Source organism: Panthera leo, chromosome B3 (genome assembly GCF_018350215.1).
Source record: "Panthera leo isolate Ple1 chromosome B3, P.leo_Ple1_pat1.1, whole genome shotgun sequence".
NCBI classification, from domain to species: Eukaryota; Metazoa; Chordata; class Mammalia; order Carnivora; family Felidae; genus Panthera; species Panthera leo.
This window is the reverse complement of record NC_056684.1, coordinates 35,398,935-35,539,641: the sequence shown is the minus strand read 5'-3', so window position 1 is coordinate 35,539,641 and position 140,707 is coordinate 35,398,935. Positions and strand designations below refer to the sequence as shown.

Below are 140,707 nucleotides of genomic sequence, written 5' to 3'. Positions count from 1 at the left end.
TGGCCATTGGTCTTTGCAGCCGGCCACCTGAGAAGATCTAGGGCCCCTAAAGGAGGTTTTCTCAGCCTCAGTGTTCCCGACGTGTCGGGGAAGGTAATTCGGAGGATTCTTTGCTATGGGGGCCGTCCTGTGCGTCGTGCAGAATTTAGCAGCATCTCTGGCCTTGCCCACTAGGTGCCAAGAGCACCCCCTCCACCCGGCACCCAGCAGTGAGAACCAAAAATGCCTTCAGGCATTGCCTGATGTCTCTTTGGGGGCGATGTCCCTGTTCGAGGACTGCCACTCTACGCCGAAGGTGCCAGAGAAGCAATTCCCTTAGCCCCTCTCAGTGGGTCCCCGTGGGTCCTGTGATGTGCGCTCCTCAGAGGTGACCAGTCAGGAGAGATGGGGCTTAACGGTGGGAAGCCACAAGGTGCAACGTGGAAACGCACCCCCTTTCTTTGTCAGTGCCGCTTGGCCGGGGCGCTCACACCCCGGTCAGGGCCGGCAGGGCACCGTCTCAGTCCCACCGGCCTGTGGCAGGGGAGGGAGGCCCGTGCAGGGGGTGTGCCTCTGGCTGTGTTCTTGGCCCCCCCCCCCCCCCCGCGTGCTCCTCAAGAGCTGTGGCCTTTCCCCGGACGCCCCCTGCCCCACCAGCTCGTTTGGCAAGGCCCAGGGCGTCCAGCTGCATGGACTGGCCGTCACCGTAACCGAGCTCCTGCTGGCCCTCTCCCCAGCTGGGCTGGGCCCATCCTAAGTAGGCTGAGCACTGGAACCAGAGACCTGCTGCCAGCCTAGCCGTGAGCGACACCGGTGCCTGAGGTCCCCGCAAGCTGATCACCCGGCAAATGCAGCCAACTCCGCCTTCAAAGTGTCCGCTCGCCCCCCTCCGCCTGGTACTGGCCAGCGCGTGCCTCGCCTACGCGGTCCTCCCTCTGGGCCCCCTGTTCCACCCTCGCTTCTGACGTCTGGGCTCCACTCAGCAGCTGCGTGGTCTTGCTAAATCACAAGCGTGATCGTGGCACGTTCCCGTTCAAACCTTTCGTGGTTCTTGTGTTCCCAAAGGCAAAACCCAGGTGTTCACAGCACACGGCCTATAAGGCCTTGGAGGATCTGACCCCTGTTGCTCCTTGACCTTAACTCTTACGTCCTCCCCCTTGCTCACTCTTCTCTGGCCATATTTTTCCTCGCCGTTCTTTAGACGCGCTCCTGCCCCAGGCCCTTTGCACCTGCTCCCTTGGCTGCAATTCTCTTCTTCTACATATCCACAGGCTCCCTCTTCATAGCGTCAGGTCTTTTCTCAAAGTCAGCCTTTCAAAGGAGCTTTCTCTGATCATTCTTTCAAAAGAGTCAGTGACGCCCCATCACTCACATTTCCTTCCTCTGCCCTATTTTCTCCATAGCGCTTACCACCGTCTCGCATGTGATCCGTCCTTTATCTGGTTGTTGTCTGTCTCCCACATTAGAACGGAGCTCCACAGGGGTGGGGATTTTGTTTCTTTACTCACTGCTGTAACCCCAGTGCCTAGAACAGTGCTGAGCGCACAGAAGGGACTCAATATGAATTTGCTGAGTAAGTGATTGATTGAATGATTAAATGTATAAATAAATCCCCGTAGGACAGGAAGCCTGCAGGATCTGGAACCAGCCTGAGTTTTTCAAGCCCCCTGTGCATGGTGTTTGGGTGACCTAGAGGACCCCCTTTCAGCCTCAGCTATCTTGCCCCAGCCCCAGCCAGGTAGGTTCTTCCAGAATCCAGCTTCCTTCTCCTTCCCTGCCTCCCCATGTCCCCCAGCCTCACCCCTGCCCTCTGCTAGGAGCCCAGCAGAGGAGGCTGTGTGGCCGTGAGGTCTGTTCAGTTCTACCTGCCCTGAGACAGCCGGCCCCACTGGGGTTCCGTCTTGGCCAAAGGGGACGCTGGTCCTGACCCCAACACCCCGAGCTACATGTTACACGTGCAAACACGCGCGTGCACACACATCCAGCATCCGTCCCTCCTTCCTCTCCGGGGTTTCCGGCTCCTTTCGTGGCATGAGCAGCTGCTCAGGGCACCAGCCACCGGATCCTGGGCGCAAGGATCCAGCACAGGACGCCTCCCTCTCTCAGCCCTTTCTGGAGCGTGACTCTCCCCCATTTTCTAGGCCAGGAGACACCCAGAAGGACTCTTTTGCTTTTTGACCTTAAGCTCCTCTGCCCTATTTGCAAATGTCCACACAAGCATTTATTTGCTTTTATAATTAAAAAGAAAACCAGTTAAATATTACAGATAAAACAAACGACGGTGGGATAAAAGAGGCAGCCTGGTTTTTTAAGTGGAAGAAGAAGAGACAGACAGACAGACAGACAGAGAAAGGAAAGAAGGGAGGGAAGGGGGGGCCAGTCTCTTGAGAGAGAAGGGTGCCCCACTTTGAACACTGACCCCACGTGAATACCAGAAAGGGGTTCCTTCTGCTGAAGCCTCTCTGGTGGCCCGAACTGATGTCACAGACCCCAGAATATGTATTAAGGTCACGTGTTCTCCAAGCTCCCTCCACGCCACCAGGCCCCCAAAGACAAACCCCCCAATCTCCACTCAGCTACCCCTTCTTCGTCCTCCTGGAGAGGGGGGCTTCTTGTAGGGGAGAAGGGGGGAGGGGTTCCCTTAATGCATCAGCAAAACCCCTGAAGGGGGAGGGCCAGGTAAGAGGCGAAAAGAAGGCTGGGGGGAGAGGGAGGCTCGGGGACTCCAGGGACAGCTAGGGCTGAAGCCAGGGCAGTGGGCGGGAGAGAAGACGGGGTTTAATAAGTGTTGCTGCGGACTCTGTGTCTGAATCTCTTTTAACGTCCTTCGAGATACTTGAGTAAAGAATGGCTTTCTTTTTTTTAATTACTGAGAATTGTTGAACTTCTCCTCCTAAAGGTCACACTCACCGAGGCTCCTAAGGACCACCCAGGTATTTAAATAGCACCTTCCGCTTGACAGAGGCTTGGCACGCATCCTCTCACAACCACAACAAACCTGGGAAGCAGGCAGTGTCCTCACGTCCAATTTTCAGGTCAGGAGACTCAGCCTCAGAGCAGGGCACCCAGAATCGGAAAGAGTGAGGGAAGGAGAGGTGACGCCGGGCTGTGACCCCCGGTCCTGTGTGCCTCCCGTGACCCGCACCGCCTCCCTCTCCCCGGCAGCGGTCCTTGGTGGTGGGCACAGCAGAGAGTCGGCCGAAAGGCACTTTCCCTGGTTTCTCTCCCCAGAGATTCAGATCCAGTAGGTCTGGGGCAGGGCCCCGGGCAACAGGATTTTTATCAGGCGCAAATCTGCTGTTGGGTTCAAGCAATCTCGAGCAAAAAGAACAAAGCTGGAGGCATCGTGCTTCCTGATTCACAATTATACTCTGAAGTTCTGGTAGTCAAAGCAATGTGGTACCTGCATATAAACATAGAGCTCAGGGGAACTGAATAGAGAGCCCAGAAGTAAAATGACACGTATAAGATCAAGTTTTCAGCAAAGGCACCAAGAATGCTCAATGGAGAAAGAATAGTCTCTCTGGTAAATGGCGTTGGGCACCCTGGATAGCCGTACGCAAAAGAATGAAGTTGGCCCTTTATTTTACATCCTGCACAAAAATCAAATCAGCGTAGATTAAAGGCTTAAACGTCAGATCTGAAAGCATAACATTTCTAGAAGGAAACACAGGGAAAAGCTCCCCGACGCTGGTCCTGCTGATGATTTTTTGGACTGGACACCAGAAGCACAGGCAAAAGCAAAAATAAACGAGCGGGGCTACATCCGACTGAGAAGGTTGCAAAGGGCAACGCGACCTATTTATTGGGAGAGAATATTTGTGAACTGTATATCTGGAAGGGGTGAATATCCACAAATATAAGGAACTCATACAATACCATAGCAAAAAAAAAAAAAAAAAAACAACCCAAAAAACAAAAAACAAAAACAAAAACAAAAAGTTCAATTTGCAAATGGGCAAAGGATCTGAATAGTCAGGTTTCCAGAGAAGACATCCAGATGCCCTACAAGTACATGGAAAGACGCTCAACGTCACTCATAGTCAGGAAAAGGCAAATCAAAACCCGCAATGAGGTGTCACCTCACGCCTGTCAGACTCGCCATTATTAAAGTCAAAAGAAAAGCGTTGGCCACAATGTGGAGACAAAGGAATCCTGCGCTCTGGTGGGGGGCATGCAAATTGATGCAACCATATGGAAAATAGTATGGGGGTCCCTCAAACTACCAAAAAGAGAATTGTCATATGATCCAGCAATGCCGTTCCGGGGTATACATCCAGGGGAAACAAAATCACTGTCGACAAGAGGTATCTGCACCCCCTGAGTTCACTACAGCATTATTCAGTAGCCAAGAGAAGGAAACGGTCTAAGTGTCCATCGACAGATGACTGGATAAAGACCAATGGACTATCATTCAGCCTGACCCAAGAAGGAAATCTGGCCATTTGCAACAACACGGATGGATCTGGGGGGACGTTCTGCTAAGTGAAATAAACCAGACACCAGAAAGACAAATATCAAGTGACCTCACTTCCATTTGGAATCTTTAAAAAAAAAAAAAAAAAAAAAAACAAGAGAGAAAGGAAAGGAAAGTTGAGCTCATCCGAAGGGAGAAGAGAAAGTCAATAATAGCGTATACTCGAAATTTGCTAGGAGAGTAGATCTCAAGAGTTTTCAACACACAGATGATAACCATGTGAGGTGGGGGCTATGTTAATTAGCTTGATTGTGGCAATAAGTTCACAACGGGCGCATATATCAAAACAGCACATCGTACACCCCAAATACATATCATTTTTATTTGTCAATCATATGGCAGTCAAGGTCGGGGGCGGGGGAGGGGCGGGGATTGAATGTTGGTTGGCCCCTAGACCAAACTTTAAGAAATACTGAGACAGGTGGTGAAGGTAATGCGACTCTATAGCAGGCTGGGTTGCTCCCCTGAGCAGGGGGGTGGCTTCACCCCGGGAAGGGGCAGTAAGGACCCCTCCAGAGGCAGGCAGTTGTGATCTGAGGATCTGTGCCCACCACACTGCCCATCCGTGGAGCTCAGGGTAATGGGTGGCTCCCAGGACACTTGGACCATCTGAACAAGGGGCCAGGGTCTGTGGTCCGAGGGGAGATACAGACCTCCGGGGTCTCAGTCATGTTGGGAACAAGCAGTGACTGCCTTATGGGCCTGGGGACCGGCCCCTCCTTCCCCTAAAGGAACAGCCAAGTTCTAGTGGACGTAGTGTCTGTGCTTGTGTCTCTAGAGGCCATTAGCAACCATCAGAGGGTCTGTGCACGGTCCCACTGTCCGCTTTTACAGTCATGGTTTCCTCTCGGCTCTTTCCAAGCTTGTAATAAAATTCCTCTTGCCAATCCCCTCTGCTGCATCTTCAAAGCACTTGCCACAAATGTGTGTAACTTGCGTGCTCAGTCGCTGTGTTGAAAGTACGGATTTGCTCACTCACAGTTTATTCCCACCTCCTCCCCCGAGGGGTGCTCCTGGAGAGCTAGAGCCCGCATGCACAGACTCCTTTGCCACCAGGGTCCCACGCCGATTGAGGTCCTGCCGGTCGATGGACTCATCTGAAACTCGAATTCAGAACTGAGCCAAGAGGGGAGAGAGACGAGCCTGAGGCTTCCATCTTGTCGTAGAGGCCCCCGTGTTCTAGAGCACGCAGCCGGGTGGCAGCTGCCATGGGAGCCAAATGGGACGTTCTCAGTGGCCTGGCTCTTGGGAGACACTCCTGAGAGCTCAGCCCAATGTGCGTTTCTGCAGACCTCCTGGAAGTCCTGAAGGCCACCCTTGAATGGAGTTTGAAACAGTGCTTGATTTCCTCTCCCTCCCAGGGCGTCCTTCAGGGCCCCAGTCACCTCCCAACAAAGCAAACCCAGCCAGGGTGCCGATTAGTTCTATTGATTTGCAATTGCAGGAATCAATTAAGAAAAAATATTACCACCCTTGCTAATCCCTGCCATCAAATCATCGCTCCGCTTGCAAGGTTCTGAGTGGTCCGGCTCTTCCCTGGGCTTCAGAACTGCGCTGTCTCCCTCTGCAGCCATTGGACTCTGAGACCTCCGAGGCTGGAGGGAGGAGACAGGGCCGGGGGAGGCGCGGGGGTCCTCTCCGGAGTACCCCACTGGGTCCCGGGGAGTGATGGTTCAAGCCCAACTCACTAGCTCATCCTCTCACCTGCCAAGACAAGGTCTCAGCCCTCGATGAAGTCCCCAAGTGTTTCTGGGCATCCTCAGGGGGCCCGTCACATGTGCCATGAGCAAGGCACTGAGCACCATAACAACCACCCGCCACGCACACATCAGATCCACTCGGGGCCCCTGACGTAAGGTGTTCTCCCAGTGGGCAGGGCCAGGGGGCAAATAGCACACACAGCCCGGAAGTGTGGCAAGAGATGGGAGCTAAGGACTCCGGGGTGACCCCCTTCGAATGGAGGTGGGACCCAGCAGATGAACGCTCCAGCCCTCTGCGTCCAGGGCAGAATATTCTGAGAGCCTCCTTGACGGTGCTCGGACCCCTCACTGAGTCCCTCCATAACCCCGCCCTGCACACGGCTCCCTCCTGTCTGTCTCCTCCCACTCTTGATTCTGGGGTCACCTCGCAAGTAAGCCACCTGCACTCAACTCTGGGTGCCGGGCTCTGCTCCCTAGGGCACCAGAACTAAGACCACCACCCTGGCCCTGGGCCCTGGAGCAGTGCCATCGGACTGCGTATTCAGAGGGAGGAGGTCTGCTCCGACAGAGGGCTCCCAACACAGAATAGCTGGGGCACCCGGGGCGCTCAGGCTTTAGCCCAAGGGGCCCCAGACTTGAGTCCACGGAAACTGGGCTAAGAGAAAACATTTGGAATACCTACTTCCTTCCAAAAGCGAAGACTTGGCCTTTGACTGGGTCAGGCTCCTACGTCCTCAGGGTGAGGCTCTTCCAGGAGGCCCGACCCACCTATAAACGCATTTCTCATTTGCCCATCACCGGCAGGGCTGGACTCTAATGGTTGACACAAGTGAGGTTTAAATTGGGCTCCTTGAAAGGATGCCACCAAAGCTTAGACCTGGTCAGACCTTTCCCGCGTTCAAAGAAGTCCTGCCCGCGGAGGGGCCACGGGGATACTTTTGGCTGCACGTAACAGAAGTCCCCGCGCAGACTGACTAGAGCAGCAATGACAATGTGAGCAGGTCGGGGCAGGGCGGGGCTGAGCAGCCCCGGGTTTGGTTAACTGGGCTACTCCGTGATGCCATCCGGGATGAGGTCCCCGCGGTTCTCCTCTCCGCCGTCCCCGGGGGGTGGTCTCTGGTCCCCAGGCATGTCCCTTCGCGCTTTCAAGAGGACCGCCACAGCTCCGGGCTCTAAGCGGCATCGTGTGCATGGCTCAGAGGCCCCAGAGCATTCTCGGGGCGTCCAGAGAGGCAGGAAGCAAGAAGTTCCGTCTTCGTGTGGCTTCCTATGATCTAGGGATGGCTTTTCCAGAAGCCAGAGCCGCCCCACGTGGCCTCCCCTTACCCACCACTGGCAGGTTGGCTTGGAGAAAGGACTCTTTACTCCCCGGCCTGGAGGGGGACCACGCTGCCCTGTACGATTCGATGCCCCAGTTTGGGCTCTGCCAGGAAGGAAGGAACAGAAAGGACAGGTGACAGATAGGCAAACAGTGGGATCAGCCTCTGTCCTCAAAGTGCCCAGGGAGGCAGGATGTGTGGCCTGCTGAGCCAAAAGTTGCTCGGAGAAGCCAGGGGCAGCCCAGGGGCAGCTCCTATCTCTGACTGGATCTCCTGCTGTCTCTCTCTCTCTCTCTCCCTCCTGATGGCATCTAGCCCTTCTGTTGATATAAAGGGCAGGGGCTGGGCAGGAAGCATGGACCCCAGGGGACAAGGACCCTCAAGGACTCCACCACCCAGGGACAGGACTCCCACAGCAGGGGTGGTTATACAAGATATGAGCATGCCCCAGACATCGCTGGCAGGCGGGAAACGATTTCTGAGGAATCCAGGAAATGACTCCTGTTTTAACCGAACTCCTCGTGCCCACCTTGCACCCCCCATCCCCAACCCGGGCATCCATGGCCCTCTCACCTTGGCTCCTTGCCTGCCTGCCTTCCCTGGGACTCCTTCTCTGCTCTGGCTGCAGTGAGCAGGGCAGGGCAAACTGTCCCCCGGTACATTAACATCCTACCAAGCAGTCATTAACAGAGTCACCATCAATTTCTCCAGAACGATTGCAGCTGCACAGGGAACTTAATGGAATCATACGGTCATTTTTCATTGGGGGGAAAAAAAAAAAGGATGGGAGGGGGATGGGTAGTAAAAGGAAAGGGAGAACGCTCTCTACCAGCACAGGGCTGCTCCGGGCACCCTCTCCCGTGGCCATGGCCACCAGCCGGGGATGGTGGCACATGGGATGCTAGCTGGTTAATCACTCGGCAGAACGGAGACCGAAGCTTATTAGACAAATGAAGCACGATGGGCATTTCATTTCAACAGCGGCATCGGGAGGAAGGGGGAGGCAGGGAGGGTCCTGCAGCAACCACCGGGTGAGACTCTGGACTCTGGGCGAGGGCAGGGGCCCGGGGCCTCCCGCGCTAAGAAGGGGGAGTCAGGGAGGCATACACACCAGGAACTGCGGGCTCAGCCCACGGCCCTTTGAATGATACCTGTGCTACCTCGGATGTGTCCCCGGGGGGATGATCTAAAGCAGACTGAGGACAGCACACGCCATCCCCCAGACGACCCCCCTCGAGGAGCTATTTTCCTCCCAGGAGGGAGCCCTGCCTTGCTGGGGTGCCCTTCCCTTCAGGAGACAGGCAGCTGGGGCCGCGGCCCTGCTCTGGGGCCAGCCGGGCTCCTCTACCTGCCGTCTGGCGGAAAGATCTGCAGAGAGGAGCCCTCAGTGGTGGCTGAGAAGGCCTGTCCTGGGCACCGGGGGCTCCTCGTAGACGGCTGGAGGAACCTGCTTCCCAAGGGCTCAGGAGAGGCTGGCAGGAAGTCTCCCCCGGGGAGCAAAGCTGGTCAGTTCCAGCTGTCCTTGAGACCCAGAAGGGGGCCCAACCCGCTGCCAAGTTCAGTGGCTGCCTGAGGTAGTTATTCCCCTCATCGCACAGATGATGAGACCAAGGCTAGACAAGTCACGGCACTTGCTCGGCGTCCCTCCGTAAGTGAGGTTGGGCAGAGCCCCAAATGCGCCCAGGTCGGCCCAACTCTACATTGAGGGCAAGATGGCAGGCCACCCTAGCAGGCTCCCAGGGGGACGGTTGTCACTGGGCTCACGTTGCCTTCCGGTCTCCTTTGGGAGCTGCTTGTCCCTCCGAGAGACGACTGCCAGGTTTTCCACTCCGCGCACTCGTTCAATCGCCAGGCGGTGACTAGCTGAGCCCTGAGAGCCTGGCTGTGAGCACTTAGAGCTGAGGCAGGCCCTCAGGGGGCTCCAGCTCCTGGCAGCCTAGGAGGGGACCAGCCGCGCCCCCGAGGGGACCGGCAATCAGAGGCCAGGACCGGAGTGTCAGCTCTGCCACTTACCAACCACGGCATCCAGGACGCCTCCCCAAGCCTCAGTTTCTCTATCCGTACAATGGGAATAAAACGCATCCACTTTTCAGGATTACTGCAAGAATGAAAAGAGAGCTGAGGTCCACGATCTCCTAGTCAAGTTCCTTGTGTTTTAGGATTCAGAAGAATTCGGGGGGATATTTGAAACCGAAGAAGCCGAAAAGCCCATTTATTTTGTATCTAGCTCTCCAGCACGATCTGGGACAGGGCCCTGTAATCAAACGCATTAACATTTCTGCGGGAAAACTAATGAATATTCACAGTCCATAGGGTAAATAAAGACTAAAAATAGTAGCCAAATGAATTTTTAAAAAGCTTTTGATGCTCAGAGTGTTTGGGGGGGTCTCAGGATTGTGGGTAAAAGATGTAGATAGTAATGATAGTTACTATTTACTGAGAGCTTCCTGATTTACATGCATTAGCTCCTTGAACCCTCACAGCCACTCTGCGAGCACAGGGACCATCGTCATATCTGTTTTGAAGTCAAGGCCGGGAGACCAGAGAGGCTGATTCATTTGCCCACAAGCACCCAGTTGCTAAACGGACCTAGGCATCCAGGCTTCAGCATCTGTGTCTCTGCGGAGGTTAGAAACGAGCACGGCGGTGGGGCCGCTGGCCCGGTCTCAACACCTAACCGATCTTCCTGATGTGACAGGCAGGCACAGAGAGGAGAAGGGACATCCAAGGCGTCCTGCCACGTTCCCGGACTCCTGATCCAGTGTGCATCCTACACCCACTCTCTCTCTGATCCCACCCCTCCGGCCTCCCTCACCGCCCCAGCCCCTGCCCCAAACGTGCTCCCCCACGTTGAGGAGTTAGGGAAACATTCACATCACTCGGCCGCCTTTCTGCCTCTTTTTCCCCCTGTGTGACCTGACCCCCGCCCCCATCTCCCAAGACCCCCATCACCCGCCTGCTCTTCCCTGAGGGAGCAAAGAGGCCTTCCGGGGGCAGTGGCCGCGAGGGAATGTCCCTGGGACCCAGCAGCGGAACTTCCACTTGACTCTAAGTATACAGACTGAGTCACGGGAGGCCCCAGAGTGCCGGACCTGGAGTAAGACAGGTCTGGATTTCAACTCCAGCTCCTTCTCTCCAAGCCCAGCAGTGATCTCAGCCCCCTGAGGCCTAGACAGCATAGCGGGAACTCAATTGGGGGTTGGGGTGCATTTGCAAGTTGAGGAGGTTAGCTGGAGCCCTTCTGACCAGCTTTTAGCCCCAGGAGACTTCCTGCCAGCCTCTCTCCCGAGCCCTTGGGAAGCAGGCTCCTCCCGCCACCCACGAGGACCCCCTGGTGCCCAGAACAGGCCTTCTCAGCCACTGAGGGCTCCTCTCTGCGGATCTTTCCACCAGAAGGCGGGTAGAGGACCCCGGCTGGCCCCAGAGTAGGGCCGTGGCCCCAGCTGCCTGTCTCCCAAAGGGAAGGGCACCCCAGCAAGGCAGGGCTCCCTCCTGGGAGGAAATGGCTCCCCGAGAAGGTTTCCCTGGGGGACGGTATGTGTCACTCAGCACGCGCTGTCCCGTCTGCTTTAGTTCTTATCACCCAGGACACGCACTCACCGCACAGCAGCCCTGAGAGCTGTTACCCCACGGCCTCTTGGGCAAATCTCCAACTTCTGCTGCTCAGAAAGCCGTGAGGCTGGGCCCGGGGACCTCCCGGCACCCTCTCCGATGGGACTGGGGGAGGGGGGCTCAGGCTGCCAGCCGGGACCCCTGGTCCCGGCGTTCCGTCTTGGGGGAGGGAACCAGTTCTCTCCGGCGGGACGACTTATGGCGCCCAGTACAGTTGTGTGAGTCGGGAACCCGAGTGTGAATCCGGTTCCACCTCCTACGAGCCCCGCCTCATAAGCTCGCTCACCTCGCTGAACCTCTGTTTCCCGCTCTGTGAAATGGGGATGAGAATTTCTCTTGGGGCCAAGGGCTGTCGTTAAACAAGATCATCGATTCTACAGCAGAGGTTTCCTGAGCCCCTGCTCTGTGTCAGTCGCGTCGCTGAGAGCTTTGGGGGGAGCCCTGAGCGGACAGACTGGGGCTGGCCGCACGGAGCTTGCCGTGAGTGGACAGTCAGGGAGACTGTAAAGGAAAATCCGATTAAGAGGTTTTGGCTTAGCAAGCAATAGCTCTCAATATCTACCTTTGGAGGTGGCTGTGCTTAGCTAACGTGAATTTGTGATAGCATTGCCATTCACCCGCGTTTCTTATTCTCCGATGGGTTAATAAGAGACTTAAGTGAGATTTTATAAATAAGTAATAGAGTCATATATATATAAATATATTTCAATTTTTTTCTTAATTTATTTTTGAGAGCGCGCACACGAGTCGGGGAGGAACAGAGAGAGAGGGGGAGAGGAAATCCCAAGCAGGCTCCAAGCTGTCAGCACAGAGCCTGATGCGGGGCTCGAACCCACGAACCGTGGGACCATGACCTGAGCCGAAGTTGGGCACTTCACCAACTGCGCCACCTCGGCGCTCCATAAATATATATATGTATATTTATAGTTATATTTATATATGTATATTTATAATATGCATATATATGTATATTTATAATATGTATATATAAATATATATTTATAATATGTATATATAAATATATGTATATTTATAATATGTATATATAAATATATATTTATAATATGTATATATAAATACATATGTATATTTATATATTTATAATATGTATATATATTTTTATATATATATAAAATATAAAAATATAATATATAATATATATAAAATATAAATAATATAAATAAAATATAATATAAATATAAATATAAAATAAAATAAATATAAAATAAAATAAATATAAAATAAAATATAAATAAAATATAAAATATATAATATATAAAAATATATATTTATAATATGTATATATAAATATACATGTATATTTATATATGTATATTATAAATATACATGTATATTTATAATATGTATATATAAATATAAGTATAAATATATATTTACACACATATTTATATATTTACACATATAAATATATATTTAGATAAATATATAAATATAAATATATTTATATAAATATTAAATATGAGTATTTCTATAACTGTATAATATATATAATATTATAATAATATGATATATAATATATAAATTTATATTTATATATACGCATCATTTCAATCAACCCTCAGAAAGATCATAGGTAGTAGGTATTTTCTCCATTTCTCAGGTAAGGTAACGTGACTTGCCCAAGATCACACAGCACCAAAAGGGTGAAATGGAGACTCCAGCCAAAGTCAGGGTGCCCGAGAGCCTGTGTTCTTATCTGAAAGGACACGGCCTCCTCTTACCTCGGAGGCCATGCGTGGTGTGTGTTAAAGGGCTCTCTACAAATTTCAACGCTCTGGACACATGTAAGGGGTCATTGCAGCTCTGTTTCCTGCTTTGCACCTGGTCCCTTGAACACCAGGCCGTTGAGTCGAGGGTGGGAGCCAGAGAGACAAGCCACATGGAGGTGTCAGAGGAGGAATTAGCCTCCCTTGACAAGTCGGGGACACACGACATGTCGAGGCGGCATCCTGGCTGATGCTTTCTTGGGGTTTCTGGGAGCCGCTCAGCCCCAGAAGGGAACCATCCCTGGAGAGCTCAGATGGTCCACCGCATTGCCTTTGGCTAGTCCTTGTCCCCGTCATTGGAGAGCTCGTCCCACCCCAGAGGATTCCCTAAACCCTGGATCATCCTATCTGGGAGGAGACGTAAGCTGTAGTGACAGACATACCTGGCTCTGAATCCCCACGCAGCATTTCCCCGATGTGTGACCCCCGGCACGTCATCTAACCTCTCGGAGCCTTGGTTTCCTTGTCCGTCGAGTGGGGGCAAGCTCCTATCTGCGAGGTTGTTGTCAGGATTAAAATAATGAAGACAATGAAGGGTGGTGCCTGATACAGAGCCCACACTCGGTAGATGGTAGGAGATTAAAAAAAAAAAAAAAAAAGTGGCTTGGGTGGGTGGGTGTCACCGGATTGAAATAGCGCCTGTCATTGCCTGTCTGCTGTGCATACCCGAAAGGGGCAGGGATGACACTGAATCCGGCCAATTAGGAGATCTCCTATAAAAATTTAATTCTCCAATAAAATAGTGCAAAATGAAACAGGTGAAGGATTTTTAAACTGTAAATTAATGATCTATGGTTATAGCTATAGCCATAATAATAATCATAATAGCTGCCAATTACGGACTATGGAAGGCCGAGTCTGGGCCAGGAGCTCCACGCACGTGGGGGCCAGCTTGCACCTTCTGATTAGGGACCCTATGCGTTTGCAGGCCAGGGGACCAGGGTTCGGCAGGACCCGCCCTGCCACAGACGCTGGGGAAAATGTCAAAGGGATGCGCGAAGCCACAGTTTCTCACGCCTGTGTCCTCTCTCCACGGTCTGGGCACATTCAAATGCTCCTTCGAATAAAGAATAGAGCAAAACGACCCAAGAGTGCTATCCCTCATTCCGTCTACCTATCTGGTCTTGCCCCTCTGGACCTCTGTTTCCTCACCCCGGCTCTGCTCCCGAGCCAGGAAAGCTTGGAGGGCCGAGTACTCCCTCAGGCCCCTCCCTGCAGTCCCCGGAGGTCCGTGCGAGCCCCCACCCCCATTTCTCCTGCGTCTCTGTGTAGACAGAAACAGTTCAGTCTTCACATCTCTTCTCCTTCAGAACTTTCCCATCCTCAGAGAAGAGACCTGCTCTCAGGGAGCCCTGTGGAATCTTCTCCAGTCCCCTATTGTCCTCACGACTCCTCTTCAGGGTCAGAAACAGACCTGATGCTACAGTTTCGGGGGCAGCTGGGGTCAGGCTAGCAGGTTCTGTCTCTGACGTGGTACAAATTGCTGTGTGGCCTTCGGAGAGTTACTCAACCTCTCTGTGCTTCTGCTTTCTCATCTGTAGAATGAGATTGATAATAGCGCCTGCCCTCTAGGACATTTGTGGGATTAACAAATGCCAAGTACCCAGAACAGTGCCTGGCACCTCGTAGGTGCTCAACCACAACTATCTTCCGGGCCCTAACTGTTCATGGTCACCAGTAGCCGTAACGATTTCCTCCCAGTAATAAAGATGAAGGGCAGAGGTCCCCGTTGCAAAGCCAGGCACGGCACTCAGCTCTTCACCCACATCAGCTCTTATATGTGCCAGGCACGGGGAACGGCCCGCTGCAAATGCTCAATAAACGTCAGGGCCTCTGTGCACCCAAGTCACTTTCTCACTCACGGCACTTTTATGACTTACGACACTTCCCCCCACCCCCCACCCCGCCCCAACCTTGTTTTAACCATAATTCGATTAGAAGCAAATGACACTTGGGGTGCCCGGGTGGCTCAGTCGGTTAAGCGCCTGACTCCTGATTTCCGCTCAGGTCGTGATCTCATGTTCATGAGATCGAGCCCCGAGTTGGGCTCCGCGCTGTCGGCACTGAGCCGGCTTGGGATTGTCTCACTCTCCGCCTCTCCTCTCTCTCTCTCTCTTTCTCAAAATAAATAAATAAACTTATACAAGGAAGCAAATGACATTTTGACTGCCCACAACAACGTGTTTCTTGAAGACAACAAAACTTGCTTTTCTCCTCCATATATTTCTAACCGGACAGGATCCTTCCACAAGTCACCCACTGATCTCCCGGGCTGGCCTCTCTCTGTGGATCCCCATTCTCCTAAACCCTGCCACTCACAGGTCCCGTGTCCAGCCAGCCCCCGAGTCCTGTTGATTTCCCTTCCAATGTCCCTCATTCCCAGGCCTGGTTCTCGGTTCCTGCCCAGGCTTCCGCTCCCTCCCGGACTGTGTGACAAGCCCCCTAAGCCTTCCCTCTCCCAACCAACCTCACTTAAGCAGTCCCCTCTCCGGGGATCAGGTCCCTGTGCAGAAACCATGGGAGGCTTCTCTCCCTGCCCCCGTCGCCCCCCCATTCTGGGCCCTCCAAAGCATTCCTTCTGACACAATCTCGCCCTGGGAGGGTTTCCTTGCTTTCCCAGCCCAGCTGAGAACTCTTGGCGGTGGGCCTGCGTTCCAGGTGCCGTGTGAACCTTCCAGCTCCCCTGACATCTACCTCCGCTCTGTTTTTAGTTTGCGAAATATTTTTGGACCTGATTTGCCAGTCTGAATAACTAGGTGGGGTACAAAATGTCAGCAGCTAATTACTTTTAACCATTATTAATAGGTTGGCGCTAATTATCCGTTGCGCTAGGCAAGATTTTGCGAAAGACCGGCAGAGAGGGAGGAGTGAAGGGCTGTGCCCAGGCCACAGGGTGAGCAGGCTGTCGGGATGGTGCTGGGACCCCAGGAGCTGGGTACCAGCAGGGGGAACGAGGGGCAGCCTCTGGGCTGAGGGCTGGGACGGGGCCGGGGCGGGCGGGGCGGGGGGTGGGGGGGGGTCCGCTTCGGTAGATGGAGCTGCTATCTGGTCTCTCTCCTCCCCCTCTCCCAGAATGCAATCTACCGAAACCTCTTATCGAAAGTATTCTGGAGGTGATAAAAGTGTCACCAAAGATTTGCTCATTTTCTAAACTGTCATTAAAAAAAATTTATGGGCAGGGGGAAACATAGGCGGGGGAGGAGGGCGGGTGGGCAAGGAGAGAGGGAGGATGATTTAAAATCAGTCCCTTCATAAATTAAAGACATTTGCTCACAAGAGGGGGCTCGGAGAGGGAAACGGCTAGAAGGTCGTCGCGTTCTCCACGCCGGGCCGCCGGTCCTCCCAGCCGGTCACACGCTCTGTGGTCTCTTCACCCCCACCTACGCTTGTTGTCAACCCCTCCTAGCTCACCTACACAGCCAAACCCTTCCTCCACCTTCTCCAACCCCTCCTCCCCCCACGCCCCTCCTCTCCCCCGCCCCCCGCCGCCCCCCCTCCCGGCTCCCGCAGCCCCACTGTCCGCACTTGAGCTGGAACTCAAACCTCCATGGAAGGCGAGGGGGCTGGGGCTCGACCCACTGGACCGTAAGGTGCCTGAAGACAGGAGGCCTGTCTCTAACCGTCGCTCGATTCTGAACCCTCATGGTGTCTCCTTGGGGTGGGGAGGGGTGATGACACAGCACCCAAGAAGGAGAACATAACGCCCGAGAAGGTCCAGCCCTCATTATACACACTGAGAGCCCGAGGCTCCGAGAGGGGAGACGACTCACCCAAGGCCACGCAGGGGAGCCACCAGAACTCACGTCTCCCGCTTCCAGCTCAGGGGTCCGGCAGACCGTTCAGGAGCTCAGACTCAGGTGATGGCCCCCCCTGCACTGGCTAGCCGCGTGATCACGAACAAGTCACTGAGCCCCACCCCGTGCGCCAGGCACCTGAGTCCTTGTAGGTACCAGCTGTGACAATGTCAGTGCTTTGCCCAGGGATGTCACTTATCACCGTCACTGTCGTTGTCAGCATCTTGATGGGAGGGGGCGGGGGTTGTGCAGGTCAAAGCTGCCTTTTGCGTGGGCCCCCATCACCTGCTCGGCAAGTACCCCAGCGTCCACTGCGTGCCCGACCCCGTGCGAGGAGGGGGAAGGGGGAGATACAGAGGAAAACGAGGGTAGCTCCAGTCCCTGAGATGCTTCACCCCGGGAAGGGAGGCCACTGCTTCGAATGCTGAGCCCCGTGGGGCTGTTCACAGATGTCCCACCCCTTCCCTCGCTCCTCTGGGCGGGCGGGAGCCCTGGAAGTTAAGTGGCCACGTGTCTTGCTTTGGCCGGACCAGCCCAGAAGGAGCCCTCCGGTGGGGGAGGGGAGGGGGAGGAAGGAAGAGGGTGTTCCTGGCAGGGGTGAGAGGGAGGGTGTGGTGTGCTCAGCAGGTGCTGACCCACTGAGAAAGGGAAGTGAGAGAGCAGGTTGGGGGCCAGGTTGCAGGCTGGGCCCTTGGGGAGGGGTTCTCAGGTCTGTGCCTAAGCCGGTTCTCACTGCGGGTCCCCGCTAACGCAGGTGCTCAGCGCTCGTCCCAAGTGAGGTTCAGGAAGAGGGGCTGGGACAGTGGCCGCCTGTGGCAAGGGCGGGGGGGGGGGGGGGGCGTCCAGGTCTCAGTGCGCTGCAGATCGGCTCAGGGAGCTTGGCGAGCTGCCTGCCTCGGCCTCTGCCCCCTCTGTCCGCTTCCACGGTGGGTCACGTGTCATCAGTTGCAGGCCCTCCAGACTGAGGACCACGTGCCAGCATTCACAGGAGCGAGTCTGGCAAAAGCAGCAAGCACAACGCGGATCGAAGTAGCACAATCCAGAACCTCCTGGAACGCCTCCCTGTTCGTGTATGGGAAGCCCCCGGGTGGGGGCAGGGAGAAGAGGACCTAAATCCAGATGGAGAGGTGGGGACAGAGAATTTACGTGCCTGGCATTTGGAAGACAACTGCTGTGTCACTGGACGTGGCCCGGCATGGCAGGCAAAAGAAGTCTGGAGAAATTCTTGTGGGACCGTGGGCTCCGTGAGCTCCTTGGAGGAGGACCAGCCTGGGATGGGCTATGAAGGCAAGGCATGCAGAGGTGGAGGGGAGAAAGGCAGGCCCAGGTGTCAGGAGGGGCGGGGAACAGCGGGCCATGGCCTCTGCAGGCCTGAGCTGGCCCTGCGGTGGGGAGGGTCTTCCAGCTTCTAAGGGGCCAAGGATGTGGGGGAGGTCGCTGCAGGCCTCCCAGCTCCACCAGTCCCCACCAGCCCCCTCCAGCCCTCTCCAGCCCCCTCCAGCCCCCTCCAGCCCCCACCAGCCCTCTCCAGCCCCCACCAGCCCTCTCCAACCCCCTCCAGCCCCCTCCAGCCCCCTCCAGCCCTCTCCAGCCCTCTCCAGGCCCTCTAGCCCCCTCCAGCCCCCTCCAGGCCCTTCCAGCCCCCTCCAGCCCCCTCCAGCCCCCTCCAGGCCCTTCCAGCCCCCTCCAGGCCCTTCCAGCCCCCACCAGCCCTCTCCAGCCCCCACCAGCCCTCTCCAACCCCCTCCAGCCCCCTCCAGCCCTCTCCAGCCCTCTCCAGGCCCTCTAGCCCCCTCCAGCCCCCTCCAGCCCCCTCCAGGCCCTTCCAGCCCCCTCCAGCCCCCTCCAGCCCCCTCCAGCCCCCTCCAGGCCCTTCCAGCCCCCTCTAGCCCCCTCAGCCCCCACCAGCCCTCTCCAGCCCCCACCAGCCCCCACCAGCCCCCTCCAGCCCCCTCCAGCCCCCTCCAGCCCTCTCCAGCCCTCTCCAGGCCCTCCAGCCCCCTCCAGCCCCCTCCAGCCCCCTCCAGGCCCTTCCAGCCCCCTCCAGCCCCCTCAGCCCCCTCCAGGCCCTTCCAGGCCTTCCAGCCCCCACCAGCCCCCACCAGCCCCCTCCAGGCCTTCCAGCCCCCTCCGGCCCCCTCAGCCTCCTCCAGCCCCCTCCAGCCCCCTCCAGGCCCTTCCAGCCCCCTCCAGCCCCCTCAGCCCCCTCCAGGCCCCTCCAGGCCTTCCAGCCCCCACCAGCCCCCACCAGCCCCTTCCAGGCCTTCCAGCCCCCTCCAGCCCCCTCAGCCCCCTCCAGCCCCCTCCAGCCCCCTCCAGTCCCCTCCAGGCCCTTCCAGCCCCCTCCAGCCCCCTCAGCCCCCTCCAGGCCCCTCCAGGCCTTCCAGCCCCCACCAGCCCCCACCAGCCCCCTCCAGGCCTTCCAGCCCCCTCCGGCCCCCTCAGCCTCCTCCAGCCCCCTCCAGCCCCCTCCAGGCCCTTCCAGCCCCCTCCAGCCCCCTCAGCCCCCTCCAGGCCCCTCCAGGCCTTCCAGCCCCCACCAGCCCCCACCAGCCCCTTCCAGGCCTTCCAGCCCCCTCCAGCCCCCTCAGCCCCCTCCAGCCCCCTCAGCCCCCTCCAGCCCCCTCCAGCCCCCTCAGCCCCCTCCAGGCCCCTCCAGGCCTTCCAGCCCCCACCAGCCCCCACCAGCCCCCTCCAGGCCCTTCCAGCCCCCTCCAGCCCCCTCAGCCCCCTCCAGCCCCCTCCAGGCCCCTCCAGCCCCCTCCAGGCCCCTCCAGCCCCCTCCAGCCCTCTTCAGCCCTCTCCAGGCCCTCCAGCCCCCTCCAGCCCCCTCCAGGCCCTTCCAGCCCCCTTCAACCCCCTCAGCCCCCTCCAGCCCTCTCCAGGCCCCTCTATCCCCCTCCAGTGCCCTTCAGCCCCCTCCAGCCCCCTCCAGCCCCCTCCAGCCCCCTCCAGGCCCTCCAGCCAGGGTTCACAGCCTCTGCAGGGGAAAGTCATTTCTGAAGACTGCATCTGCGGAAAACGGAGCAGACGGCCTGGCAGGCTCTGCCTTTCATCTAGAAAGCAGGCCAACCTCCATGTGTAGGGAAAGGAGGGCAGGCCAAGAGGCCGAGCTGCGAGGCCAAGGTGGGCCAGCTCCACAGGGGAAATTCTGCCGAGTTCCACACACCCCGCCTCAGGGTTCGCTCAGACTCTCCCCTGCCCTCACCTCTGACACCCTCTTCTTAAGCCTCACCGCCTCTCTAGGCCTGCGGCTTTTTGTTTTGCTTTCCGTTGTTTTTTTTCTCTGTTCCTCTCTGTCTCTGTCTCTCTGTCTCCCCCACCCCTTCTCTGCCTTACTCTCTGTGTTTTGCTTTCTCCCTCTCTCTCCATCTCCCTCCCTCTTCTCCGGCTCTCTCTCAGGTCCCCTTGTCCTGCTCTGTGTATCTCTGTCCGGGTCCAGCCTGCCCTCCGTCCCAGTGCTCTACCTGACAGAGGCCAGAATTCCAGGGCAGGGAGGCTGTTGAGGGGTTAGGCAGGCCTCCCACAGACTTCAGCCTGCGGGGAGCTGGCTCCTCCTGCTTTAATCTGGGGGTGATCTGACTTTGGCTTCTTTGACCTCCTCTGCCTTTGATCTTTATCCTTCTTTGAAACCCTGGGTTGTTGGAAACCTAATGACTTCAGATGTTCTCATCCTTCCCGGACAGCCAAGCGGCCCTGGGCCAGGGGTTCTGGCTGGGTGATCCCCGGAAGTCACAAGGGCAAAGAACCTCCAAGAGCTTGGATTGCAGCCCACACCGTCACCAGGCTAAGTGGGCATCTCCTCCTGAGTCCTGCAATCAGGCACACAGGAAGGCCAAGTGGGACAAGGGGACAGGGCGGGACAAGGGGACAGGGAGGGACAAGGGGACAGCGTGGGTCCAGGAGACAGGCTTTCCTGAGCTCTAACCCCAGCTCTGCCATTGCTGCCTGAGTGCCTACGGGCTGGTTATAACTCAGAGTTTCTGTTTTCTCGTCCGGAACTTTCATATTCTCTTCTCTTGGGGATAATAGTTTTTGAGAATTTTGTGCACTAATCTATTCTAAACGCCCAGGGGATTACTTGGTGCGCAGCAAATGCTCAGAAACGTTCAGCTTCCTCTACCTGCCTCTTCTCACACCTCCGTTTCATTAACCGCCAGGGTCACTGGGGCCACAGGACACCCCCAGAGGGCACAGCACAGTGACAGAAGCCTGCTCGTTACGCTGTTGAATAGATGAGCCAAAGGTGGCCCAGAGACCTTCACTGACACACAGCTGTCGTCCCCACCCCCTGCCCCCCTGCATGATGACCACAGGACGGTACTCACAGCGTGTTCACGGCTTTCAAGTCTCCGGGTTTTATTCGCGGGGCCATCGGGCTGGGGCAGGACAAGCAGAATATAAATAACAAATCCCACCCCCTCCCCCCCAGTAATGATAATGCAATCAACTCCTTCTGCCGCCTTAGAGTCAGCAAAGTCTTTTCCCAGACAAAGGTTTGCGTCTCACGAACCCTGTCCCGGAGGGCAGGAGGTCACAGGTGAGAGGCCGGGCCTGCTCAGGTGACCTAGCAGGTCAGGGCCAGAGCTGGGGCTAACCCTGGTCTTCCGATGCCCGGACAGCCGCTGTGTATACAGCAGGGCCTGCCGGGTACAGCTTTTGCAACCTGGGAATCTGCATATCAGTAAGCTCTGGGGAATTCTGGTACAGGCGGTGGCCCCCAGCCTGAGAAACATCCCTCCCCAGCATCTGCGCGGAAGGAGGTGAGTTTTGCTCACCTCTCCCCCGAAACGGCTGTGGGGGAGGGGGGGCTTGGTTCATGGTCACTCACTGTGCCCCTCACTCGGGGCAATTTAGGGGCAAGGGTTTTTCTCGCAAAGCTGGAGGGAGACAGCTAGGCCTGGAAATGTGGGTGCTGTATCTAATCCTGGGGTGCCCCCCCCCGAAATTCACTCTGTTGGGGTTCCTCGCTGGGTGAGGAAATGAATTGAGGGTCACGGGTTCTCAACCCTGGATGCACGTTGGAGTCACCTGGGAGGCTCTAGAAAAACACGATGCCCACGGCTGGGCCACGGAGCCGGGGAAGCGATGCTTCTGGGCCGTGGCCTGGCCATCTGATGTGTTCTAAAGCTCCCCAGGGGACTCTAGTCTGAGAATTGCTGAACCAGGCCAGTTGCGGTCAGTTCTGCGATGTCCGAGTCTGTGACTCAGTGGTGTAGACGCAAGATACACCCCCTGAATGCGCGTGTGAGTCTGTGTGTGTGTGTGTGTGTGTGTGTGTGTGTGCGCGCGCATGTGTGGAGAAAGACCAGGAGGGCTTATAAGAAGGGATATACTTGCCCTCCCTTCGCCAGTAGGACCCAGAGAGAGTAAATGTCTTGTTCAGCTCGCAAGGCCACAAAGGCCTCCACAGACCGCACTTTTAACCCAAGACCCGAGGGAACTAACTAGAGCCCGTTCGTCTCTCCGGGTTTTCTGGCTGAAGCAAAACTTTCGCTTTGTTTCTTGACCTGCCGCGAGATGCTGGGTCCAACCCGAATCGGCCTGTTTTGCCGGCGCGAGAAGGCCCTCCTCCAGTCCGGGTGTTCTCTTAGCGGGAGGGCTCCAGCACCAGGAGGGGCCACGCACAGCCCCTTCACCTTGCAAGTGACCCTGCGACGGGTTGGGGGTCAAGGATTCGATCTAGAGCTTGCCTCATGGTTACCTGGAGAGGGACCCCCGAGGAGCTGAAAAGGCTGGGCTGGGACCTGGGGGTCTGCCTCTTACCGGCTGCGTGATTCGGACCACAGCCAAGCCCTGGTTTCCTCGTCCGCAACTGTGCCCTACACAGGGGCTGGAGGCAAATTCCAGATGCTGGTGACAGTCCTCTGCAAACTGGGGATGGCGTCTCCACGCAGGCCCGAGGTCATTCCTGGCACGATCTCGGGAATGCCCAAACCTCCCTGTCCCCAGATGTCTTCCCCGCTTGCTTACCAAATGCCTGCTGCCCCCACCATTAGATCTAGCCTTCTGGGTTACTCGGGAGACTCTCGCTGACTTACAGCCACGGTTACCGCCAGGAGGGGACGCCGTGACGCTGATGCACCCGCAGGCCCCCTCCACACCGCTGTGACCTGCAGTCCGCTTAGTGGCGGGTGGTGGCACAAGCCAGGAGGGAGTTGGCTCCCACTGGGGCAGGGATCTAGAAACCTCCGGAACAAAGGCCAAGGGAGGAGGCAGGTGGTTGCCCTGAGGTTTTGTGGGCGACAGGAGTTTCCGGTTTGAGTGCCCCGGGGGGCCTGGGAGTGACCCATGGGGAAAGGGGTCTTGGGGGCCAGCAGGGACCCAGTGTGTTCCTGGCCCAGCTTGACCTACTACAGCCCTGCCCAACGGACAGGACCCAAGCCCTGGAGCCTGACAGATCAGGGCTCCGGTGAACATTTGTGTGGCACATTTCTTATCCTCTCTGAACATCACACTGCCATTTGTAAAATGGGGGTCAAGGGGGCGCCTGGGTGGCTCAGTCATTAAGCGTCCGACGTCGGCTCAGGTCATGATCTCACGGTTCGTGGATTCGAGCCCCGCGTCGGGCTCTGTGCTGACCGCTCGGAGCCTGGAGCCTGCTTTGGATTCTGTGTCTCCCTCTCTCTCTGCTCCCCCGCTCCCCCCCCAAAACTAAACATTTAAAATAAAATAAAATAAAATAAAATGGATATAAAGAACCATTCTCTTTTGGGTCATTTAACGATTAAAATAATATACGTAGAAGCAGATCAGCTGTTATTATTTATAGTTGGGTTGAGGCCTTCGCGTGGGCAGACTATCTGCATTTCTCCCCCCCACGTTTAGGTGTTCACTCTCCCCCTTGTCTTACTATCCCCCTCCCGACTGGAGTGAAACACAGAGGAAAGGACCCGGGATCAGAGTCTGGGACCTACATTCTAACTCTGCCTTTGCATTTACCGCCCAAAGGCCCTGGGACAAGCCCCCTCACCACTCACAGCCTCACCTATAATGGTAGGCAGTGGGGGGGGGGGGGGGCGGGTAATAATCACTAATCCATGGAGCTACCGTGAGAATATCATTACCATTATGCCAACGATGGCTCCCGTGTGTCCAGCACTTGCCGGTGCCAGCCATTGCCAAGGGCTTCACGGGCATTATTTCCAGGGATCCCCCTCTACAACCTTACAATTCTCCCTACTTCTGGCGCTGAGCACGCTGAGGCTCAGAGAGGTTAAGCAACACGCCCAAAGGTCACTCAGCTTGCAAGCAGCGAGGCTCTCGTTGGAACCCAGGCGGCCACCCCCTTCCCTACTTGACCGGGCGCTGGGAGAAGCCCTAAGGCACCCCTCGTCCAACCCCCAGTTTGCTGCAGAGCCATCGCCCCTTCACCTTTAGCTGAGTCAAAACTTCCCAGGTGAGTCCCTGCCCCCGGCAGGTCTCCGCCAGCCACAGGGCAGCCCCAGCCCCCTGCTGCAAGCTCTTGGCGGCAAAAGCTTTGTTCTCGGTGTTCTTTGCTGTTGTCGTTGTTTATTTATCTTGAGGGAGAGAGAAAGAGCAGGGGGAGGGGCAGAGAGAGGGAGAGATTGGATCCCAAGCAGGCTCCGGGCTGTCAGCGCAGAGCCCGTCGCGGGGCTGGAACCCACGAACCGTGAGGTCGTGACCTGAGTCGAAATCAAGAGTCGGATGCCTAACCGCCCAGGCGCCCCTGCACCTTGGGTGCCCGGTGGGGGTTAGGGCCTTTGATGCTGGAACGGGGCGGGGTGGCTGGGTTCCTGAGATTTTCTGCTTTTCTAAAAGCATCCAGAGATGACCCTCGACACTTTGTGGTCTAGAGACCTGGCTCTGTATCCTGCCACGACTACGTTCCTGCGGTGGTCACGCCGGGGGCAGGGACAGCCTGGGTGGCACACGCTGTGGGTTGCCCGCCCCACATTCGGGCAGATTTGTGTTCAGATACCGACAGGCCCAGCCCAAGGGATGACATGTGATTGGTCTAAATCAGTCATGGTAACCCCTTCCTCCTCGGCCAGTGATTGGCCAGACAGTGGCCAAATGACCCGCCTCTGACCCACACGAGGGGAAGGGGCAATTTCCCTCCTCGACTAAAGAGACATGCGACAAAAGAGCCCTTTGAGGGTCCCTCCCTCTCTCCTCCACCTTCCTTGCTGCTGCTGATGTTCGTGGGTGAAACTACGACGCCTGGAACCATGGCAACTGTTTTGTGTCCGTGAGACAACATCCGCTGAGGTTGGCAGAGCAGGAGGGTAGAGAGATTCTGGGCCGTCACTGATGCCATTGAGTTGCTTCACCACCCTTGGAACTAAATATCTCATCAAGCAACACACGTATGTGTTGGTAATGATATTAGCTGGCATTTTGTTATGTGCAGCTGGGATCATTAAAACTGATAAAAGGGATGGTAATAATAATAACAGGATGGACTTTATGAAGCAGACGTTCCGACCTCTGTTTTACACGTAAGGAAGCCGAGGTTTAAAAAGGATACGGAGGGGCGCCTGGGTGGCTCAGTCGGTTAAGCGTCCGACTTCGGCTCAGGTCACGATCTCGCGCGGTTCGTGGATTTGAGCCTCACGTCGGGGCTCTGTGCCGACAGCGGGGAGCCTGCCTGGATTTTTTCTCTCTCTCCCTCTCCCTATGCTCCTCCCTAACTCGTGCTTTCTCTCTCTCAAACTAAATACGTAAACTTTAAAAAAAAAAAATAGAAAGGGTACTGAATCTTCACGCCGTATATACCCGCCCCTAGGAAGCAGAAGGAACAAAATTTACACCCGGGTCCACCTGACTCCCACATCTGTGCACCAAATCATCACACAGCCCTGCCCCCGGGGAGAGCTGGGTTCTCCTGGAAGGACATCAGAGGAAAAAAAAAAAATTATTTCGACGCCTGTCTTAGCTGTGTCTCTAAATTACCCCACTTCCAAATGTTCAGGGAGCACCCGTGTTGAAATGTGTCCTGTCAGACGGATGATGTGTTTTGGAACTGAAAAGACAACAGGATCGGGCCTGTGCGGGATGGAACCAGTCCTGCCTTTCACAGTCGTGTGCTGCCATTAAGGAGCCAGGATGGTCCCCCCGGAGGCAGCGCAGAACGGCACTGGGAGAGAACCCACCTTCTGCTCCCTCTGCTCTCCGTCCTTCAAGGCCAGTTCAAGTGTCCCTTCTTCCAGGAAGCCGGCTCTGATCGTCCCGAGCAAACCTGGGCCCCCAAACTATAGGCTTTCCCACTTGCTATCAGGGACGCTTTTCGTAGCTACTTACGTGCATATGTGCCCCTGCATCCAACTGAGTGTGGGCGCCTGGAGGGCCAGACTGTGTCTTAGACGTACGTGCCCTCCCCCCACCTCCACCCCCCGGTGCCCAGCACTGCTCTGGGGACCAAGTAAGAGCAGAGGAAACGCTTGCTAGTTCGGCACGACATCATTCAGCTGACCACACGCTATGTAAGAGGGGCTCGCCCTCGTTGGGTTCTTCCCCGACCGCCATGCACGCACGCACACAGCGCTCAAGACAAAAGTCCTCGTCCACCAAAGGGAGTTTCTTCCACCAAAACACGGGGTAGTCGTCATGAGACGAGCGGAGACGCAGAGAAGTCAGGCGAACCACAGGAAGAACCCAGACCGTCGGTCACGCCAGGAGGAGTGGGGACTTGACCTAGCCTGGAGGTACAGGCATGGGTGAGTGGGGACCCCCCCCCACCTGAACAAAGGCACAGAGGGGGCCCCGAGAGTGAGGGCGTAAGGGACAGTAGGGGCTGGCTGCAGACAGCCACCGGGCACCATAGAAATGGCAGCTTTCTTCCCGAGCTCCAGCAGCCGGGCGACCCCGCCTCCACCCGGGCCTAAGGAATATTCTGGAAGCTAGCGATGCCCTTTCCCTCTGGCCTTGCTCTTCCCTGGAACATAACTGGCTCGCGCTCCAAGAGCTCCCAATGGGGCTCAGAATCCGGCCTCGGAAGCCAAGGAATCAACGGCTTCTGGGGGCTGCCCGTAAGCAGCTCCTCTCCGCGGGTATTTTCGTCACATCGAATTTGGCAGCTCGGAGCACTTTTGATTTCCCATGATTAGTTAGAGCTTGTGTGTGCGCGCTGTTTTTCTTCTTCCCGCCCGCCTGTCTCCCCCAGGGGGACTGGGTGTTGTTTTGACTTTTATGTGCTACAATAAAAACTTTCATTGTAGCAAAATGTTTGCTCGTCAAAATTAGCTTGGTTAATTCCAAAGAATTGTTTCATCTTGGCTCCACAGGCACCGGGGATCTTTTTTACAAGCCGGATTGGCCACCCGCCAGCTATCTCCGGGACAATTCCTCTGTAGCGCTCGTCCCCCTGGAATTTACCTTTAAAGCGGCAAAGACCTGCCTTCGCGTTCCAGCCGCTCCTCCTCTGAATGCGTGGCTGGGTGCGCGGAGCGGAGCCGGGACTGTGGGCTTGGTGGTGTGGGGTTTAGAACCACAGGCATGAAAGAAAGCCCCACGCGGAGGCCGACACTCAGGGGCACAATCCAGGCGGGCGAGGGCACACGCGGGCACACCCGCCCACAGAGGCACACGCCTGCCCGCGCGCATGCGCACCGACACGCACGAAAGGCAAAGAGCGCGCCCAGACACGCGAGACCCGGGCCTGCACCCGGAGATGCCGCCCTGCCGGGGACGCATCGGCACCTGCTCCCAGACGTACGGACACGCCAGGGGCGGACACAGCGGTCAGGCAAGCTGAGCCAGGGGCACGCAGGAAGGCGGGAGTGCAGAGGCGCACAAGAGACCCCACGCGGCCGGTCCCGATGGGGCAGCCCTGCCCGTGCACCTGCTGGTGTCAGTGGGCTGGCTCCGCCGCCGAGACCCCCCGCCCCGCATCAGCCAGGGAGGTGGTCAGTGCTACCTCCACGCCATGTCCGTTATCCTGGGGGCCAGGTTCAAATGCCCTCCTTGACCGGGGCAAGACCCACCCCTCCGCCCTGCTGCTCTTAAGCCCCGAATCCGGCCGTGCAACCTTCCCATGCTGGCATCTCTCCTCCCCGAGCTGAGATCTGTTAGCCAAGGGGGCGGGGGAAGCCCACAGATGCTGGTAAGGCCAGCGGACCATCATTAGGTGGGAGTTGCTCGAATGATCGGGGAGACCCAGGAGGCAGTGAGAGGGGCCAGCGTGCAGCCTGAGCCAGCGTGGGGGAGGGGAGCAGGGGAGGGGGGTTGCTGGGGAAGGAGGTTGTGCAGGGCGCCGTGCAGATGCACTGTTTTGCTTTCGCCCTGGGACGGATCCTCGGAGCCGGCTTCAGACCATCTGGGCTATTCAGTGACACACTGCCCCTCCCCACCCCTTTCCAAGCAGCCCCTTCCCCCTTTATCCTCTGTCTACACTGAGTGAGTTCACAGCCAGACTGTTCTGGGAAAGAGCCAACGTCAATGGTCTCTGAACATCCACCGTGTGCCTGGCATTTCAAACCCGTTAACCCAAGGACGCGAGGTCAATATCCTTATCCCCACTTTGCAGATAGTAAAGGCAACGATCATAGCACTCAGTGTGGGCCCAAATAGTTGTTCTGTCTCTCCTGCGTCTGATGGATGGACACGAGGACCGGAAAGGCTCAGAAACCTGCCCAAGGCCACCCAGCTGGTACCGAGGGAGCATGGCTTTAAGCTCAAGCTCGGCTCTAGTGTGTGGGCATTTAGGAACCACCGCCCTGGAAATGAGGTGGCACGATCAGGGCATCAGACGGGTGGCAGGGTGGCGCGGCAGACCCTTTGGGCTGTGAGCCTGACCTAGGGATCCTACAACAGTGAGCAGAGGAGGGACAGGTAGAGTGCCGTGTGGTTGGTAAGCTGGCTGATCTGTCTACACAGCTGAGTCACCAAGGGCACCCAGATGGGGCCAGCTCCCGCTGCAGAGAGAATCCCTGATAATGTTGCTCTTTGGTTCTCCGGGCCGGACTGTGTGCCCCCAGCCCCGTCCCCAAACTCTCCTCAGCAAATTCTCTCCTTGGAGAAAAGGCACAGCCAACATCTTAGGGGGGAATTGGCCTTCGAGCGGGGAATTCATCTGGTACGTTTTCATCAGCTGCCCACCCCGTCCCAGGCCCCAGGGACGCAGCACGGACCCGGGCAGAGTTCCTGTCCTCCGATGCCCTCGGGGGAGCCAGAAAACACTGACCTAACAGCGGCATCCGGCAACGACAAAGGGAAGGAGGAAGAAACACAAAGCCCCGTGGGGTGACGGGAGGCGGGCGGAGGGCTGCCCTCACGCAGGGAGGGCTGGAAGGGACCCCGGGCGCAGGGACAGGAGGGTCGTGCACGGTGAGCCCAGCAGTTGTCTGGGAAGGACAAGTCCAGGCCCAGCCACGGTGGCGAACGGAAGCGTGGTGCAGGGACAGGCTCGGCGGCTTTAGGAAGTGATTGTGGCAGAGTTGAGTGAGCAACGAGGCCGGGTCCCCTGCATTTCGGCCTTCGTCTGTAAGCACCCCGGGCCACTGGGCAGGAGGCTGACAGCGGCCCGCAGAGAAATAGGTCGCTCTTCAGCGGCTGGTGCTTTTCACCCTAGAGTTTCCATGGCCAGAACTTTCGGTCCCCTGGCTTAGAAACTAAGCTCCTCTTCTCCACTCCCATTAGGGTAGGGGCTTGCAGAAGCTGCCAGAAAACTCTTCCTACGGGGTCCGGCCCCAGAGCAAGACCCGGGATGGAGTCCTGTGGCTTCCCCTGCCCAGCTGTGTGGCCTTGAGTGTATCGCTTGCCCTCTCTGGGCCCCAGATTCCTCCCGGGTCACATGGAGAGATGTCCCGCCACAGAGCCACGAGGGTCAAACAGGCAACAGAAGGGAGAGTGCATCGTAAGCTGTGAGAACTGTGCACGGCTGCGGGCTTTTACTTAAAATTGTTTCTCGCGTGTTGGGGGATGGCATGCGGGGAAAGGAGAAAGTTTCTCTGGAAGGGGTTGGTGCCTCTCTGCCTGCCCCTACCTCCCCATCCTCCCCAAGCTCTGGCCAGGCCTCTCTCTGGCTCCTTCGTCCGGAACCCCAAGCTTGGAGGCCCAGCCTGCTGGCTCCTTTCCTCACCCAAGATTTCTGCTCAGGTGCGTGCATCTCATCCATTCTCTCTGGGTCGGAAGCACAGCCGAAGAGCCAACCCCTGGTGCTTTCCGAGCAGCTCCCGGAAGGGACCCCGGGAGCCTCACCTCCTTTGGTCAGTCTCCCCCTCTGCGTTTATTAGTTACTTTTTAAAAAGCCAAATGGGGGCGCCTGGGTGGCTCAGTCGGTTAAGCCGCCGACTTCGGCTCAGGTCATGATCTCGCGGTCCGTGAGTTCGAGCCCTGCGTCGGGCTCTGTGCTGACAGCTCGGGGGCCTGGAGCCCGCTTCCGATTCTGTGTCTCCCTCTCTCTCTGCCCCTCCCCTGCTCATGCTCAGTGTCTCTCTGTCTCAAAAATAAATAAAACATTAAACAAAATTTTTTTTTAAGCCGAATGATTTTTTTTTAACTGATGTTGCTAATTCACCTCATTTTTCAACTCCTAAGTGGGGGGGGGGGGCGTATCTACAGGTAAATGAATAAATTGCGAGAAAACCGGGCAGGAAGTGGCTGGTGGAATAACTGATCGTCAAGGAATTCTAAGGACCTAAAACGGATGACTCTCTCCAATAAGACAAAAAAGACTGCTAGGAAGTCGGGGTGTGGGGACAGTCACATCTGGGGACCCAGGGCTGGGCCCGCAGAGCAGGCCTTTGCTCCAGAAGGGGGCTGGTGGCCCTGAGGGCCCCCACTTATACCTGGCCTCCTCCTGCCCCCACCTGGGCCCACCCGACCTTGGCTGGCGCCTCTCACTTCATCCTGGGTCCCCCAGCCTTTCCTGGAGGCACTGACTGCTGAGAGATGAATTGGAGGTCATGTCCATGGGCCTCACCCACAAAGCAAGCACAAGCCAGCCAAGTCCGTGGACTGCTGGGGCCTCACCTCCCCATCCCCGCCCTGCCTGTGTCCCGCACTGGGCACTGGGGACACAAGATGGAAACATGGCCCTTGCCTCTGAGAAGGTCACTGTTGTCTGCTCCCTGAAAACTGGCCGTCTAGATCCTGGTGGCTGCTAAGAGAATGGGACTCTGTCGTGGGGGAAGGAGATCTTGTGGCTCCTGGGCACATGGAAGCTCTCGTGCCCAGCCCCTGAAGGACTCAGGGCTCTTTACTCACAGCCAGAAGGTCCTTTTAGGGCCCTTGGACACCAGGACTCAGATAAGCAGCCGCCTCCATGTTTTCTCCTCTTGAGCATTTAATATGTGTAGACAGTCCGCTAAGTGCCTTATATATATGAACTCATTGAAAAAAAATTTTTTACACTATTTTTATTTTTGAGAGGCAGAGAGAGACAGAGCACAAGGCGGGGAGGGGCAGAGAGAGAAGGAGACACAGAATCCGAAGCAGGCTCCAGGCTCTGAGCCATCAGCCCAGAGCCCGACGCGGGGCTCGAACCCACGGAGCGCGAGATCGTGACCTGAGCCGAAGTCGGATGCTCAACCGACTGAGCCACCCAGGCGCCCCTATGTGAACTCATTTAATCCTCCCCATAACTCTGTGAGGTGAGTGTTATTGTTTATTCGATGGGTGAGGAAGGTGAAGAACAGAGAGGTTAAGTAACTCGTCCAAGGTCACATGGCTCATAGCTGAGGGAACCAGACTGGACACACGTCCAGAGATGGCACTCAACCACCATAATAATGGCTTCCCTAACGGGTGTGATGGACGTCACCACAGGTCACCACAAAATAAATGCTGGCCTTAGAAATCTTCCTTACAGGCCCATTGTCTGAGCTTACATTTGCGAAACGAAGCTGCTAAGGTAATAATAAGAAACATTCCTTGATTAACCAGTAGAAACCAGGAACTGTTCCAGGTACTTTCCATATGGTAACGACTGGCTCCTCACAAAAACTCTATGAGATGGATAGTCTTACGACAAAGGAAGAAACTGAGGCACAGAGAGGCTCAGCATGTTACCCAAGGTCTCCCAGGCGATCGCCGGGAAAGCTACCGTCTGAACCCAGGCCGTCGGGCCGTTGAGTCCGCATTCGTAACCACTCTACCCTGCTGCCCAGAGTGTGGCCGTGTCCGAGCCTCCAGGGCCCCCCATGGCTTCCTAATGACATGGGAGAAGAAGTCCACCCCTTCAGCTCAAAGGCCTTGCCGGTGAGGTCCAGATGGGCAAGTCCAGCATTGAGCCGTGGGCATAAAGAGGGAGGCTGCCAACCTGCAGGGAACAGTGTGGCCGTGGCTGTGCACACACTTGTTTGCACGTGTGTGTGGCTGTATTTGCAGATGTGATGCTCAGCTGGCAGTAGGAGCCCTAACGTGGGTCAAGGATCTGGGCCTGTACTGTTTCTGGAAGATAAGGGCTGGGTGCGTCTGGCTCATCCCCTGGTGCCTATCGCAGCGCACCTCGCTGTATGGCCCTGGGCAAGTTACTTAACCTCTCTGGGCTGGAGTCGTAGAAGGATCTGACGAGACAGTGAATGAACCTCGTATGCAATCCGGCATCCCTCGGGCCCACAGAGCGTCCAGGCACTCAAAGACTGGCACCTGGGGTCCTCCTGGCTCATCAGCCACCAGGGGAGATGGGACTTGTGATCCTAGAAACCAGAACCATCATCAAAAGAGAAGGTCAAAGGCACCGGAAAACCCGAAACCTGGGGAAGGTTGTTTACCGAGAACCCCTCACGAAAGTAATCGTTGTTTTCTGAGAAGCTGTTCCCCAAAGGGCACTTGAAATACCTTCCCACGAAACCCTCCAAGAACAATCACCCGGACTTGGCTTTGAGGGCTGTCTCAGACAAGGGGACTCACAAACCTCGCCCCATCGAAATCTGGAGAGGTGAATGTGGGTCCAGGCCAAGCACGGGGCCAACTCTTCCCAGAGAGCTCAGCTTCAACACGCAGGCTTCAAAGCACCGAACCTTCTCTTTGTGAACGGATTCTAACACGTGGGGGTAGAAAAGTACCCTCCTTCATCACGGAAGGAAAGAAACAGCACAGAAGCCTGGTGCTTAACATATACTAAATCTCAACAGATGTCAGCTATAAGAATAATAGTAACTATTATTTATGTGTTTTATACTTCTTTTTTTTAAGATTTTTAAAAAGGCTATTTATTTATTTTGAGAGTGGGGGTGGGGTGGGGCAGAGAGAGTGGGAGAGAGAGAGAATCTCAAGCAGGCTCCGCGCTGTCGGGACAGAGCCCAACGTGGGGGCTCGAACTCACAGACTGAGAGATCGTGACCTGAGCCGAAACCGAGAGTTGGACTCTTAACTGACTGAGCCACCAGGGGCCCCTATTATAAGTATTACTGACTTATAAATATATAATTACAAGTAATACTTATTTATAATACTATTACCGTGCAATAAAAATGATGCTCCCCAGAAGAATGGAAGAAACAATCGGGTGCCGACCAAGCTGCTCATTTTGGATATGAGAACAGGGCCTCAGAGGATGAGAAATAATTAAAATTCCGGGGCCAGTCTGACGTTTCTCTGGGGCATGAGGGGGCCTGCGGAAAGCGTAGGACAGAGGGGTGTTGAAAATCGGTTTTATCTGGGTCCCTAGCAGGGGGCCGACAGACTCAGACAGGACTCGGGTTGGAAGCAGGGTGGCCCACGTACTGGCCGCTTGAGCTTGAGAGGTCCTGTAAGCTCTGGGAGCCTCAGTTGTCCCCTCTGGACAATGGGGTGACCGACGCCACTCCTGTAGAGGTGAGGAGAAGCTTCGACCATGCCCTTAGCACAGACTCCCAGGCACAGTGACGGCCTGGCGGGTGGCAGGTGCCGCGATTTGCCTGGTGCCTATTGGCCAGACTATTGGCCACAATGTAAGCGGGCGTGGAAGGGGGGCGGTTATCGCCGAGGGGCAGGATTTCTGCCACTCGGATCTCGGTTCTTTTCCCTTTCTTTTTGCTTATCTGCCTTTTCCACAGACACCACAATGCTCCTGAACTCATTGTCCTTTGAAAATGGTGATAAAGCCGAGAAGCACCGGGGCCGCCCCGGGAGCCGCACGCCCCCCCCACCCCCACCCAGGAGCCCCGGGCGCGGCGGGGGGCGACGTCCCCTCCCCGGTGGCGAGGACCCCCCACCCCCGCAGGGCGGGCCCAGCTCGCTCCGCTCACGCCGGGCTCAGACAATGCGAACACACAATCATTCATTATAACTCAATTACAGTGATTAAAGCTGGTGGCATGCAGAGGCAGGAGGGAGTGTTGCCAACAAAATTTACACTCCGTGTCATCAGCGAGAGATAACAGCAGCTGACGCGGCCGCTCGCCTCCCCTGCCATCTGCTCAGCGCGTGGCCGCCGAGGGCCGAGGGCCGCGCGCGAATGGCGGTGGCGCGCCACTGAGCGGCCACGACCCACGATGCCCGGATGCCCAGGCCGGGAGCGCGACCCGCGCGACCCGGCGGCACTGGGGGGAGGGGGGACAGTGGGGGAGGGGGTCGCCTGGGCCCTCCCTGCCATCGGAAACCCCACCTCTATCCGGAAGGGGCAGGGGGAGGCAACGGTGCCCGCGGTTCTGGGGTCGTGTGGGTTGTGCCCTGTGTTCCGGATGAGAAACTGAGGCACGGATGAGGGAGGGATCCCACACAGTAAGCCTGGCAGATGGCAGGGGCCAGGCGGAGCGCTGAGACCCTGGGGGGCCCGGAGTGAGTCGAGGAGGGGGTAAGGCAGGGGACACTCAGCCCAGGGCAGAGCTGCTGGGGGGATGCGAGGGGCAGGAGACGGTCACTGATCAGCAGATCCAGACAAGGTCAGCTCTGGGTGAGGTGACCGAGAGGGACAAGAAGGAAGAGGGAGACGGAAGCCCATGGCTGCGGTCCGTGCCACCGTGAGGCAGAGGGGTGGCGAGGACAGAGCCTTTCAAGCGACAGCGGTGGCACCAGCCATCCCAGAACACCACGCCCCCAGCCTTGTCGGCCGGAAGAACCAGGACACCTGTGCGCGGGACGGGCACGCGGGTCACGTGCGTGCGTCCCAGATCCGGGAGAGTCTCCCTTCTGAGCCTCCGTTGACTGGCGGTGGGGGGAAGGGAACGAGGAGGGTGTGGAGGTAGGTCTCTCTTCCCCTGGTTATTCCTCACGCTCTCATCCAACGTGTTTTGCTGGCGGTGCCCACCGCTGAGGCCACAGTCACCCTGGTAGCATCCCTGCTTGCTGCCTGCCATTCCTTCCCTGACGCCCTGTCCAGGGCTACAATTAGAGCTCATCTCCTGAGGCTCCAATCCCACCGGAAGTGTCCTTGCTATAAAGTGCCAGTGGCTCCCTGGCTTCCCCAGGACACTTCTTGACCCCCCGGGGGCTCTCCCTCGGGCCTCATCTGTCACATGCACCCCAGGGCCTTTGTGCCTGCTAGTCCACAGATGTACCGCCCCTCTTCCTTTGGCCTTCCTCATCCCTCTTGTCCTTCAGAGCCCAGCTGAAACATCCCCTCCTCCACGAAGCCATCCTGACCTCGAGACCAGGCGGACACCCCTCCTCTGGGCTCCCATACCCCCACGCGCGTGCCCTTGGAGCCCCGGCCGTGGAATATCGGGGTCCTCTGGGGACAGGCCCATGCCCTACCTTCAACCCTGGCAGCCACTTGGGGGCAAGGGTTGGGCCCTCTTCCTCTCTGAAATCTTGGGGCTGCCTTGGATAGATGCCGCATGTGGATCGTGGATGCATGGCCCGGGCGTGAGCTGCTAAAGTGAGCTGCTTCGTGAGGTCCGGCTCAGGAGAGCACAGAGCCCAGCCACAGGTGGGCCAGAGATCAGTGTCCTCAAAGTGGACGGCAAGGGAGGGAAGATGAGGAGACGCGAGCTGTACCCCCAGCCAAGGCCTTTCCTATATCCCTTGGAGGTCCCTCCCCGAGTCCAGGCCTGACAAGCCCCCTACCCACTCCCCGGCTCTGGCTCCCAGCCCGGTCAGATGTGGCAGGGCTGATGGCCCGGGGTCGTCCTTGGAGATGCTGACCACTGAGGCCAGGGACAGGGAGGGTGGGGCTGCTGCCTTCCCGTCTCCTGCACATCATGTACCAGGACACCTCCAGGGTGGGGGTGGGGGTGGGGGTCTAGCCAACCCCAGAACACGTGGCGACACAGTACAAGAGGGTGCTCTGCCCTCGAAGCACGGTCCTTAGAATTCCCCCGTGAAGAACCGAAAGGGGAAGTTGAGGCCCGGTGGGGGAGTCTGGCCCGGTGGGGCCTCTTACTCGAGGCCCAACCCTGGGTTTTAGTTTCAATCCCGACTCAGGGCTGTGGGAGGTTATTCATTCGTTCATTCAGCGAACAGAGCTAAGGACACAGGGAGCCCAAGGTTGGTGGCGGTCCTGCCTCCACTGACTTCTATCACAAGTCGCTTGTGCCGGCCAGGTCTCAGTTTCCCCATTTGCATTGGGTGTGTTACATTAGCTCTGGATTCCCAAAGATGGGGTGGGGAGGATTTTGTAAGTAAGACAAGGAGTCATTAAAAATCATTGACTCACAGCAGGAAAGCTGTTCTGTTTCCTGTTTTCCACCAAATACGCTGATCAGACCCGGAAGCGAGTGTCATGTGGGTGCTGAGGGGCCCTCACACCTCTCAAATACTCCCTTGTGTAACAAAGAGGGAGTAAGGAGGACGGGAGACACAGCCAGCAAGATTTGTTCTTGTTGCACGTACTCGTATGGAGATTTTTATTTTATTTTTTTTAACATTTATTTATTTTTGAAAGAGGCAGAGACAGAGCGTGAGCAGGGGAGGGGCAGAGAGGGAGGGAGACACAGAATCCGAAGCAGGCTCCAGGCTCTGAGCCATCACCACAGAGCCCGATGCGGGGCTCGAACTCCCGATTGTGAGATCATGACCTGAGCCGAAGCCGGACGCTTAACCGACTGAGCCACCCAGGCGCCCCCAGAGTTCCCTTTTAAAATACTTATCTTTAGGCTTAAAATGTGAATTTATTTAAACAGAAACTACGAATTAACTCAACAGGCAGGTGGGTTTTAATAAACCAAGGCAAATAGCCCTAGGTGATGACTTACAAAGAACTGAATTCCTTTGATCCTTGGGTTCAGGGACCACTGCTTTTGGAGGGTAGTGCTGTTCGCTGTTTGTGTTAGGGGACAGGACTCAGACCTGACAGCCAAGTGACTCCTGGAACCGGGCCAGCAGGCCCAGGGGAGGGTGTCCCACCCTGATGAAAATGTGACGACGGTGAGTCAACTAGTAGAGGCTTAGGTAACGTGTGGACGCTTGGGGCTTCCCAGGGACTAGGGAGTAGGTCTCCAAACAAGCCTGAAAGCAAATGACTGTCATTGACAAGCTGATGTATGTCGTGGGCACGCAGCAGTCGACAGCAGTTTCCAAACAGAGGGGCAGCCTCTCTGCGTTCTGAAAAGTGACTCAGGCCCTGGGGCTCGACTCCTCCCTTCCTCTCTCACTGTCCCTGCCTATTATCCTGCACCCCCTTCAGGGGAGACACCAGGGGTTCTCCAAGAAGCAGCCTCCAGCCCCAGCATAAAGGATTTGCAAAATCTTCAGCCATCCAGGCGCAAACTAGCTCAGCACTACAGACTTCGGCTCAGGTCACGATCTCGTGGTTCCTGGGTTCAAGCCCTGCATTCGGGCTCTGTGCTGACAGCTCGGAGCCTGGAGCCTGCTTCCGATTCTGTGTCTCCCTCTCTCTCTCTCTCCTCCTCCCCATTCACGCTCTGTCTCTCAAAAATTAAATAAGTATTAAAAAAATTTTTTTTAAACTAAAATGCCTTTCCTTTTCTCAATCTACAACTGCGATGCATCCTTAAACACCCAGGACAAACAAGATTTCTGCAAAGCCTTCATGAATACCTCTCTTTCTTTCTTTCTTTTTTTTTAATGCTTAACTTATTTTTGAGAGAGAGAGGAGAGAGAGAGAGAGAGAGCGCGCGCACAGGAGCTGGGGAGGGCCAGAGACAGGGGAACAGAGGATCCGCAGCAGGCTCTGCAACTGTCAACACAGAGCCCGATGGGGGCTCGAACTCATGAACCGTGAGATCATGACCTGAGCCAAAGTCAGATGCTTAACGCACGGAGACAAACAGGCGCTTCAGATACCTCTCTTTCTGCCGCTTGTAAAAGTTACCGGATCCTCCCTTTTCACAACCCCCACAACACGCTCTCCAGCACACTCTTTATTAATAACATTGTTTTATAGCTGTTCTACTAATTTGAGTTTGTTTTCCCTACTTGAGTGCATTGCTTGAGGGCATGGACCATTTATCTCTATATCCCTCGTCCCCAGCCTTCAACACTGGATCTGAGCTGTCTGCTTCTATTGAATTAATGGATGGGTGAATAGCCTTGGCTCAAATTTCAGAGCTAGTTTTCAGATTCCATTCACTCTACTCTTCTCTTTAAGGAAAGTTTTCATCGAAAGCATCACTTGGGCATTCAGTAGCTCTTCATTAAGCACCTAGCATGCGACAGTTATTCCGTTAGGAGCCAGGAGCGCGGAATGAATCAAACTTGATCTCTGCCCTCAGGAAGTTCACAGTCAGGTTGGAGAATGAAGCAAACAGCAAATGGTAACAACAAGAGGAGGTTTGGAACTTCATTGTCACTTAGAGATAAACCATTCAGAATTTAATCGACTTTGTGAGAAAATTCAGATAGAAGATCAATGAGGTTAAGTAAAAACCTGGAACTCCGAATTTGAATTAGAAATACTGGAGAGCGCCTGGATGGCTCAGTCGGTTAAGCATCCGACTCTTGGTATCAGCTCAGGTCATGATCTCATGGGTTTTGAGATCAAGCCCCGCGGTGAGCTCTGCACAGACAGTGGGGAGCCTACTTGGGATTCTCTCTCTCCCTTTCTCTCTACCCCCTCCCCCATATGCTCATGCGTGTGCGTGCTCTCTCTCCCTCAAAATAAATAAAGTTAAAAAAAAGTATCAGTAGATTTCATGATGTAGTTCATCTTTAACAAATACGAACACACACACACACACACACACACACACACACACACACACACATATCTTCGTTCTGCTACTGAAGGGATCTAAAAACAATGAGTGACCAATCCATTAGCACCAAGCACCCCTAGCCCACAGATTATGGTCTCTAAATACCACTTCCCACTAAAAGGAACTCCTTGGAGAAATGGCCGACTCCAGATCGAGGACAGAAAAGGAACCAGATGAGTCAGGAACATGATCTTATGTCAGAAAGCAACGAAGTTATCAAAACCTACCAAAGTCATGTCAAAAAGACTTAGGAGGCATCTTGAAGAGGTTTTCTAAAACAGGATCATTTAAGAAACAGTAAGGCTAATTCCACGTGACTGAAGCATATCAAACATGTTTAAATCTACAAGTTCATAATGATATTTTTTAAAAACGTCAGCTGTTGAGGATACTAGTTTAGTACTTTAAAAACTGGCAGATAAAGCAAATGAATCGAACATTTATCCTGCATTTAAGCTCTATTTCAGGATAATCACCTGGTTGATGAGGGGCAGTTTCTCCTTATACTAGCATTCGAGCAAATAGATGAAGGAGTGACAGAATTAAAATATCACCATTTTGCAGCCCCTAGTGAATTCATGAATCTGAACAATGATCATCAGTGGCTGCTAACATATAAAAGAGGGAACATCTAGATAGGATGTGCTTCCTAATGAAGTATTCTTGAACCCCCAAAAATGAAGCCATGGGTTAATCAAGCTCCAAGATCTAACAATTTAGCAATCAGCAAAATTCAGACTGTGAGAAGCTCTAAGGACAAATAATTTTGTTTCTAAATAAATGTGTGTGTGTGTGTGTGTGTGTGTGAGAGAGAGAGAGAGAGAGAGAGAGAGAGAGAGAGAATGAGACATAAAAGAGAAACCTAAAAGACCTATCAATTACAGTTGCTTTGAACGGACCTTACTTGGATTCTAATTCAAATAAACAATTTTTTTTTAAAATTATGAAACACTTGAGGAAATTTGAGTACAGATTAGGTATTTGATGACATTGGACATTATTGTTCATGTTTTTGGTGGGTTAGCAGAATTGGTTATATTTTTAAAATAGATCTTAGCCGGTGGAGATACTGAAATCGTTACTAATTAAATGATGAGATCTCTGGGATTTGCTGCATTAACACCCCACGGGTGGCGGTGGCCGGGTAGAAATGGGCACTGAAAGGTGAAACAGGATAAGCCCTGAGTTGGTAAATGCTGAAGCTTGACAATGAGCACATGGAGATTCGCCGTACTGTTCTCTCTAGTTGGTATCTGTTTGGCATATCTCATAATGAAAAGCCAAACTAATTTAACTCCTGTTGTCTCTGCATGAGATAGTTGCCCTTACGCCCCTACAAAATCATTAGAATCACAAACATCCAGGCTGGAGAGGGGCCAAGGATTGCTTATCCCGCCTCCGAGCATCGGTCCATAGTTGAGAAGACCGAGGTCTGGAGAGGCCCAGTGACATGGCTAAGATGACGTGGTGAGCTTGGGACTTTGCTCCCATGCCACCGGGCATGGGTACGCCGACCTGGGCCCCGGCCCCCACCGCCCCCAATGCAAGGTGGTTTCTTTTTTTTTTTTTAATTTTTTAAAAATGTTTTTATTTATTTTTGAAGGAGAGAGAGAGACAGAGCGTGAGCGGGGGAGGGGCAGAGAGAGAGGGAGACACAGAATCTGAAACAGGCTCCAGGCTCTGAGCCATCAGCACAGAACCCGATGCGGGGCTCGAACCCACAAACTGTGAGATCACGACCTGAGCCGAAGCCCGGACGCTTAACCGACTGAGCCACCCAGGCGCCCCGCCACGCAGATTTTTAAAATGGGAACATTTTAACATTTTCTTCAGATTTCTTTAAAGGTAATAAAACGCGATAGGTGTAACTGAACTCCCACCTGACCCCCATTTCCCTTCTGTCCTGCCCCACAGGTAATCACTGTGCTGGCAGGCCCGGTGTGTGCTTTCCACTCATGCTTTTATGCCTGGATTTATCTACTCAAATTTAGAATTTTATATTGATAGTTGCCATGAGTAGTATCATATCATGTATTTCCTCCTGCGACTTGCTCTTTTCACACGACTTTGTGTTTCTGAGATCTAGCCAAGTTGATACATAAAGATCTAGCTCATGTATTTTAATGCCCACATAAAATTTCATCATAGGAAAATGCATAGATTTTTTTCTTTATGCATCCCCCCCCCCCCCCCCCAGTAAAGGACAGGTTATTTTCAGCTACTCCTGCTACTTCAAATAACGGGGCAATGAAAATTTCCATGTACATCTCTTTATGTACTTGCGTAAGTTTCCCTAGGGTATATACCTGGAAGTCGAATCACCAGGTCGTAGGGGCGAGATGCTCCCATTTTACTATCGCCAAAGGCTCGCCAAAGTGGGTGACCCGGTGGTGCCCCCACAAGCGGTGTTTGACGTTGCCAGTCATTCCTCATGAGTGTTATCAGACTCAAAGACTTGCTGATCCCTTGGGGACGAATTCCTCTGTGTCACTTTGCTTTTTGCATTTGCGTCGTTTGATAGCTAGAGAAGTTTTCACAGGTTTCCCGGCCATTCATTTTCTTTCTTTCCCGCAAGTTGCCTGTTGCTGTGTTTAAAGCTTTAATGTGATCAAGTTGATATTTATTTATTTATTTAGAGACGGAGCATATGAGGGGAGAGAGAGAGAGAGGGAGAGAGAGAATCTCAAGCAGGCTCCATGCTGTCAATGTAGAGCCCAATGTGGGGCTCGAACCCACGAACCGTGAAATCACAACCTGAGCCAGGGTCAAGAGTCGGACGCTCAACAGACTGAGCCACCCAGGCGCCCCTTGTTGATCTTTCTTTTTCTTCATCATAGCCTTTACTTTCTGCGTCCTGTTCAATCATCCCTTCCCTCCTCGCCCTCCTCCCCTCTACTATTTTATCCTACAAGTTTCAAGACTTTAACCCCCCTAGAATTTAGTTTTGGGTAGTGTGTGAGGTAGACAGCCATCTTCCTTCTATGAAGAAGGCCCATTCCTAGCACTACCTGCTGAATCGTTTTCTCCACTGATACATAATGCCACATGGGTCATAGTTGGATCATTATTTATATGAGGGTCTGTGTATGGACTTCATTCTGCTCCATTGGTCTGTCTATTCACGCACCGACTGCTGACTGTAGCTTTTACTTAAGTCTTGATATCTGGAGGGTAAGGTCTCCTTTCTTATTCCTTTTCAAATTTATACTTGTTACTTTTGGTCCTTAACCCTTCAGATAAATTTTAGTGTTGGTGTCTCAACCTGTATAGAAAATACCCTCATTGGATTTTGCTTAACACGGTATTGCAGGTTTCTGGGAAAGACAGCATTTGAAATACAATTGGATTTTCTCACCAATGAATGTGGTATAACTTATGATCCATTTAGGTCTTTTTCAAAAACATTTCCTTCAATGAAACTTTATATTTTTCTCCATAAAGGTCTCGTGTGGCTTCACTCAGATCTATTCGTGGGTAGTCTTTGTTGCTATGGTAAATGCATTTTTTTTCTTCATATTACATTTTCCTGATTGGTCGCTGCTTATGAATAGGAATGCTATTGATTAATGAATGTCGATCTCGGATCCAGCCCCTTGACTGAACTCTCATATTTGCTTTGTTTGTACGTTTTCTAATGTATATAGCCATGTTATCTGCAAATAATTACAACTTTGTTTTTTCTCACTGCAATCGTTGTACCTTGTTGATTTTTTATTTTGTCTTATTGCATTGGCCAGAGCCTCCAGAGCTATGTTGAAAAGCAGCAGCAATAATGATTATTCTTGGGGGTTTTGTTGGCTGACTTTAAACCAGTACTCCTAAACCTTTAAAGTTTTTAAATTTATGACATTAAAGTATTTCCCTTCCTTCCTTCTTTCCTTAAGCTTATAAAATTGTTTTAGTTTCATCTTGTCCAAGACGTCTCTGTGTCCACATGGTTAAAGGGAATCAAACCCTTGCACAGGACCGCTATAATACCAAGGAGAGACAAGGTCCCAGCCCCATCTGACTTTCATCTGGCCTCTGCAGTCCAGGAGGTCCCAGGAGCCCACTTCTGAGCCATCACCTGCCCTGTCTCAGCTGCCTGGGAGAGAGCTGAGTCAGGGTCAGGGTGAGCACACCGTAGATTTTTCTGGGCACTGACTGAGGTGCCCTAATGGACGTGAAGAAAGCCTGAGCTGGGCGGGGGTGGAGTTGGGAGGGGGTTTCTTTTCCTTTCCTTTCTCTCCTGGGCTCTTCCCTTTGAGATCACGGATCTCTGCCTCTGCCCGTGGGACCCATTCCTTCCCATCTCTGGCTGAGAAAGTTCTGGGAGGACAAGCACTATGTCTTATTGGTTTGAGCTTTGTACTTCGGCACTTAGAACTATGCCTGGCATATTAGATTTGCACTCTGTAAATGTTGGTTGGATGGATGGCTTGACAGATGGGTGGATTGGTGAGTTCTAGGTTCTCAAGGCAGGAGTCTGGTTTCCATGATTTTCTTGGCCATCTCTTTCCATGAGCAATTTTGTTTTCACCAGTACTGTTGAAGGGGCAGGAGCCCTCATCCTCTGGATTCGAAACGTCGTTCAGTCCTGCCCTCCTTGAGAGTATGCTAGTGATTTAAGGGGGAGGGAGATGTGATTTGTAATCCAGTTCAGGCTGTGTGACTTACTTGCCCTTTCTGGGCCTTCACGGTTCCACTTAATCAAGGGCTCAGTATAGATACCTCTTCAAATACAAAGGGTCCAATTTTAGTGTAATGTTTAAAAATGCTTCATGGGTACTGGAACAGAGCACAGTTTATATTAGCATAAGAAAAATAAAGCGGTGCATAACTGTGCAAGTTTTCAAAGGGTTCATCAGGTTTGTTTGCATACTTCACGTTAAAAATAATGTTCCTTTTCAAGTACCGTGTTCTTGAAAAAAAAAAAAAATACGCTTTGTCATCGTGAAACATTTGATGGCCAGTTTCTAATATTTAACAGTCTTGCTAAGGATCTTCCCAGCTGCAGTATCCAGAGGTCCGTATCTCTGTGCCTTCTCATGGATGCTCAAATTCAGAGACTCACTGCCCATGCTGGGGTTGAGCACCTTGGGGGTGGGGAACCGGGGTGGGCAGTGGCTCAGAGGGACACCAGAAGGGCTGGCCTGGTCAGCTGTGGCTTGGAATGGCCTGGGCCCACGGCCTAAAATCATCAAAGTGGCCTTCTGACAACCATACTCTCCCCGCTTTTAAATACGGCTCTCCTTCGGGCGCCTGGGGGGGTTTAGTCGGTTAAGCGTCCAACTTCGGCTCAGGTCATGATCTCGTGGTTCGTGAGTTTGAGCCCCGCGTCGGGCTCTGTGCCGACAGCTAAGAGCCTACAACCTGCTTCGGATTCCATGTCTCCCTCTCTCTCTGCCCCTCCCCTACTCACACTCTCTCTTTCAAAAATAAGTAAACATTAAAAAAAAAAAAATTAAATGCAGCTCCCTTGCTTCAAGCAACAGCAGAGCGTAAAGAACCCCAGAAGTCAGTTCACGTCTTGGCTTCAGTTCTGAGCATCTAGATGCCCAGCTCACAGAGAACTAGGGTCCCCTCCAGCAGGTTAAGAGCTCCCCATTTACTCACCGGGGCTGCCCTGGGCCCCTGAAGCCCTGAGTGCTGCCCTCCAGGGAAGCCGGTCAAGCCGGACAGGTGTGGTGAGGTGTGGCCAACGTTAAGACTGCACGGGCCTGCGTCTTTGCAGGAAAAGAACAGTTCGGGTGACTTGGAAAAGGCATGGAAAATGGCATGGAGACCTTCTGCCGCCCTGTTGGAGAGGGGACAGGGGCAACCTGGGGGTATTGAGGAAGGGAGGCGGATTATTTGCTGCAAGCAGGCCCCTCTGCACAGACTAGAATCTGAGCACCTCACAAAGGTGCCAGCAGCAGAGGGGCCCTCAAAGTGCAGTTTCAGGGGCCCCTGGGCGGCTCAGTCGGTCAAGCGGACTTTGGCTCAGGTCACGACCTCACGGTCCGTGAGTTCGAGCCCACAGAGTGTCGGGCTCTATGCCAACAGCCTGGAGTCTGCTTCGGACCCCGTGTCTCCCTCTCCCTGCACCCCTCCCCCACTCGCACTCAGTCTCTTTCTCTCAAAAATAAAATTAAAAAAAAAAAAAATGTAGATTCAGCTGCTGCTGGCCTGAGATGCTGGGTTTCCAACAAGCTGGGTGGAAAGCAGAGGGGAGCGGCCGGTGAGGCAGCATGCAGTGTGACAGTCGTCAGGGAAAAGCTTGGAGAGCTGGTAGAAGGGACAGCGGCGGTGACCATAGGCAGGAAACAAGGCGCCAGCGGCTGGTGCCCAGGGATGTGTCGCCAGCAGGGCTCACACAAATGAGGGGCTGTGCTGTCCCCCGACCTCAACTGTGAGCGTCCGTGGCTGAGACTAAATCTTGGTCGGCTCTCCATCCTAGGCTGTGCCCAGGACATCTGGGTAGGGCAGTCTTTCAGTCTTGTTCCTTTTCAGGAACGGTAGTAACCACCTCTGCCAGGACAAGACGGGAGGTGAGCATTCTCCAATAGGCGTGTCTCATGGGGCCTGCAGTCCCCAGGCGGGTCTGGGGCACATGCAGAATGTTCTGGCCAGATAGCCCTTGGCTTCAATGCACAGACCTGGACGAACAAGGTGGGTGAGCTTTTACTAAAGTCCATGCAGCTCCGATGAACATTCCTCCTACCTGCTGGAAGCTTCTCCTCTAGAAGCCCGAGGGCATCCCTCTCCAGCTGGCCCACCCTTCTGTGCCTGCGGTCCGGTTGTCCTTTCTAGGCTAATAAAGACTGTGTATTCTAATTGTAAACTCCTTTTAAAAACCGTTAAGTTATTCTTCCTTTTTTTGTGTGCAGTGACAGCGGGCCATTGTGATTTATTTGGGACAACAGTGATGGGACAATTGTGACCAAGTACAGGGTTGGAAACCATGCTAGTCCCCAGCTTGAGGAGGAAATCCCAGAGCCCAGGAAGCACCCTCACCCAGTCCCGCCTCCCTGGGGGCACTGGCCTGCATTTCCTACCCCGGCCCTTCTGCAAACCCTTCCTCTAAAGCCTTCAAACACCTCTGTGAACCAGACTTCAAGTTCACCGCCCATAACATCTAACTTGAAGCTTAAAAAGGACGGTGGAGGCTTTCAGCGTCCAGATGGTCCTAGAACTTTGCACGTGAAGTTCACGTTGCATTTTTTGCCCCAAACTTTTGCACTCACCGCTAAGACTTTGATACAGATCTGTAATCCTCCCCTGAGGAACTCCGTCCCGCCCCTGTGTGCAGAAGAAATCCCAGCTCCCATCCACGACTCCCTGGTGCTGAGACCCGGGAGGTATGGAGCACACGCCCCTTCACTGTCCTGCAAGATCGGACTTTCAGGGGTTGGGAACAGCATGTGAACTGCTCAAAAATGAGACGAGCCTATGTTCAGGGAGGACAAAGGGCATCACCCAGAACCCAGGGCATGAGGAGGGACAGTGGCCCCCAGTGGCTCTTCTTGGGGAGGACTGACAAACGGGTGGGTAGGGGGTGGGGGGAGGAGGCAATTAAAACACAACAATCAAGCCAACCTTTAAATAGCAACTTTTAAAAATATAAAAACAGCTCATTACAATGACTTTTCATTTTCTTTTTTTTCTTCAGGAAATCAGCTTTTTCTACCCTCGCCCTCCCTTGCGGCTGGAGCCTTCACAAGACGGCAGATGAACCAGAGAAAGAGAGAGAAATTCTGTAGACGGCCCCTCCCCCACCCTCAGAAAGGTACAGGGGGGGCCTCACCAGTCTCCAACGCCCCTGGGCCCCCCCCCGCCCCCGTCAGGGGAGCTGTTCGCCCAGAGCAAGATCACTGAAGACCAGAAGTTTCCACTGGAGCCCCTCCTTCCTTCTCACCAGACAGAATCACACATTATAAAATAATCCATAAAAATGCAATATCAAAATTATCTTCCATATGCTACATCCATGGAGAGCCCACCATCAGGGCTCACATCGGCCTTTACCTTTTCCTTAAAAGACGACGACGAAAAAAAAAAAAGACCAAGGGAGGGAGGGAAAAAACCAAAACAAAACAAACCGACAAACCCAAATCCTAATACCTCAGAACATTCTGGTACCAACATGTGGTACCTGCAGGAGACCACTTGCTACCTGTCATCTGTTGGGGCTCAAAAGAGAGAGAGACTACAACCGCAAGAAGTCGCCACAGTGTCGGGATCAGGGTCCCCACCCGAGCCCTGGTCCCCCAGCCCTGCTGTGCTACCCAGGGTGGGGCTGGGAGAGACGATCCCTTCGGGCTCCCAACCCTACAGGTGGATTACACTTTGCCCCTCTAGGGAGAGAGGAAGGGGTCAGAGGCAGGAAAAGGGGGAGAAGGCGTTTTATAAAGGACGTCAATTCTAATTCTTTTTATTCAAATAAAAAAAAAAAAAAAAGCACCCACATCAGTCGCTATTTTTCTCTGGTAGCTCCCTGAGCTGAGTTGCCATATGCTTTCCGCTTTTTGTCCTTTTTAGGTCGTGTCCGAAGATCAAGGACCAGGGATGGGGCTCCTTTTGAACCTCCATTTCTCCTCACCGTAACCAAGTGTGCACCAAAGAGAGAGAGCGAGGCAAGAGGGAAAGACAGAGCAAGAGTCGGACCCCTGAGAGAGAGGGAGGCGAGCGCAGGAGGCCACAGAGAATCAGACCTTTGTCGGCCCAGGCTGCCACCAAGCGCGCGCGGCCCGGCCACCGCCGGTGGGTCCTGCCGGCCTCGGGCAGCTCCCAAGTCCACGGGGAGGCGCGCTCGGCCCGGGGGCGGGGGGGGGGGGGGGGGGGGGGCATTCCGGTCAGTCTGGTCACCGGCTGCGGTTCCCTTCCTCTACCCCCTCCACTCCCTCTCCGTTTGGCTCCCCCTCCCGGCCTCCCCTTCCCAAATGGGGATGTCCCTTTAAAAAAAAAAAAAAAAAAAGCCACCACCACGAGTGGGTTACAAATACAGCAGGCGAAGTACACGGCTAGCGTTTTCGGTGGGAAGGGGCCCCCTCCCCCACTGACCAGTCCAAGATAGAGGAGTCTGTTATTTACATTTTTCACAAAGGTTGTGCGCTGCACAATCGGGAACAGGAGAGTCCCTCCCTCCCCCAGCATAAACACGTGGTCCGCTCCAGTGTCCCCGACCCAGGGCAGGGGGACTGAGCAAAAGAAAGGGAAAGGAAAGATGGAGATTCACGAGGGTGTCCGCGGGGGTGGGGGCGGGGGGGGCGGGGCGCTGGGGCCCCGAGCCTCCAAATCAATCTACTTGTAGCGTCTGCCAGGGTCGCGGAGGGGGAGGAGGAGGGACATCCATCGGAGTCCGTGAGACACGGGAGCCCGTGCCCAGGAGTCCAGACCGTGGCGGGCGCGCCCTCTCGGCCTGCCGGAGCGCAGCCCTGAACAGCTCGGCTGCCCGCCGCCAGCCTCCGCCAGCCTCGGGGCCCCTCGCGGGGTCGCCCTGTCACCGCCGAGTCCGTTTCTCCCAGAGTCTGACAGCCCTGTTAGAGTCCTTGTTTAGTAGATGACCTCATAAACCGTGGCCTTCTTGTCACCAGAGCCCGTTACAATATATTTGTCATCCGCCGAAATGTCACAACTCAAGACAGACGAGGATTCCTTGGACTGGAGGAGGAAGGCAAGGACAGGCGGGAGGGAGGAAAAAAAAGGCAGAAATTCACTTTCTTGGTACTCAGCACGACCGCAGGGCTATCTGCGCGGCACCCCCTCTCCACGGCCCTGGAGCTCCAACCTCGGCGCACCCCGCGGGCCCTCCCAGCATAGCCCGGAGAGGCACTTCCGGGGACAGATGCCCCTTCCCCCCACCCCGCCATCCCCCAGGAAAAGCTCATTAACAGGGTCCAGCACGATCTCGAAGTGGAATGGCTCGAAAGAGAACGCTGGAGCATGAGCTTCTCCTCGGAGGTTACAGACAGGAAGGAGCACTTCTGAGCAGGGTGTGGGCATCGGCGGGCCAGAGCCTCAGCTTGCTGAGCTGGGGAGGGGTCCACACCCAACCTGAAGCGTCCAGAGTGACTGGGGAGACTCTGAACGTTATGCCGGACACCAGACCTTCCCCAGCACGGATCCTGGAGGCGGCTTGACAGCTGGGAGCACGGGAGCACATTGTATGTGTGTGCTGTGTGTGTGTGTGTATAAGAGTGCGCAGGCTGTGCGTGTGAAAGTGTGAGTGAAATGTGTGCTACGTATGAGTGTGCGTGTGTGTGTGCTGTGTGTGGGGGCAAGAGTGTGTATAATTGAGAGGGCAGTGCGCTGGAACCCAGATCTTCAGAAACCAGGAAAAGTCCCTTCCCCCGCTTGTGTCTTTGCAGACCCTTCTTCCTGCCGCACCTCTCTCCTTACACCGAGGTGTCGACATAAAGGACAAAGTCACCTGAACGCCGGCTAACGCTGCTCTGGAAAGAGCTGTCCAGTTTGCTCCACTGCCCGGTGCACATCCTGTGACCGCCCAGCGCAAAGGCCAGAGCCAAGAGCATGACGGGACTCCCCCTGGCTCAGAGATCCTACGAGAACCCCTGCCTAAAAGCCCTCGCCCTGCAGGGTATGTCCCGCTGGCGTGTCCAAGGCCTTGCCTCCGGGGAACCCATCCTGGACCCCCATCCGGTGGGGGCTGGAAGGGGTCGGGGCAAGTCCTGCGTTGCCTCCCACCAGCCCCATCCCCGTGGGTGGGCCCCAACTCTGGGCAGAATTCCGGGCGCTCGGATGGCGGGCAGTACCTGGAATATGCTGGCTCCGTACGGGGTCCTCCAGGCGTTGAGGAGGTTGTCCTTCCCAGTGCTCACGAACCACTTGCCTACGGGAGGGAGGCAAAGGGGGCGTCAGCTTGTGGCTCGCTGCCCCGGATGGAAGGCAGGACCCACCCCAGACAAGGCTGGCTGCCATGGGAACGCGGCGTGAGCGGCCAACCCGTGCGTGGTTAGACCCTCGGCCGGTGGGGGGCATTCGGTCAGTGAGACCCGTCACCGGCTCACACCCACAGAACACCTTTCTCCGCGGTCAAGGGCGGGCGGGGGGAGCAGCTGGATGGGCAAAGGTAGGATTTGCAGTTAACTCCAGATATCACACTTCCCCCAAAAGATTCTTTTTAAAGCCAGTAGTCGGCTGACCCTTTCTCATTTTTACTACGGGAAGGCGGCAGGAAGTACCAGAAATGGCGAGGCCCTGAGGTCTGGAGACCCAGCTGAAGCCAGTGGTCAGCGGGCACTCTTCCTCTGCAGGCCGCCCTGCCAGGGTCCTGCCCGTGCTAATGCCAAAGCCACGCAGGGGCCCCAGAGAAAGACCCACTGGGGTTCAGAGAGGATGAGAGGTGTCCAAAGCAGCAAAGCTAGGTGGGCGCGGGGGAAGCAGATGTCCCAGTCCGGGGCCATCGGCCATCGCAGCCCGCGGTCTCAGCCGCCTGGAGGAAAGGCTCACGAGGCTGTGAGCATTGTTCCTCTGGCCCAGACCTGCAGGGACTGGCTCTGGCCGGGCGCCATGAGAGCTTGGCACCCTGTGGCAGTATCTGCATCCCCGGGATAAGGATGGGGGGGCGGGGGAGGGACAGTGGTGGCGATCAGGAGGTCCGATTCCAGGACGTGGCTCACTCCAGGGCTCTGACTTTCTATAAGCGTTAGGGGCCCTCCTCTGCGCCGGGCTCCCGGCTCCCCGAGGCTCACCGCAGTAGGCGAACTTGAGGGAGAGCACGCAGCTCTCGTGCAGGTGCAGCTGGTACTTGTCGGGCTTGGTGTGGTGCAGCACCTCTACGTTGCTACTCTCCATGCCCACGGCCAGCCACTCCCCGGTGGGGCAGTAGCCCAGGGAGAAGATCTGCGGGGGGGAGGGGCCAGACTAGGTTCAGCTCCTCTGCCCTCGGGGCCCCAGGGGGCTCCCCGGACGCCGGCTCGGGGACCCCGAGGGCAGGAGCCCAGCACTCCTGCTCCCATCGCCTCCCCACTTGCGACTTATTTGCGAGGCGGAGCCCCCCTCCCTCGGCCCCGGAGTCCCTTTATAGGCGAGGAAGTTGAGGCTCAGAGAGGCTGCTGACTCCACAAAGTGGTACAGCCAGCATTCCAGCTCCGAATTTCACGTTCAAAGGGACTCTGTCTCTGGGATTCCTGCCTTGCCTTGAGAAAGAAAGTGAATACACAGGGTGGCTCAGTCGGTTTGGGCGTCTGACTCTTGATTTCGGCTCAGGTCATGATCCCAGGGTCATAGGATCGAGCCCCACGTGGGGCTCCACGCCCAGCTTGGGATTCTCTCTCCCCCTCTCCCTGCCCCTCCCCTGCTCGTGCGCTCTCTCTCTCTCTCTCAAAAAAAAAAAAAAATAAACAAGCATCAACAAGTAAAATTTAAAAATTGAAATAAAACACTAAAATAGTAAATATATATGGTTGAAATATTAAAATAAGTAATACAAGTAACAATGGGAAATTAGGATACCTGGCATTTATAGAGAATTTTCTAGGAGCCAGGCTGTGGCTAGGCTTTCAGAAGAGGGACCACTTTCGCTGCCCACATCAGACCTATGAGGTTGCTACTGCTGTGCTCATCCCTTAAGGGATAAGACCAAGGCCAAGCTGCTCAACAAAGTGCTCAAGTGAGAACCAGATCTGAGCAGCTAGGTCAAGGACGTCCAACTCCGAGGCTCTGTCGATTCTATTTTATTGCTGCTTCCTCCAGGAAGCCTTCCAAGGCGGCTCAGGTTGGTCTCAGGTCCGTTTGCAACGGTTGCCTGTGAGGGCTCCCTTGTCCCCTGACCCAGCCATTCGGAGCCTGGGAGGGAAGGGAGCGTGCTGTCCTGGGCGAGGGGGAGGAGAGCACACACCTGGGAGGTGAAGTCGTGCTGCTGCAGCTGGCGGCCCTCCCGGAGGTCCCAGGAGCGCACAGTGTTGTCCAGGCCTCCGGTCCACAGCTTGGTGCCATCGTGGGAGATGTCTATGCAGCTGGCCCCGTCCGTGTGGCCTTGGAACTGCCTATGAAAGCCAAGCGGGGAGAAGGGGAGAGCCACTGAGTGCCGAGCGGGCAGCTATCCGAGGAGGCAGGCCGGCTGTCTGTGCAGAAGGGGAAACTGAGGCCCAGAAGGGGGTCTACCACGCACGCATGGTCCTTCACTGAGCTGCCGGGCTGGGCTTCCGCCTACCCAAGAGTCTCCCCTACAGGTGGGTCCTGGAGACAGGTGCATAATGGCGGGGGGGGGGGGGGGGGGGGGCAGCAGGGGGAGAGGCTCCTGCTGCGTTCTTTATCCACATCCTCCTCCCCCTGCCTGAGCTATGGGGCTGAGGCCATCAACAAGCTGCAAGCTGTCAGGCCCAACAGACACACCCAGTCCTGCACTGCACTCTTATCTCCGAGGACGGGCTTCACCATGCCCGCTTCACACAGGGGAAACTGAGGCACGGGGGTTGAGTGGCTTGCACAAGGTCATAGCGGGGGCAGGATTCATACCCGGCAGCGGCTCCCGAGGCCCCATAAGAATCACCAAGTGACACTGCTCTGACCTTCTGGTCCTGAGGCCTCCTCCTTCCTCAGTTCTCGCCCTCCGCTCACCTCTGCCGCTCTGAATCCCCCGTTCCCTGACCTGCTCCAGCTCCCCGCTCCCCGGAGCCTTCTGTGGGGGGTGGGGGGGATCCTCTATCCTCTGGCACAAGGCTGTCCCCTCACCTGCTCTGCCGTGGCCACCCCACGGAGCCTCATAGCACCTCCAATGAGCCCGGTTACGACCGGCGCAAAGCTTCCCGAGGACGAGGCTCCCCTGGTCCGTCCCGCGGCCTCACCTGACCAGGGTCTGGTTGTGCAGGTCCCACACGGCAATGTTCCCGTCGCTGCAGCAGGAGAAGCAGACTTTGGCATCGGGGCTGATGGCCAGGGCGTAGCAGGCGGGAGCCGAGGAGGTCAACTCGGCCTTGATGCGGGGTGTGGGCGAGGCCAGGTCCCAGATGGTGAGCGTGCTGGCCTCCCCGCCCACGATGAGCGTGCGCCCGTCGGGAAGCAGCTTACAGGAGCGGATGTAGTTGTCCCTGTTCTGGGCAGAGAAGGGACAGTGTCGAGCTCCGTCCGCCTCCCCTCGCCAGGGACCAGAGGGGTCCCGTTCAGCGACGCTGAGCGCCCTTCGCCACCCCTGCTCACGTCCCGCCCTCACTCGTTCACCACCCTTCCATCTTTCATGCACCTCCTCGCGAACCCCAGGAAGCCCGGGATCATCGGCACGTCGGGACGTTAAAACCGGGGCTCGGGGACGTCAGCCAGCTCGCTCGGTGGCCCGGCCAGTAGAGGGCCGCGCCAGGCTGCCCTTCCACCCGCTGGCGGAGAGGCCTACGGCCCAGGGTCCTCACCAGGCAGTCCAGCTGGGAGATGGGGCTCTTGCTGCCCGGCTGGCTGATGTCCCAGATCTTCACGCAGCCCTTGCCGCCTGTGTAGACGTGCCGCGTGGGGTTGCTGATGGTCACGGCACACACCACCTCCCCGTGGCTCAGCGTGTTGATCTGCCGGGCGTGCCGTGGGATGCCGGGGCCCGCCAGGGCGTCGTGGGGGAAGGGCACAGGCTGCATCTGCCCATCGGCGCTCACGTGGAACGAGTAGGCTCTGAAAGGGAGACGCGGCCCTTCCGTCAACCCCCCCCCCACCCATCCTCTCTCTGTTCCCCCGAGTCCTGCCCGGGCCGGACGGCACCAGCCCGCACACGCTCCCCAGCTCTCAGGGAACCCAGTAACACCCCCCAACCTCCTTGCTTTGGCTCTACCAGGGTAGGGGATTTACTCAGTATCCCAACCTTGGCTTCCACTCCTGGTCACATACCCTCAGCTCCAAGCCAGGTCACCAGCACCCCAGCCCCCCACCCCGGCCCTCCCTGTGGCTCAGAATGCCCTCTCCTACCATTTACCAGCTTGGATGTTACCTCCTCCTTTAGAAGCCCCGGGGTAACGGGGGGGGGGGGGGGGGGGGACATAGGTCTGCCCCCCCTGCTGATGCAGCTCCCCTCATTTGGTTATGGAGGCCCCCTGGGCTCAAGTGCTCCCCATGCAGCGGGAGCCCCCGGGCTGAGCAGGAGCCGTCTCCCGGGCTGCAACCTGGTCTATGAGTGCCTCTAGAGGGGAGACCCTTCCCAAGGGGACGTCTGCCAGGGCAGGGGATAGGGGCGGGGGACGGCGTGCTTTCCCCAAGAAGCATGCGACACACATAGCCAGAGCGTACGGTTTTCCACCAGGAATGGAGGCCAGGCTTGAGGGCAGGCCCGTGGCCCGCATGGGAGGGTGAGGGTCAAAGCCAACCTGAAAGGCAAGACGAGGCCAGTTCTTAGTGAGGGGCGCCGCCACCCATCCCCCTGGCCTCTTCCTTCACCACTTCTGACGTCCTGCCCACACAGCACCGCCCCTTCCCGACCCGGAAGCCAGCTACGCAGAGCCCGTTCTTTCAGAGGAAACACGAGCCCAGCAGGGCCAAGTGTCTTGTCCAGGACAGTAGCAGGGACAGGGTGACAGTCCAGGCCCACTAACCCTGAGCCAGTGTTCTGGACCACCCCACCCCCCCCCCCGCCCAGCTCTCCCAGCTCCACGAGGCACAGTCCCACTCCATTCCCTCCCCTGGCGTCCGACGGGCCCGTCATGAGGACAGGAGGCCATCCCAGAGACGCACTGTCCCCTGAAAAAGCACCCCTCTCTGCTGGCCCCAATCTGAACCCATCCTCGGTACAGGAAACAGCCTCATTTACCAAACCCATGCCACGCGGAAGCCACTGGCCTCCTTGGGGGATTCCCATCCCTCTAGGGCCCAGAAAAAGACCTACTCGCCCCACTTCCCAGATGGAAAAAGACGGCCCTCGGAGGCTGAGCTGCACAAGATCACGTGATGACTAATGGGCAAAAGGAGGTGGGAACCACGTCTGCTGACCTCAAAGCGTATGTTCCTTTCTCTTTCTAAGAAACAACCCCACCAGCTCCCCACTCCTGGCCCACTTCCACCCCCCAAAAGGAGCCAAAAGGTCTACGTACAGCTCCAAAGCTCACCATTGGCGATCGGCCATAGGCGGCGGCGGCCGCGGCCGCGGCAGCACTCATCTGGGGTGGGATGTTGTGGAGGCCGGCGTAGGCGCTGGGGCTGGTGAGCGAGCCGTTCATCTCGTGGTGGCTCATCATGGCAAAGGGCGCCGCGTAGGAGCTGGTGATGGAGATTGGAGTGCGCAGGGCTGAGGCTGCAAGGAGGAGGAGGTCAGCTGGGGGAGACCCTCAGGGGGAGGGGGTCCCCCCTCCCCGCCCTCCAGGACAAAGCTCAGGCCACCAGGCCGCCTTGCTTCCTGCATTTCCTGCATTGGAAAGCTGCCGGCTCCAGGCAATCCTCGGGGACTGAACCCCCACCTAACTGGCATCCTGGTCTTCACGGCCCAAGAAGGTTCAAGCTGAGAGATGTGCCCACCTCTTTTTATAAGGCAGGACTCAAGAGGCCCAGAGAAGGAAGTTTGTTGAGAGTCTCACAGAACTAATGACAGAGGTGGGGACGGGCCACAGGTAACCCGACCTGTCTGAAGCTGCTCCCACGTGCCCTCCAACAGGAACCCTCCCAGTAAGCCCTGCCGTCAGTGTGGACGCAGCCGGCATCCGTGTCCTCCTCTGACCTGACCGCGAAGTCCCCCTGGAGGCCCCGGGAGAGCCCCAACTCCCACACGCTCCCTGGTGCTCTGGCTCCAGCCCCGCCCCGGGGCACACCCCTCCCCTCAAACACGGTCGACCCAGCCTCATCGTGCCTACCCATTATACCTATCGGGTCCATGCCTGGAGGTTTGCCCGGCATCGACCGGAGCCCTGGGGTGGTGCTGGTTCCTGGAGTCGGGGCATCGTTCCTCGGAGTAGGCGTGTTGGACTTGAGCCCAGGGGTAGAGGATTTGTCATTCTGAATAGGGAAGACACGAAGATTCCTTTCTCCCCAGAGCCGGGCCCTTGGAGCTGGCCACGACACCCAGCTGCCCAACAGCCCCTCAATTCTTGCCCCACCTTGTGCGGCAAGGACTTGGGGTGACTGACTGCTCCCATCGTATAGATGGGGCAACCAAGGCTCAGAAACATTAACTGGCAGCCCGAGGCCCAGCCGGTAAGTGGTAAAGCCAGGACTGGCACCGGGGCCAAACCCCAATCCATGGTCTTCGTACTCCACCCCTCTGCCCTCCAGTGATCACCGCTCCGGCCTCTTTTCCAGAGCCTTTTGCCCCCACCCCCACCTGCCCCAGCCCCCTGCTTCTGGGGTGCCAGTGGCAGGCCCCACATACATGACCAAGGTCTTTGGTCTTGGAGGAGGGTGTGCTGCTGGACGAGGCCACTGAGGCGGGGCTGGTGGGGGCATCCTTCTTCAGGCCTCGGGCCTTGTCCAGCCCATTCTCAGGAGGGGAGTGTGCCGGGCTGACCCGCGGCGTCGCTGGGTCCTAAAAGCACAAGCACAGAGATGCATGGAAATCAACAAGCAGCCTGGAGTCCTCCCCGCTCTGGGAATGGGAAGGGAGTGTGCCAGCTGTTGGGGAGAGGAGCTTGGCTGGAAGAGACTGGGGGCCTCAAAGTGGGGCGACTCGTTCTTAACGATCTGGTCTCACCCCTTCATCTCACAGATGGGGAGACAGGGGCCTGCGCGGGGGTGGGGGGTGGTGACCGGCCCAAGATCGAACACAAGTTCAGGACTCATATTTGGGCGGTGGGGTCTCCTGGCCTCGGGTAGATCGCTCCAGTCTTGGTCCCCTGCCAAAACTGATCCCGAGGGGCTCACGACCCCCTACTCTCGAGATCCCAGGGGTGGTGGGGATAACAGATGTGACCTCGAGGACCTGGCCCTCCCCTGGGATCCTTGGGGCGCACCTGCACTGTCCAACCGAGGTTCCCATCCTAAGGAACCCCAGCCACCCGGCAGCAAAGCCCTGTCCTCCTCCTCCTGACCAGCCTGGTGCCCCAGCCCCGGAGGCCTCGGTGCCCTGCTCGGGGCATGTCAGTAATGTCTGTGCAGCAGCTGAGACACAGCAGCTCCTAGGCAGGCAAAGGGCAACCTCAAACCACCCCAAGCCGAGCACGCTGCCACCTGGGCCTGTGCTCACCTCATTGGAAACATCCACCACCAGATCATCACTCTTGTCCCCGTCACTGTCCTGCAAGCAAGAGACAAGCCAGTAAGGAGGCCACCCCCGCCACACCCCAGTTGGGGTGTGAACCACCACCGGCTTCCACCATCCGGAATCTGAACCTGGGCCAAACCCCAAAGCCCATGCTCTTGTCTCCCAGCCCAGCCCCCCAGCCCTGCTCCGGGTCACTCTGCTCCGTGCCCACTGGCAGCCTGACCGATACCTGCCGATACCTGTTATGGTGTTTCTGAGCCCCCCTCCAACTTGTCTCTCTGGAGCCACACAGCTCCTTGCAGCCGGCTTTATACCCACCATTGCGGACAAGGAAGTATGCTGGGCTCATTGTATCATTTCTGCTGTTGTGTGTGTGTGTGTGTGTGTGTGTGTGTGTGTGTGTGTGTGTGTATGGTCTCCACCCCCCACACACATACACCAGACAACCCAGCCTGTCCCCACCTGTGCCTCTGAGTCACCCACAAGTCAGGCCTGTGTGTTCTCCCACACCCCAGCTCCCAGCACAGACCCAGTGGTGCCCACTAGGCCCTTAGACGTACGTATCGGCTCAGACTGTCCTTCTCCTCTGCTTTCCGCTTCTTGGATTCCATGCTGTAGTCTGCGGAGCCCCGGTGCTTCTCACTGGCCCGGAGGCTTTCCGAGGGCGACACCGAGTTATTCTGGGAACGAGGAGATTCAGCGTGAACGTTTCGTGCACACCAAGACATTAGCTAAGGGCAGGTGGTTCAAGAGGGCAATGTCCTGCACCAATGGCCAGGCCCTCGAGGTCAGCTCTGTTCCATTGGGGCCTTGCCAGGGAAGCCTCCCAGCTCTCCAGACTGGGTCCCCCCCGGGAGAGGCCCGGGGAGCACAATTCCCTTTTGGAGCCGTGACACTGCTAGTAAGTAAACAGGCTCGCACAGAGCTGTCTGCGTTCTGGCCTTCGAGACTGTGCGTTCCATGAGGGCCGGATCACACCTCTCTCCGTCCACACCCATCCTGGGCCGGCCACGTACATTTGCTCAAAGAAGGGATGAGCCAAGTCTGCACTGAGTCTGGAAAGACGGGTCTCAGCCGACACACAGGGGCTGTGTGCAATACGTCATCAGCTGAACCCCACTGGAATGGGGAGACTGACCCGGAAGGAGAACGTTGGGCTACCGACAGGCCTTCTAAGGGTACGTGGGCAACCTGGCATTTTGTGTGAACACCCTACTCCTCCACTGCAGGGCCTCCAGCAACTTCTGAGGAAGAGCAGTGTTTTAAAGAAACAAAAATTGCAACATCGGGAAGCCTTTCCCTCTGAAAGGTGGGAAAAGGTAGGAGGGCAGGTGGAATCATCCTTTCTGTAACGGTGGGAATGCAGGGGCCCCAAGGGGTTGGGAAACGTGCCCGAGGTCCCCCACTGGAGGCAACATAAAGGAAACCGAGGTTTCTCAAGCTTGGAAGGGCCTGATGAGTTCTCCCTTCAAACTCCAAGGTGAGAAAGCACAGCTATAGCTTGAAATTCCAGGTCTGGGAAGAGGGCTGATCGGCAAAGCGGGAACAGCACAGGCAGACAGGCCTGGGAACGGAGCTGTCCCAGGGACGGGAGGGCGTCCCGCAGAGGAAGGGATCCCAAGGGCGGGCGGGTGGGCTCGGGATGCTGCCTGTGGCCACGAGTGTAACCGGTTCTGTGGCTGTCAGCACCAGGCTGAGAAGCAGGGAGGGAGGAGCTAACCAGCAGGGGTACCGGCCAGCAAACCTGTGCCCTTGCCCTCCGGGGGGCCGGGACAGATTCAATGTCCCTCGAGGGGGCTGCCGAGTTCACTCCTTTCCGAGAGACCCTCCTTCACTCACCACTCACCCATGCTTTTCTGAGCACCCACCCTGGGTCAGGCCTGGGGCTTGGAGGAAGGAGCAAGACTCAGTCCAGCTACAGGCTGGCCCATCCACAGCCCCATGCATCACAGACGTGCAGGCCACGCAGGGCCATGGAGGGACCCCCGCTCGGCAGGGAAGGGTATCCCAAGGCGGAGGCCGGGGTGAGCCTCTACCTCACGTCTCCCCACTTTCCTGGAGGCCAGTGCCGGCGTTTGGGTTGCGGTGGGGGGGGGGGTGATGGCAGGGGGGGCGGGGGGCGCGGGGCACGGCGTGGGGACCAGCCACAGAAGTTAATTTCCTTTTCCTAAGCCGGTTTCTGGGCAGCCCTTCCCTGCCAAGTTTCTGCCTGAAGCAAATTAAAATGGCAGAGTTATCAAGCCTTGGAAGAAAAAATGGAGGTTATAATGGGACTGCAGCTCAGCCTTCCCCACAGCCGTGCAGGAGCGGCGGCGAGGCGCACACGGCCGCAATTCAATTAGCCGCTGCGAGCGCCGGCAGGAAAATCACCGCCATTTCATTTCATTTCCTCCGACGGCGGCCACCCCGTGCTAAGCAGAATCGCTTCCAGCCCCTCTCCTCTCTCGGGGCGGGCGGGGAGCGGAGCCGAGGGGGGCGTGCGGCGGCTCGTGTTTCTCCTTGCGACCCAGTACGTGGCTCGGAGAACAGCGAGCTCTTTCTTCTCATGCAGTCAGGCTGAAAACCCTCGCTGCTACCGGAGAGAGTCATGTCAGGCATTTAGCGGCATCGATCCAGCCCGCCTCTGGCTGGCAGGCGGCCAAAAAACTAAGTATTTTTTATTGCTTCGGCGAGGCAAGGAAATATGAATGAAGCTACCTCTAATTGGACTCCAGACTAAGCCCTCTGGGACAGCTTCCAGCCCGTCCAGCCGGCCCCCTCCCACCCGGCCGCGGCCCTGTCCTTCCTGCGGGGGCCTCATCTGTTAACAACCTGGTCCGTGAGGGGCCGCACACTTCCTCCGACGCCGCGGCCACAGGCACACGGCCCTACGGCCTCGCTCGCCCTGAGCCGGGCGCCCGGGCCCCGGGCCGGATGGCGTCTCGATTTGTTCCCACCGGACTCTCCCGGGGCCGGAGCGTGCCCCCTCTGCTCGGAGTCTGCCGTGCATGCGTGTGGGTGCTGCAGGGTGAAGAGCTCAGCTCTTGGGGGTCCCCCCGGGGAGCTTCTTTGGGCAGAAAGCTTTCACAGATGGGGGCACAAAGCCAAACGCAAACAGCAATGGGGAGGAGGACAGAGGGCGTCGGGCTTCAAACCCTCGGTTCACCCCGCGGCAGGTGCCTTGTTAACCGGGTCATCTCCTCGATGCCACGTTCTGTGCCGAGGGGGCTTCCTAACCAGGCTGAGAGGCTGGCTGGGCGGGAATATGCCCGTGTCACAGGTATAGAAACTGGCGCCCGGAGAGGCCAAGAGAGCTCCCCGGTGTTGCGTGAAGCCAGGACCAGCCCCGAGCCCTGAGGGGTCCAGTCCTATCTAGACAGACCACCTCTGCAAAAATGGCCACCTTTTGGAGGATCAACACTAAAGCAATCGAGACGGATTTTCAGCTTTAGTTGTTCCTTTCTGAGGTAGCCAGCCGTCACTGGGCCCAAATGTGGACCCAGAGCACACGGGCCAGTCACGGGGGGCCGAGAGCACCGTGGCTAATTGGATGGTTTATAAAGTCAGCCGGGAGGAGGGCCGGGAGGGAAGGGGGTCGGAATGGAGGGGCTGCCCGAGGAAGCTGCCGTCTAGATGGTTAGTTAACTGCCTGACCTTCCAAGTCCTACTTAACACGAGGTAATAACCAAAGCCATCCTAACAGATTAGATGGCCCCAGATACAAGGACAGCGATGAGGAATAAAATAGCTTTGCTAATCGCTGCAGGATTTTTTTTATCCAGACTCCACCGCGCTTATTCAGAAGGCTTATTCACTTGAAACAGAACCTCTGAGCCTCAGTGTGATCAGAAAGATTTACAGCAAATCTCAGAGCTGGCAGACACGCAGACAGCCTGGCCCTGATGCCTGCTGGCTAGCGCTTTCTTAAACCGAGTTAAAGCCCAGAACAAGGAGAAACCTCAGGCGTTCGGTGGAAGCAAGGAGAATACAGGATCAGGTGGCGGGGGGGGGGGGGGGGGGGGGGGGGGGCAACCAACCTGGGAGGAGGGAAGCAGCCCAGCCCAGGACGCAGGACCCCCCCCCCCCCCGGGGTTGCCTGTGGGGGGCCCAGTAACTCCATGGGCTGGCCAGCTGACCTCTCTGGTTAATCACCTCTCATAAAAAAGAGAGTTAAAGCTCACTGAAAACTATTCATCTGCCAAATGATGGACAGGAAGGCTGGAGAGATGACAGCTTCCCCAACCGAAGGTCACTCTCAACAGGTGCAACTCCTGTTTCGTAACAACAACCCCCACCAGGATCCCACGTGGTCCCCTCCTCCTCCCGCATTACCCCCCCCACCCCCCACAGCCCAGATTCCAGCGTGCTGACACTTACCGCGCTGGATTCTCTTTCTTCAGGGACGGAAGAGCCAGACGGGAGGAGGGTCAGGCCCCCCAAGACAAAAAGACAAAAAAAAGGGAGAAGGGTCAGTCTCCTGTAGCTGGTTTTTAAGCTTTGCTAGTTCACAGGTTTTAAAATGGGCAGCAGGCCTGGCTCTCTGAGTCACCGTGGGTCAGCCAAGGCAGGGCCATGAGGTGACATCTCTCGCTTTGAAAATTAACCGCCCCGATTCCAATGCTCCCCACTGGCCACCGGTCCCGGGTGGGGCAGGGGCTGTGGCCCTGCTCTCCCTGATGTGCCAAGGAGGGCACCAAGATTCCTGCTCAGCAGTTTTTAAAGTCACAAGGTCTGGAAGAGGATCCTGCTATGCAGGCGACGTAGGGGATCTGGGCGTTGAGACCATCATTGTTTAAAATAAACAAGCAAGTAAATAAAGGAACTGTGGGAGCGGGTTTTGTTGTGTTTCAACTAACACCGTTCTCTCTGTGTCTTTGCACAGCCAGGCACTAGCTCCCGGATTCTCCTCTCTGCTGTGAGGAGACCCGCCTCCTCTGCCAGGTGGGGCATCCTTCTTCAGGGACACACAACTGTGCCTCCGTCCGCTTCCCACAATCTGCTACCACCCTGGCGCCCTGGCCCAGGGCCGGACGGGGTGGCGCCCGGGGAGGGCTGGGAAGGCACTGGCCATACGCCCTGGTAAACAGCTAAGAGCAAATCAGACCATGTGTATACCTTTGACTTACACGATTTTGTACGTCAATTGCATCTCAATAAAACCGGGAAAAAAACATCCAAGGGCAGAGCGCACGAGGCGGCGGTTTTTGAAAAGGGTCTGCCAGGGAGCCACGACTTTTCCTTTCCTGACAAACTAAGCCCTCCTGAATGAAGCCCGGGCTGGGTGCAGCTGCCGGGGTCCTCACGGTTTGGGCCGGTGAAGGGGGGGGGGGGTTCTCGTTCCAAGTCCTTCCGGTCATCTCCCTCAGTAGTGTGACAGCTACCTCCGCTTAAAGACAGTCTCTACTAGGGTGCCACTGTGCACCTTGCCCAAGGCACGTGCGCTGGTGAGACATACACGCTAAGTTAAAAGCCGGGGAACCCGGCCCCTGTTCTCGAAGGACTACCGATCTCGGTGAGGACGTAACATTCTCCAGGGGGAGGATACAAGAAGACAGCGACCAAGGGCTCCTTCTTGGGACCCCAGCTCTCCAACTCTCCTGGGAACTGGAAAAAGGCCCCCAGCCCAGACTGGAAGGCACACTTTTGAAGGAATGGGACTGGGGCTGACCCTTGAAGGATGGGCAGCTTGTAGCTAGGATAACGGGAGGGTGCCTGCACGACAGGCCTCCCAGGGCAGAGCGCGCCACGTCAGGCATTGGGGGGGGGGGGGGGGTGTCATGCGGGGCGGGGCTCTGGTTGCCACAGACCAGGAATTCAACAGATGGCACCAAAGCTTTTGCTAACTCCTGACCCCAGGGTGACGACGTTTGCCGTGTCCACGTACAGTAGGGCCCGTGGGAACCCCCCTCCCCCAGCCCCCAGCCCAGCCCCGCCCCCTGCCCCAGCTCTGGGCCGCACCTCTGTGGTCCAGCTCATGGTGATTCTTCTCGTCCTTCACCGTCAGGTGGGCCTGGCCACCCAGGGCCCCGAGCGCCAGCAGCCCGGAGCTGCTCCCTGTCACCGGGGGGATCCCTGGAGGCTGGAGGCCTGACGGGTGGGGTGGCAGCTGGACCGGGGGGCCGTGCGTGGCGTGGGAGAGGTGCTGGGCCTGGAGCTGCTGTTGCTGTAATGAAGCGGGTGGTGAGCACGGGGGAGCGTGGACGGCGGGGGAGGCCGCTGCGGGGGAGTGCCCTCCAAAACCTTTACCCCCAGCTTGGTCCACACACGCTGTCCGGATGAAGACAGTCTGTTAATGGACCCGCAACCGAGGCACCAAGATCGGGGTCTTCAAACTCCCCGCCCATCCCCCCCCTCAATCCCCCAGTTTCAGGACAGAATTTCCCACAGTCCATTTGCGAGCCCGGGATCAATAAAAAGCGCGCATTTAAAGACCAAGCAGCCCTCGGGGCTCCCTCTCTGTTGAGAAGGATCCGTTTTCAAGCTGGCGGTCATGTTTGCTCACGCCTGCACGCCTTCAACATGAGCAGCCGGTGGCTCCCACCCCGAGCCCGTAGCCTGGGAAGCCTCCCTCGTTTCTGAGGAACTCGAGGCTGGCTTACTGAGCCAGGGCAGGCCACAGCAGAAAATCCCGGAGATCAAGAGGAGGGAGCTTGGGGCCAGTGGAATGAGAGCTAACGGCACGGGGACGTCAGGGTGGAGAACGGTTAACAAGGACTTGGGGCTTTGGGACGTGACAGACCAGGTTTCAAATCCCAGCTATCATTTGCCAGGGGGCTTACAAGGGGCTCCCCGCTGTTCTCAAATCTACACCTGCTCATCGTCAACAGCAGTGATAACAATGCCCAGCCAAGGGTTCTGCTCCCTGAAACCCCAGACGTCCCCTGCCCGGACTAGCCTCAGGGTGTTCTCTTTCCAGTCTGCATCCTACGCCCAAGGGACCGGTGTGGGTAGCCTAGTTCCCTCCCCAGCAGCCACTACAAAATGCCCTTTATCTTATCATTCCAAACTTTGCGCCGAGAACCACAGGAACTGTGGGGCGGGCTACACCACGGCCAAATATTTCTGGAGAGTGGCTGGGGCCTTGTGCATAGGGGCCCACCTATGCACACCTCTTCTCAACTAAGCACAAGAGAAGGGAACCAACGTTTACTGAATGCCTGGCACTTTCCAAATATGATCTCTGACCCTTCCAACCAGGTGGCAAAGGAAGGGTCAGGCCCATTTTACAGAAGGCAAACTGATACTTGGCGGGCTGGACTGGGCAGCCAGTAGCTTGCCAACTCTAGCCAATAGAGTTCGATCTGGACTCCACTCTGTCAATGGCCGGTCTTATCCAAAGAGTGTTCCTAGGGAGACCCTCAAGGCAAGAAGGGCCAGTGGGGGTGACAAAGAGCAAAAATCTGACAAGCTCGCCTATCAGTATGAACTTGGCTTTCGGGCCACAGCTGGCAGTCAACAGAACACAGGGGGACGGTCTATGGTTCTGGTTGGAGGCCTCAAGAGGCAGTAAACGTGAGCAACCGGGGCTTAGGGGCCCTGCTCTTCCCCAACGAAGCTGCAAATGGCAAACCGGGCTCACCCCAAAGTCAATGGCAACCAGAGCCACCGCCACGCTGGTGGCCCCCGAGGGTTTGTTTCTCAGCTCTGCGTGAAAGGCTGGGATCCGCTGGTGGTCACATCAGCTGGATCATCTACTGGTAGGTGGCTTATGGAAGCTGCTGGTGGGCAGTGGTCCCCAGTGCAGCCTAACCCCAGATGCCCCGAGATGCCAGAGCAGAAACAAAAGCCCAGGGGTCCCCATGCGGAGACCCAACCTGGCCCAGCCCGGTGGCTCGGGCTCTTTTAAAACACGGGAGCTCACAGCTGATCTCCCCTATCTTTCATTTTTAAAGAAATATCATCGTTAGGCCTTATTACGAGGAAAAAAATTAAACATGGTCAGAACATATTAAAAATGAGTACGGATTTACAAGTTTTTCTTAAAAGATTACCCTTCAATCCCACTCTCTAGAAGATTCCACTCTGAGTCGCTTTAGACTTTCCTTTATGGAGATCTACGAGTTGTGACTATATTCCTAAATAAATAGGCTCTCGCGAACCTTACTACTAGACAACTGGATTTTTAATTTAAGACTGTTAGGCACAAATCAACACATCCCTTCCAATGGCTACCCACCGTTCCCCGGTGTGGGCCAACGATCCAACTGTATCTACACGCCCAGTTTTAAGAGGAGTCTGCGCCAGCAGCCCTGTGGTTTTAGACCAGTTGCTGGCAGGCCCTTTAATTCTGCCAGCGTTAACTATTTAGTAAAATCCCAGAAAGCAAGGCGTGAGGTATTTAATCCACTTTTTACAGTGCCTGGCCAGTAAGATCGCCGGAGGGAGCGGAGAGGAGAGAAAACGGCTTCAGAGAAGAAGCTGCGTGGGTACAAGGCAGGCTCCTGCCATGAACAATTCGGTTTCTGGAATAAGAGCTTACGAAGGATCTGTGCTCGGGAGAAGACGTCGTTGAAGAGCTCCAAACACCCTGATTCGTACCTTACCAGGTAAGCTCGGCCCTCTTACCGAACCTTCTAGGCTGCCCGGCCAGTTCAAATACCACCTCCTCTGGAAGTTTCCCCCAGCCTCCTGGTCAGGACGCATGTCTCCCTTCTGAGTTCTAACAGCTCAGACACCAGGGCCAGCGTGGACGTCCTGAAGGGTAGAAGCTGGACGTCCACCTTATCAGCCACGAGACCTTGGTTGAGTCAGTGGACCTCTCTGGGCCTCTGTTCGTGGTCTCATCGTGCAAGGACCCCATGCATTACACTACGTGTCAAGGCAAAGCAGGTCCTCGAGAAACGTTAGCAAGAACTACGAATGGATCACAAATACAACCATTTCATTCGTCTTTATGTGATGCCTGGCAGCTTGGGAGCTCCAGGAAGACAGGGACCTGGTGTTATCCGTCCCCGCACCGCTAAAGGTGCCCGGCAGGTTGGCTCAGTGCACAGTTGCTGGGTAAATAAGTGACAATGTTGGGTAGACATGCAGAGGAAGTCAACTGAGTGGCTCTGTCCGAACGTGACCGCCTCCCAGATCCGCGCCTCCTCTCCAAGGCCCACTGAGAGGCAGCTGGAACAGTCTGTGGGGACCAGGAGCACCAGTGGGGTGCCCTGCTTCCTGGAAGCGTAAACCAGTGAGCCAGCATCGGAAACAAAGGCTACGGTGGCTGCCTGGCGATCTGCCATAGCATGTCAGGCGTCAGCGTCTTCTCTGCAACAGAGGAAAGGAGATTTCCATAATACTTCTCATCTTCGAGTACAAAAGCACTCCCTGCACGGCCAGAAAGTCGCGCCAGGTCTCCCCTGCATGGTTTAAAGGCACGGTCAGGAGTGGTCCAGAAGGTTCCGGGAGGCAGGGACTTCAGGAGCCGACCTCCAAGGCTTCTCTCATGGGGCGAGGGCAGATGTCAGTGCTTGCTGGGCGTAGCGTCTGCTAATGGCAGTCTCGGTTGCAACGGAGAGCGAAACGAAATTCTCTCCCCAACACGGTGGGGGAAGCTGGCTGGCGGTGAGCCACCTGCCTCGCCGTCCCGTGTCGCAGCCCCAGACCCTCTGCAGGCGGGACGGCAGGCAACACTTCCGGCCCCTGTGGCATGTCCCTGACTTCAGAGGACGAGGTGCTGAAATGCAGTGCCCTGTGAGTGGAAGGGTGGCGGCTGGGGAGAGAAGGGAATCAAGTCCACCGTCCAAGAAGGGACTGCGCTCACCGCGTTGCTGCAGCCTGTCTCCAGTGTCTACCATTCCTTCCCATGCCGAGACTTCTCCATCTGGGATGTGAAAGGAAGTTAGCAATCCCCCCTCCACCCCCGGCCCTAAAGAGGGGCTCAGCGTCTGGAACCAAGCCCGCTCAGGGGTGCTCGTTCACACCAGAACGCGAGCCCGTCACAGAACGCGTCCTGCGGGCTGTAAGCAAATCCCTTGTTCCACACGTGTGTCACGTGCCCGTGCCCTGGGCTCAGAAGGTATGGCCACTTACAGGACAGGCTGACAGGGAAGCTCGTCCTTGTAGAGGATACGTAATTGGATTATGCACATCACGCTTTAATGCCTCTGCTGGCTGATTTAATGCTTCGCTTCTCAGGTTCACGGTTTGGGTTGAACTTGGTGAAGTTGTCTAAGCACCTGCTGAGCCAAGGCCCACGGAGGACGCCCACCAGAGGAAGCACAGAGGCCGAACTGCATTCAATGAACACTTGGCACCCTCCCAGCATTGCTGGGAGAGCAGCCCTGGGCCTTCCCCCTTCCTTCTAATCGCACACGGCCGGTGGGCCCCAGGGCTCCACGCCGAATTGAGCTTCCGTGCTCCGTGATAGCTTTCAGAGCCCCCAACAACCCTTGTTATCCTATTTCAGAGATGGGGAGGCAAGCAGAGCCAGGACTCAGAGCCAGCGTGCCCTCTCCCCTCTCCCCATCGTGCTGCCGGGCCGAAAGAAGCTGATGTATTCTAAAGCACGCTCTCTGCACCTTCTTCCTCGTGGAAAATTCAGTCAACTGAATCCTACACATCTACATCCTGGAGTGAATGCAAAAAACCTCAGGTATGGCTTCCAAATGCCGTGTCGTTTGTGACAGGCTACAATCTCCCTCTTCGTCCTCCCCACCGCCCACCCACCCCCCCCCAGCCCCCCCCCGTCCCGCCCCGCTGAAAACAATAAAAAAAGTCAACGCTTTATCCCATGCCTCCCACGAATACATTTCCAAAGGAATGCAGACCACGCTGTCAGCGTGCAGATGAACCCCCTCCGCTCGCTCGTCAGGTTCAATTACCATGGGCCAGCGCAGAACGTAAACACAAAACAGAACCACCAGCAAAAAAAGGAGTCTGGGAATGGTTGCTAGGTCAGCTCACAGGGTCTTTAATCTGCCTAGGGATGCCTTCTGCAGGATACTGCTCAAGGGACAAAATCCGCTCCCCACCCCCCCACCCCATGCTTAGGAATCTTGACCCTTTCAGCAATTTGGATCCAAGAAAAAAAGGGCCTGTAACGGAACGGGGTCTACGATAACTGGGTCCTGCCAGGCCCCGGCTGGCACAGAGACATCTTCCGGCCCGTCTTCCCTCGAGGATATCTGAGTTCCCTGGAGAGGGGGATGTGCTGAGCCAGCAAGCCTGGGCTCTCTCCTCTGCCCCTCTGTCCCCTCCTCCCTTTACAGCAGCCCGATGTTGGATCCGAGTCTCTCTCGCCAGGAGACCTAGAAATACTCTACTCCGTGCAATAAATCTGCCACGACGGACACCCACCCACGCCAGACACATTGAGCTGTCAAGCCAAGACACGGACTCAGAATCCTTCAACTCCTCCATGCCCAAGAGAGCCTCTCACACCCCACTGAAGCAGGCACCTCACAGCACACTTACCTAGCCCGCCTCCGTCTTTTCACAAACGGAGAAACTGAGGCCCGGAGGAACCTTGCCCAAAGCCCCCCTAATTCCCGGACCAGGGGGCCGGGCTACTTCTCCCTCCAGATGGGCAAATTGGACGGCCCCACGGGGGTAGAGCCACCAGCTGCCCTTCACTGCTGGGCCCAGGACCCCTGGCGGCCCCTGCGCCCCCGCCCTCCCCCTCTACCTCGCCTTCCCCATTGTGCTCGGCTACCAGCCCGCTCTGCCCTCTCCTCCCTGGCGAGACGAGCCGCCCCTTCGCCGGAGTGCAGTCAGGCCCGGCTCCCCAGTGCGAGCATGCCGCGGCCGTCCTCAGCCGTCCGTAATGCCTGCCTTGTGACGCTCTGTCAGGCGCAGCGATTAGACGGCCGCCTGCTTAATGACAGGGCGACGGCTGCATTCACTGAGAGCCCGAGAAGCAATTACCTGGAAAATGGGGGTCACAGGCCCCACTCGTTGGCTTTAATTGAATTCCAATATCTGCCTCGAGCTGCCTTGACCTAACTTGTAGCTTCCTAAATACTACTTAAAGGAAGTGGAGCTAATCCAAGCAGCATTTCTTCCCCAATTTCGCTCTTTTCTTAGAATTTAGGAAAAAAAAAAAAAAAAAAAAAGTTATTTTCATAAGAGGATTTGCGATGCCAAAGAGGGAGGCGGAAGCGGGGGAGGGGACCCACTGTGGCCCCGGTGCGGGCCGGGAAGGCTCGGCCTGGAGAGGGGACAGGACGCGAGGGGCTGGAAGAGGAGAAATTTCAGAGGGCAGAGCTCACGGTGCACTTCCCGTCCCCGCGTCCCCCTTCCACCCCTATCGGCCACCGAGCCGTGAACGGGTCACTGAGACAGAGGCCCCAGGCCCCAGACGGGCTGAGCGGGGGGAAGGGTGACATTCCCGGACACTATGTGACCATCCATGAATCACTTCCCCTCTCTGTAAACCAAGGCCATTGGTTACACCAGTGGTTCTCCACCGGAGGCCATCCCACCGCCCCCAGGGACATCCGGCAATGTCTGGAGACAGTTTTGGGGGTCACAACTGTGTGTGGGGGCCGCTATGGGCATCCAGTGGGTTTGAAGCCAGGCGTACTGCTCAACACCTACAGTGCCCAGGGCAGGCCCCCCAACAAAGTGTCTGGCCCCAAACTTCACAGGTGTCAGGGCTGAAAAACCCCCTGCCGGCTGATCTCAGAGAAGACAGCACACTTTACGGTGCTAGGATTTCACCCTCAGGAGCACTGCCTCCCAGCTCCACGGCTGAAGGCACTGACCACTTACTTCCCCACAGTCCCTGTTCCGGACTGTGCTCTGCCCCTCCCTGGAACTGCCAGGGTTTAGACCATGCTCAGGCCTCTGCCGGTGCCCTCCCGCAACAGCATTGCGTGACTGCCACGGACTGACCCCAGGACACAACCGACACGGGTCCCAGAGGCGGGACGGGAGTGTCGGGAGCTACCAGCATCCTTCTGCCCCTCTGACCCCAGCCTCCCAGCGCTTTCTGGCCCAGGGAGATGGGCTGGTCCACTCCCTCCTTTAACGGATGCAGAAACTGAGGCCTGGGCAGAGGCAGGACCTGCCGAGGTCACACAGGGAAGAACTATGGCTAGAACGCATGTCTCAGGGTTTCTGCCCCAGGCTGAAAACCCAGGAGTTCTCGTTTATTCCACCAGGCGGACCACCCTGGGGCCTTCGGGTCCACCTTGAAATAACGGCCTCACGTAAGAACAAAAGAGAAATGAGGACCGAGCAGGGTCCCAGAACGTCAGGGCCAACGGGACCTCAGCCCTTTGGGCCACTGCTTCCCAAGGCTGACTACCTTTCAGAATGAGCTAAAAAAACTTCAGAAACACAGATTCCCAGTCCCACCCGCCCAGACCTACGGAAAAGAACTGCAGGGAGAGTGCCTTGAAATCTACATTGTTCAGAAGCTGCCCTTGGGGACCATGAGCCAGCTGTCCGTGGATGGGAAGCATTGATCTCCCCCACCCCCTTCATTTTAGGGACCAGAGGTGGACAGGTACGCCTGAGGCTAAGAGCCTTGCCCAAAGTCACGGGAAAAGAGCTGTTTTTCCTCAGCTGCTTATCTTAAATGTCCTCAGCCTCACTCAAAGCAGCAGAAAGATGCTTCGTGAATCCAAGATGCGACTCAGGGACGCAAAAGGGGAGGGATCTGGCTTCCTCCCTCCACTGAGGGGTCCCACCAGAAGTAGACCTCCCAAAGCATTCTTGGATGCTTTCCCTGCTCCTGGGGAGACAGGACTTCCAGAACACCCCCCACTAGAATTCCTAAGGGTGTGTGACCAACGCCCCACCAGGCGGCTCAGTGCCCGGCACCACAAAGCCCAAACCCAAATTCCACAGCACGTTTCACATCAACAGTACAGCAGAGACAGTTCTGATCCCAGGTGGCCAAAGAAGGGCAGACCTTTGCCAGGGAGGGGACACAGGGAGGACAGGCCCCCCCCCACCCAGGGAGGCTTGAGGAGGAGGCTGGGTGTGAGGGTGACCTCGGAGCCCCACCCCCTGGGGAGGCTGGGGGCTGATGAATTTAGAGGTGGAGGCATGTGGGACACTCCCTCAACGTGGGGAGTAGGGGGCCACTGGGGAGCTGATGGGGAGAGAGCCCCCAAACGGGGCCAAGCCCATGGGAAGCCGGAGCCCTGGGGCCGCCATTCTTTGAGGCCAGCTAAGGTCAGGGTCCATCTCTGGTTACAGTTAAATGAGAGGAAATAAAGGGCTATACACACGGTGAGAGGCAGATTGGGGAGTCCACGTACCCCGATGATGGCGTTTAGCTCCGTCATGGTGACCTGCTTGGCACGCTCCACGGCCTGTGCCACCTGCTGCTGGTGCTGCGGGGAACAGGGGGTGCGTGAGATGCGGCTGCCTTCCCGACACAAAGGGCACAGGGAGGGCCGCTCGGGACAGGTGGAGACGCGCCCCCCCCCCCCTTCACAAAGCAGAAGAGGCCCACTAAACAGGTGGGACAGGGCATTTTCGCCTTCTTTCAGCCCTTTCCAGCGAGTGTGCATTACTCGTGCAAACGTCCCATGAACTGTTTCAAGTTAAAATAGGGATGCGCCCAAAGACGGCCATCGGTCAACCGCCTTCCTCTACCACACATACAAAAAAACTCCCTTCCACGCATTTGAACAGGAGCTAGACAGGAGATGATATTCTTCGATGATTAGTTTTCTCAGTGCGGGTAACGGCTGTCGTGTAGGAGAACCTTCCCACTCGTAGGCAACGCAGCTAGGGCACTGAGGGGTTGTCAGGGTCTGCGCAACTTGTGTTCAAGGAGCTCAGAAACAAGTATGTGAGGGGCGCCTGGGTGGCTCAGTCGGTTGGGCGTCCGACTTCAGCTCAGGTCATGATCTCCCGGTTCGTGAGTTCGAGCTCCGCGTCGGGCTCTGTGCTGACAGCTCGGAGCCTGGAGCCTGCTGCGGATTCTGGGTCTCCCTTTCTCTGCTCCTCCCCCACTCACGCTCTCTCTCTCAAAAAGAAATAAAGCTTAAAAAAAAATTAAAAAAAAAAAAAAAAAAGAACCTTGGAGAATCCCAAACAAAAAATATTAAAAAAAAAAAAAGAAAAAAGTATGTGACTCTATATACGCTCAATCCCTCTCCAAGTAAAGGGAGGAACAAAAACGTGTCTAGAGAGAAAGGGAACGTGAGAGCGATGTGCGGGCTCACCGGCTATGACCAACACCCCACTCTGGTGCGGGACGCTGAAAACAGGCAACCTACGGGACATCTCTGTGCCTTCCACACGTACAGGTTGCCATGAACCTAAAGCCGCTCTATAAAATCGGGCCTAGTTTAAAAAAGGTTTTCTTGGTACGTTCGTTCCCTTCCACCTTGGAAGCAGTTCGTACCTGCTTCCTATGCAGCTGTCTACCTCACTGGGCTGCAAGCTCTGAGGACGTCACCCTATCCTGTTTTCACGTAGATTCGATCGTTGACCAGTGGCTACTCTGATTCAGAGACCTAGGAGTCCAGGGGGGAGCGGAGGTGGTCCCAGCCCCTTGGTGGGGGGGGGAACAGAAGGCAGGGCCTGCCCCAGCTGGAGGGAGCTCTGCTGGACGCAAACAGGCCCCTCTCAGGCAGCTCTCCTGTCTGCCCTGCACCAAGGGGTCTCCTCGGAGACGCTGCCCTCGTGTCACCCACTAGCCCCGTCCAGGCCTCAGGGGGTGGTCCCTTGCAAAGTGTGCTTGGTAGGTAATAGACCGACTGGCCATGCCTCTAAGGAGGACACTCTGTCCTAGGGGCTGGGGTCCCCCTTGGGAACTCATTCCCTTTATAGGATCTGCCCCTTAGCACTATCTGGCCAGGCTTCTTGCTTCTAGATGTTTCCAGGAGTGGGAGGTGGGGCACAGAGAAGCAGTGTCTGGGAATGTCTGTTTGGATGGGAGGTGGGGGGGGGGGGCCGAGAGGCACCCACTGCTAGCCCCATCACAGGCCAGGACCCTCCTCTTTGGTCTCAGGCAGCAGCAAAGAACCCGTTCCACTACAAGAACGAGCAAATGCCCCCCCTGATGTGCTGGAGAAGTTTCCATAAAGCCCCAGGTTGCCAACTACAGCCAGTATGAACGGACAGGGGCAGGGGCTCCGGTAAGACCCGGCCGGCGCCGGGCTGCCCTAAAAACACAAGGAGGACACAGTTAAAGGAGGTCTTACCTCTTGTGACAGGAAAGGCATGATCTGTGCTAAAATCGTGTTCAATCTCTTCGCGATCTCTGTCTGCAAAAGAAGGGAGACCGCGTGAAGCCCAGGCGGGTCGATCAAGTCGCTGAAATGTCACACAGGGGGGAAGCACAAACTCCCCCTCCACCGCTCCCCGAAACCACAGACCCTCCATGCTTTCTCCTCGCCCCCCCCCACCCGTCCCGCCAAGCTGGCCTCCCGCCAGGAGGCCTTGCTAAAAGTCCACAGCACACAACATGACGAAATTTCTTCCAACTGCCCCCCCGCCCCTCAAAGGCCAGGCTGCCTACAGTTTGCAGAGCTCCGATTTCCTATCAGAGGTGGTCTATGTGTTTGGGTCAGAACGCAGTCTGCCTGCTCTGGGTAGAAGCCCTAATTAAAGCAGAACGAAACAAGGACCTCCCCTTCCCCCACCGCACTAAAACCTAGAGCAAGACAGGTTCTCTGGCTCTCAGAGCGGGAGGTGACAGGGAGCCCCCAGGGCCACATGTGCCAAAGGGATATGTGGATAAGGGGACCCGCTTCACCCCCCCTCCGGTTTTCACTTTGCAGCTCCCCAGCCAGAACGATCCCTCCCCCCCCACCCCTAGTTGTGCTGTCCGGCCCGAAATCCCACCATTAAGGCTTCACTTTTTAGGGTAAGGCACTGCCTTCTCGAAGAACTGCTCAGGAGGTAACTGGTTGGAACCCTGATCCTGCACATGGGCCACTGGTAGGAAGGCTTGACCAGTTCTCTGCTCCACCACCAACATTCCAGAAAAGCTCCCATTTAGATGAATATCAACCGCTTCTGCCACCCTGCCCTATGTCAGCCCCGGATGAAGAGTGGTTTACAAAAAAAAAACAAAAACACCAAAAACTTGTGTCACATGGTTAACGGTGACCAGGCAGGAAGGCCGAGCGAGGCCCACTGATAGAGGCACACGTCTCGCGATCGCTTTTCTCCGCTCGCAACGAATCCTGAGGCCGCCAGGACTGAGGGGGCCCAGGGCGGGCTGCAAAGCTCTCATCAGCACACTGCAAACCATGACAACAGCCTTTAAAAATCTGTGATCATCTGCATGTCAAACGATTCTCCACGAGAAATCCTTGTGCACTTAAAATAAAAACAACGCTGTCTGAAGGCTTGCAAACAGACCCCTATTCCCGGAGCTCGCACCGCCACCACTAATGAGGACGTCTCTGATTGGCGAATCGGAGACAGGCCACACCCCCGGGGGACCCGAGGGGCCTGGTGCGGCCCTACGTCCTGGGGCGCCCGCCACAGACACAGACAGCCTGTCTTCTACACCAGGGATTGCTACACTCTGCCGATCAATCACTCTGATCCTCAGGAACCGGGGCCAGCGTTTCCCACTGTGGGCATTTGGGCGCAACAGTTCTTTGCTGCAGAGGACTGTCCCCGGTATGTGAGACCCACTGAATGTCAATAGTGGTCCCCGCTTCCAAACTGCAGGGTAGAGAGGCAGTATCCTGTATTCCCCTGGCTGAGACCTATGGGCCTCACTGCTGCATCTGCACATTTGAGTATATACTCCAGTGAAGGTCACTGCATGTCAGACTTTCTCAGCCCCCGTGCCATTGCCATTTGACATTTGTTCCGTGCACTGCAGGGTTTTTAGCAGCCACCCTGGGCTTCACCCGCTAAATGTCCGTCATTTATAACGTAAGGAATCTGGGAAGATTGCGAAGTAATTGCTGTATAAATTATTAACCTAAGGAAGTGGGAAGAGTGCCACCCCAAACCAGGACCCTTTCTCATTTCTGTTCATTTTTTCCTCGGTTGATCGTGGGGAAGGGGAAGGAAACAGGAATCAGGGCTGTATGGGGCGGGAGCTCTAGAACAATCAGTCTGCATCTCAGTCCAAACCTGCATAGATCAACATGGTCACTTAACTGTCACATGCTGATGTGACAAATCAGAATAGAAGGATATATTAAAAACGTAAAAGAAACAGAAATAAACTAAACAGGGTGCCCAGGTGACTCAGTTGGTTGAGCGTCCGACTTCGGCTCAGGTCATGATCTCACGGCTTGTGGGTTCAAGCCTCTGTCAGGATCTGTGCCGACAGTTAAGAGCCTGGGGCCTCCTTCAGATTCTGTGTCCCTCTCTCACTCTGACCCTTGCTCGCTCACACTCTGTCTCTCTCTCAAGAATAAAATAAAACATTAAAAAAAATTGTTTATGTTTTATTTTATTCTTGAGAGAGAGAAAGAGTGCAAGTGGGGGAGGTGTAGTGAGAGAAGGGGGGAGACACAGAATCCAAAGCAGGCTCCAGGCTCTGAGCTGTCAGCACAGAGCCCGATGTGGGGTTCAAACTCACAGACGGTGAGATCATGGCCTGAGCCAAAGTCAAACGCTTAACCAACTGAGCCACCCACGTGCCCCAAAATATTTGGGGGGGGGGGGGGGAAGAGAGTAACTAAACAAACCAGGCGCAATGCTTAGGAATCTCATTGGTCCAAAGCCTCTTACCTCAAATGACTAGCACAGCAGTGCCTGGCACGTAGTAAGTGCTCAATGAACACTCAGCCAGAAGAATCTCAAATAGCCTCCCTGCATTTATTTTTCAAGGCTTCCTATTGCAGGGTCCCCGTGGCCGCAGATCAACACGGGCAGGACGGGCCCGGTGGATGAAATGTTGGCGTACAGCTGGGAGGGGAGGTGGGTAAGCTCTCCGCCAACAGGATGAGGCAGTGCGGTCGAGCCAGACCAACTGCAAGCCTTCTCGGTGGGTCTCTGGCCGCTGCCCCCACCCCTGAGCCAGGAAGGCAGGCGGCGGGCAGGCTCTGAACCCCCACAGTTACTGTGGTCTACGTGTAGCTACAGCTTTTGGGGGCGGGTGGTTATAAAAGGTTTCCCATCTGCCTACTTCCTCTAGCAAATAGGTCAAGTATCAGGGTCTTGGGAGTTCAAGGCAAAAAATGAAAAGTAGCTGTCCTTCCCCTTCCCGATACCCTTTAGCAAACATGCGGCCACAGCCTCCCCACAGGTGGGCTCTTCCTTCCTGCAGGGCTCGGTCCGGAGCCCAGCATCCTCTGGTTTTGAGGAAAAGGGACCTGCTGAGAGTTCACATAGCTGTGCCCGGTTCAAGGTTTGGCATCCGGGCCACCAGGTGACCACGGCTCAGAACAAGTTCCCAGTCTCACCCTTCCACCCTACTGGAAGCAGTTCGTGCCTCCTTCACCCACGTCCCAACACCGCAGGTATCAACCAGGGGCCATCAGAACAACTCCACACAGACAAGGAACTTTCTGGAGGCCTGGGGCATCGGCATTCAGGCCCCGTCCTGCGCCCGAACCCAATGAAGGTCTGGCAGCGCGAGATAGGATTACGTAGGAATGGGAGCAGGGCAGAGAGGGGAGGGGTGGCTGTATACTTGGAGAGCATTTATAGTAAAACAGGGCTTCCCCGTGGATGGGTCTGGGGTGGGAGGAGAGCACGCTCCTTCCAGCCCCCCTGGTCTCCACCAATAGCAGAAGCGGGACTGAGCCACACCCATCTCTACGCCGGCCACCCAACCCCGGGAGTGGGCTCACCACACTGGTGAGTTCACTCAAAGACTGTTTTCAACATTTTTTTTTTTTTTTTTTGAGGGCGGGGATGGCAGGGGGGGAAGCTCCTGGAAATAAAAGCTGGCCGGCCAGAGCCACTCGTAACAACAAGAGTAACAGCTAACACCCACCACCCCAGCTGTTCCCAAGCACGTTCCATGAGCTCGCTTGCAGTAACCCTGTAGGGAAGGCACTTAGAACTACACTCTCCATGTTTCAGATGGGGAAACTGACGCTCGCTCGGCAGCGAAGCAACTTCACTAAACGCCTTCCTACCAAGAAGCCAAATTTTGACATTTTGAGAGAGCCTGGAGAAGTCTCTTTGAAAGAAACACTACCGTCGGGGTTAATAATCGACAGCATTTCCGATTCGAACAGCTGTTAAAACAGCATTTGGTCCAATTCAAACAAGCCCTGAACATCAGTTCCAAGAAAGGGAGGGGGAAAAAGAAAAAATCCAGACATGTGGCTTCAACAATTGGGACAGGTCACAAATCACCAACTGGAACTAGATCACACGTCGGAAAACTCCTCTCGGCGATCCAGGGAATTGTTATCAATAAGGCAGCCGTGGTCCGCGCGAGGCTGGCCCAGGTCCTTCCCTCCGCGCGGGTCCCGCAAAGTCGCCGCCTTCTTTGAGCCAGATCCTCAGATACAAACCCGAGAGCAGGTAGGTGCCGGCGGCAGGAAGACGGCCGCCTTTGGAAAAAGGTGTTTGGGGAGGCTGGTGCGGCCTTTGAACATTGCTTTTCAAGTGTGGTTCAAAGCAGGCAGCTTTGCTGGTGGAAAAACACTGTTCCTCAGAAGGCACTAATCTACCAGACACAGACAGAAGCAGTTCAGAGACAGGTGCACAGAGACCCCGCAAGATGAGGAATCTGTGCTCCCGACTGGGCGCGGGGAGTAACGTCTGCCCCGCATCTCCGTCGAGACTGTTAGGCTAATAAACGACGGAAAACAAGATAGTGGGGGGCAAGGGTAATTTCCCAAGGAGCAAGCTGCTCAGCGTGCCTTAGTGGCTCCCGTCTGCGCGATGATCATCTCATTAAAAGCAGGACCTCCGAACATCTTGCTGTAAACCGAGGGTACCTGAGCATTCTAGAAGGCTGCGTCTCGAACCGCGCTCCTGTATGCATGGCCCTGCTGCTTAAGCAGCCTTGGGCCCCAGCCCCCCTCCCGGCACGCTGAACAAGGGGGGCCGGCACCTGCTCTTGCTCCCCGCCCCACCGCCTTCCTGCTCCTGGCCTGCAGCATCCAGCCAGCGTTTGGCCCTTTTTCTTTTTTGAAAATGTGGCTGACCGCTCAACACAGCCCACAGCCATGTCCACCTGACCCTCTCCCTGCCATTTATTTTCAAACCGCCTGGTCGTCTGTACCCGTGGGCTTTCAGGTGCTTCATTTTCATCTCAGCCAAATGGGAACGGGGAGAAGGAGAAATCTGCCACTTTACTTTTTTGTTTTAATTTTTTTTTTAGCATTTGTTTATTGTTGAGAGACAGAGAGAGACAGAGTGCGAGCAGGGGAGGGGCAGAGAGAGAGGGAGACACAGAACCTGAAACAAGTTCCAGGCTCTGAGCTGTCAGCGCAGAGCCCGATGTGGGGCTCGAACTCACGAACCGCGAGATCATGACCTGAGCCGAAGTCGGACGCTTAACCGACGGAGCCACCCAGGCGCCCCGAAATCTGCCACTTTAAAGAACATGTTATGGGGGCGCCATAACATGGTGGCTCGGTCGGTTAAGCGTCCGACTTCGGCTCAGGTCATGATCTCCCGGTTTGTGCGTTCAAGCCCCACAACTCTGTGCTGGCTGCTTGGAGCCTGGAGCCTGCTTCGGGTTCTGCGTCTCCCTCTCTCTCTGCTCCTCCCTGCTTGCTCTCTCTCTCTCTTAAAAATAAATAAACATTAAAAAAGGTAAAATAAAGAGCACATTATGACCCAAAGCCACGCAGCTCTGGTTCTACCCACCCCACCCCCACCCCCCAGCTCTTCTGCCTCCATCTATCTAGCCGTGTGGCTTTGGGCAAATCACTTCTCTCCCCCAGGTTTCAATTCGGTTGTCTACACAACAGTGGCCAAGTGGTACCTTGTAAGATCTAGGCGAGGTCACTTAGTTTTAGCCTGCTAACCATTCCTGAATTGCTCTGTGACATAGCGCTCCTCCATAGAGCTCAGTAAAATGGAGCACGGCAAGAGTTTAAAGGATGATGAGAGAAGGGACAAGCCACCTCCAGCCACTTGGAGGCGTGGCTGGGCTTTGGGGGGGGGGCGGGGGCTGGGCTGCCGCTGGCTGACTCAGTCCCCAGGAGCAGTCCTCACAGCACAAACCATTCAAGAGCAGTGACATCCCATCTGTCAATGTCAAGCAGCTACTGTCGGAAGGGCTCATCCTGGTGGCTGGGCCACAGATTTCTCCTCTAGAAACGTGTGTGTTTGGGGTGGGGACCCGGTCCACTCTGGGGTTCTTGAATTTTAGCCGGGTTTGACCTGGTTCTCGGACTCAAGTCCCGGGGTGTTCAAAGTGAATCTGCTTCATCTTGAATTAAAATCAGAGGGGCACAAGGGGAAGTTGGGGGCTGTGCAGAAGAGGGAGGGTGCAGCAGCCGGGCACCACAACCACTAAGCAACCAAATGGTGGAAGGTTCTGGAACAATGCGCTGGAGTAATTTTAACTCAAAATATCCCATTGCTTTTCCCAGGCAATTCTAAATTGATAGGCCCTCAATTATTGGACTGTACCAAGAAATTCCTTGCCAGGCAGTTTCTGCTCAGATCGAGCTTGGAGAGAACTCAGATAAAGCAAGTGGGTGTTTTATCACCAGCGGGAAGGAAGTCCAGGCACGAAGCGGGGTGAGACCTCCAGCAAAAGCGGGCGTGGGGAGCCCTGGCCCCACAGGCTCTAGGGGAAAACAGCACCACCACCACCCCCCTTTAAGAAGGGGGGCAAATAAATGATCCACTTAGCAGCTGAGGGAGATAATGACCCCTGCTTCTGGAGGGGCTGGCAGGGTTTACATCACAGATCACTCAATGATAGGTGAGCCTCCTTAAAGGCCCTTTTAGCACTGACATATTGATCAAATTATATATAACTACAATGTCATTAAATATTTATGCCTTCCGAGGAAGCCTGCTGAATTCTTTATGCCGGGAGGGCTTGGTACAAGAAAAGGCCCAGCCTGGTGTGACCCTGACAATCTGTCCCCCGAGGGAGGGAACAGGACGCTGGCTGGGGCCAGCTTATGCCAGACACTGTGTGCGCTAGTCCCCGTGTCCTTCACGCAGAGAAGGACGGCAACGAAGATCCAGTACCCTCGCCTTCATCCAGCTAAGCCCCACGGAAGGGAAGAGTCTGGGGTGCCCGCGGTTGTGACAGGACCCTCCACGTGCTCCCCGAGAAGGAATCCCGCCTTCCTTTTCTCTGCCTGCTAGAAATCTCCGGCATTTCCTTCAGGAGTCTGGGGAGTGAGTGAATCGGGAACAGTGAGCTGAGTGAGGAAGGGGAAAGAGTGTGTGTGGGGACTGGGGGAGAGGACGCACCTAGCCTACTGGCCCCGGGAAGAGTTGGCAAGGTGAAGCCTAGGGACTTGCACTCCAGCCCCAGGCCTGTCCTGCACTCGGGCTTCGGTTTCCATTGCATGAAAGAGGCAGATTTGGGCCCGGTATAAGAACGAGAGCTCTCAAAAATGAATCAGGCGCTGCGTGTGGGTGAGCGCCCCGTCCTTAGGAGCATTCAACGGCGACTCAACAGGGACACAGGGTTAGACGCCACTCCATGGGAGTAACCTGGGCCTAGGTGACAGCCAAGTCCCTCCCCGCCTCTAAGACTCTATGACTTTCATTTCTCAGACTCTCAATCTCCATCCACCAGGCTTCCTGTTAACAAGATCCAATAATCTTTAAATATTTGTTCACTTTAATTTCTTGGTTCCCAAACACATTAAACTCTGCCTCCCACCCCCACTCCAGGGGATGGCCCTCAAAGAGCTTGCTTGTGTAGACAGAACAGGGAAAGCCTTTTCAGATTAGACCTTCCCCCAACACTGCCCATTCATCCCAGGCGCCACTACCCACCCCCCCCCCCATCCCTTGGGCCCTCCATCCCCTCCCTCCCCTCAGATAACCCTCTGCCTCCCACCCCCACCTTCCCAGACTCCATTGGCCAACTCCCGCCAGGAGGAAAAATTCTCAATTCAGCCCAGTGGGGTTGCCATGGCAACCCCCAGCCACCTAATCCCCCTTAGAACATTATGCAAATCTCCCCTTGCCCCTCAACAGGCTGTAAAAGTCACATTACCCTTGCAGAGGCAGCTCGTTAAATTTTGGGGGTCTCCCCATAAGGTCAGCACTACAAATGAAACACTGGCTAGGACTTTTTAAGGACACAGGCTGGCTGGCAAATCTGGGTGGCAGGAAAGGAAAATGAGGTGTGGGGGGTGGGGGGGGGGGACAGGCTGACTGTGGGCAGACACAGAGCCCCATTCTATCCACCCACCACTGAGTTCACCACCAACAGGCTGGTGCCTTCTTAGATTAAAGGGGTCAAAGGGTCCTCTCTCCCTAGGCAAGGATGGCAGGAGGGGCGGCATGTCATAGGCCATAAAAATCACGATCGGTTATTTAGCAACTTGTTTATGGATCAGTTACCTCTCAAACAGACCTCCTCCCAAGTCACCGCCACGTTCAACCTCTCATTTTACAGATAAGGAAAATGAGGCCCAGAGAGGGCCGAGAGCCGCCCTGGGTCACAAAGCGAGATGGTGGCGACCAACTCTCCCTGCTCTGCAATCGAGAATCCTTCCCCCTACACCAAGGGTTCACAACCAGGGGCAACTGTGCTCCCCGGGGGGGCCTCTGGCAATGTCTGGGGACAGGGGTGTCACAACTGGAGAGGCGCTACTGACAGCTAGTGGGTAGGGGCCAGGGAGGCTGCTGATCTTGGGAAACACAGGACAGCCTCACCCCAAAGAATTATCCAGCCTCAAATGTCAAGAATGCCCAGACCGAGCCACCCTGATCTACACGTGGCTGACACACGTTTCACTGGATTCTTCAGAGGCGTTGTCTGGAGCCTTCCCAGCCCCGGAATCAAAGTCTGGAAGTACATACAGGTGGGTCTTGGGGGGGGGCCATGCAGGAAGACCACGCCTCAATATGGCCTGTGGGACGAGTCATTGGTTCCTGATTGAAAACAGACCTTAGTTTCTCGTTCTGAACCTGCCTCTGGTCCACCTGAGACCACGAGCCAGTCACTTAACCTCCCCAGACGGCAGTGTTCCAGTCAGTGCTCCTGTCAGGGAGTGCTCGGGACACCTACGCTGCTATGCTATGGGGCTAGGCCTGTGGGGCCAACAAGCAGCAAACGGGAAGGGGCCCTGGAATGTTCCACCACATCCACAACCCCACGACTCTTGTCCTCGCTCTTTGAGGCCTTGGCAACGCCAGAGACTCTGTCCCATTGGGAGAATACATTGCCGAGGCCCTCCTACGTGCAAGAGACTGTACCGAGCAATCAAGAGGCATCATCTTATGTGATCCTTGTAATGCTCCCTATGACCGCACGGTCCACCAGATGAAGCCACGAGCCACGGGGGGCTAGCGAACGTTAATGAAAACTCAACGTAAAACTCAGATTCTCACAGTAGCCACATTTCAAGGGCTCCATAAACACGGGCAGCTGCTGGCTACCCATACTGGACGGTGAGCCAGACCTTTCCGCCGTTGCAGAAAGTTCTACCTGACGGCACTGCTCTAGCAGGTAGGTGTTATTATTCTCCCCCGCATCAATTGAAGTTCACAGGAAGTCTACCTAGACAGTCCCAGGTCGCACAGCCAGTTAAGTCCCGACACAGGACTCAAACCCAAGGTTCTCTGGCCTCCAAGCCTGTCCCTTGGCCACCAGGACTTAGCCCTCCCAGCTCCTGATGCTCTGCACCTGACCAGCCAGGATGCCCCTCTGAAAACCAGTGGCTTCTGACGGAGCAACTCTGAGCCCTCTGGCACGGAGGGGCCAGTAAAAAGTCTCATCAGGAACCACCGGTGGGGCTGGGCAGGGGGGGGAGTGAGGGAGAGCCGCGTGGAGGCCCCTTGAGAAGGGAGGTCAGACCCAGGTGGGAGAATAGAGAAACTCCAACAGGCCACGAAGGGAGAATTATCTAGACCGCACCCCCACCCGCCCCCTTTGTAAGTTCCTACAGGCTGGATACCGCACGCAGGTATCGGGGGACACGGAGGCCAGCATCGCATGTATCGGGGGACACGGAGGCCAGCATCGTGCCGACGGTGAGAGGACTCTGGCAGGGGCGGGGCTGCTCTCTGGGGGCGCTGCTGCTTCTCTCCCCACTTCAGGCTGGCTTCGCGAAGATTCCTTGTTCCTCTGGGATGAAGTGCGAGGGCCTCAGGACTCCAACTGCCAACCTCAACCCCTGCAGAGCCTTCCCCCCCACCGCCCCCCCAGGATGTCTGCCCTGAGGCAAAGCCAGCTAAGATCGAAACATGGCAGCCCTCTCCCGGGGTGGGGGAGCTCAGAGGAAGGGGCCCCTTCCAGGAAAAGCAATGGGGAAGGGTGGAAGGAGAAGGGAGAGCTCTCCTGGACCCATCAGTCCTGGCCGACTCACGGCCTCCACCTACTGGATCTCAGGCTTGCTCTGTTTCCACGGGGGCCACTGAGCCTCTCAGTCTAGACCGTCTCGGATCACTTGTGGCTTCTCGGCCGCCCCCTGCATCTGCCCTACCTCTTCCTGGGCAGGAAGTCTGATAGTTCCTGTCCCCCACCCTGGCCTCGCCCACTAGCCCCCGCCCCCCCCCCTCACTAGACTGCTCCACTTTTCCCAGCACCGATCGCCACTGATCGCCACTGATTCACAAAGCACGCCCCCGGACGGGACACCCGGTTTCAGACTCCGGGCTCTCCCGAGATGCGTATCTGGGGACCGAGTAGCAGGCCCCCTCCTCCAGCCTTCGGGTCACAGACTGGCTGGGTGGTGGTGGAGGAGTCTAGCACCAAAGCCTTCTCGACTAGTTTAGGAGGAGTCCCCCTCCCATGCCCCCAAGGTGCTCTTGGCATTCCCAGTGCTACAGGACTGGGAGAAGGCTTCCTGCTCCTTGGAGTCTCCCGTATGAAGGAACAGGTAGCTTTCCTCCGCACACTAAGAAGGAACTTCCCCTGTTGGGCTAGTCTAGTTTTCAATCGGAATTACAAGGGCCACAACAACCGCAACAAACAGCTGAAAAGCAGCGCACGATGGTTACCAAGGATTTAAAAGGACAGCAGGACAAAGTCCTGGCATCTGGAACATTCCATGCCCAAAGAGACAGCCAGGGCATGCCTAACTTGCCCATCCACCCCCAAGCCACCGACCCTCGCTTCCTTCTCATAATCCCAATTCAGCCTGGTTTCCCTTCTCTACCCCCTTCCTACCCACCCTTCCCCCGTATCTCTGCTCTGTCATCTCCCCTCCCAGCTATCTCTTTCCTCACCACCTCCTTTCTTCCCTTTTCACGTTTAAACTGTCCACCGTACAAGGTGAAAAACAAACAAAACAAAAAACTTGAGCTAGATTAAAGACGCTCTAAGATAAAAAAAAAAAAACTCAGGACGCTTCTCCGTTCCTTCCTCCAATCACAACTTTGCAGCCAAAAGATGTCTCTCTCAGAAGCTGGAGAAAACCTGTATCCTTCCCAGAAAGTCCATAATGCTCTCAGGGTCAGGGAGAACCCCCAACTGGAAGGTTACCCTCTGCGAGTCTCCCCTCCCCCAAAACGTGGCCCAGCACCACGCAGGGCTCAGGGGGCCTCAGTGAATACAAAATGGTCCTATCCCTTGGGGGACTCCCGGCGTCATCCTTCCACACACAGCCAGCCCCTGCCCCTGCCGCCCCGTCCAGTTTATGAACACAGCCCTCTAGTGCCCTGGATGTATACAGGTCATTTTCACACCCCGCACTTTGAGGCTTCTGTCCTGCCGTTTGTTTGTCTGACGCCCAAATGCCTGTCGTTTTAGGTTCCTAAGATGAAAATGTCTTCGCTGCTTTGTAAACAGTCAAGTGCTACGGAAACACCAGAAGTCGATGTTATCATAATTATGTATGTGGAAGAACAAAATTTTCAAAGTCTGTCCTCCATAAAGGTCTTCTCCTGAGGTTATACTTAGTGGTGGTGGCGGCAGCTGCCCCAGGCCCCCAGACCCCGGTCTGTGTCCCTCACTCGGTGGGTGGAAAGGAAGAGGCCCCCTTTCGACACAAAAGCCAAGTCCGTCCACGCTCCCAGCCCTGGTCGTTCCCAAGCTCTCTTGTCACCCTTCAAAGGATGCCATTGGTGAAGGGGAGCTTTGGTGACAGCGGGGACAGGGGAACCTCTCCCGAAGGGTTGTGTTGCTTCTTCAGAGTCGGCTGGGGTGAAGGGGAGGGAGGTGTTTGTTCTCAGGCAAATCTCCAGGGCTGAGTTAAAGGGTCTCCGGGCTCATAAGCCCCTAAACCCCCGCATGAACCTCCACTTGAGAATAAGACCTTCCCATCCCCACCCTCATGCTTTCCAGAGGGGGCCCCCCCCCCCCCGCACAGTGAACAGCCTCCGGAACCTGAGCTGAAAGGGCCTTCAAGGTCCGAGGTCCCAGGTCCGGGATCTGCCTCTCCAGTAAGTGGAGCCCTCCCCCTCAGTCCCCACAAAGGTGGCCTTAGCCTAAACATTCAGCTAAACATTCAGTGACAGCTGGGCCCCACCCTCAGGCTGACTACAAACAAAAGAACTCCACAACAACACCGGGTGAGAACAGCCCTCCCTCCCATCCATTCCTCCAGAAACTCCAGAAAGGCCAAGTCCTAAGAAGCGCCCCCTCCCCCGCCTGCCCCCGCTGGGGTGGGGGGGAGGGGGTGCTCCTGTCTGCAGTGGATGCGGGCTTACATCAACCAGCCTACCCTACAGTCCTTACTGAGGCTCAGGCAGGAAATCCCCCCCCTGCCCTAAGTTTCTCCCCGGCCCCCACCGGTGGGGGAACACTTTACCGTGTTAAGGCGAGAGCCAGAAAAGAAAAAGCCGGGAGAGAAAAGCAGAGAGTGAGAGAGAGCGAGAAAGCAAGCATCTTGGCCCGGGAGTCGCAGAGAGCATTTGTTGAAAACAAGATATTGTCCCTTTAAGCATATAAAAACAAGGCCCTTGAGCACGCAGTTCTCACTCTGGTACACAATTATGGGTGCTTTCAGCTGTCTAGCACTGCTTCAAGTGCTCTCTTAAACCAGACTGTCAATGGCATGTTGAAAGCTATTTTGCTGGCTGCTATCATTAATAGCAAAGTGGAGAGAGCTGGCTGATGAGAATTAAATATGGGGGAGGGGCGGGTCAGAACCAGTCATTACAGAATTACCAACACGAGCAAGGAGGCAACGCCACTTTGGGGAAGAAAGTTCAAACCGGCATGTGGGGGTGGAGAAGCAGGCACCGGGAGGCCCACCAGCTCCCTCCGCCAGCGCAGGGCGTCCCCATCCCCCACCCCCACCCCCCCCACCGCTGCCCGGGGGCCCGGATGGCCCCCGAGGGCCAGCCCCGCAGAGCCATATGGGGACAGAGGGAGCCACGGAGTCGGGAGTGTGAGAGCAGAGAGGCCTTGGAGATCACTTTGCTGCAAAATGTCACCACCTCGCCTGGCTCCCCAAGTGGAGCCCCGCCCCCGCCCCCACCATTCCAGCTTGTGGATGGTGCTTCCGTTTGCCTTTCCAAGAGCGGTTGCCACCCAGATTGAGGAGCAGCGTCCTCCCCCTCCTCCCCCCAGGCTGGCTTTCTGCTGGCTTCTGCCTCATAAACCCCTGCCCTCCCTCTAAGTCTCGGCTCAGGTAACAGCCCTTCGGTGTAGTCTTCTGTGCCCCCCCATCCCCCTTCCCCTCCCCCTTTCCGGGGAAGCATAAGCTGTTCTGTCCTGGGTACTCCTCCTGTGACACTGGGGCCGTATTAGCACTTACCTCACTGCACTGACATGACTTATTTAGATGCCAACTCCCCAGCGGAGGGAATGGTGTCTGATTCGGCTGTGTAACCAGCCCCGGCCCACACCCAGCACATCCCAGGCCCCTAATAACCGTTTTGGAACGGCTCCAACCCCCTCATTTTACTGATGAAGAAACTGGATGCCGAGAGCCGTAGGAGGAAGCCTGCAGAGCTGGTAGCCAACCCACAATTAAAACCCTCACTTCCTACTCCCAGAGCTCAGGGAACCAGAATCCCACCCTCTGATGACCCCAGTAATTCTGAGCAAAGGAAAACCAGCGTGTTTGCTGAGCACCTGTTACGTGCCAAGCGCCCGTAAGAGACCCCAGCAGAGGGGCTTCCTCCGTGGCCACCAAAAAAGGAGATGATGAAGTGTGAGAAAGGGCGCCATGCAGGCCAGATCGCAGGCGGGAAACCCCACTGAGGTTTGGCCTTGACTACCTTTTGGTCCCAAGTGTCCCAGGATTTTGTGCAAACGGATAGGGATAGGAAAGCAGTTTCCCACGCAGGAGGGAAAAGGGAGCTCACTCCTACAGCGGAACGGAAACCGAGGGCCTCTGACACAGACCAGACCCTCTCTATACTAAGTGGAGGAGGAGGAACCCAAGGAGAAAAAGAGCTCTGTGCCCTCCGGGGGCCCCTGGGCCAGAAGAGTTCATGGAAAGAAGGAAGAGTCAGGCTCAGTTTCCTCGGATGATACGAGGCCATCCCAATGATCAAGCGTATGAGAAGCAAAAGAGCACACGAATCTCACTCCATATAGCAACAGCAGCAGTGAAGAATGGGGGTCCAGGGAAGGCTAGGGTGGAAGGCAGTCTGGGGCGGGAGCTCCTTGCAGGTGCACAGGACAGGGGGCAGGGGGCTTTGAGCTCGGCAGACCCCCAAAGCTGACCATGGCAGGCCCTCGGCACAGTGAGAGGAGCTAAGTGACTGGAGAAAGCTCAGCAAGAGTGACCAGCCAGGAAAGGTGAGGTGGAAACCAGGGCCTAGGAGGAGTGCTTGGATGCCAGCAACCACCCCCCCCGCCCCCCCCCCCCCCCCCCCCCGCCCCCGCTACTCCGGAACTCTTCTTAGCTCAACCCAGACGCACCCCACAAACAGGCACTCCTGGGCAGGGTCTTTGTAACCTCGCCACCTGCTGGCTCCCTCTGGCCACCCGGCCTTCAACACTGATGGCCCCCAAACTTCAACTTGTACCTGGACATCTTCCAGCCAAGCCCCTAATTACTTGGGTGATGAGAGGGGAGGGGACAAATAGAGATCTCCCATATCCTTCTTCAGCCCCGCGTTCACGGCGGCCACGGCCGCCGTGGCTTTCTGTATCCTTGGGGAAAAAGGTCACAGGCCTTACCACTTTACCTCACCCATGAACCTGACCTCTGGGGTCGCTAGTTCCGCACTGTGTTTATTATTACGCACATCAAATCATTAGATGTGCAAATAGCTGGCAATTCAGAAGAGGACGGTGGGCAAAAAGCATCCAGCTGATATGGTTATACAACCCGAAATGGGGTACTTTGTACTTTGGTATAGCCAGGTTCGCAGGCGTTGCCTTAGCCTCTTGACATAATGCAGAAAGCGGCAATGACAATTAAAGCCACAGAGTGCTATCAGTTAGTAAACAAATACACCTCACCTCTTGAGTCTTGCTAAACAGAGACCTGGGCTCGGGACAAAAGGTTGCATTAGCAGCCCCAGCACTAACGCGGGACTGGGTAACTGGGTATCTCAGCTCCCCTCCCTGGCCTCAGTTTCCTCATCTGCAATCTGGAATGGTTTGCATAAGAAGCCAGAGGGCTCCCCCCCCCCCGTTCCAGGATGCCAAGAGAAACTTGGAGGAAGGGTTGCTCCTCTGGGTTTATAGAAAAAGGGTGACCGTAAAAAGGGTTGGCATAGCGCTGCCCCAAAGTCCAAATGTCTCAAGTTCTCTTTTGAAACCTCAGTGCTCACCGGGGGAGGGTGAAGACGGGCTGACCCAGCTTCTCGTGCCTCAAACCCCACAGCCAACAGGTGCTCTGGGGCGCTCCTTTCGAAGCTGGCTTTGTTGGCACTGGAGAGCCTCGGCAGGGACAGGACAGGAATCAATGAGCTGGCCAGCCATCATCGCCTCCCTGAATCACCCTTGACATTCTGCCTGGAAGCAGGGGCTTAGAGGAGGTGGGTGACCCCTTGAAAGCTCAGGCCAGGCGCGTGATTCTGTAATCTTTGCTTTGCCATAATTAGGGAGGTAGGCAGAGGCGTAGGAGGAGAAACCATTTATTACTTCTGTGGGATTTGACAGCTTGAAAGAAGAACGAGAAGGATACAGGGAAACAGCCAGCAGGAGCCAGCCACAGTGAGCTTAACCTCTCGGTAAAATAAAAAACGGGCTGGACGCACCTCGGCAGCTGCCCTCTGTCAATACCCAGGGCCTATCGGGCAGACCCGGAGGTTCCCAACTAATAGGCATTTCCCCAGAGACAGCAAAGAAGACCTTTTTTAAAAAAAAAAAAAAACAACGGTGGCGGTGGTGGTGGCGGTGAAGGGGGGGCGGGGTGCATGTGAGCGAGCAGGCGGAGGACCCCCACGCTTTCCAAAGTGCCAGCTCTGGAGATCACCTATTACATAAAGGTACAGACAGTCCCCACCCCCACCCCTGAGCTTAAAGACGAAGAATCCAGCCTGTTTGTTCCAGGCAGATGTAATCACACGAACAGTCAAGTCTAGAGGGCAGGACACTGCATGAATAATTCAAGCGCTCCAGTCACTTGATGGTGTGTGCAGATAAAACACCAGTCAACCGCTAAACAGGTCAGCTGATAAACTTGTTTGCTCAGGCCTAACCACCATCCGCCAAATGCACCCGAGACCCACACTACAATTAGTGGCTGGGTTTTCTTCTGCAGAACCCCGGCAAGCCTAGGGAGTGGCCAGCCCCATTAGGTCAGGGTTGCAGGTTAGTTTCTTCACCTCCCTGCCTCTTTGTTCCTCCACAGCCTCCGGGCGATTTCACCCAACTCCAGAGATTGCCATAAACCCGGCGAAGGCACCAGAAGGCACCACTCATTCGTGCTGGGAAAGCAAAGGGGAGCTGGTGGTAGGGCAGAGGGGACTGGCAGGCAGGGTAAAGCACCCATTTCGAGAATCCAGAGGCCTGGATTGGAGTCCCAGCCCTGCGCGACGGGCCTCCCTGAAGCCTCAGTTTCCCTGCCTGTACAAAGGGTGTCTGCCTGCCTCTAGCAGCTGAGAGGATTAAATGGGACCGTGTCGCCAAACCTCAGGCATTCTCCCCCTGAGAACCCTGTCTGGGGAATGGCCAGAAGCCCCAGATGCACACAGCTGCTCTTTGTGCAAACCCCACCACCACATGCGTTAAGGCGGTTAACTCTTCCTGAGTTCAGAGTCTCCCCAGGACTCCGGGAACACCTTTGCTCCACCAGCCAAGGTGGACTCGTGCCAAAGAACCAACCACTCACAGACACGGGGAACACCACCCATGCAGACCTCAACATGCAACGACATATTACGCCTTAATTATGAAGCTCTTAGAATAACTGCTGCTATAAATTTTAAACCTGGGTGCAATTACCCTCTTTAAACACACCCAAGATACTAAGCACCGAGGGAAGAAAAAAAAAAAAGAAAAAAGAGGAGGTGGAGAAAGGGAGAAGGTGGCACCTTGCCTAACAGCCCAAGGGTCCCTGAACACCTGAGGTCCACTCCATGCATTCAGTCCCACCTAAAGTTGGGCAGCACCTGCCTCCAGTCCATTCTGCCGAAGAGAAACATCTCGATATACAAAGCCGTGGCTGCTTGTGATTTCTGTGGGTTAAGAAGTGAAAACTTGGTAGCTTTCCTATGCTAATCCCTCAGGAAGCCACAAACTGGCTTCCCACATGGCCCAGTAAACTCAGGCCCCTTTCCGGCTGCCCTTCACCCAACACTGGGGCTTCTCCAGGACAGAAAGGAAACCACAGATTCAAAAGGCTTTATAGGAAGCCACCGGAGCAGGCCGCAAGGGACAGGCATTTCAGGGTCACCTGCCCTTCTCACCTGCCCCAGACCCTGCCCCCGTCAAGAGCAGATTTTAAACCCCCGTCAACGACTGTTAATTTAGGGCAGCAAATCCATTCAAGTCACGGTCACCAAAGGCTAGAATGAGTCAACAGTCTTCTGAGATTTCAAGAACACCAATTGTGAAAAAGAACAACCGGCCTGCGCCATTTATCCGTGCCAAGTCACTTCTAATCGCTGGCCAAGCCAAATTACAGACAGCCTCTCCTTGGAACACAAATACACAAACAGGCCTCTCCCACAGCCCAGCCTAGCACCCGGGACTAGTTACTGATATGCACTGAGATAAAGGCTGTTTGTATTTGCTCGGTTTGAGGTATACTGTTATTAGGAGAGTGACAATACGAGGTAGTTTACGTATCCATTAAACACCACCACACTAGCTAAACTGGTTTGACTTCAGGATTTCAAAGCTGAGCTCAACTACCAGCCACCTCCGAGGTCCTGGCGAGGCAGCCCTGGGCAAGTTACTTCACCTCTCTGCTTCAGCTTCCTTCTCTGTAAAATGGGGACCCGGGCTGCCTTCAAATGAAGATTGAGAGGAGAAAGCTGCCTCGCAAACGTAAGACATGAGGGCTATATTTCATCCTGGCTTCGTATTTTTAAGCAGTTAGTGGCTTGTTCCCTTAAATTTTGACAGCTCAGCCTGGCTTTAAAGACTCTTGAAATTTAATCTTATCAAGGCAGAACATCAAATTGTTATGCGCAGGCACACATGCGCGCGCACGCGCACACACACACACACACACACACACACACCCCTCCTGCATTTCCCCTTGAGAATTTTATATTAAAACACTTAAAAGCAGCCAGCTAGCCCCCTCTGGGTTTCAGGAGTTTGTAAAGCAGATCCTGAAGGCACAACATTTCCTCTGCTCCTTTATACCAAGATCCAAGACCAGGACTAATTTCACAAGCTCAGGTGCCAAAAACTCATGCCCAAGAAATCAGCAACGCCTCAGACCCTGCATTTCAGAGACCGGATCCATTTGCTCTTCAAGGAGAAGGAGGGGGAACAGAAGACGAGGCTCCTTTTCAAAGGGCAGGGGCCATAAGAAACCCATTTATTAGGTTTTTAACCGCTAGGTAGATTTCGAGAAGAAAAGCACTTACCTGCTTGTGCATTTCGATGTTCAAGCCATAGGACATCTCATAGTACTAAAAGCAAAAAGAATTGCCGTTAACAGGCAACCCCCAGTCATCTGTTCACTTTCCAAAATCAGCTTTGGGTCCAGGTTTCTGGCCAAATCACACTTTTAGGATACAAATGCTAACGAAGTTCAAATCAAACCCCAAAGCCCGCTATAGGGGGGTTGAAGGGCTGACCAGGGGTGAATGTGGCTCTCATCTCTACAGAACATTATCGATGCAGCAGTAAGAGAAGCTGGGCCCTCCCTCCCTTCCACAAGCACCTCGTGGGCCACATATCCTGTTTATACAAGGTTCGGGTTCAACAGGGAATCGTGTGTATACTGGGCCCCTCTTGTCCTCTGAGAGTTATTTAGCAATGTGTCAAAGGCCTCTTATGTGGAAAGCAGTGCAGGGAGGGCGCTTAAGTGCCTCCCATGTCCTCTCAACAAACAGAAGATGGAAACTCAGGGCAACAGACACTGGGAAAGGGAAGAGACTCTACCCTACTGCGCCAAGGCTGACGAGGCTGGGGTATCCCTGCTGAGGCAGGGGAGTGGAGGCAGAGAGCTTTGAAAGGCTCCTCCACTCTCACAAAACCCTGGGGAACGAAGGGGGGGGGGGGGGGGCGCGTGCAGGGGATAGGCGGAGAGGGCTCCTGTCCCACTCTGGCTAGATCCCAGGGCTGCAAAGCAGCAAAGTTACCCAACACTCCCCGGAGGTCCCTAACAGAGATGTTATCCCACCCAGACGTGAGCTGATCCAGTCCTATCTTACTAGCGAAGACAGGGGCCACCAGTCCCTCTGGGAAACAAACTAAAGGGGCACGAAGGTAGCGCAAAAGCGCCCCGCCTGGATTTGGGTTTCCCTTTCGGCCCCTCCTCTCACCCACCCTCCTCCAAGTGGCCCGGGCTAAAGAGGGGGGGGGCAGTGGCGGGTCGGGGGCACACTCGGATAACCCCGGCTCCCAGGGCTGCCCGGCGGCTGGCCGCGGCGGGCCGGGGACTCGGCTGCAGGGTCCCCCAGACCCCCACCCCGGGCCCGCCCTGGCCCCGGCCCGCGGCCGCCTCTCACCATCACGTAATGGCGCTGCATCTCGGTCTTCTCGTTCGCCAGCTTGTCGTACTCCACTTTGAGGCTGCGAGGGCAGGAGGAGCCGGCTCAGGCCCGGGGCCCGCACTGCCTCCTCCGAGGCCCCAACGTCAGGGCCTCTGAGAACCGCTTTGCCACTTCCTGAACGCCCCCCCCCTCCGCCCCTTGGGGGACCCTGTCACCCCGCAGCCCCGGGGCGGAGGGGGTTCGGGTCCTCGCCGCGGGGGAGGGAGAGACACAACTTGAAACTTCCGCGGCCGAGCGCGTGGACTGCTCAGGGCCGCGGGGGCCGGGGCGGGGGGAGGGAGGCGGGTGGAGAACCCGGCTCGCGACCCCCGGAGCGGGCCCGCCGCGACCCCGACCCTCACCCCGCCCGCGGCCCAGGGTGCCGGGAGGCTGCGGGCAGCCAAGGGTTAAGGCGCCGCGCTCGGAAAGGGGAAACAAAAGGCGGAGGCCCCGGCTGCCCCGCCGCCCCGGGTCGGGAGCCCCCTCCGTCCCCGCGGGGGGTGGCAGGAGCCGCGGCGGGGACGCCCCTTCCCGCCGGCCCCGGGGAGGCCCCCACCGGCCTTACCTGTGATATTGAGCTTGCAGGAACTGGAATTCGTCTTTGATCCTGTCACAAGACTCAGCCACCGTGAATTTAAATCCCGGCTGCCCGGGTTGATGGGGAGCCTGGAGCCCGCGAGGACGAGACAGGGGAGGGGGCGGGGGCGTCAGACTGGGCTCCGGGCGGCCCCAGCCCCTCGGCGGCTTCCCCCGGCTCCCCCCGCCCAACCCGGGAGGCCACCCTCACAGCCCAGAACCTTCCCAGCAAGTTTCTCAGCCGCCCGACGGGGTGGGGTGGGGGGGCGCCCCAATCCTTCCCCATTGGCGGCGGGGCTCATCCCTTGCACGAAGGGGCTCCCTTCCCAAGTAAGACCGGCACTGGAACATAGCCGGGTGAGTTGGGAGATTGGGGAGAGGGAGCGGGGGAGGAGGGGGGCAGCGTGAAAACAAACAGTTCCGCTGGAACACAGGCAACCCCCCAACGCCACTCGGGCGGAATTAACCTCCTCTCTCCACGGCGCCCCCCCATCCCCATCCCCTTTGTGTGAGCGCGCGCGCGCGCGCACTCACACACACACACACACACACACACACACACACGCACGCACACACCATAAAGGTAGCAACAAGCAAAATGGAGGTGCCAGATAAACTGCCTCGTTTACCCTGCCATGATAGATGCTTAAATAAACCGAGTTGCAATTACTCACCGGATGTCTGCCTTGCGGATACATGGCAGGGAGGGGTCGTGATTCCGAGAGCGTGGAAGCGCCGAGAGCTCGGGCCGGGGAGGTGCGGGGGAGGGGGGAGCCAAGCCCGAGCGGGGGGCGGCCGGGAAACCGAGTGCTCGCCCCCGGCCCCCCCAGCCCGCTCTCGCAGCGAAATCCCAGAGTCGGGCGCCCGCCCCAAGTGGAGACAAAGAGCTGCGGAGCAGGCGGCAAAGTCGTCGGCGGGCGCCGAGGCCGGGCGGCGGACGCGGGCTTTGTGCGCCTAGGGCTCGGCGGTCTGCGGCCGGCCGCCTTCCCCCCGCTGCGTGGAGCGCGTCAGGGCCGGGGACAGCGCGGACATCGTCGTCTCCCCGGTGGCTCCGGCGCGGGGTCCCGAGGCCGGGGTCTCCTCCTGGGGCGACTGCGGACCCCCTCCGGATCACTCGGCGAGTCGCGCCGTGAGGGGGGCGCGCCGAGGCAGCCCCAGCATCCGGGGCGCGCGGGTCCGATCCCAGAGGCGGCTCCCGGGGAGAAGAGGAAGGAGGCTAGCACCCAGGTGGCGGCTGGGGGCCGCAGGAGCGCCGGAGGGTGAGGGCGGGAGCCCGGCGCGGGCGCTTAGACGCCCCCCCTCGGAGAGGAGAGCCTGCTGTTCCGTCTGCTACTGCCGCCGCCGCCGCCGCCGCCGCTGCAAGCCCTTCCCAGGGCCGAGGAGGAAACTCCAGGCTCAGTAGGTGCAAATCAGCTGCCCTGGCATCCTAACTCCAGCGGGCACCGGAAGCCTCCGCAAAGGGGTCCTCGCTGCTCCCAGCTTGAGCGCCGCGTCCCCAGCGAGGAGCGCTCGGCGCCGCCACCGCCGCCTCGGAGCGCACAGGCAGGAGAGAGCGCAGCCCGAGACCGGGGAGCTCTGCGGCTTCCTTCCTTCCCCTCGGCCTGGCTCTTCTCTCCGCGCCCGAAAAACCCCCCAAACACACACCCCAAACACACACACACACGCACGCACACACACACGCACGCACACACACCCAAAAAAGTGCCCGGGACCTGCGGATACCACACACAGACAGGCGAGGGGGACGAGCACGAGGTCTGAACTGCCGCGAGAGCAGTTCCAAATAGGGACTGAAAAGTAACAAAATAATGTGGCAGCTTCGCCCGGTGCTGGCCAATGGGAGTGCGGGGCCCCCACGTGGGGCTACCGGACTCGGCCTGCGACTGGGCGCCGCCGGGCGCGACGTCACAATGCCCTCTTGTGTCTAAAACTATGCATGAAAAGTAGCAATCAGGCCCTACCCGCTGGTGACTTTCGCATGGGAGTGAAAAACAGCGCTCCTCAGATCAGGAATTAACCGAAAGACATATAATAAATAGATATATATTATAGTGCTGGGCTGCTAGACTTTTTTTTCTCCCGCCTCTTTTTTTTTTTTTCCCACGATCTACTAGCAAATAATTATTTGGCGGGAGGGGGAAACAGGGGAACCCGAGGAATAACAACAAAAGAAAAAAAGACAAGCCGTACGGTCCTCGAAACCTGTGGCTGGTAGTAATGTATCAGTTTATTCTGCAGTGGCGGCGAACGATTCCTCCCTGGAATCTCATTAGGTCTGCAAAGCAGCCCAATTAGATACTATAAAACAAACAGAATCACTTTGTCACTTTAATGTTTTCACTTCGCAGGATTTAGGACTGAGAAAATGGTGGGTCCCAAAGTTGCCTCCCACCTTAAAAAATTTGCTGGGAACTGAGGGTGTCCCTCTCTTTACCCCTTCTCTTGCCCTCCCTCCCCCTTCCACTGGCCCCCAGCTTTTTTTTTTTTTTTTTCTTTGTTCATTCGTCCTTCTTTTCAGAAAGCCAAATAAACAGCGTCTTTGATGTGCGGCGGCTGCCGGCTAGAAGTCTGAGGAACTCTGGCTTGGCGGGCAGCGCAGATGGAAGGGCCGGCTGCCGGCGGACAAACGGCCCAGTTCCCGAGGTTCCTCACCGCGCGCTGGGGCCAGGGGAGCGGAGGAGGGGATGGGGAGGCGGCCCTGCCCTGCCGTGGCCGGGGAGCTCCCCGTTCCGACCCGGTTTGCCCGGCCTGCTCGAGGCTGTGTTGCGGCGTCGGCGGAAGCCTGCGGAGGGGCTCGCGTGCGGGCCCGTGGGTGTCTCGGCAGCCAGCCTCGACGCCCCGGGAGGCGCAGACGCTCGCCTGCCCCCGCGCGCTCCTCGCGCACCCCCAACCGCCGCGCCTCCGGGACTCCCCGCGCGGTCGCACAGGCCACTCGACTCCGGGGCCAGTCCGCCCGCAAACGGATAGCCTCGATCTGCTGCTCGGGGTTACGTCAGGGCAGACGGGCAGTGGGGGAGCGGCCGCGCCCCGGACCCCCGCGGGCCCCGCCGGGTGGACCGACCCAACGGGCGCCCGCGGGTCCCTCCCCGGCATCTCCGCGAAAGCGCACGCACCCCGGGGCCGGTGGCGGGCGCGCGCGAGCCGGCCGCGCGCCCCCGGATCTATATTTTCCCCTCATTAGGATCTGGAGTTTGCTCTTTGCATCTTAATGAGGAGCTGAGAGCGAGCGGGCGCTCGGAGGCCGGTGCGCAGGGAGTTACACGTGAGCGCCCGCCTAGGAGTTGAACCTCCCCGCGCCCGCTCCGGCCGCCAGCCCTGAACCGCGCTCCTCTCTTCATTTATTTATTTTCCTAAATAAAAACATAAATCGTGTGCGGCGCGCACCGAAGAGGGGGGTAGAGAGAAGCCCGGGTCGACAGATGCGAGCATCTGGCCGCAGCATTCATTAGACACAAAATGGCTCCTCTTTGGAGCTTCCTTTTCCCCTCCCCCTTCTCTGCCCTCCCCCTTACGTCACGGGTGGGCGCACCCGCTTCCAACCCGCCCCGCCCCTTTCTCGCTCCTGCCCCCCACGTGGGAACCGTCGGCCACGCCCCCTAGCAAGGCCCGGGAAACCAATCAGAAGCCGCCGAGGAGGCCCTCCGCCACTGATTGGTGAAACGGTCGGGAGCTGTCAGTCCGCGTCCAGAGCTGTCAGTCAAAACCACGAGGGGTGGGGGAGCGCTGACAAATGCCGAGGCTTCTGAGCCTCCCGCTTGCAAATAGTGCTTGGAATGGCTGCTTAATTAGCTTTGAATGGCTTTTCCTTCCAGCTCAAACAATCTGTCACTACCATGTGGTATAAAGGAGCCATGCATAAAAAAGTAAGCAGAGGCTAAATATCAATTTGATTTTGTGTATCAAAGGAATATTTTATTTTTCTCCCTAGTAATGAAACGTATCAATTTAAATAATAAAAGGTAAAACACACACACACACACACACACACACACACACCCCGAAAAGGGGGGAAAAAAAAGAAAAAAAGGAAAAAGAAAGAAAAAAAAAAAAGCCCAAACTCCACGGTTCTCTGACTCCTGCGCACGCCTGAAACAGGTAATTTCTACGGCCCACGTTTAGAAGGAAACCTGAAGATTCCCTCCACCCCCACCCCGCCCCCAAACTGAGTCTTGTTTTGTTGTTGTCGTCCAGAAGTCTAGGAGTGATGGGGGAGGGGTGGCCTGTAAAAGGGAAGGTGGGGGCGGGGGGGGGGGACAAACTTTAAAGGAGCTCTTTGAAGCTGCTAATCAAAGTGAAGGGGGTTTTAAGACCCCGTAAACTGGGGATCCCACAGCAGGTCTCGATTTGGGAGCCGAGAGGAGGGGTGGGGGAGTAGCGGGTGTGCGTCTCGCCCGGATTTATTAAACACAATGCCTTCAAGATGCGCCTTGTCCGGCCTCCCTTTCCCGATCTCATTCCGGACTGGCTCCAACGGCGCCCGCCCGCAGTCGACCTACTAGCCTGGGCCCCCAGGTCAGGTCTATACAGATTGCGACCGTAGAGCACTGCAGCTCCGTCCCCGTCCTAGGCATCGCTCTTCGCTCTTGCCCCGCCGTCCGCGATCCCGGGGACCCCGCGAGCCTGGACGCTCCCACAGGGCCGACTCCCGTGGGGTTCACCTGTGAGCCCCAGCGCCCGCGCGGGGCCGGGCACGCTGGAGATGCGCGCGGCTGCATTGATGGACTGGGTTTTGCAGAGCGCCGCCTCCTCTGCAGGGCCCAGCTGGAGGGCCCGCCAAGCAGTCTAGAATGGTTAGGGCGCTGGAGCGCTTACTATGCACGAGGCAGAACACTGCTACCCAAGCGAGAATTCTCTTCTTCACCTCACGCCCTAGGGAAGCGGCCTGGCCGGTAGTCCCCATTTTATAGAGTAAAAAAAAAAAAGAGAGAGGCTTCGAAAACTCGGTAATTTGCCCCAAACTGGGCAGAAGCGTCAACATTCGAATCCAGGACAGCCAGCTCAACAGCCAACCTCAGCTCCTCCTTTGCTTGCGGGAGCAGGATCCGCGCAAGCAGTTGCTGAAGGAGAGGCATTGATTCATTCTTTATTCATTCACTCTTTCATTCATTACCAGCTCTTTCTGCGGGTCAGGCTGTAAGGTCACTGGCCCAGCTCGCCCGCCTCCGGCTCCTACTCGCTGCGCACCCAGCGTCACGCCCAGCTCTCCGGAGCCCAGAACTGGGAGAGGGGCGGGAGGTAACTAACCAGGCCAGCACCCCTTTAAGCAAACCCCCTCTCGACCCCCACCCACGTGACACCCCCAAATTAGAAAAAAAAAAAAAAAAAAAACAAGGAGAAAAATACATTTCTTTGATGCTCGAGAAAGAGAAAAGAAAATAAAAAACACGTATACAACACCACGTCCAAAGCTCTTGACAATTATTTTTAAAGAAGGAGGGGAGTGGAGAGAAAGAGTTCAAACGTCTCTGTCTCCAGTTCTAATTGGAAACGTTTCAACTGTTTATGTTACAAGAAGTGTCAGGGTCATTTGCTACCGAAGAGCTGACTTTTCATTGGCTGCTTAATTGAGTACCTCGCAGTCCACCCCACGTGGGAGAGGAATTCCTGGCACATTAAAAAAAAAAAAAAAAAAAAAAAAAAAAAAAGTCACCCGGGTAAGATAGAAAGCCCGGCCTGGATTTGCAGAACCTAGTCTTCTCAACCCCTCCTTTGGGGTGCAGGGTGGTTGGTGGGCAGCTGGATGCCAGCTCCAAGAGCCGCCGCTCTGGTTCTTTCAAAATGATTGTCAAATACTTCAGGGAGAGTTTTAATATATGTTTTCTCCCTTTCTCAGAAATTAAAGGGTCTGGCTCAGGTCCGCCACCAGGCTGCGGCCTCCCATTTGAGGAACTGATCCCAGTGCCTTGGGTGGAGTTTTGAACCTCTCCCTGTCAATCCCTTCCCCTACAGCCTCCGTGGGCTTTGATTTTTTTTTTTTTTTTTTTGAGACCTTTCCTTGGGACTGCCCAAAGAGAAGAGAAATCTCCCTCACCCATCTCTTTGGTTGATTCTGTAAGGTCCCTCTGATTATTGGCTTGTGGCTTCACGGCTAAGGCAATTCTGCCCGCCCCCCCATAGCCTCCCACCGCTCACCCCCAGGCCTCTTCCACAAGCAAGCACCTTGCCATAGAGCAAGAGGAAAGAGAATTTTTATTTATTTAACAAACTCTTACATAGTGCTTAGGCTGGGCCAGACACCATTCTAAGCACTTGACAAATATTAACATGCTTAATCCTTTCACAATGAATGAAGTGGGTGCTCTCAGCCTTCCTCCTATTTTCCAGGGGGGGCAACTGACACACCGTAGTACCGTGACTTGTCCAAGGTCACTTCAGTGGCTGCCAGACTTGAGCCTGGGCAATGCACCACCACACCCTACTGGCGTGGCTTTCCTGGGAATGCGGATCAGGCTTCGGGACACAACACAGGAAACTAGAGGGCCCCAGGGAGTCCCAGAGGGAGGCCCTATGGAGCTCGTCGGGGAGCCATTTTATTTCTGGGAGCTCAAGGGGACTTCCCAGGCTCTCCCAACCCCTCTTCCGATTCTCTGGCTGGTCCTGGTTCTGTGACCTTGGGGACTTGTTTAATCTTGCTAAGCCTCCATTTCCTCATCTGTAAAGTGGAGATAACCATCCTGTCTGCCTCAGAGGATTATTTTGAGGATCGATGGGGCTAATGCGTGCGATGTACTTAGTACCGAACCTGGCACATTAAGTGATCGATAACAGTTAGCCATGGTGGCCGTGATGGTGATGTAGGACCTTTGAGTGATTCCACTCATTTCTGGGAGGCTGCAGAGACAGGAAGGGCTAACATCCCAGCCCTTTGGGGGTAGTAAGCCAGGCAGTAACCACGCCCAGGTGGCAACAGCCAGCTCCCTTCCCCTGAGCTCCCCCAGTGCCCTCCTGAGGTCATCGGGTGGTTCCCTCCCTCTCTAGAAATCCCATTCTTTACCTTAGCCCGCGAGTGACTTTGGATCTCCCTATTACCCAAGGACCCCTGAAGTGTGGAGGAAGGAGGAGGGGCAGTGGGGGGGGGGGGGAGGCGCGGGATGGGGGGGGGGAGTGCAGTGCAGGGGGCTGGGGCGGGAGGGGGGGAATGCAGGCAGAGAAATCTGACTATAACAGCCAGGGAGTCTGTAGCATTTCTGAGAAGACAAACCACAGCAATGAAGTATATATATAACGCAGTCTGGCTCTGAGGGAGAACAGGAGTTGTGAAGAGGTTGCTTCTCAGAGGACTTCCTGGAAGGGTGGAACCTGACCTCAGTCCAGAAGGATGGACAGAAGTTCCAGTGGGTAGAGGGGGCCCGGAGGAGCAAACAGTTCTAACAGAAACCCTTCCCTCCCCCTCAGCCTGCACCGGGGTGCTTTCTGCTTCCTTGGATCCTTTTTGTGTTTTGCCACCTGATGAGGAGGTTTTGGTCCCTAAAGAAGGGAGCTAAGAACTTGCTTCCCTAACACCTCTGCTTTCACCCCCCACTTCTGTTTCAGGCTCCAGTGAAATCTGTCTCTGAAGGCTCCCCGTGTGGCAGCCCCAGCCAACGCAACGGGAGGCCTGAGGATGTGCAAGGTCTTGGGCAAGACCCTGAAACTCTCAGGGTCTCAGTTATCACATCTGTAAAATGGGAACAGTGGCACCCGATGGTGGCGAGAATTTACAGAAAGCCTACCCTATGCAAGACCCCTTTGGAGATACCAAAACCTAAGGGAAGCCCTTGCTTTGGGGACAGAGACGACCAGAGAGTTCCCACTTACTTCCAAGGCTGGGCCTAGGCCCCAGGAGCCAAATAGAGTCTACACAGGGAGATACTATTGGCTGGAAGGATGGAGTTGACCATCAGAGAAGCTGCGTGTAGAGCATGGCCCTTAGTGTGGCTAAATGGAGAAGAAGGGGGACAATTCCAGATAGGGACAAAGGTGTTCAGCCAGGACACTCTCGAGAATGCGGGGGATGGTTTGATTTGCTTGGTGGCCCAAGGGGCAGGGGAGGCCACCACCTCTCTCCAGAAAGCTGAGGAAGCCAGGCAATGATTTATAATGAGTCCCTCCATCCCCACCCCATGTCCACCTGGAACTTTGTTGGGGGGGCAGGTGTGCAGAGCAGGCTTGAAATATTTGTTCACCTGCCTCTAAAAGAAGCATAAGACGGGAAACATCCTCCAACGCTCCATCCAAAGCCAGTCTGAGCCGCATCCTGCTGCTCCCAAGGTGCACTTTGCTGACCTCTATTGACTAATGGCCCAGGGTTTCCATGCCTCATGCAGGAAGCGGGTAAATATTTATCGAAGTGATTGGGCGTCCTAATTAAGAGATTTGTGCCGTTTCTTTCTTTCCTTTTTAAGGATTCAAAGCTGAAGCTTAGGAGATTAAGAAATATTTTGCTGGTATTAATGCATCCAACTTCACAAGGGTGAGGCCCACGCTGCAAGAATTATCCAGGCCGGTGGAGGGGAGTGCTCCCGGGTCAGCCAAGGTGATTAAGGTAGGACTCTCACCAAGCACATCCGGTCTTTGCTGGGGGTGAGTGGGAGGGGGAGGTGATGCGGGGGGAGGGGGGAGGAGAGAAGAGAAGGATTCTGCCTGATAGCTTTGATTTTCACTTCCAAACCTGCTCTCAGCTTTACGTCCTTCCGGTGGCTGATTTTATAAATATGTGTTGGTCACATACACCCAATGATAGTGAAGTATGTTTACCCGATATGGTCACACCTGCTAGTGGTCGTTAACTAGGAGCATTTTTGCTCCGAAGGGGACATGGGACAATATCTGGAGACCTCTTTGGCTGTCACCACTCAGGGTTAAGGGTGCTATTGGCATCTCGCGGGCACAGGCCAGGGATGCCTCTAAACATCCGACAGTGCACAGAACAGCTCCCACAGCAACAGGTTATCTGGTTCCAAATGTCAATAGTGCCGAGGCTGAGGGATGCGGACAACCTTGTCTCACGTAGTCTTAACAAGTAAGGTAGGTCTCTATGTCCCTATTTGTAGATGAGCAAATGGAGGTACAAGAAGGAAAACACCGCGTGTGCAAGAAGGGAGGGAATGTTTGTTGAGCTCTGCCCCTCTAAAATGGCGTACGTTTTGGCTCCTTTGCGAGTGCCCTTTCTGGAATGGGGTTTCTGCAGGAGGGACACTGGGGCAACCAAAGAAGGCTGGGGCAGGAAAGGGGGGGCGGGGAGAAGAGGGAGTTGGAGACTGTGAAGGTCCAGATTGCAGGTGGACCCTGGAATTCTGGGAACGTGGAGAGCTGGGGGCAGGGGGAGGGGGAGGGGGGGCTTCAGTTGCAAGAAAGGAGGAAATAAAGCAGATAAACCAGTTCACATTTTGATGTTCAGATTCTGAAAGCCTGGAAGTCCGACTTATTATTTCACTACCAACCCACTGTACAAAATCTGCGGAACGGAGGAAAACATAAACAAAAGCAACATCACCTTTTGTGTTTGCATCTTAAAGTACCGTCATATGTATGGAGTCATAGACAAGACCTAACACACAGAGCAGGGAAATTATCCCCGTGTGATAGATGAAGAGACTGAGGGCCAGAGAGCGTTAAGTGGTTTGTCCCCCACCTCACATGCTGATAAGGGGGAGCCTTGAATGAATTAGGCCTTCTGGAATCAGAATTAACTATTTCCCTAGGGCCGCAGGGCTCCCCTCCACCATTTTAATTGGACCGGCTCCAATTTGTGATCTAGTTTGTAGGTCAGGCTCTACAAAATGTTTTCTTTGGGGGAAAGACAGGGGAGGTTCCAGGGCCAAAAGAGAAGCCTTAGAATTGCTGAACTACGTAAAGTCCTCCCAGACATTCTCAGCTGTGACACAACAATTTCCTCCTGCTCATTGGGAGGGCTGCAGGGGTTCCGTTGTGCTGGGGAGGGGGGTCCTGATGGACCCTGTGCTGTCTTCATACTCAGGGAGCCCCGTCGCTCTGAGCCAGCATCCCCTTTGCTCTTGTGAGATGTCCTAGGAGGAAGACTTAAACTCAGGTCTTGCTGACCTGAGTGAGAAATGGCCTGGCAGCCCAGGAGAGAGCTGCAAATTATTCTGGGCCACCTCCTTCCCACCCCTTTGACAGAGGAGGGGAAAAAAAAAAAAAAAAAGGAGACCCGGAATGAATCAAGTCACACAACTCTGGGTGGCAGAAGTGGGATTCCACGGCAGCCGTGTCCTGCCTGCTGCAGTCAGTGCCCAAAGCCACCGCACCACCCTAGCCAACACCACCCTGCCCCGTCAACCCCCTGCGCCTTCATGGCTGGCGGGACACAGCGTATAATAACGCTCCACTCTCTGCTAAGCGGGAAGCTGGCACTTTCTGATACATCGTCTAATTTATTACTGGTTCCCCCTCCTCCCCCCAAGTCCTCATCATCCGTTCCAACCTCCTTCCTGGGCGCCTTCCTTTGCTGCACAGGCTGAGGGCTCACCTCGCGCCTCTAGACTTCACCGAACAAAAATATGGCTCCACAATCAGCTGCAAGACCGGCAAGCAGATGTATGGCAGGGACCATCTCTGGCTCCCCCAGTTATTTCTGACTGGAGACGGGTTTGTGGAGACGGTGAGTTTCTCCGCACCCCTGGTCCAGTGTCTAGTCACTAGCTCCATGAATGTCAAGGGTACGTTGTGGTGGGCGGGGTGGGGAGGGGAGGGGCGGTGGCCCAGCTTTCTAAGCTCTGGATCTTGATGACAGCAGGGATTCTTGAAGCTAGAGGTTCTAGAGGTGACCATCTATTTAGCCATCTTCTTTTTATTTTTTTTGTTACGTTTGTTTATTTTTGAGTGAGACAGAGAGTGAGCAGGGAAGGGGCAGAGAGGGAAGGAGACGCAGAATCCGAAGCGGGCTCCAGGGTCCGAGCTGTCAGCACAGAGCCCGACGCGGGGCTCGAACTCGTGAACCACGAGAACATGACCTGAGCCGAAGTCGGACGCTTAACCGACTGAGCCACCCAGGCGCCCCTATTTCGCCATCTTCTTAACTGTGCTGGAAGAGGAAGCCCTCTTCCTAAGACTCCTAGAAGCAAACATAGGGGAAAAGCTTCACGACATTGGATTTGGCCATGATTTATGGGATGTGACACCAAAAGCACAGGCAACGAAAACAAAAATGGACAAATGGGATCACGTCAAACTTAAAAACTTCTGCGCTTCGAAGGCCACAATCAAGAGAGTGAAAAGGCAAACTGTGGAATGGCAGAAAAGATTTGCAAATCGTGTCTCTGATACGTGGATAATATCCAGGCTATATCAAGAACTCCTACAAAGCAATGGCATAAAAGCAAATAAGTGGACGTAAAAATGGGCAAAGGACTTGAATAGATGTTTCTCCAAAGAAGATATACAAGCGGCCAACGAGCGCTTAACAAGATGCTTGACGCTGTTTATCATTAAAGAAATGGAAATCGAAACCGCAGTAAGATACTACCTCAACCCCATGAGGATGGCCATTATAAAAAAGTAAAAAATAAAAGAAAGGAAATAACTGTTGGTGATGATGTGGGAAAATTTGAACCCTCGTGCACTGTGGGTGGGAGTGAGAAATGATGGAGACACTATGGAAAAGAGTATAGTGGTTGCTCAAGAAGTTAAAAATAGAACCAGGGGCGCCTGGGTGGCTCAGTCGGTTAAGCGTCCGACTTCAGCTCAGGTCATGTTCACGTGGTTCGTGAGTTCGAGCCCCGCATGGGCTCAGTGCTGTCAGCACTGAGCCCACTTTGGATCCTCTGTCCCCTGGCTCTTTCTGCCCCCTCTCCGCTCATGCGTGTGCGCCTGTGCTCTCTCTCTCTCTTTCTCAACAATAAATTACACATTTTAAGAAGTTAAACAAAAATGGAATCACCGTGTGACTCAGCAATGCTATTTCTGGGTATATACCAAAAAACACTGAAGGCGGGATCTTGAAGAGATACTTGCACCCCCGTGTCCCCTGCACCCTTATTCACGATAGCCCAGAGGTGGAAGCAACCCAAATACCTATTTGGGGATGAGTGGATAAAGGCCATGGGGTCTCTACGTGCAATGGAATACCACTCAGGTTTAAGAAAGAAGGAAATCCTGTCACAGGCTACAATATGGATGAAACCGGAGGACGTTATGCTAAGTGAAATAAGCCAGTCACCAAAAGGCAAATTCTGCATGATTCCACTTCCGTGAGGTGTGTAAAGTACTCAAAATCATAGAAACAGAAAGGAGAATAGTGGTTACCAGAGGCTGGGGGCGGGGGACGAGGGAACGAGGAGTTGTTCAATGGGTATCGACTTTCAGTTTTGCAAGGGGAAAAAGTTCTAGAGGTCTGTTGCACAACGACGTGGATATGGTTAACACTGCTCAACTGCACGCTTCAAAATGGTGGACAATTTTATGTTAGGTGATTTTTGCCACCATTAAAAAAAAAAAAAAGGCAACCGTTCTGGCAAGGGGGTTCTACGGAACTGCAGGCATGGGTCGTGAGGGGTGAGACCCGCAACCTTCTCCCCTGACCCTTCCAGAAGAGATGTCTTGAATGCTCATTCCTTCCCCGGAAGGTTGTCCGCTTACGTAGCTAGAAGGGTTCCTACACCGAGCAATCTCGGCTGGTTTGCTCCTGCCTCTCCCTGCAAGCCTGCGTGTGGGGCCGATCTCAGGCTGCCTTGGGCTTTCGGGGTGTTTTGCCTGTTTCACAAGAACAGTGATTGAAAGTAACAAGGACTCATGACCATCGGGCCTGACCATAAACAGATGGATCGCGTAGGTGCCCTCTCCTCTCTAGGGATCAAGCGCCGTGCGTCGACAGAGGTGGGTTGACATCTTGACTCTCTTGTGTTTTGGCTATGGAACCGAAGGCCAGACCCTCGTGTTGGCCAAGACTCTGTTTCCTCATCTGTGAAATGGGGCTGTTAGTAGTAATGCCTTCCTGCAGCGTGGTGGTGAAGACTAAGCGGGTTATAACACGGGTTGGCCGCAAGCTCTCCCTGCCTGTGAGTGATTCCCAATGAACGAGGCTACACCCACCGCTTTGTCTCCATGTGCTCAGACCCCCCCTCCCCAGTCTCTTTATCGACATCCAAGCTTGGACGCTTTTCTTTTCTTTTTTTTTTAGTTTTTTTTTTAACGTTTATTTATTTTTGAGACAGGGAGAGACAGCATGAACGGGGGAGGGGCAGAGAGAGAGAGGGAGACACAGAATCTGAAACACGCTCCAGGCTCCGAGCTGTCAGCACAGAGCCTGACGCGGGGCTCGAACTCACAGACTGCGAGATCATGACCTGAGCCGAAGTCGGATGCTTAACCGACTGAGCCACCCAGGCGCCCCATTGGATGCTTTCCTACTACAGCCAGATTTTCTGCTCCCAGAACTGAAATATGTCTCGTGTTGGTGGGAGGCACGGAAAGAAGGGTAGCTGGAACCCCAGGGGCCCGAAAGCCGGAGGTCCGGAGGTCCGTGGTAATCGGAAAGTTCTTGGAGTCCTTGAAAAGGGAGAAGGCAAGCGAATGCCATGGGTTGGGATCTGCAGAATTGAAGGCAAGAGCGGATTTGGCCCGGAACACATCAGGGGGACGGTGAACACGCCCCACCCCCAGATGCTAACTCCACAGACCTGATTTGGGAAGGGGTCCCTGAAAGGAGCAGAGGGAGATCAAGGGAGCGGGTAATTTGGACAGGAATGGTTAACAGGCTGGAAAGCCAGGCTAAGCGACCTGGCCTCTCTTTCAGAGGATGCTGAAGTCACTGACTCCTGTGTGTCAGGCTAAGCGGTTTACACAGTTGTCTCGTCAAAGTATGTAATGACCAGGTCATGGTCGCTGTGTCGGGCTGCTGTCCGGATGCCCCTCAGGACTAAAGCTCCCAGCCCCCACTGCGGGGAGCCCTGGGTGCTGACAGTGCTTGAGCTGAGTCCCCCTTCTGGAACTGCCCTCAGCGGAGCAGAGCCACCTTGCCCCCCACCCCCAGGCACACCCCCTCCAGGAAAGCCAGAATCCAATGACGGGTGGGAAATGAGAGTGTAAAGGCCCAGAGACCTACCTAGCCTCAGTTTGGGGTAACTCTGAATAGACCAGGCCAGCTCCAGAGCACCCCCCCTCCTGCAACCCCCCTCCCCCCCCCCCGAGGGGTCCGCTGAGACCTTTGTGTGACAGCATTACAACCAGCTTCTCTCTCTGCCCCATCCCGCTTCCCTGATAACTGAGAGGACTCCTCGATACCCACCCCCTTGCATTAGAACATTCTCCCCTCTACAGTTGTCAGATTTAGTAAGGAAACCATGTGGACTGCCCATTTAAATTTGGACTTCGGTTAAGCAACAATTACGTTTTTTTGGTATAAGTATATCCCACATTATATGGGGCATACTCGGACTAAAAAAAAAAATATCCTTTACTGTGTATCCAACCTTCAAATCTAACTGGGTGTCCTGTATCTTATCTTGTGACCCTGCTCCCTCTCGGAGTCTGTTCTTTGGGGCATCTGGCCTATCACCAACCCCATGAAAGGACATACTATCCTTGCCTTGTTTTAGAAATAAAACCGAGCCTCCAAGAAGGTATAGTCACGTAAGTGGCCCTGGTTGGCCAGGGAGGCTTGGACAACAAAAGCAGTGGGTTTAGGCACCGGACCAGCCAGACCGGGAAGGGGTGCAGACCCTCCCCAGCCGTTTTCAAAGCACCACCTCTCACTGGGCCTGCAGCCCTGCCCGAGAGGGCTCCTTCCCAGGTTTTCCAGCCAGCCTTCCCGGGGCAGGGCTGAGCCACCCCGGGAAGAACGTTTTCATCAGCCACCTTGTCTCGGCCTCTCCCGGCCTTTGCTTTCATTGTCAAAGTCTGGGTCAATAGCTGGAAATCCAGGCAGCGGCACAGCAGACGCTTTGCTCCTTCCCCAGCAGAAATCTCACAAAGGGCAGGGCTCCCCTCTTTACAAGGAAAACAAACAGGTCTCCGGCTCCCAGGGGGTGGGGGTGGGCTGGGAAGGAGGCCGGCTTGGGGGAGGGGTGTGGACAGCCAGCTGGCTCAGCGCGGCCCCGGGCTTCCCCTCACTGCTTCCCACTCTATCTGCCTCTCCCGCCCCGCAGGAGCCCAGAGCTGGACTGGATGGTGGCAGGGGACGGATGTTGTCCCCTCTCCTCTAGAGAGTGCAGCTGGCTCAAGCCTCCGTATTGCTCAGCCGGGCCAGAGCAATTCTGCCCCCCGGGAGCCAGGGCGACCTCGAAGGCAAATCTGATTCTGCCACCGCCCTGCTCAATACCCTTCCATGGCTCCCTGCAGCCCTCCGCAGTATTTTTGCCCCTCCGGCCTGTGCCCACCTGGTCCCTCTACCTGGAGTCCCCTTGCTGCCCTGTTTGAGCGAATGGAATCCCACCCATTCTCTAAGGTCCTTTCTTCTGGGAAGCCCTCGCTGTCCCTGGCTTGGTCAGAGTGACTCACACAGCACCCCCCACCCCCCGCCGGGCCCCCATGGCATCCTTATTTCTGTCTGATGCCCTCACCCCAAGGTGTCCTGCCCTGTGGTTAGCTGGACGTGTGTGGGTCTGCCTTTCCGGGCCTTGGCTTTTGTGCAGTGTTTATAAAGTCATTTTCACGTTCATCCTCCCTTATAGCTCTCTTGGATGTCTTCCACTGTCCCCATTTTCGAGTCGATGCAGGGGCGCCTGGGGGGCTCAGTTGGTTAAGCGTCTGGCTCTTGATTTCAGCTCAGGTCATGATTTCACGGTTCGTGGGTTCCCTGTCATTTCACTGACAAGGGCGGAACCTCCTTGGGATTCTCTCTCTCTCCCTCTCTCTCTGTCCCTCCCCAGCTCTCGCACTTCCTTTCTCTCTCCCAAGGTAAATAAATAAACTTAAAAAAAAAAAGTTGATGCCCTGGAGGCCTGGGAGATTTCCTGGGGTCCTCATGGTCAGGTAGCTGATAACTGCGGAACAGGACTCAGCTACCCCGATCCGCTTAGCCCAGTGCTGGTGCTGTTTTCTCCAAAGGCCGGCCTCATCATCATGTATGCAAACAACACATAGCCCAGGTGATAGGCACACGTTAGGAGCTCTTTATATGCTGGATTCATTGCAGAGAAGCGGAGATTTTGCAAAAATTTGGAGAGGTCTAATGGGAAGAAGCCCCTTGCCCTGCTGTCTGTCCCCACCTCCGCGCCTGCCTCAGCTCCCCGTGGAATCCTGACCGATAGGGGAGGACCTCCACTTCTGTTCTGCAGCTTCCTCTGTAACCAACCCGAGTGCTGGGCCAGGTGACTGGGAGGTCAGCTCTGGGGAGGAGAATAGGAAGTCCCATCGTTGTGCCATCCAGGGTAATACCCAGCGGAACTGGGATGGGCCCCAAGCCGTCCGGAGAAGGAGGGGGTGCGGGGGGTACTTTCCGCTTCTGGTGTGGCCCCAGTCTTAGCAGCCTACCTGGGAAAGCAGCAGACCTGGAATCTCCCACCTCCCGTGGGCCACTCTCACAGGGCCGTCCCTGACTCCCCGGGGACATGGGGCCTGGGGCAAGGGCTCCCACCCCGGATCTTTCCAGCGAGCAATGGTTTGCTCAGGGGGGGGGCGCGTGGTGGCTCCGCCTTGCAGACAGACCCCCAATCCCACCTCTTGTCACCCCCTCCACTGTCCCCAGCAGGTCACAGCCTCCGTCGTGTCTCTGCTGGATGACGGAGCCGCCCCAGCCGGCCTCTCTGTGTTTCTACGAAGTTTCCACCTGCTTTCGGCATCTCCTCTGAGCAGAGATGTCACTCTTGCTCAGTACCCTTCCCAGCTCCCCATTACTCCCCGAGAAAAACCTGAGTCCTTGCAGTGACGTGCCAGGCCCTTGAGGAGCATGAGCAGTCCCTAATGCCCGCTGCCGGGGCTCACTCTCCTCACCCACTCCCCGGCCAGACGCGCTCCCTCCTGCTGTTTCCTCTGCCTGGAAGGTCCTTCCCAGAAATCCACTCGGCTACCTTTCCTCCTCCTTCAAATCACTGCTGAGAACCCCACTTTCTCAACAAGGCCCGCCCTGGCCACCCTATTCCATACCAAAGTCAGCCCCATTCTGTGCCATCCCCTTCCCCACTCAACTTTTTGTTTCTCTGTATTTTGTATGTGTGTGTGTGTGAGAGAGAGAGAGAGAGAGAGAGAGAATGCTTACCAGCGTGGGAGGGGCAGAGAGGATCCGAAGTTGGATCTGTCTTGACAACAGAGAGCCCGACTCAGGGCTGGAACTCGCGAGCCAAAGTCGGATGCTCAACCGGCTGAGCCCCCCGGGCGCCCCACAAGTTCACCTTCTAACAAACCATAAAGCTTACTCGTGTTGATTGCTTACTGTCTGTCTCTCCTATTCTGGAATGTCAGCTCCAGGAGGCCAGGGATTCTGCCAGACTTGCTTACCTCTAGAGGCCCGAAACAGTGCCTCGCCTGTGGTGGGCACTCAATACATATTCGCGGATTGGACAGAATCTAGAAATGTGGATAGCAATCCTTCTATCATTGGGCCGCGTCAGATTTAAATGAGTCTATTAAGAACAATAGCCTGCCTCCTGGCAGGTGGTAAGTGTTCAGTGAATGTTAAGATTGATATGTTAAAATGGTTTCCAATGATAAAAGGTGCCAAGGGGCATCCCCAGCGGTGCTCCTACCCTCCTCGCATCTGTTGCCGGGGCCTGAGGACCCTTTCTGTGACTGGGTGACAGAGAACTGGCCTCTGATAGCTCCCATAGCAGCCTTCTCAGCTCCTGTCCTGCTCAGATGTTGAGGAATGGGGGGGGGGGGTGTCATCTGATCAAGAATCCTCGAACAGCCCAGCTTGAAGGAACCCAGAGGTCTGGTAGTTCACGCCCTCGGTTTGTTTCACAAGAGGACACCAAGGCCTGCGTGGGAAAGAGGGTGGGCAGAGGTCAGAGAGGATGCGCCTGATGACCAGAGGTGGGGGGGGGGGTCCCTGTCACCCAGCTTCCAGCAACTGCGGATTAGGAAGCCCAAAGCTGGAGTCCGCATGTGTAAAGGGACTTTTACTAAGACCGATGCGTGAAATATTTTAGCATGGAAAGCCTTAAACGGGCAATTTCGATCTTCGTTTGGTTGTGTTTATAATAGATTACCTTTGTTGCAGAGAAGAAAATGATATGCACCGTAGTGTCCTGGGAAGTCTGAGATGTAAGATTGGCTGCCTGCCTTTTTTGTTCCAACAGGTTATTTCCCGAGGCCCTGTTAGGGCTAAGTCTTGGAGACAGAGAAGTAGCAGGTACATTCTTTGCTTTTCAAAAGTTCGTCGGTCGGGGCTGCGAGAGGGTCAGGGACCTCATGTGAAAGGTGATCCCCTAACCACCCTTCTTGGCACTGACCCAAAGGGGTTGAAAACTGACATCCCCGCCAAAACCTGCCCCCGGATGTTTATCACAGCATTATTCATAATTGCCAAAACATGCCCTTCAGTGGCCGAGTCGATGCACAAACTGATACACCCAGACAAGGGCACATCATCCAGGGGTGCAAAGACGTGAGCTATCCCGCCGGGAGAAGACATGGGGGAACCTTCCATGTGTATTGCCTAGTGAAAGAAGCCAGTGTGGGACGGTCAGTTACTATATGATTCCAGCCATATGACATGCCGGAAAGGGCAAAGCTGTGCAGACAGCAGAAAGATGAGCAGGTGCCCCCCGAACTTCGGGGGGAGGGAAGGATGAGTAGCTGCTGCCCTGGGGATTTTTCGGGCAGTGACACTCCTCTGTATGACACTATACTGGGGGACACATGTCGTTAGACATTTGCCCAAACCCCCAGAAGGCACCCCACCAAGAGTGACCCTAAATGTAAATTGCAGACTTTAGTGAATGAAGTATCAGTATTGGGGCGCCTGGGGGGTTCAGTCGGTTGAGTGTCCAACTTTGGCTCAGGTCATGATCTCCCAGTTCGTGGGTTCGAGCCCTGCATCAGGCTCTGTGCTGACATCTCAGAGCCTGGAGCCTGCTTCCGATTCTGTGTCTCCTTCTCTCTCTGCCCCTCCCCGGCTCATGCTTTGTCTCACCGTTTCTCAAAAATAAATAAATGTAAGAAAAGAAACACCCAAGGAGCGCCTGGGTGGCTCAGTCGGTTGAGCGTCCGACTTTGGCTCAGATGGTGATCTCGCAGTTCGTGACTTCGAGCCCCGCATCGGGCTCTGTGCTGACAGCTCGGAGCCTGCTTCGGATTCTGGATTCTGTGTCTCCCACTCTCTGCTCCTCTCCCCCCCCTCCCAGGTAAGTACACACTCAAAATATTTTTTTTTTTAAATAAAAAAATAAAGTATCGGCGTTGGCTCGTCATTTGTAACAAACGTGCCACGCTAATGCCAGATGTCAACAATAGGAGACACTGGGTGTGTTGTTGGGGGTGGATGAGGGGGTATCCGCCAACTCTATGCATTTCCTGCTCAATTTTCTGCAAACCTAAGACTGCAAAAAAAAAAAAAAAAAAAAGTCTATGACAAAAGAACACCAAGAGGTATGATCGTGGAGAAATGCATGGGTGCCCTGGGAGGAATTTGGGGTAGGGGTGAGGGGGGTGGGGGTCAGTGAAGGGGTCAAGACCTTGCAGGTGAGGCTCGGTCGTGTTTCAAATCCTGCCTCTGCCATGTTCCCACCGTGGGGCCTTTGCCAAGTTGTTTCACGTCTCGTAAGCCTCCGCTCACTCCTCCGGAAAAGGGGGCTGGTGATGCCTACCACAGAACTGGTACGAGATTTAAGTAAAAGTTGAACGAAGCACTTGACACCGTCCCGGCTGAGAGGCAACGTTCCATAAAAAGCAGCTCTTCCTCATGCTGTTGGAGGAGAGGGGCCACGTCTACCTCTTCCGGGCTCAGGCGGAGTCGTGGGTGAAGGAGGCGGAGAAAGGCATGCCAGGCAGAGGAGCAAAGCGGGCAGAGTCCTGGAGGCTCCAGGAGGAGCAGATTGAGGTGGTTTGACGCAGCTGAGAAGGGCGTGTGTGGACGCTGGAGAGGAGATGCTGCAGAAGCAGAAGAGATAGGAGGCCGGTGCCCTGGGGGCGCCATGCCAGGGAGTTGGGGAGTCCCCCAGGGACAGATGGAAGCCACAGGGTGACTGTCACTGCAGAGGACCATGATTGGGTTGGCAGTTTAGAATGATCCCCCCGGATGGGAGGGGGAAGCAAGGAGGGAGCAGCGCAAGAGAGGCCCGGATAGAAACAGTCCAGTGCAGTGATTTTCCTGGGGTCCCGGGAGGTAGCAGAAACCGTCGGACTATGAGGTCTTTGAGCATAGAAGCTGGATCCTTGGAAAGTGGCTATGTGACTTTGGGCAAGTCACTTAACCTTTCTGAGTCTCAGTTTGTTCTTCTCTCAGGGTACCTAATTCCTAGAGAGAGGCTGACATTGAAGAAAGGTGATACAAATTCAGAGAGCCTGGGTTGGGGGGGTGGTGCGGGGAGAGATTGCACTTAAGTTTCCAACATGGGGAGGTTGAAGACAAAAACACAAGAGAGTCTAAAATTGCCTACTGTGGGGCGCCTGGGTGGCTCAGTCGGTTAAGGGTCCGACTTTGGCTCAGGTCGTGATCTCACAGTTTGTGAGTTCGAGCCCCGCGTCGGGCTCTGTGCTGACAGCTCAGAGCCTGGAGCCTGCTTCGGATTCTGGGTCTCCCTCTCTCTCTCTCTCTCCCTGCTCTCTCTCTCTCTCTGTCTCTCAAAAAGAAAAAAATGCCTGCTGGGGAACAAGAGCTCTGAGGCTGACCTTGCTGAGTTTCATTACTGGTCCCACTACTTAAGAGTGAGCCATCTACGTCTTGCCATTTCATTTCTCTGAGCTTCCTCTTCAGCATCGTAAAAAAAATGGGGATAATAATATCTACCCCTCCTACCCCTCCTGGTTCCATGGTCAGGTGACCCGGGACAGTTGCGGAGCACCCAGAACACAGCAAGGTTTCCCAAGGTGGGAATGGTTCTCACAATCATGTCACTAACAACTTATCATCATTGGTATTATCATCCTTCGACGAATGGGATTAAGGATATTTGTCTCCTCTTTCGATCTTCATTATCCATGTGTTGTATACATGGTAAGTAATTGCTTTAATAAAGAAAAAAAAATTAACTCTTCAAGAGCAGGAGAGGACGAGCCGCAGACTGGAAGAAAATATTTGCAAAAGACATGCTTGATAGAGGATCGTTATCCAAAATGTACAAAGAACATACGACAATACGAAAACGAACGACCCAATTAAAAAATGGGCAAAACATCTGAACAGGCATCTCACCAAGGAAGGTAGGTACACAGAGGGAAAGGAGGCATATAAAAAGTCATTCCACATCATATGTCATAAGGGACAATGACGAGATGCCACCGCACAGCTATTCCAATGGCCAAAATTCAGGATGTTGACAAAACCAGATGCTGGCGAGGACGCGGAGCCAGGGGAATTTTCATTCACTGCCGACGGGGGTGCAAAATGATACAGTCACTTTGGAAAGCAGTTTAGTTTGGGAAATGAAACATACTCTTACCATATAATTTAGCAATTGCACTCCTTGGTATTTACCCAAAGTAGCTGGAAACTTATGTCCACACAAAACCTGCACACAGATGTTCGCAGCAGCTTTATTCAGAATTGCCCGAACTTGGCAAGATAGCCTTTGACTAGGTAAATGGGTAAAGAAGCTGCGGTCCATCCAGACAATGGAATAGTTCTCAGTGCTAAAAAGAAATGAGCTATCGAGCCAGGAAAAGACATTGACAAACCTTAAATGCATGTTACTAAGTGAAGAAGCCCGATCTGAAAAAGCTACATACTGTATGATTCCAACTCTAAGACATTCTGGAAAAGGCAGAACTATGGAGACGGTAAAAAGATTCGTGCTTGCCAGGGGAGGGAGGGATGACAAGCAGAGCCCGGAGGAATTTTAGGCCAGGTTCACACTGGCTAGATGAGGACGGTCTCGATGCAGGGTGCCAGGTACAGAATGAGAGGTGGGGAGAGAAGTGACGGTCCCCTGGCCTCTCCCCTGCTCGAGGTCCCATTGCTAATTTCTGTTCTTTCCACGTGTCTCCCTTTTTCCCATGAGTGGCTGATCCTGCAGAGTGCCTGGGGGGTGGAGCGGCTCTCTAGCTACCTGTCATCACCTGGTCCTCCTCAGTCTCGCTCTAGCCTGCTCTTCAACAGGATCAATGGGATGGGGGAGATACTCCATAGTTCAAGAGCATTTGGGTCAAGCCTTTCGGAGGGGCACAGGTAGGGTCTGTACCTTACCTTTCAACTACCCCCCATTTCTCGCCACACACACACACACACACACACACACACACACATCCCCAGCTTGGCTGCCCGGCTGGTCCTCCTCAGGGAGAAGGGGCGTTGAACCAGCTGCTTGCATGTGATCTTGGGCTTGCCATTGCAAGGAGTCAGGCACGTCCAGGGGGCATCCCATCCATGGGCCCAGAGCACCTGCTCCCCTTCGACCCGATGGAAAGCCCAAAACTACTTCCTTGAGGATCCGGTCAGTTGACTTTCCTTGTTACTGACACCAGGAACTCTGGGCCCAGCACGTAACGTGGCAGAGCTCTGAGGGGAGCAGGGAGACGAGACGTGGATCTGTGGTCACAATCTCCACACGCCACTTGCTGGCTAAAGCCCACACCCCCCTCCAAGGCCAGCAACCACCTCAGGTGCCCCTGGCTGGGCTCCCGTCCCCTCCACCCACCAGCGCCAGCTGTGAGAAATTTTGCAGCCCACCGGCACACATACTGTTCCCTACGTGAGGAACACGCTTCCCTCCCCTTCCTTGCCCTGCCCAACAGCATCACCATAGACAACTCCCTTGCTCTTTGGACCTCAGTGTTCTCACCTATAGACAAGGAGAACACGACCCGTCTTTTCTGGATTTCAAGCTTGTTTGGGTGCTAAGGCTTAAGTCACGATGGCTGTCCAAATGGCTCCTCCCCCCCACCCTGTGTCCTGTCCCCTGTGTAGTGAAGGCATTAAAGAAATTCCAGGGAGCAGCAAAGAGGTGAAGGGGTTAAAACTACCTCACCACTGATAACTAAGGAATAATAATAAAAATAATAGTAGCCGGCTGAACACTGCACTCCAGATGCTCTTCTAGGGAATTAACTCATATAACCTTAGAACAACCTTATGAGGCAGATCCTATCACCATCTCTGTTTTACGGGTGGAGAAAACTGAGGCCCAGAGAGGTTAAGTAATATGCCAAGTAATGCGCTTGGAGTCCATTACTGATGAGACTTTCCCCAAACCCCTTCAATCCAAGGTCATTGCCAGTTCAAGGGCATGACCGTTGATTGGATCGCCGGCACCGAGGGTTTATGTTTGTGTGTGACTTTGCCCCTGCGGCAGACGCTGGGGGTCCAGAGTTGAGTGGGACCGATCCCTGCCTTCGGGGAACCCACTGTCGGCGGGGGAGATGGCTGAGCACGTGGTTCTGAGGTTGGGGTGGGTGGGTGGGTGGGTGGGGGTTTCCTTCAAGGTGCCCAAGGGCTCAAGGTGCCCAGGGCAGGGCCAGAACTCCAGGAGGGTGCAGGAGGGATGTTTCTTCCCAGCCGTGGGAACCCGGGACTGACCGAGCCCTAAAGTCTGAAAACCCGACAAAGTCAGCCCTAGAAGGGCCCCGAGAATCAGCTGTTCAGTTAAACAGTAGTGCCCGATCACTTGCCCTGGGCCCTCAAAGTCAAGGGGCATCCATGTGTAGGGGCGGGGTGGGGACCATGCAGGTCAATTCCGAAGGCAAACAGCCCAGAGAGGGTAGGACCCACCCGCGGTCAGGAACCAAGTCCGAATCCTCGCAAAGCCGGGACCGGAAACCGCGGGCTCCTCACTCCCAACCCGGCCCCTTTCAACACTAGTGAGGGCCTCAGGGTCCTGGGATCCTGGCTCCCCCAGGCCAGGCCCCCCCCCCCCCCCCCCCCCCCCCCAGGGAAGGCCTGGTCCTCTCTTCTTCCAGAGTCTCGGGCTGCTGGAGGGGACAGCAGCTGGCAATGGAAGAGGCCTCCCAGCCTGAGGCTGACCCCGGCCACACGCACTTAGCCTCCGACTGCTGGTGTCGGCCGAGGTCTGTGCACTTGGGGGGGAGAGTGGACGCCCTCGCCCTCCACCCTGCCCCCCCTGCCTGCCTCCCTTTATCACCTTGTTAAAGGAGTTTTACTCTCCGTTTGCAACCCGGAGTTTCATTATTCCGCGTGTGAAGCTTACAGATAATAGGCTGCCACTTGAAGGCTTCTTTTCATCTTCAAAGCCCTCAGCAGACTGTTAATTAGTCCTCTCGCCTGCCCCCAGCCCACCCAGAGGGGGAAGTTAGTGTTCTCGGGCCTGGGGGTGGGGGGAACCCCACCGAGGCCTGAGGCCCTGAGCTCTGTGGGGCTGAGCGAAAGTCTGAGGAGGAAAAGGAGGAGCCCTGAGTTCTGGAATCTTCTAACGGGCTCCAAGCCCGTGAGCTCCTCCTCCCCTGTCCGGACAGTAGCATAACTGAGGGCGGGAGGGGGTCTGAGCCCCCCAGTAGGAATGAGGCTCCGAGAGGCTCCCAGGGGCAGACAGCCGGAAGTTGGAACCCAGCCCCCACCAAGAGCATAGCCTTAGATCATCAATGCCTCTAAGCCTCTGTTTTCTTCTCTCTAAAATGGGAAGAATGATAAAGCCCTCCTCAAGCTGACAGTTAGTGAGGTATCTGGCCCAGAGTGGTCTTCGCCAAGAGTGAGCGAATCAACGAGTGAGGATGCTTGTGGGTGGGAGTCAGGGGGGAAGATTAGAGGGACAGAGAGACAGGTTGGGGGCCTCGGTGGGAGGGAGGGGCTCCTTTTCCTTCTTGACCCCTTCTTATCCTTACTCACAGGGCTCGGGGGGTGGGGGGCGCTCTGCACAGAGGCCAACACTCTCCATGGCAACGCGTGGCTGGCCGTAGGGTTGACTTTGCTCGTTTTCGTGAGCCCTTGACATTCACAGGCAACTCCAATTGTCAGCAGTGGAGTGCTCCCAGGGTTCCTGGGTGAGGATCCCCCCAGGTGCTCGGCCTCTGTGCCACCGTGAGGGCCAAACCCAACGACCGATGCCCCAGCGCCAGCCTCGGGGTCTCCCAGCCTGGGCTCCAAGGGCTGCGCCAAAGCTGGGAAATCACCCCCACCTCTTAGGATGATTTGGTGAGGTTCTGCGGGCTGTGCGTGAGGCCCACACGGCTCAGTGTTGGGGGAAGGGGTAGCCCCAGTGGCCAGTAACAGTGTGGGAGCCTGGGGCGCGAAGCATGAGATGTACCCGCGGGTGGTGGCCACACGGGACAGGGAGTGGGGCCGCCCCTGCCCTCTGGGCACCTGCTCTATCCTCTGCGTAGACCGGCATGGGGCTAGAGGGGAGGGCTGAGGGAGGGTGTGCAGACTCTGAAGGCAACTCTTAACAGGTTTGGTATCCCCTAAATTTCAGTCCCGGGGAGACCCCTTCATAACCACTGCGTCCCCTACTCGGGGCTCCCGCGGAAGCTGCTCGATGACAGACAGCGTTATTCTTTGTGGCCTTTCTCCAAGCCTGTGAGAATCAGGGGCCTGCTGTGGTTGACAGTGTAAGGGACGGGGGTTTGAGATGCGGGAGACCCGAAGGACCTCATCTCGGGAGGAATCCCAAGCGGTGATCTGGCTTCCTGTCTGGGGTCAGACGGAAGAGGCGGAAAGAGAGGACCAGGAAAGATACCCGGGGCGGGGAGCTGGTGCCCGCTGAGGTTTCACCATTCGCTCAGCGCTCTTGACAGAGGGGAGGCGTGCAGAGGGGCTCCCAGACAGATTGGACTGTGCCTGGAAAAAGCGCGTCCCGCCCCGGCTCCCAATCCCGACCGGCGCCCCAGTGCCCCATGCCGGGAGTCCCTGGTCCGGTAGCGGTGACGGTGGCCGCTTGGCAATCTGTAGGTTCTTTCCAGTCCTTCAGAAAGTGGGTACGAATGATGCCTCTGGTGACGTGGCTCCAAGGGTCCGCCTGAGATGACATATCACATCCACTCACTCATTGGCTCGCTCATTGCTCAGCCTTCACTGAGCCCCACCGTAGTCCACAGCGCTGGCCACTGGGGGTTGGATGTGGAGTCCCCTGCCCCTCCCCCCCCCCACCTCCCCGGGTGTTCACAGCCTCCGGAGGGACCCAACCAAGAAAGAAGAACATACCCACACAGTGTGATCAGGGCTCAGCACCCGGCCTGGATCTGGGGTCAGACAATTAAGGTTTCAGCCCCAGAAGCTAGGGGATAAGCACGTGGAGAAGAGTCAGCGGCTTCCACGCAGGGGAGCAGGGCGCTCAGAGGTCCAGAGAGGGAAAATACGCCAGCCTAAACAATCCCAAGTAGTTGGCAAGGCCCAGTGGAGTGGTGAGGGGCCCAGGGGCCAATGGCCTTGCATGCTGAACTTTATCCTGAGGGCAATAGGGAGCCACTGAAGAGTCTGGAGCACCGGAGTGACTCCTCTTCCGCTTGGCTAGCATAACCTCAAATGAGCCAACCCTGGTTACACTGTGGGAAAACGCGTGAATCGTGGTTTAATAGATGGGGTGCATTCAGCTGAAAGGCAGGGATCCTGAGACAGCTGGGCCGGAGGTCTTTGGTGGGGGCAACTTTGGCCTTCAGGGTCAAGTCTCACCTCATTGTACCACCCCGACTTTGCCCCCGCTGCTTCGGACTTATGCTCCTCAAGTTGGGACACAGGTGTCTGGCTGTGCCTTGCACTTGGCTCTGTGGTCACCCTGCCCGTTTGGGCCACGGGCCCTCCCTCCCTGCTCCCCACCAATCCATGTCTCTGGAGCCCCAGTCCTGCCACCCCTTGTGGGAAGCCTGCCCGGACATGTGCTCGTCCTTGGGACCATTTTGATCTTTCCAGTTGGAGGCTTGTTGTAGGGCTTTCTAAGGCAGCGTGAACCTTCCTATTGGGCCGCGTGGTAGAACCTTCTGGGCCAAGCCTGAATCTCTGCTACTAGGGAAGCCACCATGCCTCGTCCCTCTTGGGTCCCTCAGTCACCTAGCTCTGTGCCTGGCAAACGGCAGGTCCGCATTAAAGCGTCTGTTCGGCAGGATCCCATTTTCCGACATGCATCCTAGACTTGCCCGGAAATACTGTGGTGTGAGTGTAGGTCTCCCCCTAAGTTTCTGCTGGTCCCTTTTCTTCTGTGGCTGGTGGCCCCCATTCCCCCTTCCAAGCCTTCTTGACACGCCCGGGAGTAATCGCCCATTCCTTTGCTGTGCCCTATGGTCCCTTGTCCCTGTCTCGCTTAGGTTCCTTATCACATTTGGCCAAAGTCATTGTTTTGAAGGGTCCACTCTCCCCACCTTCCTGTCCCCACAGCCAGCCCAGTGCCAAATGCACAGTAAAAGATCTGTGAGTGTTTGTTGAGTGAAAAAACAAAGGCCCTGGCCAGAGTACAAGACCACTCACTCCTTAGGCATATCAAACGGGGACACAATCGCCAATTGAATTTGTTTCCTTCAAAGGGCCATGTACCCTGGAAGCTTCATTCCAGACGCCCAGATGGCAAGGCCTGGGAGAATTCCGAGTTATTCCTGCTGCAACTGTTTCCTCCAGAAAGTCCAGAGTTCAAAAGGGAGCCATTTGCCGCACACAATTGGGCCAGTGTGCGAGGATGTGGGTGGCACATTTCCAAGGCCTCGGTGGGACGTTGAGCAGTCCCCAGTGCAAATATCAGAGAAAGACTTCTCCCCGGGGGGCGGGCAGACGTGGTCACCCAGAAACGGAGGCTTTGGCAACAAGAAGAAGATGAAGAAACCAGGTCAGCCACGACACGGGGCCGTGGAGAGACTGCTGGGCTTGGGGCCAGGGGGCCTGGGTTCCCAGTTGGGATCGGGGTTTCACATCCAGGTCTCTGACCATCTAGCCCCAACCTCATTTGCCAGTGACAGTTTCTAAGCCAAGAATTAGTTGCAGGGCCCGTCAAGGGAATTTGTCTGATTTGGGAGTTGTTTCTGGTAACTGGGGCTGTGGAACGAAGCCCCCTTTCTCATTCTTAGAGGTGGCGGCCCTACTGAGTGCAGGGCCAACCCCGAAAGTGGAGCTCATCCCGGCCTTCTCCGCGTACATCTTACTTTCCAGACTCAGCGCCTTCGCTTGTGGCTTGCCTTCTCTCAGCGTCCGCCTCTGGAACCCCCCCCCCCCCGCCCAAACTGGGCTCCTTTGCTGCTTCTGTTCTGAAGGCTTTCTCGGATCACCACAATGTGTAAGGATCTTAGGGAGAGAGGGACAGAGAGAGAAAGAGGGAGGGGACGGGTTCTAAGAGACTCCAGGGGCTATGCTGGAATGTTCGTCCAGCAAGCATGCATCGAGTACCTATGAGAACCCAGCGTGGCACCTACCCTGTGCCAGGTGCCGCGGTAAGCTCTCCGCAGGCCTGATCACGCTTAGCGCCCTCAGCAACCCCCCCCACCGTTGCCGTTAAATCTGCATTGGCGGTAGGCTTTAGTGTCATTGTCATGCACTTCTGTTATTCCTTCTGGGTGCAAAGTAGAATTTCACTTCCTTTTGTGGCCGGGTGGGGCCATGTGAACAGCTCCGGCCAGTCACTGGTGAGAGGAAGTAGCACATCATTCCGGGTTGGAGGATATTTCATTTTCCCCCCAATATGGTGACAGGTCAACGGTGATTGAGAAGGTGACAGCTTTATCAGGCTGCTCTTGGTTGAGTGAATGCAGGTAGCAGATCCTCAGGCTGACCCACGATGGACACGTAGCATAAATACATTTTGATTGTTTCAAGGCACTGAGGTTTTGGACTTGCTTGTTACTGTCGCATCACCTAGCCTACGCTGACCATTACACCGTTTGACAGACGAAGAAATCACGGCTGCGGGGGGAGGCACGGACGGGCCCGGAGAGGGCTGGTTGGATCGTTGATTGTATCCAACGCTCTGCCTGCCTGGCCGATGGTGCAAGGCCTTGGGGGCCAGACAGACGACTGGACTTCAGGCTGTTATCTCTGGAGTGCAGGAAAGGGCTTGCAAATGGAGGAACAGCGCAGTCATACTTGGGCTTCCGGAGGATCATTCTGGCAGCTGCTCTTGGCTGAGAGGTCACTTGCTGTTTGCCCATGTGGAAAGATCAATCAGGAGCCCCACTGAAAGCCGAACTCCCGGCATACGGAGACAGGCCCAGGGCAAGTCTGTAGAGCGGACCAACCATGCGTCCCCAGGCTGAGGGAGGCTGGTTGGAAGAGGGGCCTCCCAGGAGGGCCTTCTCCCCATCCAGGGAGGCCTATTGGCTCCCTTGTCTTTTTAAATGACCATAAAACAGCCCGGAAATGAATGCCAACTAACAAGGTTAAAGGATCCTTAAAAAACAAATGATGCCATTTTTTTCCCCAACTCACTGCTGAGTAAAAATTTGTCACTTCAGTAAGCATTTTATTGGTAATTACAGAGTTACTTTATTTGCATATTACAGAGCTGCTAGCCGGCCCTGGTGAAAACGCTTAATGTCGCTGAGCATCTTGGAAGGAATTACTCAACCCGGGGAGGGAGAATTCAGTAATTATTTCCTTAAAACTGGAATTTGCTAATAACTTTGCAGTGCATTGCTTTGTGCTCCCCGATACAGCAATTAAATAATAAGCAATTAAGTGCCAAAGTGACTCAGGCCCAGGGCCTACCCCCAAAGAGGGCCTCTGCCTGATTTCCTTTCAAGGGGAATTGCGTTAAAGTTAACCCTCTGACTCCTGAACTCGTGGGGAGCACCGATCCCTCTAGGGGCCGGTTAGAGAGGGCCGGTGCCAAATGTCCGAAGGGAGGGCTGGCAGCCAGTTTGCTGCCAGGAGAGGCTGGCTGTCCTCCCCAGCTGCTCGGGGTCGTGGGGGCAGAGGCCGAGCGTGGGGCTTCTGGAATTGCACCGCGTGGGTTTGTGACTCAGGCCCAGTCCTTGCCATTCCGGTGTCCTGGGCGGATTCCCCACCGCGTCTAGCGCCCCAGTTTTCTCATCAATAAAGGGGTTCACGTGACTTGGTGGTTGTGGCGGTTAAGTGACATACGATGAACAGCGTAAGCTCAGAACTCAGTCGAGGCTCAGTAAGTGCGAGCGGCGTTGGCTTTGCCCCAGATCCCAGGTCTCTGCCAGCTACGTCGGGGATGGGATTTGAACATGAGGTCAAGAGCGGTTGCATGCAGTCAGCTCTCCCCAGATTCCTCTCCCTGCTTGTGAGGTGCACCAGCAGGTGGGTGGGGGGAAGGTGGTGCTCACCACGCCGGGGGGGGGGGCGGTCAGTTTCCTGGGATGGGATCCTGGCCCCCCCGACGTGGGCACACTCCTTAGCGGTGGGACTTTGGGGTGCCCGTACACTCTCTGAGAGCCCCGGGCTCCTCGCCTGTAAACCGAGGAGAACGATACCCATCGGAGAGGCGAGGACACCAGCTGTCCTGGGTTTAACCGCATAGCTTCCTGCCAGGCCCATCGAAACAAACAAACAAACAGACAGGCAAAAAATCAGACAGAACACGGACCTGTTCTTAAAAAAGATCATGGCAATTTCAGACTTGTTCCGTCTTAATTTCTGATTGATACTTAATCAGCAGTGGCTTGGAACTCCTCGGCTTTTAGTCTCTCCCTCTGTTAAGTATTTAATGATCTGACAACAAACACCGGAGAAGATGCTACCTACCGAGGGCCCTCGATATTTCTGCAACCCGAGGGATCCTTGCGTGATGGGGCCGAGTTTACCCTCGGCTTCATCTGGCGGCAAGGTCTGCTCAGGTTTGCTGTGCTGTTTAATAATGCAAAATGCTATTCCTTGGAGGGGAGAGCACAGAGATGTATGTTTTAAAGGCCTCATCTTCCCACCTCCACGCCAGGCCCGACTCTGCTGCCAGAGCTGGACTATTTAGTGACCTTCTGAGAAGGAAGATCGGACGAGATGGCAAAGGTCCAGCCCCCAGTATGGGCTTGACCCTCGGGTCTGTAGTGCTAGTCCCAAACACTCGTTCCCAGGGCTGGTCTCACCTCTTATTACACCTGGTTAGTCTTTGGCTTAAGGAAGAGGGCCTGGTTGACCTTCTCCCCAGCCCCGGGCGCTGAGAGGGTCTCGTTGCCCTTGGTCACTTCCGTCTCAACACAAGCTTCATAGGGTCTCAGCGCGGTCAGGGCCTAACAGCAGAGGAGGTTAAAGGCACAGGCGGGACAGCTCTCAAGGCCAGAAGGCTCTCTGGACCTGAGCTGTGTGTGCCTCGTGAATACCTTCCCCTTTGGCCAAGTTCTGTCTTCCCCTGCCACACGGAAGCCACACATAGTGGCTCTGTCAGCTTCCAGAGTAAGCTCTCGGGGTCAGAATCTCATCACACCAGGCGATGTCCATCCGCAGGCCTCTACCCTCCCTCCGGTGACTTAGATTTTGGGGTATAGCTTGATCACCTGCTCCTGAACCCATTCCGGTTTATTAATGCCGCCCCCCCCCCGCAAACGGGGCTCATCTTCGTTTGTCCTGTGCAAGTCACTTCTGGGGGACCAGAAGCGGGGACCCCAGCCAGCTGCAGCTGGTGGGGTGAGCTCAGGCGCCGCTGCTCAGCCTGGGGTTTGCAAGGAGAGAGGGTTGCTGATCATGAACGTGGGTGGGAGATGGAGGTGGGGGGGGGGTTGGGTAGGTCTGGGCAGGGGTTCGTCGCAGGCTCTGTCCCCGAGAGTCTAGCAGGGGCTCAGGGGAAATGCCAGAAAGGCGCAGCGGATAAGAAATGTAAATCCACATGGAAATGTTTTCAGGGTAATAAACTAACGTGGCGCCTAGCCCTCCCCTTGTGAGCTGACCACGGCCGACTGAGCAGCTGACATCTTCCTGCCTACCTGCCAAAGCCCACCCCTTCTTCAGGGCTCCCCCATTTGCCGGGTGTGGTGTTGGCACATCCACTGGGCAACCCGGGCTGTGAAAGTCTCTCGTTTCTGATGTAATCTGTCACCCACGTCGTCCATGGTCATTTAGCTCCTGCCCTCGGCATCTCTCTAGTGACATGGGGCCCTTGAGAGCCAACGCTTGCTTTTATCGTCCCTGTGTGGTCCCTCCCGGGGCCTGCCCGGAGTAGGGGCCAACCGGTGGTCTTTGCTCTGGGCTGCGGTGGGCGGCGGGCGATGGAGGCAGGAAAGTCACCCAGATGGAGCCTTCACAACGGAGCCTGCCCCGGAAAATGTATGGATTAAAACTCCGATCTCGGATGGCAGCCGACCCCAAGGACGGTGGGGTGCTGGTACCTGTCTCACAACTTACTGGCTCTCTGGGGGGGTGGAGCTGGGGGGAGGGACCCGCTGGCAGCCTGACTGGCAGCCTTTGCCCATTTCTGGGGTATGTATCTTCTCACCATGGCCGATTCCAAGGTACAAATGGGAAAGCCACAAAACGCGGAGGTGGGCCCAAGTTCATGCCAGCTGCTCTCAGAAGCCGGTGGGAGACGGCTCAGCACCCCGATGCATAATGACCTTTTGCGACTGACCCCTTCTGCTCTCCCGTAGTACCTGACCCCCTCCCGGGCCTCCGAGGCCGTGAGGTGCTCCCGTGCTCCTCACCGGCTGCCCTTCCCTCCTCCACGGATCTGGCCCACCACCGCCCACCCCTGAGCCGGGCTTCTCAACCCTGCCTGTTCATTACACTCCCTTAGGGCGTGTTGAGACCCTGGACCGCCCTGGCCTGTGCCCAGACCCGTTAAATCAGGATCTCTGGACCTGTAGACCGGGGCTGGGAGCTCCCCAGGTGATTCCGAAGGGCAGCCAAGTTTGAGAACCATGCTTTTTAAAAAATTCTGATGCTGGTTCCCCCCCCCCCCCCCAGTCCAGCCAAACCAGGCCCCTCCGGCACCTTTGTGCGACTGCTAAGCTTTCCGGATGAAACCCAAGTGTAGCCAACACTGCAACTCGCCTTCACAGAGGCCCCCCACCCCCACCCCGGGCCCTGACTCCGCCCCTCCCCTGCCCTCCAAATGCTTCCCGTTCTCCCCCAGGGGACCTCTCCTGTAACATCTCCTTCTCCCATCTGGGTTTCTGGCATTGATACCTCTCCAGAAGGTTCCCTGCCTTGCCCTAACCGCCGGCCGCGCCCCAGCTCAGCTCACCTGGTCCACCACCCAGCCCACCCTCTGTTTGTTTCCTGTTTTCTCTGTTTATGTCCCCCCCCCCCCCCCGGCCCGTCTCAGCCCGCGGCCCTCCCCCTTACACCCTGCACCTGCCCCTCCCTTGCTGTCCGCCTGTCCCGGCTCACATCTGGGGAGGTACGGGGTCCCCGGCTCTTCCATTCACACTCATCAGCCCCACCTGGTCCAGCCTGGGCTTTTCTGAGGGTTGCTTTCTGTACTCCCACTCCCGCAAGGCCGGAGGTGCGAGCTTCCTAAACCGCTCCCCTCTCAACCACATGCCTTGGCTCCCCGTGGCCGGCCCCAAATACACAGACAACACCCCCCCCCCCCCCAGACCTCACCACCTTCCTCATCGTAGGGCTCTCTTACCGCGTGTCTCTTACCCCAGCCTCAAGAGACTGCTCAATGCCCCCCTTCAAATGCCAGGCACCCACCCACCCACCCACCCACCCCTGCTCCCACCGGCCACCAGCCTTCCTCCTTCTGCACCCTGAGACGTCATTTTCACAGCCAAAACCCAGCTCACGTGCGACCTCTTCCATGAAAGCTCCTTCGTCCCCAACCACAGAATTCATCGCTCTCTGTGGCGGGGCTTCGTGCCATGTTGTGAGCCGTGACCTTCTGGTTCTTCCCCTCCTTGGCTGACGTTGGTTTTTGTTTCTGTCACTTTCTCTGCATTACCTTTGTAGCCTCCCCCGAATTTAACGAAGTACCCAGGAGATAGGCGATGTCTACTGCATGTTGGGATATACAGGGGTTGAATTCACAATTTAGTATTTAATCATGTGTTATTAATGATTTATTTAATCATCACTCAACTAACACCGGTTATGGGTTGACTGGAGTGCCCCCCCCACCCACCCATGTCTACACTGAGGGTCTCAGTACCTCAGAGTGTGACCTTATTTGGCGGTAGGTCTTTATAGTGGTAATTAAGTTAAAACGAAGTCCTTGGGATCCATAGGACCAGTGTCTTTGTTAGAAGGGGATCCGGATCCCCAGAGATTGCTGGCAAACCACCAGAAGCTGGAAGAGGCACGGAACAGGTTCTCCCTCTCGGCCCTCGGGAGGAACCGAACCCGCCAGCAGCGTGATCTCAGACCTGTGGCCTCCACAGCTGCGAGACAGTACGTTTCTGTCGCTTGGAGCCCGTCGCTGGGAGGTACTTTGTGACGGCAGCGAACGCAAACGCATACAAGCAGGTAACTAACGCACCTTGGGACTCTGTTTCCCACCTCACAAAACCCAGCACCGGTTCGAAGATCATCTCATTCCACAAATGTCTACTGCTCGCTTGCTGTTGACAGGGCCCCGTTGTAGGCCCCGGGGACACGACAATAACCAAAAAAAAGACCAATTCCTTTCTCTCTTGGAGCTTCTTTGCCAGTGTGGGATGGGCATTCAGTAAACAAAGAAGTAACTCTCTCCTGACGACAGCCGCAAAGGATCCCGGGACACGGACCCCGCTTTCCATGCTTTCTTCCTTATTTGGGTCGCAGCAACTCATGGGTCAACATTCCCTCTCTGGGTTTTGCCTGCGTGGGGTCCTCAGGAGCAAACTGAGATTTCCATAATCACCGCACCTTTTGTTTTCTTCTTCTCGCCCCTCTGGCTCACTTATGAGCTCCTAAAACAAATGGCACAAATAATCGATCTGTATTCTTTGTCGAAGAAGCCACTGGAAAGCGTCGTGTGGAGCCGTGTGCTCTACAGGATGCGTGGTGACAGTGATTTCCGCCCCCCTCTCCCCCCAGTGTATGAGGATATGGTTATTGGATGGGGGAGAAAAGGGTATTTGCTATTTCGGGCAGAAATAGGCTCACGGGCCCTGAGTAGCTGAGACAACAGGGGCCCCGGGCATGGCGCTCAGGCTGGCAGGGGCTCCGGCAGAAAACTCTTCCCACCAAGCCGGGGAGCCCTTCCCAGACCCGGGGTTTAAGCAGAGCCCAGCTGCCTAAGGAGCTAGGACTGTGAGGGCCTGCTTCCAAGCCAAGCCACCGGAGAATTTTTTTTTTTTTTTTTTTTTCTGGGTGAAGAATCACAAAGGCTCTAATCTGAGAATCTATAGAATCTTAACACCTCATTTACCCAGTGTCGTTTGGGAGTGAGGAGTTCCACATAAGTGAGTTTTCCAGATAATTGAACTTTATTCCCTTAAGAGCCAAAGCTTAAAAGAAATTAACCACTTTGACGGAAAGCTTTCTAAAATCCGTCGCTCTGCTCTCAGACCCTGGGCACCCAGACAGATTTAGCCCCTTTCCCGGCAGTCCTGATGGTTAGGAGTCTGTGTCAGCTTCTGGGCTGGGGTACCGCTGCTTCCAGAGAGGGGTCCTCAGCCCTGGCTGCACGGGCCGAATCACCCCCAGGGCTTAAAAAATCCTGATGTCCCGGGGCCCCACCCCGGACCCTTTTATGCAGCATCTCTGGGAGGCGGAGCAAGCATGAGCCTTTACCAAGTCTCCCAGACGATTCCAAGGTGTAGACGAGCTCCAGAACGGGTCTTCTAGGACGTGCTGTGCGTCTTGCAAGGACGCCAAGCACAGCAGTGATGACACAAGGCCCTGCCCCCGAGGCCGACGCTCAGCTGGTGACCCACTTACCTCATGTTCTTCCATCTTTGCCCGTGCCACAAAGGCCAGCTCTCCAGATGGGGCGTGGCAGGAACATTCCACCCTCACTTAGCCGAACAGTAGTCAAGACGTCCAGGTCTATCTGGTCCCAGACCCCGCTTTGCGAGGCGGCCTGGGCCAGCGCTGAATCTGGAACATTTCCATTATTGCTTGGGTTCCTTCCCTTCTCCTTTATTTATTTATGTATGTATGTATTTATTTATCTATTTTAATGTTTATGTATTAACAATAATTTTTTTAGATGCTTATTTTAGAGACAGAGAGAGACCGAGCACAAGCGGGAGAGGGGCAGAGAGGGAAGGAGTCACAGAATCGGAAGCGGGCTCCAGGCTCGGAGCTGTCAGCACAGAGCCTGACGCGGGGCTCGAACCCACGAACCGTGAGATCATGAGCTGAGCCACCCAGGCGCCCCAATTTATTTATTGCTGAGAGAAAAAGAGAAAGAGCGAGCTTAGAGAGCAGGCGCGAGAGTAGGAGGGGGCAGAGAGAGAGGGAGACAGAGGATCTGAAGCAGGCTCTGTGTGGACAGCTGAGAGCCTGACGCGGGGCTCGAACCCACGAACTGGGAGATTGTGACCTGAGCCGAAGGAAGACGCCAAACGACTGAACCCCCCCGGGTGCTGCAGTTCCTTCCCTTCTTCATAGCAACACCCTCTCCCTGTTGCTTAAGGGTCTGCCTCACCTTCCGGAACTTTCTAACCAGCTCACTGGGATTATAGGCACACTGAGCACATGGGCTCTGAGCGAGGCCTGAAGAGAGGACCTTTTCTGGACAAAGTGCATGTGAGCTCTGGGCCATAAGCTTTGGAATTCTGCTTTCCTTGTGGGGGACCCAAGAGACGGCTGTATAAATAAATCAATTCACTTCTCTGCCTTTAGCCGGCCCCCGGGGCACAGCCAAGGTGCTGCTGTCCGTTCTGTAGACAGCCCAAGCTAGGCACCCCGCACAGCGTGGAAGGGGTGAGGGAGGCCCTCCCTGAGTCAGCTCCTGCCTCTGTCTGTCCTCCGCTCCCCACTCCCCCTCCCTTCCTTCCTCGCCTGCCACTCTGGGCTTCTCACCAGCCTCTGAACTTGTCCCAAACACCCACGTGCTCTTCCCTGGGAGCCCTGCCCCCACCTCCTTTGAGCAAACACTTCCCAGAGCCTCTGCCTGTCAGGGAGGTCCCTGGGCCCTGTCCAAGGAGCCCAAACGGCTCCAGGATCAGTTTCTCCATCTGTGAAATGGGCGTGGCACCACGTATCTCATGAAGTCGTAAGCAAATAAGGCACCTACGACGCCTGGCCCAAATGGGCACTCGAGACGCAGTGGCTCGTGTTCCTAGAGGACGGGATGGAACCCACGGGGGTCTCCATCCAGGCCACCCTGCCTTCTTCTCCCGCCCCACTCATTCTGTCCCAGGCTGCTGGGCTGGTTGGTTTCTTTCTTAGAGCCTTGCAGCTCAAATAAACATCCATTCCTCCCCAACTGGCCCTTGGCAGGATGAGGAGTTTGCATATTCCTGTGGGTGGAGAGGTGGGTATGGAGGGGGCGGGGAGGGACGGCAGGAGCAGGCCAGGCCCAGGATTTCTGCACACACGGCCACAGGGGCGTCCTTTTCCCTCCAAACCTTGGGGCCGTCCTCTCCGCGCACTTGGCACGCCTCCTGTCTGTCTGGGAGCTTCTCCCCGTGCCTTCGTCTGCTCTCCCAGCGCAGGACAGGGGCCCTCGAGGGCGCGGGGGGGCCCCCTTCCACCCCAGGTGGCTCCAGCTCAGAGCCGGGACAGGTTGTGCATCCTGTAACCACCCAGGGCCCCCAGCCTCCCGAACGCAGACCTTGAGAGGCCCGAGCGTGTACGGGCTTCCGAATGCAAACAAGCAGCCAAGTATTTCCAAACCTGGTATTTCACCAGCAATGGCCCTTCAGAGGGGCCCAAAATACACAGCGCGGGTGTTTGCACTTGAAAGGGTGAGAGGCCCAGCCCCTCCCCCCCACCTCCCCCCGCCAACTCGGGCTCGGGCTCGGTGGCCAGGTCTTCCCTGTGTCAACAAGGGAAAGGAAAACAGCTTGGCTGTTGTCTGGGGCGACCTGACAAAGGGGTTTTCCGACTGGGGCTGGAGGAGAGGGAGGGCAGGGCAGGCGGCTGCCAACCCCCCTGGGCGCTTCCTGCAAACGGCGTGGAGACCTTGGGGCTTTCTTGCGAGCTCAGGGAAGGACCTCACGGGAATCCCCCAGAAATGATAATAACAGTTCCCGGTGACGGTGATGGGGCGGGGTGCTTATCCCTTATAATCCTGCTGAGGTCTGCACCATACATTGTCCCCATGCTACAGATGAGAAGACGGAGGCCCGGAGGAGATGCTCACTCGGGGGTTGGTAGAGGGCGGAGCCCGTTTCTGTGCCCCGGGCAGGACCGGATGTAAAGCTGGCTCTTCCCTCTGTCCCCCGTCTCTCCAGGGCTGCGGAGCCCCCACCACGGTCGAGGCACTGAGGTCCTGAGAATTCACAGATGCATAGAGTTGCCCGTTAAAAGCAGGCCAGCCTTGGGGGGTCCGGGTGGCTCAGCCCGTTAAACCTCTGACTTCGGCTCAGGTCATGGTTTATGGGTTCGAGCCCCGAGGCCGGCTCTGTGCTGACTGCTCAGAGCCTGGAACCTGCTTCGGATTCTGTGTCTCCCTCTCTGTCTGCCCCTCCCCCCTCATGCTCTGTCTCTCGCTCTCTCCTTCAAAAATAAATAAACATCAAAAAATAAAGCCCTGTGGTCGGTCATGGCCGCGTGAGAGGACACTGGTTCCCAAGAGCTTTATTCACAGGTCATGGGATCGGGGACAGGAAGTGATCACCTCTGAGGGCTATGTTTGCAAGAGGGGCCAGCTGGGCTAAGTCCTGAGAAAGGAGACAGGAGTCGTATTTGCCTGCAGGCCAGTGGCCTGCCACCCCGCACACACGTTGTGTTCGTGGGGACAGCAGGGTGGGCGTCAGGGTGGAGAAGGAGCCAACCCCCCTCCCGAGGTGCGGGACAGGTGCAGTGGGGTGGGGCTGGGCCTCGGTACAAATCAGTGGACTTGGAGACTTCCCCGGGGCCGGGGGGAGGCGGTGAGCTGCGGGGGCTGCGGTCCTGGGGGGTCAGGGTGACACCGAGGGGTGACAGGGCCCTGAGGATCCTGTCAGGAGCTTGCTGGGCACATCAGCCCCCAAGAGGACCCCGGTGACAATTTCTCAAGGCCCCATACGGGTAGTGTGGATAGCGATGATACAGTGGAGGGACCCCAAATGTGCTCAGAAATTGCCAATGTCACCTTTAGGGCAGTCCCTTCCCGAGCACAGGCGTGGGATGATGCGGGTGCTACTGAGAGGAGAACGGGGGGGGGGGGGGTGGGTAGGGGAGCACTGGCTGATGTTTTAGGAGACTGGAGCACTTCCTGGAGTGATCTCGGGGAGGCCCTTTCCCTTCCCTCCGTGGATCTCCGTGTTTTCAGCACAAAGTGGGGTAGACGGGATGATGAGCCCCAAACGCTGGCCTGAACAGAAGCTCCCATGTGGAGAGGGAGGGGGGAGGGGGGTTTGCAGCCCAGAGTCTGTCCTGCTCGCACCAGGACGTGGGACAAGCCTGGGCCGGGAGAGCAGTCCCGTGACGCGGGCTCTGCTCTGTCCCATGTAGGGCGTGTAACCACGGGCAAATCATTTCACCGTTGTCAATGGAGATAATCGTCCCTCTCCTGGCTCACTCACGGGGTTACTGTGGACATCAAGTGAAGTTATAAGCGTGAAGTGTCGTTCAAGCTGTAAGGGTTGGTCTAAAGTTGAATCACCTTCCGGCTCAAGGACCGTAGGGAGCATTGAACCCCATTCTCTCATATTCCAGAAGATGAAACAGAAGTTCAGAGTGGCTGCAACTTGTCCCACGTCCTCTGAGCAGAACTGAGACCGGCTTCTAGATGCAGTCTTTTCCCTTTGACCACCACGCTTGCCTGCTGATTCATTTTTGTCATAGAAGAAAATGTAACCGGCACCCATCTGACCCTCGGTATGGAACATCTCTTTGCCTTCAAAGGAAAAGAAGAAGAAGAAGAAGAAAAAAAAATCCAAACCCCAGCAACCACAGAGCACTTGCTTCTCAGGAAAAGCCACTGCCTGCTGCCCCCGGGAATGTGATGCAACAGAAACAGGCCTCGCACGCCTGCCTGCCCCCGAACAAACGTGGCCTGTCCTTATGGTTCTGTGGCCAATGTCTTGCTGTCACCAAGCTCCTCCAAAGAGCTGTGGGAGGTTGTTTTGATATTTGATTAGCCACCGAGGGTAACTGGTGAGTGCTCGAGCGAGCCAACTCCAAAGCCATCACAGCGCTGAGTGCCTTGGCCTGTTAGAGATAGCGCCATATCAGGGAGAGTAATGGCGGGCAGGGCTCCAAGCAGGAAGATGAGTGGGCTGTTGGGAGAAATTAATATAAGGAAAGGAAGTGGTGAATGAAGTCAAAAGAAAACAGGGTCCTATGATATCCGTGACTCATAAATCTCATTGATACCTGGGATGTGAGTTCCCTGCTCCCCCTTGAGTTAGTAAATGGCTTGTCCTCAGGGTGACCCTTCTGGAAGATTCATGGGTGTGGGCGGGCTGGGAGGAGGTGTGGGGGGGGAAGGTGCTGGCGGCGGGGGGCGGGGGCTGTGTAACTTTTAGGAAGAGCTGAGGTAAGTCCCTCCTCTCGCACAGGGGGGATCCAGCTATGAAGATCGGCCTCCAGAGGGGTTGGGGACCTGCCTAGGGCAGGATTCAGGGGAGTAGTGGTAAAGGCAGGGGGCCACAGGGAGGGATGACGGCGGAGTGAGAAGGGGGGTAAGAGAGACCCAAGACGGAAGACCTGACTTCTTCGCCAGGCTGCTCAGGCTAACCTCCTGCCAGCCATTCGTGGCCAAGAGAGCCTTTTTGTTATTTTTAACCACCGTGAGCCCCCTGATGTGAAAGACTGTGTCTGCCAAATGAATTCATTTCCCTACGTTATTGATTTATTTATTGAATCAGAAATCTCTCTGAGTTCCTGCTCCGAGAATCTGACCGGGTCCCAGAGCCCTTGGTTGCCCACGGAATCGGATTGGTTTCAGCCTTGGAGTTCCACGAGCCTTGCTGTGAGGTCAAGTTTAGGTCAGTGGGGTCTCCCCGTAGGGGTTTGAAACATTGGAAATCACTTGTGGACCCCGCTGCTTTCCGCCAGGCTCAACTGAAGTCGGCGACCACAGACTCTGTCCCGCCACCTTGGGTCCTATGGCACAACGGGAGCCATGTTGGGGAGGGGCCGGCTCCAGGATGAAGGCCAGCAAAACAAATGGGAGAAGGTAGGGGTGCCTCCGAGTAGGGGGAGGGGTATGGTCCCGGGAGAGAAGGGTGGGAAGAATGGCTGGGGGTCCCATCACGTGACTTCCTGGACCTGAGGATTTGCTAACGCTGCCCTGTGGTCCCTCTAAGGACATGTCTGTGATATCATGTGACCTCATTCAGTTAGTCAAGCTCTTGTGTGTGGAAGGGCTGTTCCCCGGCAGCCAAGGAACCCCGCTGTTTCAGTGTATGGGGACCCACGTCAGAGTCCCCAGGCGCGCACCGCCGGTAATGATGGAGGAACACCAGGACCAGGTTGGGGGACCCAAGAGCTGGCAATTGGGGCCTTCCGTGAAGCCCAGAGGCAGCGACTACCATGGCCCAGGCCCAGCTTCAAAGCACAACTCAGCAGGACGATAGCGCCCCCAGCCCCCCATTTCCCCTCCCTCACCTCAGAACTGGCCTCCCAGGACTAGCCGAGTTGGTAGTCTCAGCTCCAGTTTATAGCTGAGGAAACTGAGGCTCCTAGAGGTGAAGTCATTAGTCCAACATTACGCTCTGCGCCCCGAGCCCCGGCTTGTCTGACTCCAAGCGGGAGCTGTCACCGTCACACCGTGTGCTCCGTGGGGGGTTTTAGCATACTTCGGGCTGTCTTCCCAGGGAGGCAGTGAGCGCGTAGGGGGCAGAAGCAGGATCTTACTCGTTATTTGGTTTGCTTCATTCTGACATATTTGTTGAGGGTTGTCTTCACGCAGGCACTGAGCAAAGCAGGACCCGGGACCTCACACGGGGGGCCTAGGCTCAAGGATTTCAAGATGGCGACCGTAGAGCTTTCAACGAAGCGCGGGGCCTTTCTGAGTGCGGGCAGAGAGGGAAACAAAATTAGACGCCGCTGCAGGGCGCTCTGAGAACGAGGCCAGCAGTAGGCCCAGGGCGAAGGGAGAGCAGGAGAGGGCGCGGAGCTCGATGGGCCCTTGGCTCAGGGCCTCTAGACTTTCCATTGTAGGTTTCCAACAAGTGTGTGCTAAGAAAAGCGTCTTGGTGCCCATTATCTCACTGTGACATTGTGAGGCAGACGTCAGGTAACAAATCGCCTTTCTGAGCATTTATCACTATTAACCGCTCTGCTCTTAACCTCGTGACGTAGTTGCTTTGTCCCCATTTTATAGACAAGGAAGCTGAGGTTCAGCGAGTCGGCAAAGCCCGCCTGGTCAGTAGGATGTCACCCCAAGTGGTCTGCTTCTGAATCTAGAAGCCGTTCCCTGGAACACCGTGTTGCTGTCTGTGTGGGTGACCACACACAGTGACGTGTGGGCGTGTGCCCAGGCTTTGGGGGTCCCAGGCACGGTAGAATGGGATGACAGGTCTGTGAGGGGCCACGGGGTGCTCACGAGTCTGCTGTTGGGGGGGGGTGTGCAGAAGAGTGAGCCCCAGGGCCTGCAGCACAAGAGGGACTGAGCCTGGGATTGGCTAAAATGGAAGTATTACAACTTTCTTCCTTTGAAATGGTTTTCTTTTTTAATTATTATTATTTTATTTTTGAGAGAGAGAGAGAGCATGTGCACGAGCGGGGGAGGCGCAGAGACAGGGAGCCAGAGCTGACAGCACAGAGCCCGTCGCGAGGCTCGAACTCGTGAACCGCGAGATCGTGACCTGAGCCGAAGTCTGATACTCAGGCGACAGAGCCCCCCAGGCGCCCCTCCACTTGCCTCCTTTCAAAGGAAAAGGACACTGGACAATAACATTCGGAGAAAAGAAAGAAGGGTGGCCCTAGTCCCAATACCCAAATACCACCCCAGGGACTATCTTAAAATGCTCCCTGCTGGTCTTGGAGGCAGGCGAGAAAAACATAGTCTCGCGTTTTGGGGGAAAGGTGAAGAGGAGTAACCCTCGTGGAAAGCAATCCGGTGACATCGATTCAGACAGGAGAGAATGCAAACACTCTTCAACTCGGCCATCACGCTCCTGGGAAATCGCTCCGTGGGCCACGCCAGCCTGGCATGGAAATGGGGGCATGATCACACGGCGCGCAGTGAACCTCACCCCTGAAAACCGGGGGCCGCCTCCAGCCATCCCCGCAGGCGAGGGGAGGCCGCAGGAGCGCTCGGGGGTGGGGGTGGGGGGGCCACACGCTTTCGTCCAGTGTCTGCCGGGACCCCCTTCCCGGGGTCGGTCAGGGCTCTTGGGCTGCAGGCAACAGAGGACAGATTGGCCTGACTTCAACAAAAGGGGGAGCCTGCTGGAAGAATGTGGGGGCGGCTTCGGGATGGAGCTGAGCCGGGAGCTAACTGACAGGAAGCGGGGTGGCTCCAGAACACCTCAGGAGCAGAACCTTGCCGGTCTTCTAGGCTGGCCACGGCTCATCGGCCGAAGGAAGGCCAGGCCCGTCCCCCTCCTTGCCTCTGCTCAGGATTCAGCGTCCCAGGAGAGAGTCTCATTGGCCAGGGGCCATCCCTGGCTAAGCCAGGGCAACCGGAGGAAGGTTCCAGCAAAAGGAGCCTCTGGGGCCTTCTCCCCCTTCCCCGGGAAACATAAGCCTCTTGTGTTTACTATAAACGGAGACTGCATTTTGTGAGGGGAGGTGCTCCTCCCTGAGGAAATTGGGGGCTGTCCTGGGAGGGAAATAGGTGCCAGAGGTTAAAAAAAAACCATGTCTTCTTCTCAAGGGCCTCCCCACTCGCGTCTGGGGAGATGGGCTGGGCTGGCTTTTACTTAAGGGTGATCCTTTGGGTTGTAAGTGAGAGATACCCACTCAAGCTGTTTTCCTCAGAAAAGGGGGCTTTCTGCTAAGGAAACCAAGAAGCATGAAGACTTCAAGGCCTCGGGGAGGGCCGTTCCAGGACCCAGGCTCTCACTTTGGCCTGTCTTTCCACTTGACGCTGCATGCTGTCCTGAGTCCGCTCCCCCCACCCTGCGAGGCTGGCCCTTGCTGTCTTTCTCCCTCTTTCTCCAGACTGACTGTCTGCCCTTCATGCCCGTGGAGTTGGAAACGTTCCAGGCCACAGCTTTTCCATTTACATTTCCGCTACTCGAGAAAGCCGTCCAGCTGTCTGGCTGCCTCTCCGTCTCAATTACGGATTTCCCAGAGAGAACTGCGTTGGCTCTGCCCGGGTCAGCTGGTCACCTTGCTCTCATGGGCTGTGGCCAGTGGGCAGGAGACGCGGCTTCCGGGAGCATCACCCCGGGCGGTGAGACCCCGGGGAGGAAATGGAGGGAAACCTTAAGGGAAGCGTTGAGTCCAACACACCGAGAGCACCGCTGAGGCCGCAGGACATCAGAGGCAGAAAACCCCGGGATCCTGTATGGAGCTGGGGGTTCCGGGGGCGAGGGGCACGAAGTAGGAGCGTCGGGCTGGGAGCAAACAGGGAGTCATAGTCTTGGGAACTGGCTGGTGTCACCCACGGTCTTTGGCATTGGCTTTTAGGGGCTGCCTGGGGACACGGCGGGGGGGCTGGGTCAGCCCAAGAACCACGCGTGGGGCCGGCAGTCACGATCAGATGGTTTTGAAAGATACGTTTTGTTTTTCTTTTTCCCAAGTGATCTATGCACCTAGTTCTGAGAGATTGCTTCATGCGCAAAAGGCTGGCTCCCGTTTCCCCGTTCCCTCATCCCTCCCCCACTCCCAAGAGGAAGCAATCTCAGCTCCCTTAGGTAGTGTTCTATTATTTATCTCCATAGACTTTATTTCATTTCATTTTATGTTTTAGGGAGAGAGCGCACGCGTGCGCGAGCCGGGGAAAGGGAGAGAGAATCTTAAGGAGGCTCCAACGCGGGGCTTGATCTCCCGACCCTGGGATCATGACCTGAGCTGAAATTGAGAGTTAGACGTTTAACCGACTGCACCCCCCGGGTGCCCCAATCTCCATACACTTTTTTTTTTTAAAGTTTATTTACTTATTTTGAGAGTGAGAGTGGGGGAGGGGCAGACAGGGAGAGAGAGAGAGAGGGAGAGAATCCGAAGCGGACTCCACACTGTCAGCGTGCAGCCCGACCCTGGGCTTGATCTCACGACCCTGGGATCATGACCCGAGCCAAAATCAAGAGTCTGATGCTTAACCGACTGAGCCACCCTGATCTCCAGGGGCGGAGTATACTTCCAATAACTTGCAGGGGCGCCTGGGTGGCTCAGTCGGTTGAGCGTCCGACTTTGGCTCAGGTCACGATCTCGCGGTCTGTGAGTTCGAGCCCCGTGTCGGGCTCTGTGCTGACCGCTGGGAGCCTGGAGCCTGTTTCGGATTCTGTGTCTCCCTCTCTCTCTGACACTCCCCGTTCATGCTCTGTCTCTCTCTGTCTCAAAAAAATAAATAAACGTTAAAAAAAAATTTGCTAGGTGGCTTTTTTTTTTTTTTTTTCCATTATCTATTGACTTCTTGTTCTGGTAATTGAGGATTTAGCTACTTTACAAGCCCCCCCACCCCCACCCGACCATTTCTCCTTTTAGCCCCATGCTGCTATGGGCTATCGCCGGTTTGGTCCGTGCTTACATTATCAGGCTATGAAAATACTGTTTCCCCATGACTCGAGTCAGGTACTATGATTGCATTTTCCTTTTTGTACCTCACTGTGTTTTCCTTGGCCTTAATCTCTTTGCTTTCTTAGGTGCTCAGGTCTCTGTGTTCCGAGGGAGCTATTGAGCGTCTATCAATTCCGTTTTCTAAAGTTTGAAACAGCGCACTGGACGGCACTCACAGGTCATATACATGCCCCTCCCATTCTCACCTTGTATTTGGACTGGCTGCCGTCTGGGCCCCTCTGGGGGCTCTGGGCCCGCTACCCTGCAATTGTGCCACTTTCTTCTGCCTGTATCCCATGTGTTCCCATTTCTTGGTTCATTTTCTTGTTCGGCTGGAGCACGTGCTGTAGCGACTTGCTAAGAAAAGGTGCAAGGGAGGTTAAGGTTCTGCACGTCTGAGATGTATTTATTCCACCGTCACACTGGATTTATAGTCCGGCTGAGTACAGAATTCCGTGCTGGAAATAACGTCCCTGTCTGCATTTTGCGGACACGGGCCCGTTGCCTTCTCACATTCTGGTTGAGGTCTGACACCATGTGGGGGCTGTGGGGGGTGGGGAGGGGGCCCCGGGAGTGCCACTGCTCCAGATGTAGACTCTCGACCACCTGCACCGCCCCCGCACCTGCCCCTCCCCGTGGACTTTCTCGAGACTCACATGCTCCGGTGCCGAGCCTCTCGGGGATTCTTGAAGACAAACCGGTTCGCGTCTCATGGGTCCCCCTTCTGCAAAGCTCCAGTCGGTAGCTTTTCCCAACTCTGCTGAGTCATTACCACCTGTCCCTCTGCTTTCCAGGGTCCAGATATTTGTGGGAATCTCGCATCTCCTGACGTCACAAACCGCTTTGGACTTAGAATTCTATACATCTGACATCCGACATTGACTGTCACTTGAACGAGAGACTAGGAGGGAGAGAAAGCCACGTTGTGTTTAATCCACCTTGTTTAACGGGATGAGAATCTTGATCTTGTTTAAGGCTTGTTTCTTCCCACCCTTAAAACATATATATACACGTATATATATGTGTATATGTATATATATATATACACATATATATACGTGTATATATATGTATATATATATATGTATGTATATACATACGTATGTATGTATATATGTATGTATATATGTATATATATGTATAAATATATACATATATATGTATAAATATATACATATATTATGCATATAAATTATACATATATATATTTATAAATAAATATATATATACACACATTTTCCATGTTACTGTTAAGCTTTATGAATGTCTTTTGTAACGGCTGTGTAATATTTTACATTTCATCTAGAAGACGTGGGGTGATGGGGCGCCTGGGTGACTTAGTCCTTTAAGTGTCCGACTTCGGCCCCGGTCGTGATCTCACGGTTCGTAGGTTCGAGCCCCGCGTCGGGCTCTGTGCTGACCGCTCAGAGCCTGGAGCCTGCTTCGGAATCTGTGTCTCCCTCTCTCTCCCCCCCCCCCAACTCATGCTGTGTCTCTCCCAAAAATAAACATTTAAAAAATTAAAAACAAAAAGAAGACGCGGGGTGCCTTACTCACCCTGCCTCTTATTACTGATATTTAATTGGCTTTCATATTGTACATAATACACACTTTTATGTGTATCGTATGGCTTTTTGTGGTCGGGATGGTTTCCTTGGGATATATTCCAAAGGATACGAATCTTTTGAAAGTCCTGATCGGTTTTGCCAAATTTCCAGGATGTTTGTACAAGTTTCACCTGTGGGCAAGGGAAAGAGCAGGCTGTTGTCCTACCTGGCCGGTCCTCCCTCTATGGCTGTGCAGAACTTGTTGAAACTCTAGGTTTCCTACAGGCTTCTCCGGCACCAAGTTCCGGTGAATCTGTGGAGGCTGACAAAGGCATTCATTCTTGCTAAGAAATGTCCACATGCTTGTCTCGACCAGTTAACAAAAACAATGTTGGTGAAGGCAGAAAGGAATGTGGATTACTTCGTTCTTTTTTTTCCTGAGTCTGACACTGTGTTGGGG

General features: G+C 55.7%; 1 protein-coding gene across 8 annotated transcripts; it reads right to left on the bottom strand.

The window, feature by feature from the left end:
- Positions 1–47,053: 47,053 nt before the first annotated feature.
- On the bottom strand, positions 47,054–95,067 carry TLE3 (TLE family member 3, transcriptional corepressor). 8 transcript variants are annotated; one of them, XM_042941537.1, is made up of 20 exons: positions 93,894–95,067; positions 93,209–93,309; positions 92,620–92,683; positions 91,531–91,575; positions 72,807–72,869; positions 70,878–70,982; positions 62,668–62,872; positions 61,087–61,103; positions 57,291–57,410; positions 56,713–56,763; positions 55,903–56,055; positions 55,388–55,529; positions 54,635–54,834; positions 53,838–53,914; positions 52,979–53,228; positions 52,421–52,668; positions 51,472–51,619; positions 50,324–50,474; positions 49,385–49,461; positions 47,054–48,272 (listed from the first exon to the last, which is right to left on the bottom strand). In XM_042941537.1, the coding sequence occupies exons 1-20, from the start codon at positions 93,915–93,917 to the stop codon at positions 48,165–48,167; spliced, it is 2,349 nt and encodes a 782-aa protein (XP_042797471.1). In that variant the 5' UTR covers positions 93,918–95,067; the 3' UTR covers positions 47,054–48,164. The 8 variants fall into 8 exon arrangements, with proteins under 8 accessions (XP_042797471.1, XP_042797473.1, XP_042797472.1 ...); XM_042941539.1 differs by having other exon boundaries at positions 54,650–54,834; XM_042941538.1 differs by having other exon boundaries at positions 55,397–55,529; positions 93,894–95,066.
- Positions 95,068–140,707: the final 45,640 nt, after the last annotated feature.

Excerpts from the sequence above, each read along its gene's own strand:
- TLE3 (XM_042941537.1), bottom strand. The coding sequence starts at position 93,917 with ATGTATCCGCAAGGCAGACATCCG. Across the intron at positions 70,983-72,806 it reads TGCCTTTCCTGTCACAAGAG|CACCAGCAGCAGGTGGCACA; the intron begins GTAAGACCTCCT and ends TGTTCCCCGCAG. Across the intron at positions 56,056-56,712 it reads TGGTGGATGTTTCCAATGAG|GACCCAGCGACGCCGCGGGT; the intron begins GTGAGCACAGGC and ends TTGTGCTTTTAG.